This window comes from Diadema setosum, chromosome 13 (assembly GCF_964275005.1).
Source record: "Diadema setosum chromosome 13, eeDiaSeto1, whole genome shotgun sequence".
Lineage (NCBI taxonomy): Eukaryota > Metazoa > Echinodermata > Echinoidea > Diadematoida > Diadematidae > Diadema > Diadema setosum.
In genome coordinates, this window is record NC_092697.1 from 37,608,246 (window position 1) to 37,717,843 (window position 109,598).

A 109,598-nucleotide genomic window follows, 5' to 3' on the forward strand; every position below is an offset into this window, starting at 1 on the left:
AGCAGTAATTTAGAGAGGTATGGTAGTAGCAACAGCAGCAGTCTTAGTTGGTACGTATTATGTACTGTTCATAAGACAGGAGGAATAGGAAAATGAAAAGAGAGAAGGTGGAAGGAGGAGGAGGTAGAGGAGTACAGTATAAGGGGGAAAGGGGGAAAGGGAGGCTGAGGTGAATGAAGAGGACTAAGAAAGAACAAAAGGGAAGTGGAAGTGATACGGCATCTCCTGGCACAAATCTGGGTAATAAAAAAAGGGGGAGGGGAGGGCAGTATAAACATTCTTTACCTCCATAAATAATGACTGCACAACATGCCATATGATGATTGTTCTTTTGAGTCTTTAATATTGCATAAGAGTGAATCGAATAATATTTCATAATGATCACAACAACAGCACATAATACCTTTGAAATACAATATGTTTCAGAGCACTTTCAAAGACCAAAAGGTGCATGGTTAAACATGGTAAGTGGGGGCTGCTGCACGCTTCATGTGATATGGGATGGAGGTGCTAGTACATGTAGTTGATTGAGTCAAGAGTTCCCCCACCCACCCCCTTTCCTTTGATGGGAAGAATCTCACGCAGAACTCTCGGTAAGTCCTAGATTTTCTTATGGATTTGTCAATGTTTCCATGTTTCTTTTGGTCAAGAGAACCTTTTTAGGTGTGTGCGTGTGTTTGTGTGTGTGTGTGTGTGTGTGTGTGTGTGTGTGTGTGTGTGTGTGTGTGTGTGTATGTGTATGCAAACCCTCCCCCCCCCCAAAAAAAAAAAAAAAAAAAAAAAAGCTGTGCAGCCTCCAGTAAATTCCAACTGTTTTTATGACAAGAAAAAGTACACATGTATCCTCAATTCAAAATCACGAAATACACATACAGTGTACCACTTTCTTGCAACGAGTCAATAAAATATCACATGGTCACTAGTTCATCACATACATTCCATAACGTGTACCGGTACTTCAGCATCAGCAAGCAAAAAAGGTTTCAATCTTGGTATTGAAATAAAACCAGTTCATGATCCTTGCTGACAAAGTACATCTGTTACTTGAACTCGGCTATTTGCAAATACATGCAACTACATTCTGGAACTACAAAAACCTAACAGGAAAGTTTGCAGGTTTTGTGGCACTCTACAGCACCAAGTTGTCAACCTCCAAAGATTTCATGGTGACCTTTTGCCTTTGACCTCACTATATAGGACCTCAGTGGATCATCTTTACAAAGGTATTACAATTTACACACATAACGGTACACCACACACCTGTGTTTTCTTTACGACAAAACAAAGATACTTTGAGTTGCTCTAACATTTACATATTGCATTAACATGACATAATAAACCCAGAGACTCCAACCCTAAGCACCTTCTGATACAGAGATTCTTCCACCTGAAACCCCAGCAAATGGGAGACTTCAACTTAATGTGCACACATCACGACCGTGAAGCATGTACACGTAATCCCTTGCAGCCAGGGTCCAGCTCTAGGGTTCTAGATGCTTTCTCATGCTATCTCAGGCTTACTTTTCAACATACAATGGCACTAAGTCAGAGATCATTTCAAGTGAGAAAAATACATCTGAAGCGGGAGACACAGAGTCAGGGTGGGAGAAATTAACTCTCAAGCAAAAGAACAGGAGATTTTGTGAAAATGGGCTTTAGGCAGGAGAGTTGGAGTCTCTGTAAACCATGGACCTGAATGATCCCAGAGATATAATCCAACATAAGCTTGCTTGAAAGGGAGGGTACAGTTTTGGTGGAGATGAGGATTGCGCTTTTAATTTTTTGTGAGATAGCAAGAAACCACCTATGAAATAGTACAGAGGATACCATTCTGAGAGGAATTCAAAGTTCATTCGATGAAAATCGGTTTTGGAATTGCTGAGACATGGAAAAACAACGTAATCCACAGTGATAAAAGGTGGGTTCCACCTCTTACTAGGATCACTCTGTTATGGATAACTCGGTCATTTCGAAACCAATTTTCATCAAGTACGTAAATGCTGAATTCCCTTTAAATTTACATGCTCCTTAGAGGTCTTTCAATATCTTACCAAAAAAAAAAGTGTAAGATACATGAAGTTTGGTCTCAACCAAAACTATACAATCCCTTTAAAATAACATCATGGCCATGCCTTCAAATGTGCGTTGATGATTTATTAAGAGAATACATCCAAACTAGAATGAACATTGAAAGAATGAAATATCCTACACAAACGGTCTGACCTCTCCACACAAAATTCATGCAATCTGAGGTGGAGAAATCTGCAAATGGGCTTTGGCGCAAAGAGGAGGCATTTCATTTAAAGGTACAGCTGTACTGACATATAATGGTTTTATGATGCTGAATATTTCTTCTTCTTGACTGAAGTTCTGTAGTCAGCAGATATTTTGGCACAACATCTTGAAGGCAGTATCCTTCACCTGAAACCTTCACATCAAATAAAATCTGAACTCATCTTTCCATCTATATTTATACCAAGGCTACACTATGCTAACAGTCAAGGTATGTGTACTATTCTCCCCACATTCAGACTGGACCCAGTGTTGTGGGGTCAGACACAAAGAGATTTTTCTCCTCCCCACCACAAGAGGGCGGACTCTACAATTGTGTCAGTAATTTCATGGGGGCTGCCATTGACCCACTTAGTAATGGCAGACTTTGCGTACTGAAGTAACATTTATACAGCGCGTATTACGCAAACTTTTGAACTTTTACGTGAGAAACGCACTTCTAGATTTGGCTGCTCCTCTGTTGCTCGTTTGCTAGCGTGTTAACATGAGGGGTGAGCTTACCACCTCGTCATCCAGCGCTCCCCGTGTGCTCACATAATAATAGCACAGGGTGTATGAAGAGTCCGCACTCTAGCAGTCACTGGGGAAAATCTCTTAGGGTCAATCATCAGAGATCTCGTCTCTTTATGTCTGACCGTCCACTCTGCTACCTGGGCTGTCCCCCGAGCTGTAAGGGCAATCACGACTTGGGGTGAACACTGCCACTTGAAACAAGACTTCACGTATCCACATATTTCATGAATACAGCTGGGCGCTATTAATTATGGTCCGAGGTCATCGAACTTCCTTCAAGAGGACTGGGGGTCGGGTCCCAGTAAGCATCCACACTGTGTTTTTGGAGGGGAAAGTCCTGCAGGGTGGGACTTTCCCGAGGGCACGAGACAAGTGTGAATGCAGGGTCTGAGCGCCATTTTACTCTGCATTCATGTTGGCTTCAAACATAATCCCAAGCACAGTTTTATGGAAGTTTTATAAACATCATATTATTGAAATTTCATGCTGCTAATATATCTTGCATTACAGTATCTATCATTATGACATGTCAAAATTACTGTAACTCTCTCCACACTCTTGTCATGTCTGTAATGCAAAGCCCATTGCTTGCTGTGCACTCCATGCTCTGGCTACAAATGCTTCATACTTGGGAATCGAGTCTCATTTTAAACTTCCACAAACATAGTACCAGCAACAATACCTAACCTAATATAGCATTCTTAAAAGCTTAGCATTCTACGTTGATCTGTCCAAGTAATAGACAATTATAGATAGAAATTATGTCATGGACTGCTAGGTACAATAACTTTCACATATATTTCAAAAACATATAGAATCACACACATATGAGCGCTGTTACAAAATGTTTGGGTGCACAGGCATGATAGGGCTATTAACTGGTAATATATCATAACCTGTATCATAATATTGTCTGCTTTTCAATGCACCATTTTGCAAACTCTTTAAAAAAATGAGCAGACTTGGGTTGTCCTTTCATCCACCTGTCTAGCTGTAGTCACCTCCATAATGTCCTATCTCTTGTCTTGGTCACAAATGCAACCACATGACAAGATCATCTTTAAAGGCATTGTTTACCATTGGGAGCAGTGATTTAAAAATTTCAGAGTTATCAAATTTGATGCATATGTGTAGGTCACTTGTATCACAAAACATCTTACCATGGAAATATTTTGCAGTAAAGCCTAAAATATAAGAAGATATCACTGATACCAATGAACCTTACCTGTATATGGTTTATTCTATAAACAACTTTCTTATAAATACTATTCACATTTTGTATATAAATACTCAACATTGATTATAATGATTAACATTTTAACAATGGTTGTATCTATCCCTAACTCACACTTTAGAAAGTCCTACACTTTGTATTTCAAAGCGCTACAGCTGGGTTTTTGTTTCATCTGCAAATGGTAAATAATGCCTTTCACACATTCAATTTCACAGGTGTACACACAGAATATTACAATTTTCAGGAGCAGAGATAAAGGGATGATGTAATTTTGTTTGTCATGCTCCAACACAGCAAATATCATATATCTCTCATAGAATAAGTACTTCGGGAATGTTTCTCATCACTTTAAAGGGGATGGCTAGTAACTGATCAGTGGGAATCAGTGGGAATGCTGAAGGATGATTGTTCCAATCCTTGTGGGATTCATTTAAGAGTACATTATATATCTATTGTTGTGTGAAAATTGTTTGCTTCAGAATGGTCTCATATTCAAGTAATGTGCAGTTTAATGTTTCCAGGTTAGCGTGCCTGGTCAGTGACGGGGCATTAATCTGCACATTACTTGAATATGAGACTGTTGTGAAGCAAATAATTTTCACACAACAGTAGATACATAATGTACTCTTAAATGAATCCCACAAGGATTGGAACAATCATCCCTCAGCATTCCCACTGATTCCCACTGATCGGTTACTAGCCACCCCCTTTAATCATGTGATTGGGAGGCCAGCATGATATTACTTGGACAGTCTGTCAGGTAACACCACTTTAAAGTTTTCATTTGCTGGTGTACAGAAATTCTATATGAACAAATATTGTAGATGAAGAGAGAAGAGCTACCATGAAATCATCATTAATGGTATTACCAGCAAAATGTAATCAGACTTCACAGGGACGCTGTGATATGCCTTTGCGCAATGACTGCAAAACCTCCACCAAACACTTGCTGGATCGTGGGGAAAGATATCTGAGAGAGAAACTGTAATATACTCTTGCTATTCTCTCTTCATGTCAGCCAAGCATCAATCGATCTGCAGGCCCTCAACGTCCTTTGCCGAGGCTCCCGGATGTCCACAGACGAGGGCGCTCATCCCCGGCCGAAGCTTCTCCGCCCGCGACAAGACGATACGAAAGTTTCCTTCAGGGTTCAAGTCGAGGTCATGCTTCAGCTTTTTGATGGTGACCCGAGGGCGTGTACCTCTTTGCCTGATATACAGAAAACGAAACGATTTCATTCGAAGGATTACTGTTCATACATTATAGATTATTATAGATAGTGCTGATTAGAACCACCACTCAAAACCAAACTAACAAAAACGTAATCTGAAGGCCAATTACATATTTTGCTCACAAAAATTGTACATATTTCATTATATTTTTATACCAAAAAAAAAAAGATATTTTACATTTTAAGACATTTTTTTTTTCTACCTTGCTATGAAAAAAATAAAACATGATACAGACATGCTGCTTGGCAGCTATGTATTCACTGCCAATTTTGCTAATCTTTCATGGCATTCTATATAATGGCACTATGCCATAAATATACACATTAAAGCAGTCATTGACAGTGCACTATTGCTTGTAAAGCAAAGCTCATAGTTGCAAAAATTTATCCTAAATGGCATTCAATATTACATCTTCGTTGGTCACACATATCTTCTCACAGAAATAAACGATTACGCAGCATAATTCAACCAAGACTAAAAGGCAATCTAAGCCCTTTTTTTTCTCTAACATTCTCACAAGATTTCATTTTCACTTATATTCTTAGAATTTCTCATAAAATGTCTTCTTTTCAAGTGGCACAATACAGCAATTTGATCACTTGAGCAAACAACGGGGCCAATATTGTAGTACACTCAGAAAGAAATTATTCAAATTTAGCTGTATGTATACATAGTTGCCAAGCCTGCCTCAATGTGTTGAAAGTTACCTGAAAGCCTGAATATTATCTCCCCATGTCCCAACAAACCAGTTTTAATGTCACTCTAATTTGGGAATTATATTTGCAATTGAAGTACATGTAAGACACAGCTATCTTGGTGATTGTTCATTCATAGAATCTTCCTGATTTTGATGTGCGAATGTTTGAAACTCTGATGTACACTTGGCATTCGGTCATCAGACCAGAGGCATAACTGCATCATCACAATTTCATTATTATATCTCTATCCTTTCATATTTGTGTTTTGGGCATTTCAATTAATGGATTTGGCACAATATGAATTGCAGCAATTATCACTGCCATTATCACTTCACCAAGGAGGATATGTGTTTGCCAGCATTGGTTTGTTTGTCTGTTTGGAAGACAATCCTGCAAAAGAATCTGACCATAATTTGATGAAATTTACAGGAAAAACTGGTAACACAAGTAGCAAATGATTCAATTTTGGTAGTGATCCCCAAAACACTCTAGATCCAGGATATTTTATCTCTTTATTCAATTTTTTTGTGTTTTACTTTTGTGAAGGATTCTTTATCATTGACAAATACATGTAGGGCCAACAAACAAGGGAATTCAAACTACATTTATATTTGAGGCTGACATAAGTACGTGCACTGAGCATGTGCTGGAGATGGAGCAGAAAGCTAAGGTAGAAACACTAGATAGGCTTCTAAATCATTGGGAAATTATGCAATTTTCAGCATACATGTATACATGTTGTACGGGTGGAAATGAGCTGCTTGGCTGAGGTCTGTGCTCTCTGAGTGTTTTTCTACTTATTATCAATATCTCAAGAGGATCTACTCACGTTTCACACTCAGCATATTGAATCAGTGCAATGGCCTTCCTATCAAGAATTCTCTGAAACTGCTCAATGTAAGCCTCACGGATCCCACACTGTGGATACAGCAGGAATATCTACAAAGAGATAAAAGTTAACAGTCAGAAAACTGGGTCTGCAAAAGAACACATGCTAAGGAATATAAGAGAACCTTCTGAGGTACAACAAAAAATAATGATAAATTAAAAAAAAAAAATCCACACAAAAACTTTAAAGCTTTGTATTTAATGTATCATTATTCAGTAATAAAAACGTTTTTCTAGGTATCATGCTTCTACATATATATCAAAAACATTTTCAAGAAGTTCATGGAAAGATAACAGGAAATTTACAGTCAAACTGATCAAAACACATGTCTATAAAAACTGTTGAAAGAAAAGAAGAATGTGTTCAATCTTTGGCTTCAAACAGAGAAAATTTTCAGAAATACTAAACACAAAATTTAAATCGCTAACCCCAAAGATGCACCAAAAACTCATTTGACTTAATGTATGTTATGTGAAACAGCAAAACATGAACAATATTTAGTAACAATTTTTGCTTCACAATGGTTCATGAATGCATCCAATCCAGTCTATAAAACACAATATCACTACTACTATGCAGATACTAAAACACTAACTTCTAATTTTTCCCTTTAACTTTGTCACTTGTTTCATGTGCTATCCACAAAACAAATGCTGCAAACCAAAGGTTATAAAATTCATTGGTTAAAATGTGTACACCTAATAATTCTCATTTCCAGGAAGAAACTTCACTCAAATATCTGCCAGAGTGCAATGCGAGTAAAACACACAAAAAGTTCCAACAATCCCCCCCCCCCCCCCCGTCAAATATTGTCAATATGAAACAGATTCCTGCAAATGAGCCTGAAATGTTAAGAGTCTCACCCTACAGCATAAAGCCTCATATATATATACATCTCAAGCATAACTAATACAATGTCATCACACAGCTTCTCAGAGGAAGTTCTGCATCTTTGCAAAGGTGCAATGACTTTGGCTGCGTTTATCATCTTCATCTTCTTCTTCTTCTTCTTCTTCTTCTGATTAAGTCTGCCTCCTTCAATAGACTGAAGATTCTTGCAGACTGGTGCTATTTACATTATAATACAATTTATTTACAGATATTTACACGCACATAGAAAAGTTGACGAAAAAACTAGCCATTGTGATCAACCGTTAGACGGTTTCGAAATGATCACACAGATGGCGCTGAAACAATTTCTGACGACAGGGAATTCCAGTTCCTTACAGTTCTTGGGAAGAACGAATGGCGATGCGATTCAGTTCTCGAATATGGTACCTGATAGGAGTGTGGTTGCGAGGCTCTCGTTAACTGAGTAGCCTGTTTGATAATATAGTCCTGTGCTGAAAGAGGAGTGAGATTATTGTGTATTTTGTACATCATAATTAGCCTGTCATTTTCTCTGCGCTGTTCCAGAGTGGTCCAATTAAGTTCTTGTAGCATTTTGGTGACACTCGAGGTTTTATGGTAGCGATTGAAAGTGAATCGCGCAGCTCTTCTCTGGACCATTTCCACTTGGTGGATTAGGTTCTTGGTAGATGGATCCGAAACTGTGGAAGCATACTCAACAATTGGTTGAACCAACATTTTGCAAGCTGTGGCTTTAACATCAGAAGATTTTATGCGAAGATTGCGTTTTAGAAATGCAAGCACGTTATTGGCTTTATTGACAGTATTGTTGATGTGTTGGGTCCACTTCAAATCAGAAGTGATGGTTACACCCAAGTACTTCACGGATTCAACAGATTCAAGAGGGGCGTTATTTAGATGATACACGTGTTGCACCTTACTTCTTTTCCTGGAAATTGTCAAAACCTTACACTTATCTGTGTTCACATCCATCATCCATTTTTTCGCCCAGTCACCAATTTTGTTTAGGTCCTCTTGAAGATTTTGCGTATGATGTTGATTGTCGATGGTCATGTAAGAAATTGCATCATCGGCAAAAAGGCGAACCTTTGACGCGAGACCATCAGGCCAGTCATTGATGTAAAGTAGAAAGAGGCAAGGCCCAAGAACCGACCCCTGAGGCACTCCAGATCCTACCGCTACTGAAGAAGATTTAATACCATCCAAAACGACCCTCTGACTTCTTCCATTGAGAAAACTTTGAATCCATTTCAGATTTTTCCCCGATACCGTAGTAGTCCAGTTTACGTAAAAGCCGCTCATGTCCAACCTTGTCAAAAGCTTTTGAAAAATCCATGACTATAACATCCGTTTCACGACCTGCATCCAAGTTCCTATGTAAATCGCTTGTGAAACCAAGTAATTGTTGTTCACATGACATGTTCTTACGGAAGCCATATTGCAGGGGGAAAATGATGTTATTTTCGTCCCCGTGCTTCATAATTTTGCTGGCTAAAACGTGCTCCATTAGTTTACAGCAAATACATGTCAGCGAAATGGGGCGGTAGTTTACAGGAGTAGATCGATTACCTTTCTTGTAGACTGGTACAACATTTGCTTCACGCCAATCATTTGGTATTTCACTTAATTCATACGACAACCGGAATATATTGCAAAGAATTGGAGCCAGAATTTTTGCCAGCTGCTTCAAGACTCGTGGAGTTATACCATCCGGTCCAGGGGCCTTGCATGTCTTCAAACCACAAAGCAACTTCTCTACACCCTTTGATGTAAACAAAATATCCTCCATTTCTTCAAAGTCAGAGGTTTCCGGTAGTAAGTCATTCGGTATGGGAGTTTCCTTGGTGAAAACACTTTTGAACTGTTGGTTCAATGCTTCAGCTTTTGCAACTGGATCAGTAATCGTAATACCATCACTTTTCAGTTCTCTTATTCCTGTATTATCAGTCCTGTTGTGTTTGATGAAGCCCCAAAATCTCTTCATACTCTCAAATTCTGTGGTATCTTCATCGATAGAAAAAAGAGATTCCACATAATTCCAATAAGCCCTCCTTAGCTCCTGTTGCAGTGATTTCTTAACTGCTTTCAACTCTTCCTCCAATTGAAAAGGGACTACCCCATGGTTTCTCAATTTCATGTTCCGACTTTTTTTGTTCAACCTATCTCTCCTTTTGATCAACCTTTTAATCTTGTTTGAAATCCAAGGTATGTCATTCTTTTTGGATGTCATCTTATGTGGAACAAACTCTGTCATTCCCTTCTCTATTCCATTCTTGAACATAACCCATGCCTCATTCACTGAGCAAAAGTCAAGCTTATCTTCAATTTCCTTGCCTACACCTTGCATGAAATCAGCAAATTTCTCCCAATCCGCTTTGCTGTAGATGTTGATTTTCCTTCTTACTAGCTTCTGGCGAGTTGGACAACCAGCAATCGTGAGAATTGGGCAATCATGATCTGAAATGCCTGGTACAACTGAGACATCAGTGACTAACGTTGGATTATTTACTAGGAATAGATCAAGGACGTTTTCTTTCCTGGTTGTTTCCGTAACTACCTGCGTTAACCCATGGTCATCAAGCATAGAACCAAAAGCATGATGAAGCGCTGGGTGATGACATGCTTTCAACTGTCTTGTTTCCCAATCCCATCCAGGTAGGTTAAAATCACCTCCTATGACTACCATATGATCGCGATTCAATTTACACAGGGATCGTTGAAGCTCTGCAAGACTCTCTTCGTCATTTTCATGAGGCCTGTAGTACGCAGCTATATGAAGAGTCTTAGATCCCGCCATATTTAATTTACACCAGAGAATTTCACAATCTGTTTCAAGTTCGATTTCTCTTGTCGCTAGAAGTTCTCTCTTAGTAGCAATAAATACTCCACCATGAGGGTCATTAGGTCTATCTCTTCTCTCAATATGATACTGATCAGTTGGGAATACCTCATTATTATTGACTGATGACGATAGCCATGATTCAGTACCAATGACAACTTCTGGATCATGTATTTGCGTCAGAAGATGGAAAGACTGTTTTTTGGCGCGAATACTTTGGCAGTTGACATTGAGGATCTTAATGGATCGGAAGTTAGACTTCCTAGGTCTTACAACTTTTCTACTGGGTGAAGACATATGAAGTGGTGAACCAATATCACTCTGTGTGAATGACGTATTATTGACATCATCTGCATTTTCTTCCTCCTCTTCTGAGCCCGAGTCGAGAGCATCAAAAGTGTTATCGTCAGACGAAAATCCCAAGATATCGCTACCAATCCCTGACGTTATACTCATTCCAATGTTATGCATTCCGCACTTATTGCAAATCCATATAACGGAGCTATTCCCTAAATCTATATATTCATGGTAGTTTAGATTAATGCAATGCGGATGAATTACCATAACTGGTAATTTTTTTCACACTGGATACCTCCTGTTTTCCCTGTAACTCCTTTTCCCCAGTTTGAAACGGCTTTCCACACCCACCTCATAAAGTCCTTTGCAAATGCCTTTCAAAACAAGTCGCATTTATCAACTCACTGCCAACATGAAAACTGGCCTTATCACTGTGCAGCTGCATTGCGCCATTTGACCAAAGAAGGGGTCTTATACAGCATGCGCAGTACAAAGCTGTTTTAAAACAGCTTTGCATTTATCTCGCTTCTAGAAACACATTTCTTGCTGAAACCTGTTTCGGAAAGCACAAATTTGAGGTTTTTAAAAAGGCTTTCTGAACCCCATAATCAAAGCAGCTTTGCGTTTATCATCTCTTAAAAAAAAAAAAAAAAAAAAAAAAAAAAAAAATCTGAAAGCCATTTGGAAAACCTGTTTCTGCGAAAAAAAAAAGAGTTGATAATTCTTTATTTCTTTCTTTATTTCATTTCTTTATAAACGCACCCTTTGATTGAGGACAGGTGCCCAAGTTTGGTGTTACAAAGAATGACACAAAACAGAAGTTCCTATCATTATATTCAGCTCACAGAGTAAGATAACAGGTTTAGCCCTCTTATTCACTTACCTCCTTCAAGAAATTGGTGATGATGGGTGCCGATTCCACTCCCGAAAACCTCATTCTGAGATGGAAAGAAATACAGGTGTGAACGTTAATTCGAATTCCATTCAGCTGTCAGCTTCACGTAACTCTTTCAATACTGTGGCTGGAATTACAGTAAAAAGGGGTGCGTTCGAGCGCTCTAAAGCGAACCAAAGCGAACTGAACTAAAGCGTACCGTACCGTACCATGCCAATTTTGGAGCGTTCGAGCGCTCTGTGGAGAAAGCGTACTCACGAGTTATTTTTAGAAAGGTCACGCTTGTTTGTAGCAAGAATGTCATTCACCCCTGGCGCTTGAACTACTTACAGCTGTCCAGAACAAAGAGAATGATGTTTTTGCATTGTGACGTATGCCCATGATACGCGCATGCTTTACCACGAACTTTTGGTAGGCTTTGGTACGCTTTTGGAGCACATCGGGAAGTGGTCCACTTTTGGCTCGGTACAGTACGGTACGGTACACTTTAGGAGCGTTCGAACGCTCCTCTGGCGCGGGTTCGGGCGGTACAGTTCGCTTTAGGAGAGCGCTCGAACGCACCCAAAGAGGTTTACTCAATCATGCATACAATTTGTAATAGTTAAGTAAAATGTACATATATTATGCTATAATAATGGTAAAATGAGTGTGTATCCATATTTTATTGAAAAAAACAAACAAACTCAAAAGCAGTAAAAAGTCAAACAAAATCATTTGGTGTAATAACTAAGACATCACAAAACATGGTTAAAACAAGAAGCTTTCTATCATTCCAAAAAAATTTTGGGCCTAGCACACTTCTTCACATAATGTATGATATTGGTAGAGCCCTCAGAGTTAAACTATCATTTGTATCATCACTATGATAATACAACATCTATGTGCAGATGAATGGCAAAGTGTAAACTGACAGAGTACTGTGGCTGCACTCAGGTCAAGGTGTGCTAACCCTTTCTTTGCCGGGTGCTGTGGACAGTGAGTACAATGCTATGGGGTTTTCTGTGCCAAATGGCACTTAAAGTGTTAAATCTAGAAACCAACTCACACTCTCAGGGATTCATTGCTGTCTAGCCAGAGGGATTGAAGCTCCCCTGTGAGAGCCTCGTGTCTCCTGGGAGGGATGAGAATAATTAGATATAAAAGATACTTATACATGTATTTATATATTGTAACAGTGGAAATTTTCATAGTGCTTAAGGGCAATTCCGCCGTTAGAAACATTACACTTAAACAAATTTAGATATTTATTTTTACTACTAAATCACCATTTATTCATTTCAAGTCAAAATCTTGTTAAAAATATGTTCATCCTTCCCAGGTTTATGATATGGAAAAGAATGAATACAATCCAATAAATATTAGAATTGCTAGGGCAACTAAAAGGGCTGGAAGTAACGTTACGAAAAATGGACATGACAAAAAAAATCAATGTCTTGTAACAAAAAAGTGTGCAAAAATTCAAGTTACTTCAAACAAAGTGTTGCATTAATTTCAATTATTGCATCATGACAAATATTCACACAAATATTTTTAGCAGTTCGACCGATAATTTATTAGCTAGACCCCCCAAAGCATGGTTAGTAACGTTACGGTTAGTAATGTTACATTTGTCCGGAGTAATTCCGCAGGTTATTTTACCCTTTTGTAATTGACAAAATGTCACATGACTTCTGGAGTATATAAATATATTCATCTTTCACCCTTTAGCAGAACTTTGAGGTAAAGTTTTCAAAGGAACCCACTGTAATTTGCATTTAAGTGAATTTCAGCGTCCCCAGTCCCACATGTACATTTTAAATGATGGTTTTAGATCTCGCAAAATCAATAAATACGAAAAATAAAATCTACTGAATTTGAAAGACCCTAATGATTGGTGAACATCCATGGCATTAGTTGATACCTAGATTAAAGGGTAAGATAAAGAGGCACATTTCTTTTATCCATGTCATGTCAACCTAACTGCGGAATTGCCCATAAGATATTTGTGCAATTCGTACAGCCACAAACTAGCACGAAAATAAAAGCACATCGATATTTTTGTTTGCTATGTGTTCTAGCACAGCAGTGGTACAATGTACTGTATCTTGATTTTGCAGCAATTAAAAACATGCAAATTACTCACGCAAAAATATCCACTTTTACAGTACAGAAGGAAATTGTACTTCTACATGTACAGTCGGCAAATAAGCAGATGGGTATACAAAACAGATGCGTTGTATAATGCATGTACATGGATAGACACAATATGTCCATACAATCTGGTTCTGGTTTAATTCTGGTTCCTCAGTCAAACAGGAAAAGTCATGATGACACAACAAGAATTAGTGGGATTAGGTACAACGTAATATGTATTCATTGACAGTTAGTTTCCAGATTTCTGCTCAAATTGGTGAAAAAAAAAAAAAACTCCAGTGTGCATGCAAAGTAGCGCACAAAGCACAGAGATGACTAACACTCAATGTCTTACATTTTGTACCGTATGTCCTAAAACAAAATTACAACAGGACCCTCCCAAACAATAGCTTTAAAAATAAGGAGTCCATCCAAATACAATTTCATGGTAAGAAACTATAACTAATTACCCACATCTTACAGAAAACCCCATCTGATTTGCTTCAGTGGTCAAAGAGAAATGAGAAGTTTTGTACAACATGTCGGGAATCCCTTCCTCCAAGTTATGTCCATTGTGTTCACACATCCCTTCCTCCACGTTATGTCCATTGTGTTCACACATTAATATGAACCAGACCAATGACATACTTTGCAACGATCTACATTTCTCTGTGACCACTTAACCAAATTGAATGGGGTTTTCTGGGAAATATGTCTTAGATGTTATATTCTAATGCCCTGAAATAGCATTCAGACAGTTAAATCATATTGGAAGTTATCAATGCAAAAATGCGATTGTAATTTTTGGAGGACATACTGTACATACCATAACAACACACCATACTGAATATACAATATATTTAGCAAATCCCATTTTTTACAAATTGGGACTTTCCGACAGTTTAAATTGTGATCATGGAGTACAAGAAATAAATGACAAAAATGTATCATTGCACATCACATCTATCTTGGGATAAGAGTTAACATTTTTGAATGTTGCTTACTTCACAAATAGCACCCAACCAACAAAATCCAAAAAAAAAGAATACAAACCTGACACAATATGTGACATATACAGGACTCTGAGAAGTAGCAAGCAAGTAAACCTGCTCATGCGTAACTCACCAATAGTCGTGCTCATTGTACGGCAACGTCTGCTTAACATCCAGTGTTGTCATGTCAACCAGAGTGGTTGGGTAGCGACTCGCCATGATGTCACGGCCATACTCAACCAAGTTGATGGTATTCTGTATTGTTGTGTGCAAACAATTTAATGATCCATAATGGAAACAATAATACCAGTAGATTACATGAATCAAAATACTAGTGAATGATGAAGAGAAGCACAAATGTATACTTTGAGCACTACTCTAGCTTAACAAATTGTTTCAAACATACATTTTCTGTTTTGTTTGAGGTTTTTTTTTAGGTGGGGCCCCAAGTAAGTTGCACACTGTCAAGAAATATCTGTTCCACAACCACCAGTAACTAAAATCCTCCAAACACATGCCTGATCAAAGAGAAATTTTCCACACCACTGTGGGCCACATACTTGTACAGTGTATCTTTGAAACTATAGTCTACTTTCAGTCCACAGATCCTAAATCATAGATGTATCCCTACCAGTATATACAGTACCTACGTCATACACCACATTAATATTCACATAACTACAGGGGTGTTTCATAAAGCTGTTCTTAGAAATTACGAACGACTTAAGAACGACTGGAACATGTTCTGATGTGCTATACTTATCAGAATTTCAATAATTCAGCACAAGAACTGATCACCAGTCATTCTTAAAGTTGTTCTTAACCTGAGAACAACTTTATGAAACACCACCCTGGTCCATCGGCCTCATTGCCCATCCTGTCTAGCATTGTCCTTAGTTGGCGTATGTCCCTATTTAGTGCAGAGTCCACACTTGGAGGCATTTGCAAACGCACACACAAAAACACACACACAAACAGACACACAAACAAACACACACAGATGGCAACCTGACCTTGATGAATCCCTGAAGGAAGAGATCCCCCTGGTAGACACACTGCTTCTCATCCTTGAGGTACACTGAACACATCCTCTCCTCTGGGGTGATGAAGAGACTCAGAGTACTCAGCATCTGATGGAGTCAACGACAAGTTGAATTCTTACTACAAATGTCCATTTTTTCATACATGTAAGTACTTTCCCCATTTGTGCAGGTTTGTTGGTTTCTTTTTTTCTTCCTTCAGGGGCTTGAAGACTGTAGCTATCCTTTCATATGCATCCATCTACTGCAACCAGGAAATGTGGAGTACAAAGTAAGTGCAGGGATACCGTTAAATCAAGTTTTACTATGCTTTGTTCATACACTGGTACATCTACTTGCTTGCTTTCTTCATCAATTGTCAAGATGTCCTAAAAGTACTGGTGTCAATGAATGGGATTACATGGTTCATTTAATTTCCAATGCATCAGCAGATTTGAAATTACAACTACAGTATAACACTGTTCCACTCCAGCAGGTTTTTTTTTTTTTAATTCTAACCAAATACTTAATATGTAATATTCCTTTATAAAGTTGAAGGATATATGTCATTAAATGCGAGAAAGCCAACATCACGGTTAAATAGCTCAAAAACAAAACTATCGTTGAGATTTGCTGTATGATCTACATTAAAACATGAATTTCATACAAACTATGGTGTCAAAAACTGACCAAGAGGGTTCCATTCTTTACACATACCATGTTCACTTCTTCCTTGGTGTTACCAATGACAACAGAACACCCACAGGTCTGTAGATGGGAAGCTATGGCCCTGGAACAGAAGGTAAATAGAAAACATGGTGACAAACTGATGAGATTTCACTGGAAGAAATGGGTCAATTCTGCACTGTGTCCATCATTCCTCTTGATAATTGCATATCAGGAACATGCAAGGCATCAAAACCTGCTGGTCTAGCATTCACCCGAGCACCGCAGTTTGCCTTCATGGCACTCCCCCTACAACAAACTATTCTAAACATCTTGAGATTTGGGAATTGATGCAGGACCATAACTTTCTTAATGTTGGGTATTTTGACCCTGCCTAAGCGCCCCCAAGGGCCACCATCAACATTGTACAAACTTTACCCTCCCCCCCCCCCCCCATCCCCACACTGATGATTTCTGCCAAGCTTGGTCAAATCTAGCCACCATTTTTTTGGAGGAAGACCATTGTTTTACCAAAAAAAAAAATAGTAAGTAGTTAATTTGGGACATCAGGTCCCCACCCACCTCTATTGGTGAGCCACCACCATTTGTACAAACTATACATGCAATCCTCTCCCCCAATTTGTCTCAGGTGAGTTAAAAAGATTAACTCTATAAAGCCCAAGCTATTTTGACCCTTCCCAGGCCCAAGGGGGGGGGGGGGGCACATTGTGCCCCCCCCCCCTATATAACTTTGTTATTGTTTGATGTTTCATCGTCATATTTGGCACATGGGTAGAGTAACTCATACTCTACATGACCGCATACTTGAATTTTTTCAAGGTCACCCATAGAGGGCGCCATTCACCAAAATATAAAGAAATACATAGGAAATATGCTAAAAACATGATTTTTCTGTATAATTTCTTTATCCCCAGTTTATATGTCTGATCATGGACCAATATTTTTCATATTTGCCACAAATGATGTGTAAGTCAAAGCTCATTTTTTGTTGAAAAGCTCATTTTTTGGTTGAAATTTCTCAAGGTCACCACATGGGGGCGCTATTCATAACAAAATAAAGAATTACATTATGAGATCTGTGATGTATTGTTCGGGATAGGTACATGCATAGTTATCATATTTCATATTCCCATAATATTGGAATTTTAAGTTTGCAGATTGATAATGTGATAAACAAATTATATTAGAGGTATAATGTGGGTGAATGAATCAAAATGACACAAAATAGAACAGCAATCTTTGGAAAAACTGTTATTTTCAAGTATCTCTATTATGTCTATGATTGTTTTATGCCGTTGTCACAGAAAAACAAAGGAAATAATAGGAAAAACATTTCAGGGCCATAACTACTTCACATTTTGCTTCTTCAGCAAATTTCAGCCAAGAAATGCCTATTTCATACATTATAATATTGTTATTTGGAATTGGAACAGAAAAATACGCAAAATCTGACTGACATGGTTGTCAGTTTATGGTTGCCATGGCAACCAGCAATATCAAATATAGCTAAATTATATATCAAAATGTTCGGAATAAGATTTTAGGAAAAGTCACCAAATTTGGTTAAGATTGGATTAAGGGCGAAGGAGTGGCGAATGAAAATCTGGTAGGGAGGGCACAATGTGCCCCCCCCCCCCCTTGGGCTTTATAGGGTTAAGAAAGAGATTCATCCATTGATCAGCACATATGTGTCTTTGATGAATGCATGCAGGTACAATTTATAACTCCACTCCACAGAGATTTTCTCTCATCGGTCACTCATCGGGAGCACAAATATCACAGTCCGAAGAATCCGACTTGTGTTGGTCGACTATCAGGTCAGTGTCAGACATGTCGGGCAGTGATCCGATGAGGCAAGATCGTCCGAAGAGGATCATGTGTGACATGTTTGACACTCACCCGATAGTCGATCAGCCAAGCCCGATTCATCAGACTGCAATCCAATACACTTTGGTGGGTGGTGGGAAGCAACACACTTTACTTCCGATGAGTGACCGAAGAGAAAAAATCTCTGTGGAATGGGGGTATTATGCATGTGCGCACGTACAGTCCTCGCTTGTGAGTGATAATGAAGCTTGTGCAAGAGATGGTGTGAATTGAAGATCCATAATTTTAACTTTACAAACACGGACAAAATACCAAGATAAAGCAATTTCTGGCCTCTTCTGATCCCGACAGTCACTTTACCCGTTTAGGAGTCCCGAGTATACTCGGGCAGGTGTCTATGGGAAATGTGTGTTATAGCAAAATCAGTCTGTCCTCAATTGGTCAATTACAACAGTTTAGCTACTGAGTAATTTTCATTACAAAACATTGACAACTGTACATACCATTGTTACGACCAAAATCACTCTGAGAATGATCGCACAAAAGAAACAATTAACTAATGTTCAGGCGGTTTATTAACAGTGATATTGTGGGTACAGACTCGTAATCGGTTCTCACATCAGTACAATAATGATCAATAAAAACAGTTACAAATCAATATCACTTACACTTATTACATGCAATATCCCTGGAAATGTCCAAATACGATGCTCGATGCACAAAGGAATGGTCCACGATGCACCGATGAATGATACCTTCGACGTAAATCCAGAGGTGCAGGTTACGATAGTCCAAAATATAAATCCAGGGTATAGTCCACGATAGATGTTCACGGCGAAACGCGCAGAATCCAAACGTTATGACGACCACGTTCAGTTGATGTGTTGAATGACGATTCACTTTATAATGTCCAGCGAGGAATCCAGCCCGTCACAGCTTTGCCGCAACAATGTCCGCTGACATTAAAATATGGAGTCTATCTCCAATGTAGGCAAATTAATTCTCTGCAGGCAAAATGTCTCCCAGGCCTTATCTCCACAAACACAGTTTGTATAGCAGGTCAGCAGGTAACACAGGACTGACTATAACAAGTCGCTTCAGAGCCAGAAGTGACGTAACTCTCAGAGCAGAGGTGTTAGGTACTCTGCCTACCTCAGAATTTCTCCAGCTTATATACTATCCATTCACCCCTTTCTAGTACATTCTGTAATTTTCTCCAACCTGGGGCCACATACCTGAACATAGTAGCAAGTCCAAATTCCAGGAATCCTGGATGACTCACTGCCTAATACGTGCATAACATCATTGCCAAAATTAACTACCAATCACATTGGGCTACAAGGGCAGTGCCTCACTCAGCCAGCACTTCCTAGAATTTTCTGGAATGGGTGAAATCATTCTAGATTGAATGAGCTATAATGTATTTCCTGTCACATGCATACATGTACTGTAGCTACATTGTATACCACATAGAAAATTCTCCACTGATCTGGTCAGCCTGTATGTACTATATCTATATCATATAGAATATTCTCCATTAATCTGGTCACCCTGTGTACATACACATTAAAACAACCATGCATACAGCCTTGATACATGTACATACCTACTTGTGTGTACATTTGTGACACCATCCCCCATGGGAAAAAGAAAGCCTTGCTGTAGCAAGGGTTTCTTTTACCTTCACAATTTCTCATTGTTATTTACAACGAATGTGAGGTATAATCCAAGTCATGCAACAATAATCACATACAGCTGTACTATCACATGCCTTTTGAATAGCTGCATTAATTCCATGTTCTCTTTTCATGGATACCAATTACATTGATATGGCTTGGATTCTTGAAGCTTATACAATCATGTCAAACTGTTTTGCATACATTAATGGATATGCTAAACACATACACTGTAAAAGTGACATGCCGGTGAAAACTTTTCACCCTTAACTTCTACTGTGCTATCCACTACCTATGTCACACCAACTGACTTTCTGTCATAGCATTCTTTCAGCATGTTCACATGACACACCCTCTGATCTTTTCGTCTGTCTGGCGTACTGATCACATAGTTCACATCATTGAATTTCTTTTTGACACAGTATGGGCCACTGAACTTGGCTTTCAGTGGTTCACCTTGTATGGGCAGCAGTACAAGAACTTTGTCACCTGGTTTGAAGGTTCGAGCTTTGGCATTTTTGTCTGCCTTTCTCTTCATTGAGTCTTGTGACACTTTTAAGTGTTCCCTAGCTACCTCGCAAGCCTTTGAAAGCCTTTCACGAAACTTTGACACATAGTCAAGTAGGTGGACCTCATCATCCTCAGTCATGAATTTCTCTTTGATGAGCTTCAGTGGGCCCCTAACTTCATGACCGTACACCAACTCAAATGGGCTGAAACCCGTCGACTCATTTGGGGAGTCCCTCGTTGCGAACAGCAGGAAAGGGATGCCCTTATCCCAATCCTCGGGATACTCCTCACAAAATGCCCTAATCATTGTCTTTAGGGTCTGGTGGTAGCGCTCCAACGCACCTTGGGATTGGGGATGATAAGCTGATGACTTCAGCTGCTTCACACCCAAACGATACATCACCTCTTGAAATATGCCTGACATGAAATTTGACCCTTGGTCAGACTGCACTTCCTTGGGCAACCCATACCTAGTGAAAAACTGCACTAGAGCATCTACCACAGTCTTAGCAGTGATATTTCTCAATGGGATAGCTTCTGGAAACCGTGTAGACATATCCATGATTGTCAAGAGGTACTTATGACCCGACCTAGTCCTAGGCAAAGGTCCAACACAGTCGACTAGAACCCGACTGAATGGTTCTTCAAACGCAGGTATCGGAATCAATGGCGCCGGCTTCACTGAATGCTGTGGTTTACCAGCCACCTGACATGTGTGACAGGTCTTGCAAAACTCAGCCACATCCACATTCAACCCTGGCCAATAGAAATGCCTCATGATCCGATCCTTTGTCTTTCTGACGCCTAAATGGCCGCCAACTGGTAACTCGTGAGCAATCCTCAAGATCTCACCGCGGTAACAGGGAGGGACAACAACTTGACGGACCACCGTCCAATCCTCATCAGCTGGCCTATGGGGAGGTCTCCACTTCCTCATCAAAATGCCATCTTTGACATAATAGCACTCAGGGACCTTTTCAGCCTCAGCCTCAGAACACGCCGTCTGAGACAAGCCTTTCAACTCAGAGTCTGCCTGCTGTGCTTCAACCAAGGAAGACTTGCTAAACAGCCCATCACTGTTAGCCTCGGAGCCTACATGTAATACAGCAACCCCATCATTCAAATCCTTGAAAAAGGTTTCTGCCAACCAAACACCGGAATTCTCCTCCACATCAACAGAATCCGCATCATCTTGAACAGCTCTACGAGCCTGAGACCTAGTCACAACACAATCTGGGAAAATCCCAGGAAATTCCTCCTGCAACTGCTCAGTTTCAGCAACCACCACTGGTTTATCCGAAACAACTGGAGACGCAACCACCTTATCCCCAGCCAAGTCATTCCCCAACAAAAAGTCAATGCCTGCCATGGGCAACTCAGGAACAACTCCAACAGTGACAGGACCAGAAACTAGGTCACACTTCAAATCCACTCTATACAGTGGTACTGACATATAACTGCCATCAACAGTCTGAATCAAGACTTTTGCATTTACTGCACTATCTGGTGGAAAAGTCATACCACCATCCACCATCAACGACTGAGAGGCCCCCGTATCCCGCAGGATGACCACGGGCTTACCTGCCTCACCAGAAGTACATGGGGTCACCTCACCATCAAACAAAAAGCTACGATAGCTCTCATCCACCTGCTTAGTCCTATCTTTGAATTTGGGAGATTGACTTTCAGTGGCCTGTGTTTCACTGAAAGGGACACTATTTTCGGGTAGGACACTTTTTGACATAACAAATCCCATGTCCTTCTTTGTTTTGTTTTGCAACTTCCAACACTGTGACTTTACATGCCCTGTCTTGTTACAGTGAAAACATTTGATGACATTTGCACTTGTACTGGACCCTTTGTCAGATTGAGGCTTTGGTGCCGATGAAGTTTCAGAACTCGTGCCTTTTTCAGAACCAGCATTCTTTGGATTGCTTGACTGATTTTTGTCTCTCTTATTTCCAGAGAAATTCCTGAAAGGTGGTCTGTTGTCATTTCTGTGGGTCAGCTCATACTCATCAGCCATCAAGGCTGCTTTATGCAAACTTGTCACTTTGTGATCATCCAAATGCGACCTCACACTGAAAGCAACACTCTTTTTGAATTCTTCCAAAAGAACAACCCCACGTACTGTAGGTTATCAAAATCCTGATCCACTTTCAGGGATCTATACCACCTATCGAACATCATTTCTTTTTCACGAGCAAACTCAACATGTGTCTGGCCTGGTTTACGGTATGAATTTCTGAACTTATGTCTGTACGCCTCTGGCACCAACTCATAAGCATTCAACACTGCCTTCTTGACTGTAGCATAGTCACGTGATTGCTCTTCAGAGAGAGATGAGTACACATCGGCTGCTTTGCCGACAAACACACTTTGAAGGAGCATGGGCCAAAATTCCTGTGGCCATTTCAAACTGTTAGCCACCTTCTCAAATGACACAAAATATGCATCAACTCTGTTTTCTTCAAATTTTGGCACCAATCGAATGTTCTTGGCCAAATCAAATTCAGAGGGAGCCCTTTCACGATTTCCAACAGTTTGTGCATGAGTCAATTCCATCTCACGTAATTTCAGTTGTTGCTCCACTTCAAGTTTTTTCATTTCCATTCTTTCCTGCATTTCTAATCTCATCTTCTCTTTCTCCATTTCCAATCTAGCAAGCTCAAGCCGTGTTTGATCAGAAATTTGAGCGTGATCTGGAGTGTCAGTTTCTTCTTTGAGCTCCATGTGACCAGCTACTAAGTCAAGAATCTCTGCCTTTCTTACACCTTGTGGAACATCAACATTCAAATGCTGTGCAATAGCAGTCAAATCACATTTGCGTAACCTTTGCAAATCTTTGAGGGACAAATCTGTCCTCTGAACAAATGCCTGAACATCCATTGTACTGATTGACATTGTCACATGTATTACACACAATGTACAATTGAACAATCAACTCAACCGGTATTTTGTCTGTACCAATATTCTGGATTCCGGAACGTTCCAAATTCTAAGTTTTGGCTTTAAATTCACTTCTCGGACACAAGCCCCCAATTTTGTTACGACCAAAATCACTCTGAGAATGATCGCACAAAAGAAACAATTAACTAATGTTCAGGCGGTTTATTAACAGTGATATTGTGGGTACAGACTCGTAATCGGTTCTCACATCAGTACAATAATGATCAATAAAAACAGTTACAAATCAATATCACTTACACTTATTACATGCAATATCCCTGGAAATGTCCAAATACGATGCTCGATGCACAAAGGAATGGTCCACGATGCACCGATGAATGATACCTTCGACGTAAATCCAGAGGTGCAGGTTACGATAGTCCAAAATATAAATCCAGGGTATAGTCCACGATAGATGTTCACGGCGAAACGCGCAGAATCCAAACGTTATGACGACCACGTTCAGTTGATGTGTTGAATGACGATTCACTTTATAATGTCCAGCGAGGAATCCAGCCCGTCACAGCTTTGCCGCAACAATGTCCGCTGACATTAAAATATGGAGTCTATTTCCAATGTAGGCAAATTAATTCTCTGCAGGCAAAATGTCTCCCAGGCCTTATCTCCACAAACACAGTTTGTATAGCAGGTCAGCAGGTAACACAGGACTGACTATAACAAGTCGCTTCAGAGCCAGAAGTGACGTAACTCTCAGAGCAGAGGTGTTAGGTACTCTGCCTACCTCAGAATTTCTCCAGCTTATATACTATCCATTCACCCCTTTCTAGTACATTCTGTAATTTTCTCCAACCTGGGGCCACATACCTGAACATAGTAGCAAGTCCAAATTCCAGGAATCCTGGATGACTCACTGCCTAATATGTGCATAACATCATTGCCAAAATTAACTACCAATCACATTGGGCTACAAGGGCAGTGCCTCACTCAGCCAGCACTTCCTAGAATTTTCTGGAATGGGTGAAATCATTCTAGATTGAATGAGCTATAATGTATTTCCTGTCACATGCATACATGTACTGTAGCTACATTGTATACCACATAGAAAATTCTCCACTGATCTGGTCAGCCTGTATGTACTATATCTATATCATATAGAATATTCTCCATTAATCTGGTCACCCTGTGTACATACACATTAAAACAACCATGCATACAGCCTTGATACATGTACATAACTACTTGTGTGTACATTTGTGACACCATCTTCTTATATATCCCTTCTCTCAAAGCTAATTAACTGGAAAGATTTCTTGACATGCGCTGCACATCAGCATTGTCTACATGAAATGATGAAATGTATATGTGCAAACTGTATACATGTAGAACCTGTACGCACATGCATGTACTAAACTGTATGTGTATGTACAACTGTATGTATGTACACGTATAGTACATATGTATACAAATATGTTTGAAATTATGCAAAGTAATAATTAAAAAAAAAAATCAAAGCAGAAAAGAAGCAAAGAATACAGCTAAGTGGAATCTTACTTTCTGGTAAACTGGACGTCAAGCTGCTTGGATTGGCCAGCTGCAAATATGGTGTCATTTAGCTGCAGAGAGAAAAAACAAGGAAAAAAAGAATTGAAATAGACTGAATTGCACTGGAAAAGACTTCTGCTAAGATAAAATTGCCGTCATAGAAGCAACTGAAGGGAGTTTCATAAGAATTTCATAAAAAGTTGCTACAATTGCAACTTTTGCCGTAATGAAAGTGTCATGGTAATGACAAGAATCCAGCTTCCTGATTGGCTGTTGCTATAACAAGTTGATATTCTAGAAAGAACTGCTGTCCAAACATATTTTTAATATGAAATGGGACCCGGGACTTTGTTGTTCAGCTTAAAACAAAAGACAAAAACAAAAAACAAAAACAAAGAAACCTTATGAAAAGCAAGACTGAGCATGACAGTCTAAAAAAAAAACACTAGAAATGTCGCTTTGGCGACTGGTATGCCTCCGCCATAATGCATGATTTTCCCAATAGGTCTAGATAGTACATGTGGACAATGTGTGATTACATTTTCACAAAATTGGCAAAATATTGAAATGACAAGTTTGTCACAAATGTGTTGAATGTTCACCTTCCTTGACCTAGGTTTAATTGGATGAATAGGAGAGCATGTATCTCGGGATTTAAGGACTTTAACTCAACTTTGACCCATTCATACATTTAGGCATTGAGTAATTTTCAAGGTACAGGTGTGGAGAAAAAGTGCAATTTCTGAATTGAATAGTAAATTGTTACCATTTTCATCTGGCCCTTGACCCTAAAATTCATAAGATAATCACTTTCAGGTAGAACATGCATAATATGTACTAAGTTTCAAGATAACTTGAGCCACTTCCGAGATACGGAGGAAAAAGTTAGTTCAGCACTTTCACTTGATCTTTGACCTTTTGACCTTTGAGGCAAAAAAAGAAGAAAAAAAAAAAACTTTCCAGAGAATTTCTATTAGGTTACACATGTATGCATACACCAAGTGCAAAAAAAAAATAACCCTGCTGGCATTGCATGATAGGAGAGAAATAGTAAAATTATGAAGTGTTGCACTTGACCTTTGACCCCTGACCTTTGAGCCCATGAACCCTACATTCTCTAGATAATCACTTCCAGTCAGTATATGTATATACTATGTTCCATGAAGATACCTTGAACAATTTTCCAAGGTATGGAGAAAAAAAAAGTTTTAATATTTTTACTTTACCTTTTGACCTTTAACCTTTGACCTCATGACCCAAACTTTCACCAGAGAATCTTAATTGGGTAATACATGTATACACAAAGTTTCAAGAAAATATCTTCAGGCATTCAATAGATATGGTGGAAATAGTGAAATTTTATGTATTTAACCCTGACCTTTTGACCTTTGACCTTTGACCTCATGACCCAAACTTTCACCAGAGAATCTTAATTGGGTAATACATGTAAACACTAAGTTTCAAGAAAATATCTTCAGGCATTCAATAGATATGGTGGAAATAGTGAAATTTTATGTATTTGACCTTGACCTTTTGACCTTTGACCTTGAGCATGTGCACCCAAAAGTTGATAGGCACAACTTCACCCCCTAATACACATACATGCCAAGTTTCATTAGGATACCTCAACGAGTTTTGATAGTTACCTTGTCCACAAAATTCATTACGGACGGACGGAAGGACGGACGGACGGACGGACGGAAGGACGGAAGGACGGACGGACAGACGGACGGACGGACGGACAGACAACCCGAAAACATAATGCCTCCGGCACCACTTCGTGGCGGAGGCATAAAAACTATTTTTTCAAAAAAATCCACATTGTGACACAGCTTTGATAGACAGAGAAATAACAACCAAAAGGAAAAAGAGAGATCATAAAATCATGAGACACATCCAAGAAAATTAAGATTCTGAAATAAAGCACAAAAAAAAAAATAATAATAAATAAATAAAAATGCCAGAATGAAGGAGTTTTTACTTGGACGAATGTACCATTTTTTATCACTTGGCCAACTGAGCAGTTTCGAAAAATAATGCTCTTTACTTTTCAATAAGCAGATTTTTATGTTGGTTTTGCTAGACAGTCAAAACTGCATACATTGTATGTTCCTGATTGTGAAAGATATCCTCACATAAAATGCACAGGTCTAAGACTGTGCGAGATGCCCTCATATAAAAATGCACAGGTTCTAAAAGATTGTGAAAGATGTGCTTACATAAAATGCAAAAGTTCCAAGACTGTGAAAGATGTGCTAACAGAAAATACAAAGGTTCTACGAATATGAAAGATGTTCCTTACATAAAATGCAAACTCAATTAGGAATAAGCGGTGTCATAAAGTTATTCCACCTTTGAGAATTCGGGCCACAGTGCACAAATGCAGAAAAAAAAAAAAAAAAAATCTCTAGAAGAGTGAGGAGAAAGTGACCATTGACTCACATTGACCATAGTGGGCATTGGGGCCATGAAGAGAAGTCCAAGGGCTCGGTACAAACTTGGGATCTCGGCATCCAGTATCACGATGGGGTCAGCCTATCAGAACAGATTGTCAAAATAAAAACATGGAGTTATCCTGCTTGATCGTCCCTCCTGCAACTTTACACCATTACCCACTCTCTTCAAAAGCTATGCTGAATGCAACTGTTATCCATTTGGCAGTAAATATGGCTTAGAAATTATTTGACACGCAACACTGTCACCACCTACTGACATTGATATATATTTCAAACCAGTTTTTCTGTTTATGCTGATTAAAGGGAAGACTTTATTGAAGAGATCAGTTTGTGCTTCAAAAACACATGTCAACAATGTATCTATGGCATGGTTAAAACTTCTAGAATTTTCTTGAGATGAAAATAGTTGTGGTATACAAACGTAGATGTTTAAGAGTTGTGTATCTGTCACACAGCCGAAACAAAGTTCTTGTCCCGGTGCGACTGAAAAGTGCTACATGCAAAAAACAGCATCTGATAGGAAAGTAAGAGTATACATACACATGTACATGTTGTAGGGTACAATGTGATCATAATACATCCTACTGCCATGTAGCTCTAGATTCATGTCCATTACTCTTACAGATCTATGCAGATATCATCTACAGCCAAACTGAAGAAAATTTGGTGATCCTACAGTGTAGTTGAAAAGCTTAAAAGTACATTTTTGATCTATGACACAAGTCTTCACCTCAGCTTTCTGTTTGTCCTGGAGCACCCTCAGCTTACTGATCATTGCCGTGAGCCGAGCAGCACAGAAGTCCTCCAGAGGAAGATACCAAGATTTCAGACCGTATGGGATGATGAGGGAGAGAGCGAAGACTGTCTTCTCCTGGTGGTCACACCCACTGAACAGGAACGTGGAGATGACCAAGTCCTTGTCTCGCAAGTATAGTGTCTTGGTCTCTATCGCAGACTGAAATAAAATCAAGAGATTACAAGCTTTGCTCTGCATTCATTCTCTGCCAAAACTATGGGGACAATATTAACAAAGTTGAAAGTACTACAAGTACATGTAGGACTGGTGATTTGACAAAACTCAACAAACACCTTAGATAACTACATTAGTTTAAGATATCATTGCAACTTCCTCACCATCAAATCAAATTATGATAGCGCTGCTTGGTAGAAGGCAATCCATGAGCATCAATAAAAGTAATCAATGTTCGATAAACTCGTCAAGTACCCTGAGAAACAGGCCAAGCAGGATATACATACATTGTAGCGCCAATTTGTACATAAATAATGTAATCACATCACTTTAGTAATTATTGTGAACTTTGTAGAAATTTGACGATGTACTATGCTATTTCATATGAGATGAAAATGTGAAATTTCACAAGTTGGAAGAAATCATGGAGAAGAAAATAGTTCTGACTGTACATTTATGACTGGTATTTCTGTTTTATCGTCCTTGTTCAGCAATACCATTTCAGGGGATTCACTATAGAAAAGCAATTCCCAAGTATTGGATGAGCACTGTATTCAACAAAATCATGAAAATATAGTAAAGAGAACATATAGAAACATACATCAACCACAGCCTTCTAGATGATTTCAGTAAAATGTTTACCTGCTTGACACTTATAACAAATAGTCTGAAAGCAACAAGAACGCTAGAATATTTTATGCAACTAGATTCTAGAACATTGTACGATGTACATTGTAGACGACTTCAAATTTTGTACTGTTATGAAATTGCACTAAACAACTACATGTACAATTAATACACCAAGTACAGGAATCAGAAATTTGTTTTGAGAGAAGAAATAATGAGACCCAAGTCCCATTCACACACTTCAAATGACTGTTTTGTTTTTTTTGTGTGTGTTTTTTACAGAGATCTTTGCAATGCCACACAAAAATCGGTCCAGCTTGATTTTTTTTTCTTTTAACTCTCTTGATAATCGCCCTGCTCTGCATGCATGAAGGGTACGACTCAGCACACTAGTGTAGGTCTCTACAGCCAACAGATAGCACTATGATAATTGGTAAGGCATGTGCAGTCCGCAGTTTTTTTTAAAGTGCTGATGTTAAAGCCAAATGATATTTATCTTTTCAGTGTGTGAACAGTGGCAACTAAAATTGCTTTTTGCACGATGATATCACAACCAACAATAACCCCTGTGTGTGAGATCAGCTTCTCTTGCTTACCTGAGGTTGATCACTGGATGTCAAGGTGTGTGTCGTCAGGTAATGAATCATCTCTTGGCTCATCTCAGGTTTGCCCTCCGTCTGCCACACATGCTGGAGATGGGGACCAAGGATGTTGTTCCAGGCACACAGGATGATGGCATGGGCGGGGCACTCCTTGGTGCCCTCGATCACGACGCTCTTGGTCTCATCCCGCACTTTCTCAAAGTCCAGGTAGTTGTGGCGGGAATGACTGTCATCGTAGTAGTCTCCCATCTTTAGTTTGTTTTCCTTTCAACATGAAACACAAGAAGCTGGCTCTGTGTCCTGCCTCATAGAAGCTCATGCAATGCCGAGTCTAATGGTCCAAAGGGTATGTGCGTCACACATGTACCTGTTTTGACACTTGGCTGAATTTCAAGTGAGAGAAAGGTTGTAATGATAACTGTACAGTTACAGAGCTTTAGTGAAAAATGTTCTTAGAGTGAAGGCGGCTACAGGATTTTTTTCCTCACAACTGGCAAGTTACAACACTCCTGAAAGACAACCACTGAATCACAACAGTGGTAGCATGCATGCCCTTTAAGATACAAAACTAGTATCATATCATCCAACTATAGGTGGAGAAAGAAACAGCTCTCACTCTTGAAGTGTCATGTGACAGTCAAAAGAGTGGGCTGGTGTTGCCGTCTTGTGGTGATGGCAGCCCATCAAGCAAAAACTGTGGCTGACTGTTGATCTGTCTCCACACAATGATCCGGTGGGCGCACTCTATGGACATGCTCAACACCAGCACCGTGATGAGTGACAGGTTTGCTCCTATGGGGAGGCGTGGTCCAGAGTTCACTACAGACACAAGCAGTAGCGCCAGCACTGAAATGACGCAGGTGGTCACAGCGTAATTGAGAAAGATGCGTTTCACTCCAATGTGGTCTAGCACTGTTTCTGTCATCTGCCAGTCTAAGGAGATCATGCTTCGCCTTGCATGGTAATGACAAGTGCAACAACTAACAGAAAAGTTTATCTCTACCTTGAAGCAAACACAAGTTGGTGCGTCCTCTTCAAAAATTACCGACAGTCAAGTGCAAAACACCACATTTTCTTTGGACAATGGACTGTCTCTCAAAAGGTATGAACCATATAACGTAAGTATATGATTTCAGGCTGACCAACTGGCTTTGTTTTACTGTGTGCTTAGGCTTTTTAACCTAGGACTGACAGTACACATTTCAAATTCAACAAGTCCACAAGTACTTACGTCCTAAACTGAAGGTTGCATATGCACTGTTGTGCATTTCCTACAGTATCATTGTAATTTAAAGTACTGATACAACATCATTCTGCATAAAAGGTGTAATCCTTATTTCCTGAAAGAGTTGGTATGCACTACGCTACAACACTTTTGATAGCAATTTCACTGCAAATGCTCCCAATCCTCTTGCTAAATCCCACAGACTAAACTGCATAGAAAGACACTTCTTATGTTGTCCACTTTGTTTCACTGCCTGTCATTGAACCTCAAAGTGGGTCTTAAAGCTGTGTGTCATCTGATAGGCAAACTTGATGGACAGTGTAACTATGAAAAGGGACATCAGCGCTGACATGGCAACAGTTGCTAGGCGTGGTGAGGAGAGGTTGATGAAAGTCATCAAGAACATGACAGTGCTGGTGAGGATGTACGTTGTAATCATGTGGTTGAAGCAGATATACTTCAGTGCATTGTGGTCAACAATAGTACCAATCCATTTCCCATAGAGCACCATCTTCATTCAATGAGTCATCTCTGTCAATGAAGCCAGATGCAGACCGTGTTTCCCCTTCGACGGTACTGAAATAACACCATTACGTCCATCTGTATACAGAATATGCAAATAAATGAATTTTTGTAGTTGTTTTTATCAACATCATGTATGAAAATTGCAACTCACATCATAAGGCAATGGCATTCAAATTTAACAATAAAGAAAAATAGTCAAAATGAGTGTGAGAAAATATCACTTTGTTGACAAAATTTGCCTAAAACATACCAAGTTCTATATTGTACAATGTACACGTACATGTACAATCAAGCTTTTAGAGTTGGCAAAAAGAAAAGATGCAATGTCATCCAAGTCATTTCCTTATTCTTTCTGTCCTTTGTACACAAGAATTTACAATGTACATGTACAATGTAAATACACATAGCCCTACACCTGCACATTTTACATACCGGTACACTATATACAATGTACATGTACAATGTATCATGGTTTCTTATATTCAAAGAACTTTTACAGTTGTAATACTGAAAACTGATGTGATTATACATTGTAGATACATGTATACACTATATACATATTAAACTGCATTGACAAATGAACTTGATTGTGATTATTAGCCATAGGCCTAAAGATTCTGCATTTTTCACATAAACAAAACTCTACAGTAGACAATCACTCAAAAATACTCAGTACACATGCATGTACAGGTGTACAACTACAATGTAGCTGTAGACTAGTCTAATCCTTCCATACTATAGGACAACCCAACCAGATGCTGTGACTTAGTAAAATACAGCAACAAGGCTGTGTTTTATTGATATATAATCCTTCGATGTCCACAGCTGCACTGTCATGTCATGACGCATGATGTCAACACTTCTCACTACCACTAAACACCATGACTACAGTACAAGTACAAACGTGTAGCTCAGTCACTGGCTCACTGGCTCATATACATAATAAATAGGGCAATAAACATGCTTGTAAGTTGTAAGATATGTCTTACTTAGATACTATGTAACCAACCTGTAATTTAAGTGTAATAAAATTTATCTAAGAATTTACACATTGGCAAATGTCACGACTAAATGCGAAGCCTACTTCGCTTCCTAATATGTACCATAGTTCAGCGTACAGTCTCATCAAGACCATCATAATAATATTCATCTTCGTGATAGGCTGCATAATATAGCCCTTATAAACTAAAGATTGAAGAAGAAGAATACTAACATTATTAATACAATATATAACCCCGTCGCGGGGCGCTGTAACATAGTACGTATTTGTCCGTATGGGGTCGCTGCTGCGGTTATACAATACTCAGTATTGTACACATGCACAACACAACCACACAATCACACACAATCCATTTTTAATATCAACAGCTGTTTGCAGTGGTAGTCAGCCCCATTACAAACATGTATCGCAACACGCGGGACTACGCCAACCCCTTTTTACAAAGCCGAGAGCAAGCAAGCACTGTGAAAAGCTCAGTTTTATGATACTTCTCCTTCAAATTAGTACGGCACTGAGAATCTAGATAGATTTTAGACTTACTAATGGATGAACCATGACACACTACCCTTCGCTGGCCTTCCGCTAAGGAAAAACAAGGGTGGGGCAGCTCAGCTTTTCTCGTTTACGGAGTTCCAAGCACAGCTCTCGATCTCGTTCATTATATCCAATATCCCATATCCATACCATGGATTTGTTGCATACAGTACTAGAACTTAGCGCATGACGCACGCTGTGTATGCTGTGTGTGATATCCATCCAGCTGACCGTGGGGGGGGGGGGGGGGGGGGTCAGCTGGATGGCTATCTGCAAGGGGTCAGGAGAAGGGAAAATTGGATATTTATAGAGAATTTGCAGCCATAATGTGAAGACCGACTCTTGTTTTGTATTGTTTTGTTCTTCCTCATTTCCCCCCCCCTTTTTTTTTTCTTTTTAAACTATAGATCTGCCCCTGCTCAGTTGTTATTTATAATAACGCTATTATGAGAGAATTCGCATGACTGGCCATTACTTGTTAGAAGAATTGATTTTGATATCAGATCGGAGAATTTTCAATTTTGTAGTGAATCAAATCCCAGGGGAATTGTTAAATTATTTTTTTTTCTTACATTTCTAATTTAGAAGTTCAAGAGTTAATAAGACTGTTGCTACCAGAAAAGTACCGTCTCATACTTTATAGTAATGTTCAATATCATCCTGATAAAAGATATGATTATTGGAAAGCAAGTTAATAAGTTAATAAGTCCATAGCTTTGAATGGATTTTTGCACAAAATTAACAGCAAAGACTAACCAAATTGTTTGTGTGTGTGAGTGTGTGTGTGTGTGTGTGTGAGTGTGTGTGTGTGTGTGTGTGGGTGTGTGTGTGTGTGTGTGTGTGTGTGTGTGTGTGTGATAGAGAAGAAACTACGGTCCATCTATCTTGAGAGTGTGCAAAGTCTCTTCAATTTGGAAAGCCTTGATAGGTACTACAACATTATGATACTAGTTTTATTTTTACTAAATTTGAAAAAAAAAAAAAAACTTTTTGGTGTTCCTAAAGACAAATTTGGTACTTATTTTATTGGTGAAATATGAAATAGATATGTTTGCAAATTTAAAAATGAGTTACTTCGTGTGACTGCTTTTAAATCATTTGTTAAAAGACAAAAGGAAATAGAATATTACTTGGCTAAGAACAATAAACTCCCTAAGCATTTGAGAAAATGGAGATTTAGTTTATGATATGTAAAAGATAAATTAGCATTTGGTCTGTGTTTCCCTCAATATCTTCTTTTCATACTTCGTGCAGTGCATTGTATGAAAATACTTATACATGTACAGTACCATGCCACCGTGATTTTCCAGTCGGAGTAACATCGTTGATTTGGCCGTGACAAGGCCTACAATAGATACAAATTGTGTGACCATAAATCATTTCTTTTTTCTTCCTAGTTTGGGTCACTGGGGTCGAGACACGCTCCACATAACTGAGTGTTTGTTTGCGTTTGAAAATGAGTTCAGTGTTTGAAAATTAGGGTTGGTTTTAACGTGTGGTATTCGTGGATGGAATATAGTGTGTTTTAGCATGTGGAGTGTGCCCTGATTTCATTGACCCTTGATGGCTTGGTTACAGCTCGTTATTCCGAAGGCTCTTCAATCCGAAGATTCGTTATTCCGAAGGTTCGTTATTCCGAAGTTCATTTTCGGATTAACAAATCTTCGGAATAACGAACCTTCGGAATAGCGCCACAAATGTTCAGATTAACGAACCCTTTTTCATTTTCGGATTAACAAACCTCTAGGTATAGGGAATTTGTGTGTTTCGGATTAACGAACCTTCGGAATAACGAACCTTCGGAATAGCGAACCTTCGGAATAACGAACAGCACCCGATGGAGTTATTAGGTCTTGTTTTCCTGCAATCTTAGGGCTGACAGTACGATGTCAGTTCGAGAAATCCCTTCCCGCAATAGGCAGCTGTTCAAGTTCATGTAGTTTATTTAATTTCTCGGTGCGGCTTGGTATTGCTTATTCGATATTGGAGGTTATTTTCAACTTTCTTGTCCCCCTTTTTTTCTTTTTTCTTTTACACTCTAAATTCCTTAGATTGAAATAGATTGTAGTCAGGGACCAATCCAAACGTTGGATTGAAGTTTTCAATCTAATAGAGTTAGAATTCAATCTTATTCGATTGAAACTTTCAATCCAATTTTGGATTGGTCCCACTGATCTATTAGATTGACTTTCAATCCACGGAATTTAGAGAGTATGTATTTGTTTTCCAATCATTACAAATCATTTGTAAATAATTTGATTATGTTTGTGATGATTCAATTAAGCATACGATTAAAACAAGCAAATTCAGTATTACTTTGCCTATAATTTATTTTCCGTATAGAGTATACGTAATCCTACACTGATTTTCTATTATTCTATTTTGTCGTTGTTGTATAGGCCTATGTGCGCCGTACCGGATACAGTTCTTGTTTGTTTGATTGTTTGTTTGTTTGTTTGGTCGGTTGTTTGCTTGTTTTTTTTTTTTTTTTTTGATTGTTTGGTTGGTGTGGGATTTTTTTTCTTCTTCTTCGCTTCCTTCATTGTATACATTATATTAGAGGGGCATACATATATTACATACATATATTAGAGGGGCCCACACACTACAAGCTCTGTCTTTTTAGTGGGTCCCTCCATTTTTCGCACGGTATATTGTACTTCACTTCGATCACTTCTGTTGCTTTTTTACTATACAATGTATGATTACTATAGGTCCTCAATTATTGTACAGTCTATTCATTTCACTATGTTCTATTTACCTTGTTCTCTGTTATCAAAAGAAGTGAAACATATATATGTCTAAAAAAAAAAAGAAATACATGGCCTATTTAATCGTCATTGTAGGCCTTATGACATGAATTTCCATGGCAGTGATTTGGTATTAAAGTTGAAACTCAGCTTTTGTGCTTCAAAATAGTTCTAAAATGTGAGTTAATAAACAACCAACGTAAAAATTTGAATCAGTATAATTAATGCAAAAGGCCTTGTCACACCTTTCCGGGCAAGCTACGCGAGCTTGTTGCGAGTGGGGATTTTCCAGCACGCAAGAGAATTTTCTGTGGGCGTTTCTCACTTGTGTCTTACATGCTAGACGCGTGCTACTTACCTTCTACTTGCGTGTATTCCGTGTGACCTGCGTGAGAGCTTTAAAACCGATCCGTTTTCTGTTACGAGAGACTTACGGGTACTGCGAAGTACCTGCGTTGGAGTTGCCTGCGAGGTACTGCCGGTAAGGGCCTCCTACTGGTGTTCTGTGTGTACCTGTGCGGGCGAACCCCCGCGACTCACTCGGAACACGTTTTGAGCATGCTCAAGGCCTGGTCATACCGTGTCTCGGGAAGTTTTGCGAGTTGACTTGAGGGGAAACATTGCTACCAGGAGCTCTACGCAGTGGGTCCGCACCTGACATACCTAGCGCGTATCTCGCCCGTATAGTTGCCCGGAGGTGCGCACGCAAGTCCGATTTACCCGTAGCCAAGTTTTGAGCACGACCTAAACTTTTTACGGGTGAGTCGCAGGGATTGCCCGCAGAGGTCCACGCAGAACGCCAGTAGGAGGCCCTTAGCGGCAGCACCTCGCAGGCAACTCCCACACAGGTACTTCGCAGTCCCCGTATGCAGCCAAGATAATGACATTTTGTGGGACTTCTGCCATTCCTTCAGAGGAATTCCTTCACTGAGTAGTCAGCCCCCATGCGCCTGGCACGCAGATCACACAGAATACCCTCAAGTAGAACTAATAAAGTAGAACGCGTCCAGCAAGTAAGACGCATGCAAAACTCGCCCAAATCCTTGTCCGCCCTCAGAAATTGTCCGGTATTGCGGATGCCCACACGCAACAAGCCAGTAGCTTACCCGAAAAGGTGTGACAGGGCCTAGGTTGCGGGTAAAAAGGATTTGCGTGCGCACCTCCGGGCAACTACGGGGTGAGATACGTGCTAGGTACTGCCATGTGCGGGTCATCTGCGGGGATATCCGGGAAGTAAAAATTGTTCTTGGCAAGTCGCACGCAAGGCTTGTTCGGAAAGATGTGTGACACGGCCTTAAGTATTGTTATTTTGATATGCAAAATGTGAACAATAGTTACAAAAAGAATGTTTCTATATATAGACTAAACCGTCTTTTATACAGTTATGGGTTACTGAGAAAATAGTGATACACTGTACATCTCCTTATATTTTAAGCTTTATTGCGAAATCTTTACACGGTAGGATGTTTTGTGATGCAACTGACCTACACATGCGCATCAAATGTGATATATTTCAAGACATTTTTTAAGTCCATGCTCCTAACAATAAAAAGTAACTTTAACGGAGTTGCCGGGTGTGAGTCGATGACTGCCATGACCCCTCAGACAGTCGGCCAATAGTTCCCCTTCCATTGATATCGTATAGTTGATCATTTCGATTAACCGCGTTTTTATGCTGGACCTTTTTCATAAACATTGATTAATGTGTATGATGTGTTGAATAAGCTTACAGATTTACAATTGAATCCTTTTCTTTCTCTAAGATTGTTCATCTGAATTTTTAAAATTCTTTCTTAATCATTTCTTGAATTTTTTGCATTAATTCATTATTTTCTTTTAAACAACCAAGCACACCTACATATTGTGAGACCAGATCTTCGCCGCTGTACATACTTGCTGGTAATAAGATAGGCCTACGGCAGGCGTAAAGTTTAGAATTCTAACTAAGGCTGCTGCATGTATTACTTCTGACTGATGTCAAAGTATAGAATTACAAACATCTTGGTTTGGTGTGGTGTGGTTTTATTTCTACCTTATGAGTCCAAGTATAACGACAAATCAATACAAATTGGTACATAGTATGCAAAAAAGAAAAAGAGTAACATACAAATCAATAGGCCTACAGGTCTGGAATTCATGCTTTTATTGCTTTACATACTTATTGATGTGGCGCCCTCTAAGTAGCGAAAGTGAAGAAACATGCTCTGTCAAGTGATAAGAGTCGCGTCTCGTCACGGCCAATTATCACTCATGCGCTTAATACAGATCAACACGCATACATTGACATGGGCTATCGTAACTACAGAATGACGCTTCCATCCTAAACAAGATTTTGACACAAAATGCAAGAGCATCAGAGGTACAAAACAAAGTAAAAAGTAAAGTTCTGCGCGTATCTCAGAACATAAAGTGTCAAAGTGTCTGGTTGGATAATCAGATAGTAGTGTCATCTCTTCTCACTGATTCTAGTTTACTACTCTAAAAAATAAAAAAAAAATAAAAAATCCAGTGAAAATATTCACTCTAAAAAGGAGTGAATACAAAAAAGAGTGACATTCGAGTGAACTTTGTGTGAAAATGTTCATTTTCACTCTTTTTAGAGTGACCTCGTGCAGGGATCACTCCAAAGTCTTCGAGTGATCCCTGAGGTCACTCCAAAATGAGTGAAAATGAACAACTCGATTTTTTTAGATACAGATATGGCTATCCTTTTCTTTTCTTGCAATCTATAGTTTCTGTTAGGCCAGTATACCATATGATAAACAATTTGGCAATATTTGTCAGATTCATGAATATAGAAAAAAAAAACAAACCTATAATTAATAGACATAATCCCTTGCCGTGATCGGTAGGCCTATTTTTTTTACTATTCACGGTGCACTAATAGTTTCATTCGCATGATCTGTTCATCCTTTTGTCGTAGTTTATAGTCTATATAATACGAAGTGATGTTATATTACCCAGTTTTGAATAGTTCACAAAGCTTAAGACACATTCTGTCATCGAGTGAACGGAGCAGATGTTTCACAGCTCTGATTGTTTAACACCCATAGTGAAACACTCAGTGAAAATTTGAGTGACTGGAAACCCGTTTTGATGCTTTTATGGATATTCACTTTCATCATGTAGTTCCCTGCGGGCCTCTCTCTTTATGGAAAGTCTACAACACAATGTCCGAATGGTAACATTTCCTCGACTTGTTACTGAGAGGTTATATCAAGGTAGACATTATAGTCTATAGATGGATTTTGGAGGACACAGCTCTAGTTTAGTTGTTCCAGACCTAAAAACGGAAATCTGCAAAATCATGTCCATATGTATTTGTTTATTTATTTTCATTTTTGGTTAGGCCTATACTATTGCTTTAACTTCACAGAGAGATTATGTCATCTGACATATCTAAAATGATCGGGCACTAGAAATTAACCAAAAATTTACGATTTTATAACTTTTGACAGGATTATATCTATAGGCCTAGTCGATTTTCATTTAGCATATTTTGGCAAAACTCCCTAAAAACATTTAACTACAGTTTACTGACGCAAGACATAACAGGTTAATGAAATTTTTCTTTTAGACCTTCAAAATGTCCAAGGAAATGAAAGTGTCTTCTCCGTTGTTAGACTTCCTTCAGCATAAATTTTAAACATCAAATGTGTTCATTAAATCTTCTTATAACTTTTTTTTTTTACCCGTGAGGTAACTTGAACGATAAATTGATTACTCCTTCTCCTTTTCTACCTCCATAAAGTTGCATCTTTTACTTTATATACATATGTGTAAATATTTATGTAGGCATGATTATGTATACATAATACTATAGGCCCTATATACATAGGAACTATATTGTAGGCCTGCACATAAACATGAAGAGTTTTATGAGGAGTTTGAAGCAAGCTTTATTATCTGCTCTACCAGACAAGATTGAACATGATAGACTTTTGATTACATATATTTGTTAGAATTACTTCTTTGATATTAAAGATCGAGCCACGCGGATAAAGGGACGTTGCAATATAAACTCTGCCATGTGTATGTCACTGTTCGCTGCCTCTCGGGTACATGACATCTAACAGTCTGCGCAATGTCACACATTGAGTGATGACAATACTTGTCAAATCGAGTGTAAAACTTACATGAAAAGAAACTCTACATCTACTACCGGCACCTCACTGCGAAAAGGTGTCTCTCAGACTCGCAAACAATATGAGCTGAGCTTCTATCACGTAAACCATGCGCTATTTTCGAATTTCAGCAATTTATCGTCTCTCTAAAAGGAGTTGATTTCGTTTTTACTTTGTGTCTGACGTCATTGCTGACATCATCATTCACATGTCGTAAGAAAGCCGCTCTCTCAAACTACTCAAATATGCTGCATTTTCGTGCGTAATTCATTCGCAATACCCCGCCAAACAGCGTCAAAATAGAATTTGTGCGTGTATGTTCACACATACTACTACAAGAGGATGATAACAATTATCATAATAAAAACCTAAACTATCTTTACGCAGACCAATCAACAGCGGCCATTTCTGTCACGTGACCATTTACCTCCGCGAGGCGTCTTTGTACGGAAGTACCTAGGTCGACGTCGGGAAGTAATGGGGGGATTGGACGACCGAAAATGAGTTGAAAATCTGACCATAACTGGATTTATAGACAATTGGACACAGACAGCAGAGAATTAGACATCGAAAATGACGAAAGAATTGCGACTGCATAGTCCGGCGGGAGCAGAACCCGCTGTTTATACGTGGCCACTCCAACACACCGTGAGTATTTTGGTTCTCACAACTCTGATGAGGCTCTGTCCAGCGACAGCAGCGTGAGTGAATCCATAGAATTTACTACGATCTCTCGTACATACTAGCTCACTCTAACCTTGTACGTTAGACATGTCGGGAGTAGCCGGGTGGAGAATGAGGTCGTGAGTTCGTTCGACGTGTTCGTGTGGATGGCTGTGTGAGCTGAGTGAGTGGTTAATGTGGAACCTCCCCCACCTAGTGCTACGCCAAGATTTCAATAAGCGGACTTTCATTTACACAACAGTGTTCATACATATTTGTCATCCTTTGTAGTCTTACATTCATTTGACAAGGCAGCATGAAATGTATATGTAATAGGCATAAGAATCCGAAGACATAGGTGGTCTAAAAAAAGTTAACTGGCATAACTGTTACTATGGCCTAAATCTTCACATTAGTTTAACGTTAGGCCTAACAGTGTTAGGCCTAACGTTAAACTAATGTGAAGATTTAGGCCCTAAAGTCAGAGTTGGAGTGGAGAGTGCAGTAGTACACTGTGTAACCTTAAACAACAACATGTATTGTACAGTATGGTTGGGTGCGACACCATAATGTTTTTCTATCAATAGAAACCTAAAATACATGTATAACGATTTGCCTGAATTTTACTCACAAGTGGAGAAAATACTCCAAATGCACAAGGGCGTATTGAAAATGCGATTTGAGATGTAAAGCACGTTGCCCATTTTTTGACCACTCGTGCCAAGAACTGACACCTGACCTAGCATGCAGTGAATTTGTTACTAGTACGCCGATAAGAAATGCACGGATGCAGATAAAGTATGTGCATAGAGAGCTCTAAAGGATATAACCGTTAGACCTATAGAACCCCAACTTGCGAAATTTAGATTGAGGTATTTTAAAGAAACTTAATTGCGGAAGCAATTTAACGAGCGTGATTCAACCGCCTGCGCGCTGCGCCCACTGTTCGACCACCTACAGTTGTATGCCCATGCATGGACCTACATGTACCACTCCTACACCTGTGAATGGACTAGCGCGTGTGCCACGTTTCTACCACACGCTGACGAGAGCAGTATACAATGTACACGGCACCACGAGAGTGTGGTACTCATACTCCACGCTGTATACACTGTACTCAGTATGAGAGATTTGCGTTTACATGCGCACAGATTCAACGCACATACTTTTAATTCATGTCGAAACATGGCGCATCTCACAAAGTCCTGGCGCACTGGCATAGGTGGCATGCAGGTACAATGTATAAATAGTGCATAAACGCAGAGTGTACAATGTATCTCAGAAACTGCTGCCACCGTGGCTGTTGGTGTACATGTACACGCTGTGCACGTTCAATACAGATAAACTGACAAGGGCAAGAGTACCAGTATTTGGTTACCTACCGGTATTCAGTCACTTATCACTAATCACCAGCCAGTAAGTTCTACTGTCACAACACACGCAATCACATCAATTCACAGTATACTTGCACACTCATTCAGAACAGGAAACTCTCTTAGCCCCCTCCAAAAATCCATCCAAAATCCCAAATTTCACCGTCAAAAGTGCAAAATCGGCGTGACTTTCCAAAAGGGCGCGCGGATTTAACAGTACGGGTCGCCAAAAAAGCGCTAAAAATCGAGAAATATGCCGTTCTCTTGTGGAATTTTTTGCTTATCGCAAGCTTGGAGTGTGATGGTATCCTCAAAAACGCAAAAGAAAAACAGAAGTTCCGTACGTGCCGATGCAGTGTCTCAATGTACGCTGTACAAACTACAAGGGTTGAATGCAAGTGCTGATTCCCCAGTATTCGGTCACCAATGGGCGCGGCAACATTGGCGATGCAATTGTGCGCCAACAAGGTAGTGCGCAGCGCGTTTTTCAGCTACAGTACCTTGAACACGCATTGACTTTGAACGCGCATATCACATGACCGAATACTGGTCGCGGCGACCATATTCTGGGGAATTTTCAAGGTGATATATTTTGGGATTTTGTGAAATTCTGTTTGATATTTAACAAAATGAAAATTGAGATTAAAGAAATTTGATATACACACGTATTTCACATACATTGCTGTAGATATGATGTATAATGTATTATTTTAGTTTGAAAAAATATTGCAGAAAAGCTTAAATGACCGAATACTGGGGGTTTTAACCTACTAGTACTAACTTCGAAACTTGGAATAAAGTCTATACGTGTTGCCATGGACTGCTTTATGCGAGCTGACTGTGGGAGGGTTGCACCAATGATTTCGGAGGTCTGGCGTCATGGCCCACTGTCGTGCTCTTCGGAACACGTGCAGTTACATGTGGAGGTAGTTGCTTACAGTTTGTAGTTTGAATTTCGCACTTGATTTACGCCATTTTTTATTAATGAACAAGGAGAGAATGCACTTACTGATACCATTATATTCTGAAGAGTGGTTGATTCATGGAAACAGTCAAATCATGGGCATATGCTTTACATGCTTTAAGTTAACTGCTTTGAATGCATAGGGTGTTAACTGTTATTTTCCCACATTTAGTTGTGCTGTACTTTTTTTAAAACCGAACACACCTACCCTCTTGCCAACATGTGTGAAGTGCACGTAATGCTTTTCTGTGGTGTACATTTGTATTCATAATATTTGGTATCATTGTTTTGCTGTTATTGTTTATTATCAGGTGGTGTTTTTTTTTTTCAGTAAATTGCATACAATATTAAATCCCCAGTGAAGAATAAAAAACCATTGTGCGTAATGTCGTGTGTATCACCGGACTAAAAATTTTCTTCCACAAACACAATGAAATTCCATAAATTAAGCATAGAGTACAATGGCTTTTGAATAAATATTTTATATCAATTTTTGAGGTAACTTCTCTAAAGCAGAATTCGGCAATTTGTTTCATGATTTGTCAACCAGAAGAAGCGTGCAATATTCTATCACACGCGCGATGTGAAATTTGTGCGCATGTTTAAAGTCAGAAACAACAAACTTCAGTGTTAATCCATTCCCAAAGACAAGACACTGAGGCTGGCTGTAATGTTCAAAATATATTTGCAAGGGTTTCAGTTAAGTTCTCTAATTACGACAAAAATTGATTTTGTTCGCTTTGCTTATCATTTTCAGAACCTCATCATTGTGTATTGGAATATATTTATTGAGAATGGCAATGTGAAAAATTCATCTAAATCTCAACTTCTTACAATTGTAAGTGTCTGTGTACACAACCCCCCATCATACATTGTCATTCTTTACGCCCAGTGCTATATTATAGAGGGGTATCGGTTTCACTGAACAGTGTCAATGTGTTTGACACCTACAAGTGTACCATTCATGTACGGTTAAATCTAAAGAGCAATGCAGTACACTATTTTGGTCACTAAAGTTGCATACAACGTGTACCTTCCAGAGTCAGCCATAATGTGAGCATCATTTGCCAACATTATCACTGTATATGATATCAGAATTTAACCCAGTGGTATTCTGCAAACCAAATACAGTGGTTATACACTTTTTTCCAGAGTTTCAATTTCAGCTCTTCATGATAATATTTCCAAATTGACAGGTTTACAATCAGTGTATTAAAATGGCACCTATCCTGCATTCTGGGCACCAATCCTGCTAGTCTTTCAATTTCAGATCCTCACATTGTATGGAAATGGTACAGGGAGATGACAGAAATAATTCAGTGTTCTATTATGACACCCATCCAGTTTTCTTACACCAAACCTGCACATCTACTGTAGCTACATGTATTATCCCTTACAATAGCGTATACTTTATGTACAGAATATTACAGAATTTCAGCCCTTCACATTTTACAGTATAATATGATATATGCATTGTACAGGTTGACAGGGTTACACATTGTAACTTACATGAATGGCAACTATCCAATGTTCTGGGAAGGAATTGCGTGCATCTTTCAATGTCATCCCTTTACATTACAAAATGTTATCACATGTCAGAGATCCATTAGTGTTCTAATATGGCACCTTTCCAGCATTCTGGGCACCAATCCTGCTGGTTTTTACATTTCAACCATTCACATATTTGTGAAAATGGAAGGTGGTGACAGGATAAATCAATGTTATAAAACAGGGGTCGCACTTAACTTTTTTTTTAACTAGCCAGGCGGACTACTTAGAATCAATTTTGGCACTGAAGCAATATTTTGGCTAGCCAGACGGACTAGTAACTTCAGAATTTTTCGATTTTTAGCTAGTCCGACGTGATTTTGGGTGGCCAATGGCCAGCGGACCATCGCCAATTTCGAACCCTGTAAAATGACAAAAATTCAGCTTTCTGGGCACCAAACCTACATTGTACGCATCTATCATCCCTTTACATTACTAGTATTTCAAAATAATACAGAACTGTACAGGATGTCAGAAATATTATCAGTGTTCTAAAATCTAAGTGTTCTGGGCACCAAAAATGCGCATAATCTCAGGACGGCATGTATACCAGTCTTTATGCACATGGCACCACTGGGGACACCTATAGCTCTGGGCACTAATCCCGCATATCTTTCAATTTTAGCCCTTCAATATCACGTAGAGACAAGGTTACATTGATGGCAGAAGTACAAAAGACGAATTCTGGGTCATTTTGTTTTGAAAGGGTTCAAAAATTCGCAGATTGCTGGAACAAGCAAGCAGGCTACTAGTACAATTATAGGTATCCTACCGGCTAGCGAGCGGGCAGAAATGGAATCAAATCAATCAGAAAGCGCGCGCCTGGATGAAGACGGCAGCAGTATGGAGATCCGTACCGTGTCAGCCTGATGAATATTCATGATGAAGGTGGATGGGTGCTTGAATAGTGCTTACCCTTGGAAAGACTCACCATAGTTACATGTACATATGTATGTGTACCGTATGTCCCACCCTGTCCCCCCCCCCCCCTCACACACACACACAAACTAATTTTGCCATACAGAGTACCACCCGAGCTGCATCTGCAACACGACCTTACCTTGTTAGCTTACAATGTATGCACAGATACTGGTACACACATTTAGCAAGTGTTGGGGTGTTATTGAGATTGGGGACATAAGGAAGTCTTGCCAGAAATACTGTACATGTATGAAAGTAGGATGGTCTGCACATTGTAGATATTTTGTTCCTTGCTGTGGCATTATCATGAATACACAGGGTATCATGTATGTACACATGTACATACAATGTAGACATTGTAGATAATTATATTACTTTAGTACAGTATATCAATAGGTCCAAACAGAAGGTGGGACCCACCTTTTATTTGGACTACTTTCTTTTTGATATCTCAACCATTTCAAAACCGATTTCTATCAAATTAACTTTGAATTCATCTAGAATTGTATGCATTATAATAGAAATATTTCATGTAAGTGCTTTCTAATTATCTCTTGCATAAAGTTAAATCTTAATCGCCATCTCAACCAAAACTATACCATCCCTTTAAAGGGGAAGGCTAGTAACTGATCAGGGGGAATCAGTGGAAATGCTGGGAGATGATTATTCCAATCCTTATGGGATTCATTCAAGAGTTCATTGTTGTGTGAAAATGATTTGCTTCAGAACGGTCTCATATTCAAGTAATGTGCAGATTAATGCTCCGTCACTGACCAGGGACGCTAACCTGGAAGCATTAAACTGCACATTACTTGAATATGAGACCATTCTGAAGCAAATCATTTTCACACAACAATAGATATACAATGAACTCTTGAATGAATCCCATAAGGATTGGAACAATCATCTCCCAGCATTTCCACTGATTCCCCCTGATCAGTTACTAGCCTTCCCCTTTAATACAGGTACTGTAAATTGTTACAATGTATGGTATACCCAGGACCCAAGTAAGCTTGTTATTCTAACTTACAAATACCAGCGGTACAAGTTTGGATGGATTAGTGTCTGTGACTACTGATGTTTAAAAGGTTCAACTACAGTGGGTGATTTCAAGTTTGGTGCTAGTGCTAGTGCTACAGTATTGCTAGCGCCCAAGTAACAGCATTATGTAAATTGAGCTCCAACACCGACAGTCAGATTAACGACGCGATACCGATCAAAATTATTGATCTCCAGCACTAGGTGTTGGCATCACAGCACCACGAGGTCCGCGGGAATTGCGCAACGAAAAAAATAATGGCGCATGATTACAGTCAAATATAAAAAGATGTAGCCAAATCTGCTTAGTTTTAGACACATAATGAGGAAGACGAATTAAAATACCACAAATTTCATTCCTTCTTTAAAACACAATTATCGTAATTTTGCTCCCAGGCTCAAGATTTATAGAGCCATGTGGAGAGTGTTCGTGTACATTTATAATACGTGGGCAACCACTGCATTAGCCTAGACTTTGCACGTAAAACGTACAACTACATGTACTTTAATATGGACGTTTATGGGTCTCGCACGGCAACGCTAACACCAGCACCGAACTTGAAATGAAGACAATGATAATCCCTAGGGGCTAGTGTTAGTCAATGGGTGAAAAGCACGTAAATTGCTAACACAATCGGCGGAGCTCGGTTCAGCAGACGACATTCAACACCGAGCCCAGCACCAGCAACCGGAAATATGTCATAACTCCCAACACCGACGTGATTTCAAGTTTGGTTTTATCGCCGGTGCTAGTGCTGAGATAGCACTTAGCACTAGCACTAGCACTGAACTTCAAATCACCCAGTGTACAAGTAGGTGCCTGGGCATACAACGTTGTACACGTATTCATAAAAGGGTTAAAAGGCAATGACCATATTTGGCACTACATGTACAACTTGTATTAGACTCCTGGGGGGCGTTTCATCAACGAGTTCGTCGGAGGTTTTCACCGACAAATTTGCTATCAGCCAATCAGACGCAAGGATTTACACTGACAACTGTTAAAAGCTAATGAAATCCTTGCGTCTGATTGGCTGATAGCAAATTTGTCAGTGAAAACTCCGACGAACTCGTTGATGAAACGCCCCCCAGGATTCACACTCATGTGCTACCAATACTCCATGAGCAGTAGCCTGTGAATTATGCTCCAGAGCATTGTAGGGTAGTGTATTGTGCATACAATTGTACATTGGTCTTGCATCATGTGTACAAAGAGGCACAATGTACTGTACATGTGTATACTGTACAAAATGTGCAATGTGTTTACTGTCTGTATTGTGATGGTAGAGGAACATGCAGGGCTGCCAACTCTCACTCATTGAGAGTGAGACTCACTCATTTTGGTCCTTTCTCACTCTAAAACTTTATTTAATTTGCATGCATTTCTATTGATCTCACTCATTTTGATTCCTAAATTATAGCATTGGCCTATGGGAGTCTCACTCTCAACTAGGAACCCGTTTACAGTGCGGGGATGGGCCGAGCCCAACCTCAATTGCGGGGCCGAGCCCCGCAATTTTGTCCGTTTAGACTGCCGGGCTCGGCCGCGCTTTTAATTCAAACCTTTCAATATTTTGTCGTAGTGGCGCTCTGCTTGTAAACAAAAGCAATTTGGTATGTGGTTTTCAGACCCTTTGCCAATTGGATTCCGTGGCGACAAAGTCGCCGTTCGGGCAAAGGCCTCTGCTGAAGGGAAAATCTTTTGCAGGACAAAAACACCTTAAACTATACTAGTTTTCGACGTTGAGGGGGTTAATATCCTGAATAGTGAAATAGTACGAACAGAGGGTCTGGAAGCCAGACAAAAATTAGCCGCGCATTTGGCCCAGTTTGCGTTTACACTGAGAAAAGGCCGGGCTCGGCCGCGGCTCGGCCACGGCCAAGACCACCTCCAGAGCGTGGCCAAATGCGCGGCCAATTTTGGCCACGCATTTGGCCTTTTGCGCGTTTACACTGAAATGAAGGTGGGCTCGGCCACGGCTGAGCCGCGGCCCAGCCCCGCACTGTAAACAGGGTCTAATTTCCAATGTTGGCAGTGCTGAACATGTAATACACATACTCATGTTTGTGTACAAGTATTCTCACCATCTTCCTTTTTCATTGCAAGTGGGTATGTACATGTTGTACATTGCTGCATAGAAATCAATGCTGGTATTCCCCATGAATGTACATGGTGTGTAATGGCCTTTTTTGAATTTATAGACTTTGTAATGTAACAGTTCCTGTTTTATTTCAATAATTATCCTTGATATTAAAAGGTTTTGTGTTCTTTGTTAATTTTGCAATTTGCTACACCTGTATTGACTCGCAAAATTCATGTTTGTGTACATGTAATATAGGTGTAACAAAACACAAAAATTATTGCCTACAAGTGTAAATACACTTGTACACGTGTACCTGCATTCAATCTTGGTACATTGAAGGCATGACTGTAAGGGTTTTGATGTACAACAAATGTACGTATAGGCCTGTATTGTACGCTCTGTGTTTACAAGCATTGCAGTCGTTCATGATCAATATTTACCTACATGTGCCATACGTCAGCACGTACATGTACAATGTATGTGTACTTGTCTTTAAAGAGTGTATGACAGGAATTTCTTCGTTGAGGGACAACAAGATATTTTATGTTATCTTTGTGTCATAAGTATTGAGTACATTAAGTTGTACACATACAATGTTTGTACTTTTTTCATACAGTGTAATGTACTAGTACTGTACTGCAGTAGAATGAATTCAAGGATTTAAAAGTTGAAGTACAGTAAAAGTACATACAGTGTACGTGTACGTGTACGTATACCTGTATACATTTCTTATAAACATGTACAATGTATGTACACAATTGTAGTACATGCATGTGTACATGTACATGTCTACATATGGTACATTGTATGTACCTGTTCATGTACATGTATTTGTACATGTACATGTACAGTGTATGTGTGACACAAGTACATATAGAATACGGTGTACGGCTGTTCGCGGTACTATGTTACTCCATGATAAAATCTGGTGCAGTACTGAATACTATATGTATGCTTCTACGTTGTACAGTCAAATGAGATACAAGTTGCATACATTTGTACATAAACTGGTACACAGAAGTTTATTTACATACAGCTGTAATAATGGTCTATTGTTTTGTTTATTTCATTTAGGATAAGAATGATGGTGCCGTGGAAATTGTGGATACCATAAGGTGAGTTGCACACTCTATCAGGAGCTTTGTACAGTCTGACCTCTCCTACATGTATCTGGCCTCCCTTTGTCTGGATCTCTCTATTATCCGGATGATATCTCGGCGTGATTTTTTCCCCCCCAAACTGATAAAAAGGGGGATTCAAACTCAAATAAACATCGTACACAATCTCACATGACTTACATATTATTTAAAACAAATTGATTTCATTTTGTAAAAACAAACAAACAAACAAAAACAATGCTTATCATAATCATGCACTGACAGCAAAGAAAGAGTGTTAGTATGTGCTACACCTTCAATAGGTTACATGTACAGTACATGTTGAGTGTAGGGCCTACATCCCTACCATTGGGTAGGCAGCTACACCTGTACATGTACTTAGACATCGAGTCTCCCATATTCATCCAAATCCCTTAACCAGATGAGCGCCAGCCCCGACCTGCCCGGATAGGAAAGGTTGGTCTTTACATACGTACAAAAGATTTACATACATGTACAAAACTATTAACCTCCACCATGCCAATTCCCAGTATACTGTACAAGTATGTTATACGGGCATTGGGTATTTACAGTGGACATGTGTGCACTCATGAGAAACAACTAGCAATTCTGAACCCACCATCAACCAGTCCAGCCAGTAGAAGAATAAAGGGTTCAAAGGTACACATACATACAGTTGCAAAGTCTTAAAAAGCATCATCTGCAACATCCAATAATGGTTTCTTAGGTAAATGTTAAGCTAATGATTTTGTTCTGCCAGCCGTGGTACTGGTATCGGTGAAACAGCGTGAGGTACACCCTGACCCCCGACCCCTTGCGAAATCTCTCCCCCTGCAATATAGGCTTCCTGTGTCATTGCCTAATACAACACGTCGTATTCAGCTGGAAATTCCAGCTGTGATATTCAGACAACTGGAATGAGGGGGGGGGGGATGTGTTTGTGGTTTCAGCCTAATTCCATACAGGGGATTCCCCCTGAGGAAGCTATAAATAAAGCACACAGACTCTAATCTAATGCATTATTATGAGAAAATATGTGGGGATGGATGAATGGTTGTCCCTCACACAATGTGTACAATGTACAAGAACAAATCCATGAGATATGACAATAGACTATCAAATAAGTGATCAACTATGAATCTGGAAAACACTTTTACTGGAATATTTCCTCACAACCTTCACTTATCTCAGTGTGTATGGGACATACAGTGTACAATTGTACTGTATGGTTTGTAGAGAATTACAGTATTTGTGTACAGCTGTACTACTGATGGTCATAAAGTCGGGCAGGTCACTATGTACGTGTAAAAATACTTATGGCTTTGAGTAGGATTTGTGTGTATTAGCAAGCAATTTGCTGGGTCAGCTAAGCCTACAAGCAGCAATGATGTGAGGTCAAATGAAGTAACATTTTCTTGTATCAAAAGATGAAGATTCATGAATTTTGAAACATTAGATTTGCATACATTTCTTTCATTCCAATCCTGAACAAATTACTGGTTGTTTTTGTGTGCTGAAATTCCCCTTGCTCTGCCCATAGCTCTAAAAATGCAAGCCATGTGATCTTAATTAATCCCATTCTATATTTTTTTTTTTTTAATGAATCAGATAAAAAATAGCATAGCATTATTCACACTACCAGTATTTTCACAAAGCTATCATTCCCAATTCCGTACCCTCATATGTACCAAGAGTTCTTTCTAGAGCTTCATTTACGACCGATTTTATTTTGTTTTACATTTATGAATAGGTGGGTGTGTCAGGACATCCCACAACTCATGTTGGCCATGGAGAACAACGTGCTAAATGACTATGACACCGCAAGGTAAGCCTGTGTGAGTGACTGCTGGTAAGATACAAGCCGCACTATTTTACAATGCACAGCAGCAGTTGCAACCACATACAATGTAGACCAGAATCCAGGAAGATGATTTGAATTTTAGTCCATGGACTAAAATAAGCATGAAATCTAGGCATATCATTGACATGTGCATAATCTAACCGCGTTTGTTCATACTGGATGTCTGTCGGCATACACAGTCTGTCATGCGTATTTATGCAGAAGAAATTTGCATAAACCATAGTCTAAATTTTAACCACCTCCGTGAATTTGGGCCATAGAGTACAATCTGTAGGGTCACTGCAGACTGATTGAAAATCTAGAGAAGTGAAAAAATTACAGTGGTGAAAGTGCAGATAGTAAGTGTGGATGTTTATTTGTTATTGGCATCATTAGTTACATTGTATTGCAAACATACAGTAGTTGAAAGACAACTGACTTAACAATTGATTAAAAGTGGCAGTGAATATGATTCTGATCATAGATACTGTATTAGCAGTACGTACATACATGTACACTGTACATTGTACATGTGCCTTACTGAATCATGGATACATGTACTTTGTATGTCCAAACCCAAGATTGTGAGTTGCAGAGAAGTACACGTGTAATTTAATCCGTTGAGATCAAGAAATGCTTGCCTGTATTGCATTACCCACAGCACTGTATTGATATACAAGTACAATGTACGTGTATCTCTGCCCTTTTACGGAAGTAGCAAGCACATCTTGTCAGAGGGAAAAGTTTGTGTATATGGTATATGCTTATTGAGGCAACTGGTAGAGGTCTTTTTTTTTTTTTGCTTCCAATTGATACAGCCGCAGGGACTAGTTTGAGAAAAAGAAAAAGAATCCACTTTCTGCATCTTATTCTGGGTATTTCTTGAATGTCACAGCATTTGTAATCTGATCAACTAGACATCACTTCTAGATAGTGTTGCTTTGAAGAAATCCAAGGTCTCCCTGCTGTGTTTCAGGCATGATAATCTGTAGAATTAAATCTGATTTCCTTTCCTTTTTCTCAAGGCTGTACACACTTTTGCTACATTGATTTCTCTATAGTGGTAGATCAAAATTGGCAGAAATTCAGATTTCTGATTTTTCTTTTCTTCAAACTTCAATGGTCTTCCCTGTGTTTTGGAATGAAAATGAAAGAAATAAGTGTATGGTTGCATCACATGATCATAAGACATGTATTATCACTGTATACAAACATTTGTTGACACTGTTTTGAGTTCTGGGGGAAAATGGAAACATTACTGCAAAGATGTACATGTACAAGTGAACCACGATTGGATAATAACAAGATAGTCAGGACTGCCAAAAGTTTTTTTGATGAATATGACATACCAGACAAAGTAAATACATGTAAAGACAGTTTACTGGTAAAAACCTCTCATACTGGAAAAGAAAAAATGTTGTATCCATATTCCTTATAACAGGGTATGCCTTTATAAGGAAATCCAGGGGCAAAACAATCTACATGTAGTAAGGATTTTGGGTTTACCCAAAGCTGGAATGTGGGGTGACACATTGTTTATTCAATACCAAAGACCATGTGAGACTGATGAATAACTGATGTACTGTAATAGCCTTACCAACAAGATGACTTCAGTTTAATCTCTTGCATCAGGCACTTCATCATTTTGTCTGTCTCACCTTGCTCCAAGTTGACAGAGTGTAACTCTGGAACTATTCAAACACTGTGCGATGTTTGACACCACTCTTTGCTTTGATTGTTCCTTTCAGCTTTGAAAGCATGTACACCCTGTGTGAGAAGTACAATCGAGCCATCGATGCCATCAGACAGTTGGTACGTAGTCTCATCGTGTTTTACTCTTAAATGTTCATGAAAGTTTATGAGCCTTTTCAGGTAGTAGAAAAAAAAAACTCTCCTGTAATAATTTTTCTGAACTGTGATTGTAATCATGTTTTAAAGGACAAGTTCACCTGCATGGACATGTGGGTTGAGTGAATGCAGCAATATTAGTAGAACACGTCAGTGAGAGTTTGAGGAAAATTGGACAATCCGTTCAAAAGTTATGAATTTTAGAAGTTTCTGCTCAGTCACTGCTAGATGAAAAGACTAATATTGCTTGTGATGTCACATGTGTACAACGATATAAAGAAAGAATAGAAAATTCAGCATATTTCCATTTTTCTGGCATAACAAAAGAACACCCGACTTCTCTCTTTCAGAAGACGGGGGAATTAAACCCTTAGCATACCTCAATAACAAGTTGAAGAAATGTGCACTTTATTCAAAAAGTGAAGTTTTGTGATATTCTCTTTTTATTTTCCTTATATTGTTGTACGCATGTGACATCATACACTGTAGTAGTCTTCTCATCCAGCAGTGACTGCGCAGATATTTCAAAAAATTCATAACTTTTGAACGGATTGTCCAATTTTCCTCAAACTTTCACTGTTGTGTTCTACTCATATTGCTGCATTCTCTCAGTCCTTATATGAAGGTGGACTTGCCCTTTAAGTTACAGACCTCTTTACGTGTAGATACTCAAATGCAAAACTCTCTCAGATGCTGAAAAACATATCTCGTAATCACGTTTAGGAATCGTGCTTGTTATGTTCATTTGAATTTTGGTCCTAATCTGTCAATGAAACTCGCATAGCGCACACTAGCTATGTGTAGTCTGGGCAGGCAGATTGCATTTGGCGATATCTGCGGAGCATACAAGTAAATGTAGGGTTGAGCTAATCTCTGCCTCCTCCTCTGTCCTGTTTTGGAGATCATGCTTTTCAGACGAGAAGTGCGCCACTCAAATAAAGCAAATCAAAACTGGAAATACCTCCAGACCGTTGCTAATCAAGATTGTAGAATCGTGTTTACAATAATTTGCTTTAAAACGCAAGAAATATCATTATTACAACCACATTTCTTCTACAAATCTTCATCATGATTACAAGAGAAATTTTTTCTGCAATTGAAAAGGGTACATGCTTTTTTTTACCTATTAACCTTCATGGTCAAAACCCCTGTGTGCTACATTATTCTGAGACGGTAGCATAATCATGGTGTGAGAGAACATTCTATCTTTTGTTTTTTGTTTTTTGAGTCTACAGTATGTAACTGTTATAGATTTTTGTTACACTGGACATGTAATGACCAACGTTGCAAAAAAAAAAAAAAAACCACCAAAAAACCAAAAAACCGCCAAGCTTTTTTTTTTTGTAAATTGTCTGACAAATCTATGATTGTTTTTCTGTCAAAGTGACTAGTAGCTAGATTATTGTAGAGGAATGACTTTTGCATACAAAACAGTGACAGAAACTGAAGAATTTACTTGCAAATCCAGTAGGGAACACCACTTGATAGTCAATCAGCACATAAGGTGCAAGCTACATGTGACAGGAATGGAATTGCGAGAAACACTTTCACTGTACTGTGGCATTTGGCTATCTATCAGTCGGTTTGAGCGGGTCTGCGCATTTGAGCAGAATATGGGAAGTTGGCACGCCGTCGACTTGAGTCAGGTGTGCGAACGTGGCATATAAAAGAGTTAAACCTGTCTGCTATTCCCAGTCATAGCAGTATCTATATGTGACTCAAGTCCATGTGTACTCTTCGCCGTGATGGCAGATCCTAATGTAACAGCAAGAATGAACCATGCATTGTGACTATCTGATTGCTTATGTGTCATGTATTGAAGGGGAGTTCCCCAGGTAGTGCCGCAATCAAGACAGATCTTTAATATTTGTAAGTTGGTGATAAGTGAAATGTCACAAAGCACTTCCTTCTACACTTATCATCCATGATGAGTAATGGTCCTTTTTTTTCTTCTTCTTTTTGCCTGGCTTTAAAGTCCTTCTTTCACATCATATGTAAAAGGCAAAACATCAAATTCCCAGTAGTGTACACATGTTATGTAATAGACCAGAGTAATGAAAACCTGCACATTCTGCCCCCTTTTGATGTCCACCAGTGGAAGGGGACAACATGCACCTCAACTATCACCAAGAGGGCCTCACCGGGCCTTCTCAAACACATCATGCAGCAGGTGTACGCCCATGCCATCGATGACCCCGACAAGCTCAACTGCTACGAGCCTTTCTCCCCAGAGGTTGGTCGCATCCCATCGCTGTAAAATCATCAAGCTCATTATTAACTTTAACATTTTCAAAATTCCTTGGCCAAAGTCAATATTGTTTGACTTATCAGTAAAGATATATCTTGCAGAAATTGCTAGCAAACAGAAGTCAATTACAACAACCACAAAATTGGAATGAAGGGAATCATGTTTTAATGAGAAGGTGTAGTTATTTTTACCGTGGTGTTCATGATAATACCATGATCTTACTGCTGTACACTCATGGACTGTGAACAGAGGTCTTTCTTTGACCCCATCATCATCGCTGCCACTTGATTATGTTCATCTTAATGAGTACATTCAATGTTTGGACCATGACGATTGTGTAATCGTGCGTTGTCACTGACAAGGAATGTTTCCCTCATTTTGGTCATATTTGGCTGAGGTGCCTTTTCAGACTCAAATGCCTTTGAATAAACACCGTTGATGGTGAGCAGCAAACCTCCAAACATGACAGATTTTATGTCACAAAATTGGCAGTTACTGAAGTCGACACTTGTGGACATGCATGTAACGTTGCTTAATGTTAAGACCTACGTTATACTGTTACTGTAAAAAAAATGGGAAAAATTAAATTACAAATCGCAATCAATCTGCCAAAATATTTGCTTTCTCTTGTAAAGCATGTATTTTGCAAATGAAATTGCTTGAGCGATGATTTCCCAGTATACACTACAACTGCATATGCAGTGCACATGCATTTGTCTTAATGTAAGAAAGTTATTATCTTCTTTGCATGTACATGTAGTTTTCGGATTTTTACAGCGCTGTCTTGTTTTTAATCCAAGCTGGCTTTCGGCGGTGATGAGATCAAAGCAGGAATTATGAAAATGTTATTTTGACGCTTTTCACAGAAACATGCAGTGCATGAATTAATTAACAAGCAATGAATGTCGATGCATAGTAGGTCCGTGATAATACTGATCAAACATGCAAACTTATTCGTGGAGAGTCAACAGAAATATAATGAAAGCCTATAATGCAAAAATTAAGAAAAAAAGAATGGGTATTGATAGACAAATTTAGGATCAGACACATGTGTATTATGATTATCATCTATATGTGTGTACATAAATTTGTATCTATGAAGGCATGAGTATTGAAAGGAAGCTGTACAATGTAGATACTCATTCTCATTCAAAGGGGCTTTACAGTGCAAATGCATAATGTTGATTCATAATACCCTGATCATCACTTATGTGGCCTAGAGAATACCAAAGTATGGACCTATATTTCATAGTAATTTTTCTACTTATTTTCTTCAGATTACTTTACTACACCCACAATAAAAACGAAACAAAAAAACTGTCAGAAGTAAGATTTTGTCAATGACATCATTTGTCAATCACTGGTAAAGTGCTACCAAATGTGATTAACAAATTACATACATGTATGAATGCATCTTCCATTAGACTGGGCATACAATTAGTGTAATTTGCATTTTTCAGGCAATGTCTATTATTTAGTCATATTGGTATTACAAGGAAATATGCCTTTTTTTTCTCAGTCTATGGAAAGGTACATTCCAATTTCTTTCGTTAATCATATTAGTACTTTAGCCATGATTGGCAGATACTGTCAAAGAAAGAATCTTGGTTTGGAAGGGTTTTTTTTTTTTTTTTTTTTTTTTTTTTTTTGTGTGTGTGTGTGTGTATCAAAGTAATCTGAAAAAAGAAATAGACAAAAAGTAGTTATGAATTATATGTCACATACTCTGACATTCATTTGGCCACATAAATGATGCTAGGGTATCATAAATCAACACAAGTTAACAAGCATTTGCATTGCATAGTTCCTTTTTAAAATACATGGGGAAGTACAAAGGTGAAGTTTTCTTTCATTCGCAGGTGTACGGAGAGACATCATTTGACTTGGTCATGCAGATGTTGGAACACGTCCAGATTAATGAGGAAGATTCCTTTATTGATCTTGGAAGTGGTGAGTGTCACATGATCCTCCGGCTGTGTGTGGTGTTTGTGATGTCACAAAGAGTCAGTAACCATTGATGGATTGAATTTTCCGTGGGAAGATAAAAAGGGAGTGAAGGGGGATTTCTCCTGCTGGTAGAAGCTTTTCTCATGTGCTTTCAGTGACGTAATTGCTGTGGGTGGGAAGTTGGGGAGGGAAAGATGGAAATAGCATCATGTTCTACCTGTGATCAATGCAAGCAGTTTTGATTCCCGAGAACAGGAAGGGACTACTCACTAATGTTTGTTTCATTTCCATGTTACTGCTACACGTGTCCGTCCCGTAATGACGCATCTCCATTTTCATATTTCCCTAAACTGTTGTGCAACATGTTCTGTCTTGCATTCTCTTCATGAGTCAGTGAAGGAATTTCTCATTTATGTTTATTTACCCCTGATTTTTTTTTTCTTGTGGGGGTGGGGGGGGGGGGTGGGGTGGTGGGGGAGTAGTAGTTTTTCAAACACTGCCTCTAAGCATAGTGTCATGTCTAAATTCTGTTTGTGTTTGTTTTCTGCTGTATGTTTATATTATTTATGTGTGTCCATTGAACAGTGTACATGGTATGAATGCATTTTTATGCTTCCGCTTCAAAATGCCAGAGTGGAGGCGATATTTTTTTGGGTTGTCCATCCGTCTGTAGTCAGTCTTGGAGGCAATGTAACTATAGAACCCTTTGGGCTATCCAAATGAAACTTGGCATATCATGTACATGTATGAGGGATGAAGCTGTACCTATCAATGTTTGATCACAAATGCTCAAGATTAAGGATTAAGGTCAAGGTCAAATGCTAAAATTTCACTTCTTCCCCCCTTTTCTCTGCAATACCTGAATTTATTTTAAAGAAACATAGTGTTTACCAAATAAAGATTCTCAAGGGAAAGGTTTAGGCCACGGGGTCAAAGGTCAGAGATAAAAAGTTAAGTGAAACTTAAAATTTCATTTATTTTTTTTACTCGATATCTCGAAAATAGCTCAAGGCATCTTCATAAAATGTACACATACAATGTACATGTATTGCCTGACATTGAATCTCTTTGGATGTTTTGGGTCATCAGGTCAAGGGTCAAAGGTCACCTTGAAATGTTAGAATTATCCAATATTACAAAATGTATGCTGAAATTACACCATTTTCTCCAGATCTTGGAAATGACTGAATATACATGTCATACTGATTATGTAGGGAAAGTTTTGGGACACAATGTCAAATGTCAAGTTAAATGATGAAATTTTGCCCATTTTCCATTTATTTATACAGTGGCTCTAACTACTGTCTTGAACATTTTTAGTACAATTACAGGGCAATTATTATTTGCCAATCATGTTACAATGTATATTGTGGTCTCCATTGGCAATATGTACTGTACCAATATTGGGAGAATAATGCGATATGGTGGAGACATACCAATCACCATAGTAACATTTAGTTTGGGAAATGTCTGTTTGATTTCTGTGTTTTCTTTGCTGTCCTGTTGGTACAAATGTATGTTGTACATGTATGTGTTTATATTCCCACCCTCGAGCTCACAGTGTTATTTCCTGTTTCTTTCCATTTTTCATGGTAGGTGTGGGCAATGTGGTTCTACAAGTGGCTGCAGCAACAAAGTGCAAGCTTGCCTATGGGATTGAGAAAGCGGATGTACCTGCAGAGTATTCAAAGGTAACTCCCGCATGTCCTCGGCTGGTCTGCTCAAGACCACTGTCTTTACAGCCTATCACTGGTGTGCATGATAGTCTTGTCTTTGGCTTTGATCGAATTAAATGGATTAATGTCAGTATCGGCAATTCTCCCTGTTGATAGTTCTTGTGTGATGCCAATGATTGCTGGCAGATGAATGTGATGAATAGAGCAGGGTGCTACAAATCTAATCGCCTGCTTGGCCAAGACAACTAAGATTCTTTGCCTTCAGATTTGATATAAATTCGAATTTCCATGTTTAAAGTATGGCACCCTTTCCCAAATTTCGATTTGCACATATTAGGGATGTGAGAGTTCAGAGTTTTAATCTAATATCAGATTTTCATACTTTGCCCAAAGCCCACTTTTTGGCTATTAGAATGCATTGGAAAATGTTCACAGTTAAATGCACTTCAGACTTTTTTTTTTCCCATAAGTTTCAGATTGTTCTAATTTTTTTTTTCTGCAAGTACTTTCACATCCCTGACAACTGGGAGAGAAATCTTTCCTTTCATGTCCCGTTAGGGTGTGTGTTAGTGTGTGTGTGTGTGTATATTTATGTACATTAATTCATTTCCCTTTCTGTCATTCTATCTCTCTTACTTTCTCTTTCTATCTGTCTATCCATCAAACTGTACAACTTTGTATCTTAACCCATTGAAGACGAGCTGATTTTGCAACAATGTGCATTTCCCCTAATAGACACCTGCCTGAGTATACTCAGGGCTTGTCTTCAACAGGTTAAAAATGCTTAGAAACGCAGGTTATTAAGTGCTACATTTTTTGAAAAAAAATATTAATAATATTAATAATAATAATAATAATATTGATAATAATAATTATAATGATGATGATGATGATGATAATAATTATAATGATGATGATGATGATGATGATAATAATAATAATAATAATAATAATAATGATAATAATAATATTATTATCATTATTATTATTATTATTATTATTATTATTATTATTATTATTATTATTATTATTATTATTATTATTATTATTATTATTATTATTATTATTATTATTATTATTATTACATCTTCTATCTCTCTTTCTCTCTCACTCATTGACTGTCTGTGGAATGCATCTGAAGAAGAAAAATATAAACTAAAACACAATACCAGCAGTCCAACATCAACCTAACAATTTCGTAGAACAGCCACGGTTCAAGTGAATATGGTTAAAAAGTCCAACGATTTCCCTCGTAAGTGACATATTCTCCATTGAGCACTCACTGAATGCTTCCCTGATGACTTCCACAGGACATGCAGCGGGAATATGAGCGCTGGATGAAGTGGTATGGCAAAGAGTTCAGCAGTTACCTGTTGGAGCATGGAGACTTCCTCTCTGACGCCATGAAGGAGAAGATTGCATCGTCAAAGTGAGTCCAAATTTCTGTCCAACTCACTGTCTGAGAATTATGCCTGATCATGTTACAGTTAGCATGATCAGTGATCATTCTTCAATCATGTCTTGGTTCAGATTAATATATTGATTTTTATCCCCCCCCAAAAAAATAAAAAAAAATAAAAAAAAATAAAAAATAAAAAAATTAAAAAAAATTAAAAAAAAGTTTCTTATGTTGTCAGGAATCATATTAAAAATAAGATTTTAAAAAAAAAGTTACAACAGTGTGTTTAGCTTGCCAGAAGTGATCATGTCATTAAACTACATCGTGCATGTATACGCCAGTGTTCTCGAAATTTCTTCTTTGCTGACATGAAATGAATGAGAACAAGACATATCCTTGGCATTTTATATCAGAGTAGGTTAGTAATAGCTAGCAACAAGGCATTTTTGCATGAAGCATCAGTTAAATTGAATTTGAACAAAGTCCGTAAATGAATATATATTTTGAAGTATATGCTTTGAGAACTGTATATTCAAAATTGTAAGTGTGTACGCTGTTTTTTTCGTGTACAGATATTTTCAAAAATTAGGAGGTCACAAACATTTTCACCAGATGCTTTCATGATTTTGACACCGAGGCTATCATAAGAACACTAAAGTCTGTCAGTTCGAGATTTTTTTTTTTTTTGTGTGTGTGTGTGTGTTGTTAGATTCACGGTCTAACAGTGATAATTCATGAAATTCATTTAAATTAAACCCTAGTGAAAATAACAGCTTATACAGTATATTGATGTTAAAGGACAAGTCCACCTTCATATACATTGGGATTGAGAAAATGCAGGAATATTAGTAGAACACATCAGTGAAAGTTTGAGGAAAATCGGACAATAAGTTCAAAAGTTAAGAATATTTTAAGTATCTGCGAAGTCACGGCTGGATGAGAAGACTACTACAGTGTATGATGTCACATGCGTACAACTACATTGTATATAAGGAAAATAAAAAGAGAATTTCACAAAACTCTACTTTTTGAATAAAGTGCACATTTCTTCGACTTGCTACTGACGTATGTTAAGGGTAATATTATACCCCCTGCCTTCTGAAAGAGAGAAGTCGAGTGTTCTTTTGTTATGCGAGAAAAATTGAAATATGTTGAATTTTCTTTATTCTTTCTTTATATAGTTGTACTCATGTGACATCACAAGCTTACTTAGTCTTTTCATCCAGCCATGACTGAGCAGAAACTTCAAAAATTCATAACTTTTGAACGGATTGTCTGATTTTCCTCAAACTCTCACTGATGTGTTCTACTAATATTGCTGCATTCACTCAACCCACATGTCTATGAAGGTGAACTTGTCCTTTAAGCTCATCCAAGTTATGAAATTTATAATAAGCTGTGCTGATTTTATTTTAATGATGACATTTGTTTCCTTTGCTTATTTCCCCCCAGCGTCATATTTGTAAACAACTTTGCATTTGGCCCTCGTGTAGATCATCAGGTGAGAAATTGATATCTTTTCATTTTCAAAAATGAAAGAAGTAACTTCTTTTGTTAGGTATTAAAGGGATTGTACAGTACTGGTTGAGGTGAGGATTCAGGTTTATAATATTTTTGGGGGTGAGATAATGAGAAACCTCTTATGAGATATGAAAGAACATGTAATTTCAAGAAGGTTGCAATGTTTATTTGATGAAATTGGCCTTGAAATTTCTGAGATATCCAAAAAAGCGATCCTGATAAAATTGACAGGCCACGACTTTTGTTATGATCTCTTTGTTTTTCCTTGTTTTTAGATATCTCATTCTTTCAAAACCGATTTTCATCCAATAAACTTTTGATTCCCCTTAGAATTACATGCTCTTTAACATTTCATAGAGTGGTTTCTAAATTAGGAAGAAAGATTTGCGGTGACACCATGTGTATGTAGTCCTTAACCGGATCGTTGTTTGGAAGAAGAGCTTAGAAAGAGGAGAAACGAAGAGGGAAGCGACATATGGGGGTTGGGAGGAGGGCAAAAAGTGAAGAGTGGGAGACAGTAATGGGCTGGAAGTTGAAGTTGCACTAGTGGAAACAGTAGAGAAAGGAACACAGAGAGTGGTAAGGAAGAATAGTGTGAGAATCAAGTAAGATGTTCGGACATCGTTAGAAGGGGAAAGATGAAATAGAAGGGAAGAGGAAGAGGAAGGAGTTGAATGTTGGAGAATCATGGAGATAGGGGAGAGCAGTGAAGATTCATGAAACCAAGAGGAGAACGAAGTCGGCGAACAGTGTGGCTATGGAATGCGAATCAATGGAGAAAGGACGAATAATAGAAATAAGGAGGGGTAAGTAGAGGAGAGGTGAGAATATGCGGAGAGAAGGGAGAGAGAGAGAGAGAGAGAGGGGGGGGCAATGAAAAGAAGAAGAAAAGAACAAATTGAAATTCAAGACGTAAATTAGAGGGAGCTAGTGTGGATCCTAGAATTAAATGCTGCTGCGGAGAAGAAAAAAAAAAAATAATGGAGAGGAAATAGATGACAGTTAAGTCCTGAAAGGTTCCTGTGGGAGAAATGCAAAAATGAGAAATTAAAGTAAGGTTAAAGTGTAGACCTGAGGAGAGAAGACAAGAGAAATACCTGTAAAGAAATGTGTAAATTAAAGCTAGTGGCCCTGAAAAGGACCGTTGGGTTGTATGGAAGGAAGAAATAAAAAGAAAAGAAGAAAGAAGAGAACAGAACAGAAAGAAAAGAAAAGATAAGTAGTGTAGAAACAGACAAAAGTGTAAGAGAGAGAGAGAGAGGAAAGAGAAATGAAACATTGAGTAAAGGTGCACAGCTAGTGAAAGTAGAGCAAGAAGTCTAGTTATAAGAATAATTAGGAGAACCGAGGAACTTGACGTTTTGGGCAGGTTGACTGTCCTTCGTCAGAAGTGGTTTCTAAATATCTCGCAAAACGTTACAAGCTGAATCCTCACCTCAACCAGTACTGTACAGTCCCTTAAAATATTGCACTTTCATTTTTGGGTATAGGCTGCTTTTAGGATACAGATTTTCATCTTAAATAGCAGCTTCATATGGAAAATTCTTATTTGTGTTTGATTCACAAAGTGCTTATAGCCATTACACCGCTTAACTTCCGCAAACTTCAGTGAAGATTCCAATAAATGTGCAACTTGACATCATATACAATGTATGGTACCTTCTTGATTGTCAATACCCATCTTCAAAGTCTGCACTATTGAAAGGACTTGAAAAAACAAAAACAAAAAACAAGGGCAGATAGAAAAGTGACACAAACTATGAAGATACATTGAGGGATTTGGCTGCCATAGAACCAGATTCCGAAAGATTTCTGAGGTGGTCATGTTGGCATAGCTCACCTTCTTGTCCTGACTGTTTTGTTTGCAGCTGAAAGAAAGATTTGCCAACATGAAGGAAGGAGCAAAGATTGTATCATCCAAAGCCTTCTGCCCTCTCAACTTCCGCATCTCAGACCGAAATCTTAGTGGTAAGTTTTTCCTACATTACATTGTATTTTCTTTGATGAATTACTATGATATTTTCCCCTTATTACATTTGCTGTTATTGTGCACTCATCTCATAATGCATGATCTAAATTACTCTTTTCTTATAGAAAAAAAAAAGTGAATTGTAAGCTGCCATACGTTTTGTCAAAAAGTGAAAATAAAATTTGAATTGAATTGAATTGCAGAGAGAAAGCATAGTGGTGTGTCAAAAAGCAAAGATTGTGCCACTAGTTGGCGAGTTATAACTCACATTGACGTCAACTGAAGTATGTTTTTTGTCCTGCCAATGGAGTATCGAAGATGTGGCAAAAAAGCACACTTAACAGTTGCAATAACCACTCATGTTGTGTCATTGTTACATTCATTATGAGAACATAGGGCAGTTAGTGGGCAAAGCGTATGAATTTTCAACTTAAAATCTAAGAATATACACTGTAACAACCTTGGTTGCCGGGAATTTGATATACACATGGTACTGAAGTAGATGGCAAGTTCTCCTATCGTCATACCTCAACTTATTTTTCCATGTCCTGTGCAGTGTGTTATGATCATGTGCATCTTCAGGGATACTTAAAGTGGCACATTTGATATAAAGTCTCGTTCTTTATGTGTGAAGACAAGCAGTGAAAGCAACCAACCACAAAAATGATAAAGATGCAGTGGAGGACAATGAAGAAGCACTAGATAGTGTGAGGACTGATACCCAAATTATGTGGATTGAATGAATGCAGCAATATTGTCGAACACATCAGTGAAGTTCAGGAGAAACTGGACGATCTGTTCAAAAGTTTTGAATATCAACACACGTTAAGGGTAATACTGTACGAGCTGAAATTTTCGCGGTGGTTTTATTTTCGTGAATTTCGCGAATCGCCTTTGAATCGCGAAAATAACAACGTGCAAATAACTAAGTTCAGTTAGACCCTCGCAACCGCGAAATTAACAACACGCGAAAATATCTGTACGCGAAAATTTCAGCTCGTACAGTATTATCCCCCCCCCCCCCTGTTTTTCTGGAAAAGGTTAGTCAAGTGCTCTTTTATTATGCTAGAAAAATTAAAATGTGTGTATTCTCTTTTGAATTTTCTTTACATTGTTGACCTGCAGTGACGTCTCAAACTGTTGTTCTCTCGTCATTCAGTGATGAAGGCACTGAAACTTTAAAAATTCATAAGCTTTGAATGAATTGTCCAACTTTTCTCAAACTTCATTGATGTGTTGTAACAATGCTGCTGCATTCACTCAACCCACATATATATTTTGGTTTCATTCTTCTTGTTTTTATTTTTTTAGTCTTTGGAATTTTTGTGCCCAACAGATTTTTGGTGGCCACATAGACTTTATAGTGTTTTTGTTTTTGTTTTTTTGTTTTTTTTTATTTACCTCAAATTACATGTTATACCTGCTTGTGTATTACTGAATTTGAAAATGTTCGTATTTGTTCATCGTCTGAATTCCTCATCATAAATGCTTTCTGTGCGTGTTTCTGTGTTTTTTAAGGAACAGGACCACAATAGTTCAATTTGATATCATTTAAATCAATTTAATATGCATATTTGAAGTCTGTTAAAGAATGACATACAGTACATTGTTGCATCTTGCATGTAAATCAAATCATTGAATGTAAGCATGTAACCATAAATGATGGTGTGATCAAACAGATATAGGAAGCATTATGGACGTGGTGGAGCTCTCGCCTCTACGAGGGTCAGTGTCCTGGACAGGCAAGCCGGTCTCCTACTTCCTACACACCATAGACAGAACACTGGTAAGCACACTACAATGCCTTTACCCACAATGCCATTCGCTTCACCAGAGTGCCTCTAGCGCCCCCACGTGTGGCCACAAGCTAAGGGCATGATGTTAGCTTGTGTGATACGCAGTCACGCTGACTAGACTTGAAAATTAGGTGGCAAGAAAGTTAACCTTAAAGCAACTCATGAAAATTTTGTGGATTTTTTTGTCCCTGTCATATTTTCCTTTTTTACTTTCTTGAAAATTCAAATTCACCCAATTTGTGATAAACAGATACTTAACATATTATCATGTACTGAATGAAGTCACTCTGATCAAATTCTAAGACAGACTGTCAACTTTTGTTAGTTTGAGAAAGAGATAGGAATGTAAGAACAACTGCATAATCTCTCAGTTTCATATTGAGATACTACCTTTCAGGAAAACCATTACATGTGTATGTACATGAGATACATGTCATATATGAATGTACATAAAGTGCAGGTATAGATTTGGCACTACCAGAAAAAGATATTTGTCAGATTTTGTTTTTCCTGCAATATTCCACACAAAAGATGTCATCTCATGGTAGGGGTGCATCTGACGTATATCAGCATCATTACCTCTGGACTAAGCTATGTCACTAACATATTATTTTCTTGATGACGAATATTTCTATTGTGCCATTTGGTGAGGTTTATGGTTTGTTTGACTGATATTTTATTTGTTTTAGGGAGTTTGGCCAAGATAATACATGGGAATTTTTCACATTTATTTGCAGCAAAGGTTAGCTAGTTCCTCTAGAATGATACTTTCATCAAAATACTACCCTGAGGCTTAACAGTGTGTCTGTCTTTAGTACACATCTCAGCATTTGCAGTCACTGCCACTGTTGTGCTAACCTCTGGACTAACAAAGCATGCCACTGCTGTATAATCAGGAGATGTGGAACCGTTCATATCGGGGCATTCTTCTAATAAATAGCCTCAAAGAATTCCCTCGGCCAGAGCAGGCTAATAACTGCTTGTCGTACTCATGGACAAGCTAAGCTTGTAAAGGTTTCTGTCTTGTACAGAAAGAGTGTGTGTGTTTCTGTGCCCCTGGGCTGTGGCCAGCTCGGAGCATTGCAGTGGCCAATAATGGGTGCAAGTGGTCTACCGCCCTCATGGGTCTTCTGTCTCAGAAATGCCCAGATGGGACCTAGAATATCTCAGATTTTGTGATGCAAAAAGGATTGTATGTTGTAGTTTGGCTAAGGGTTGGCTCTGACATCACAAGCTAGGACTTCTACTTTAGTATAAGGTTATAGTGTAGTTTACATATAAATGTACGTCAAGGTTAGAGAGTAAAGTACAAATCTCATCTCACTTCTTTGATACTTTTAATTTGGTGTTTTGTTACCATGGTTACTCTGTGGCTGTCAGATTTCTGCATTTCCGAATTAAGTAACAACTCTTTAGAAATCATTATTTATATTGTTTGCCTCAAACACACAGTATCTTTTGTGTTGTCATGCAGTGCTTACATTCCAAAATTTTTATTTACTTCACAAAGTGGATTCTCTTTTCTTTCTTTCATTTATTTTGTTTATCAAAACAAAGTAAAGGCATCAGCAATGCCGTTCATTCTTAATGAAGATTCTTTCTAACCCTTACAAATGCCCGTGTTTTGTTTGTTTTGTTTTGTATTGCTTTGTTTTACTTCTTGGGCAAAGGTAAGGGTTTGGCATTCATCATGTTTATTAATAGTAAAAGCAGTGAACTGTCAAATCAAACATTGCTGCAAGTCATATAATCAAAAAACAATATAAAGTATACAGATCTCAAAACCAGGATGTAGGTACTATGAGATGATTGAAGCTGATTGCTAAAAGTTAATAATGTGCAGCTAGAGCCCAGAGTACTGGTGTGCAATGTTCAATGTGAATATCTGCGTGGACATTCGTACAACCAGTACAATTTTGAAAGTACCATAATTTCTTCCTTTGGGGGGGGGGGGGGGGGGATAGGGAGCTTTGCTTTGATAATCCACATTGGTTTAAAATTTAAAAAAAAGTGTTGGGTAACAGGTTAAATTTTGATAAGAGAAGATCACAGTGTTGGCAATCAACTTCTTCTTTTTTTTTTTAAATAAATACTAAAGAATGCATCATATATTGTTTAACATGTCTGTAGTGGTGGTGGTAACATGTTTCTTCTGTTTAATCGGTCATCTTAAAAATTTTATTATTTTATTTATTTTGCTGGGCAATGTAATACCTACTCCATTAGGATCGGCATACTCTGTTATAGAGAGGAGAATATCGGCATTGTTCATGACTCTTCCAATTTACTAATCCCAAGCTCATTACCATGGTGGTTGCCATCTTTTTTAAAGTATGTCATTGAGTATTCACACAAATTAGTCATTGTGTACCTTGCATTATGAGATTATGAAGGGACACCATAGCCAAGTGATATAGATGTATGCAACCTGTGTTATTTGCCTTTGACCTTGGTGGTGATAACAACCTACACATTATTGTATTGTTGGTTTACTATTGTACATGTAATATGAAGGAGCTAAACTTCATGGGTTTTGTGGCTTAGGACAACTCTGTTAAAACCATTTTAAATCTTTGTATCGAGAAAATTACATATACCTGGGGAATAAAACTAATGTCTTAACAGTTTGAATTACTGAAAGTTGTGTTTGACAATTATCATGTCCAACATATAGACTCTTGTTCTTGCTTGGATAAGACAACCTTCAATTTTGAAGGTTGTTCTGTAATGGGTGTAGTAACCACAGTTCAATTCTAGTTGCTCCATTAAGCAGTAAGCTCAAGTAAATGATAGATTTTAATTAATTTTCACAAATTCTCATAATTGTCACAAAAGACAAGCAGCTTAAATTTTAAATTCCCAGAACCTTAAATATGGATGAATTTTCATGTTCTGTCCTGTTTTCAAATTCATCATATTGCACTAACAATGGTCTTCAAACTAACATTATAACACAGATATTATAAAAGTCCTGTTACCTGCCTTGAATAAAGTGTGAATCAATTACCTGTTATGCTGTGTTTTCTGTGTTTGGCTAATTTTATGATTTGTTTTTTTCTTTCGGTACTCCCTCCAAGAAGGAAGCCAAAAGCCTTTTATTTATTTCTTTGTTTTTCTTTTTTTCATGTGTTATACAGCTGGAAAAATACTTTCAGTCTCTCAAGGATCCAAAACTCAGGGTAATTATTCCTCTAATAAATATTTCATTTCAGACTTCAATTTGTAATGTAGATGACTAATTTAATGAGTTGCATTAAACATCCCTCAACCCAATTAAATTTTAGTCGAGATCTTTGTAATCAGGAATAGAAAAAAAGCAGTTGTGCCATTCTGGACAGGTAAACATAAATATAGATATAAAACTAGACAGATTGTAAAATCTTAGTAGAGAGATGGTTTGGCCAAACCAGAAAGGAGAAGGACCAAGTAAGTAAGTAGCATTTTCATTTTGGAATAATGCATTGTATGTGTACCTTAAAGTCCACAGTATTTCAGCTTTTTGTGCTTAGGTTGCTCAGTGAAGCATGTATTCAAATTGGTGAATGAAAGAAATATCAATAAGTATTTCAGTATATTTCCAATACTTGTCTAAGTGGGCTGTGGATCAGTTTTGAGTTAATTGTAGATAATGCTTTGATTTCATTTGAAAGTGGAAGTTAATTTGGCTGAAAAAAAGAAGCTTATCTGTCCTGTTATCTGTCCTTTCTGCTTTTTGTTACTTTCTCTAGAATGTAGAATTGATATATGTGAGAATCTGATTCCATTTCACATGCAATTTGTGTTTAATTCAATTGTAGTAGTTTGTGCTGCTTTGACATTGCTGTGCAAGGAAAATATTCCTGGCTGCTTGATTAAGATGAAGGATTGATCAAGAATGTCATATGAAAAGATTATCTGGCAAGTCTCAGCACAGACTGATGTGGTTCACATAAATGCTGTGCACAGCTGACACATACGCTCAGAGAAAGACCCTGTTTGTGCTTTGTCCTTTGAGAGAAATGCCCCTTCTTTCTACCTCCTTGCCAGGCAGTTCAACAGTTTGGTCAGGAGAGAGGAAATTCATTATGCTTGTTATGTCTCTTCCAAGCATTACGATGTAAGCTTTCTGTAATTATTAAGTTATTCTTCATATTGCTTGTGAATGACAAAGAGCAAAATTCTGTATCATAAAGTAGAGTAGCTTGCATTTCCAGAGTAGGAAGAGAAAAATTTATTCGCAACTATACGGTGAAATATCCTAGAGGAGTCCAACTCCAGTCAAAATTTTGAGTAGGTAACATTGTCTGGCATGGGCTGTCTTTCTGTAGATTTTGAGAAAAAAAGTGAAAAATGTGGAATGTAATTTTGAAAAGGCAAGTCATGGAAGAAGTTTGGTAATGGTGATACGATCACAGTCGGGTTGGTTGTACCTTCTTTCTTCTGTGTAGGAAGAATACTACAAAAACTGCTGCAGAACCAAGCGCCCACGGCGCAGCAACGTTGACTACCTCGCAACCAGATCGCTCGACTTCGGCAAGACGTCGAGCGACAGTGACTCCACGGTGTACGGCCCCACGACCCGGCGCCAGTGGTCTGAGTGGATTGCGAACCGCGATGGCATGAAAGAGAACATGGATGATAATGGAGATGACACTCTGGATGATAGTGAGAGGATGGATCTGGTAAGGGCAGTTGTCAACTCTACAACTCTCATATGACTGGGTTCGACATTAGTGGTGGCCTGGGCCACTAAAAATTGATGTCGGGCCACCAAATTTCAAAACACATTACCTTTTGGTGGTCCGATCGGGCACTTCAGATTCCAAAGGATTGCTATGTTTCCATGTATTTCAGGCCTCTACATTTCTTTTTCGGGCCACCAGAATTTGAGATTTACAGATTTTAGTGGCCTGAACTGGCTGATGGAGAAAATAGTTAGTGTGGAGCCCTGTGTGATGTAGACAGATTTTAGACTTTAAAGAATAATTTTTTGCAAATTTTTTTTTAAGGCTGGTTAGAAGCAGATTTCATTTTTATCAAATGATATCGGTAGGTCTGAAAGCAAACAGCCACCCCCCCCCCCCCAAATGCGTTTGTCAAAACACATATGCCCAATCAGTGTTGAGATCCTTTTCAACCAAGTTTGGCTCAATTTTAGATATGCATTTCAAGTTTGCACAATCGTTAATCGTGGAAAGAGAGAGTTCAGCTTAACTTCATAGGAACATCTGCCAACTATGTGTCTATAAACAAACTACACATTCTTGCAGTAAGCATAGTGCAAGTTTTGTGTTTGAACAACATGGTTGTGGAGTTGTTATGACAGCTCTTGAATGGAATGCAGTATGGTTGGTGAGGAGATTTATTCAGTGACTTTACCCTGTAATTCTAAGCATTATCAGAAATGCTTTGCCAAAACATGATTACAAATTATTTATTTTGTAAGTGTTAAAACACTCATGATTTGCATGCAGTCTTAAGCATATTTTGAGTATTTTGAGCATAGTATGAGTTCAGCAGTTGTATCAAAACCATGCCATCAGGAATTGCTACCAAAATTTTACTGAAAATTATCACATTATTCAACCATAGATGTTTCGTTGAATCACAGCTGATGAATTAGATGTAAAATTATGATTTTAAAGGTATTAGCCCACATTTGTAAACCTGCAGCAATTGGTCTCATAGTTAGCATGGAGTTTGGGTATGATTGCAGTAACACCTGTGCAAAATTTCGTTCCAATTAGTCCATTACTTTCATAAAAATAAATGAAAATGCACCGTAATCCGTATGCATGCGTATAACGCTCGCTAGCTCCGGTCCACGTACGTGTTACATGTACAATATACGTAGCTATAGCCCGCGCTCGTAATTCGATTTTGGGTCGGGTTGACCCGGTTTGAAAATTGATTTTAAAACGATGATTTTCTGTCTTTTATCGAATGGTATAGACAAAGAGCGACAGGTGAGGTATGTTGCTGTTATAACTTGTACTTGAAGTCATATTGGACCTGTTTTATGCAGTTTTGATTTTCGTTGGTTTGCAAATGTGGGCTAGTACCTTTAAGTTAACCCTTTCTGTGCCAATAACTCAAATGCATTTGAATTTCACACACATACCTATGGACAGGAAATAAATGTGGCACACAAAGAGTTGATCATCATTCACTGTTTAAAGTCCTTCAAGTCTCTTCATCAAAGTTTGCAACTTCTGTGGGTTTTGGATGATCCCAGTTATGGCAGAAAAAAGAGATTCTTCTGCTGGAAGGTGGGGTTATGAATATTGATTTACAACAAACAAGAAACAAGTGTCAGGATCCTTTAGTTAGAAGGTGTAAGGGTTAATGAGTAGAAAAGCGCTCTGAGAGCACAGCCCTCCTCCAAGCAGCTCATTTCCACTCATACACGCATGCTGAAAATCGCCCAATTTCTCAATGACTGAGCAGCCTTGTGTACATGTTTACGTCAGTAGCTTCCTGCTGTGAGGCGCCTTGAGCAGAGCATGCATGTGCTTCAGTGGGGGTATGCTGTGCTCTAGTGCAGGTATGCAAACCTCAAATATGCACAGCTTGATCTCCCAAATTCCATGACCCTTTTTGCCAAAAGATTAAAAAATCCTTCAATAATTCATAAAATTTTCCAGATCTTTACCGAAATTTAAGAGTCTGTTCCTATGTCATTATCAACTTATCCTGTAAGTTTCATCCAAATCCGTGAACAAATTTTTGAGTTGTTTTATAAGCAGGCAGACGAGCGAATGCTGCAAAAATATAACCTCCTTGGCAGAGGTAATTATTGGTGTAAAGCAGGAGTATTCATCTACTGGAGGGTGTTAGAGTGTAGATTTTGGTGTAAGGAATATGGATATCCTAAGTAAGGAATATGGATATCCTAATAGGACAGTGTACAAGTTTTCAATATCGGTGTAAAATCTTGTAGTGATCCTTACAGGCAGTGTATGAGATTGACTGATGTTTTTTGTTTGCTTTGATGTAGGACTCGGATGTCTCCTCCCAGCCATCCAGACGTAGACGACATCGGAACAAGGACAGCACAAGAAAAGTTAGTACTAGTCACCGAGTTGTTAGTTTTTATGTAATCATTTTCATTTCATAAATGAAGTCTCTACAAAAAAAGTACAGAAAACATTGATGTTTTGATGAAAGGTTATGTGCTAGATATTCATATGGACTATGCCTCCTTTTATCATGGCTTATTTCTTTGAATGAAGGAGCCCTGATGTGCGACACCTTTGAAGTTCCCATAAACTGTCATAAAAAGCGTCATTGCATATTAATAGAATGCATGCATACTTGCAAACACAATCAATCTGGTTTCATTATCTTTCATCAATGATGTTGAAATATTGAAAAGAGGAAGTAATGCATGATTGACGGAAGAAAGCCTTCGTATGGCCAGTTCTTTCGCAGTTAGCTAGAGTTAGATGCTCTCTGTGAGATCATGAAATCAGGGAGGGTAGTGACCTTGGCTCTTGGGTATTTGCAACAAGTTTCTACCATGTTCATCAGTCAGGAGATGTTTTTGTGGTTCTTCACCAAGATCGGAACATACGTTATTGAGCATGAAGGCTTATTTCTCAGTGACGGGTTACTGTCCCAAAGCACAAACACTGTTATTCATATCAGTGATAGGGAAAAAGAATTTTGGCTTGTGACTTCTCCTTATGGTTTATAACTAGTATTGTAACTGGATTAAATTCAGTCATAATTGTTTTCATTTTGATATCTTGTGAGAATTCTATCTGTGGCCGTTTCTTTTACTTTACAATAATATTGCCCTTAATGTCTCACAATCTATGCCTGACCCATCACTTCTGCAGGGATGCTGTATCTTTGGAATTGTACTGTAAGAAAGCTAGATACATGTAGGCTGTGCCTAACAGGGAGTTTAGAGAACCTGGTTGAAAGTACAGAACCACTCTACAATACCACCATTTGAAGACAGTTTGTTCATGTTTGTTATCTCTTTCATTTTGCCCTCACTAGGACAGACAAAAACGGGTCAAACCTGTGAAATCCACCAAAGAAAAGCCAATTAGGAAAACTAGGGCTGTAGCAACGAAGGTTAGCTGCTCTTTCTGCACACTAGATGAAAAACATAATTTCCATTGTTCCAAACACTACCCTCATTCAGTTCACCTAACACCTGGTTGCCATTTTGAATTTCTTGTGTCGTTTTTTTTCATGGTGTAATTTCTCCTCCATTCTCTTTTTCTGTCGATTACAAGGAGTTGTCATGTTTAAAGGGGAATGAAACCCAAATGTCTGTGCTGATTGAGCGAGTAGATCACATAAGTGCAATTTGAGGAAAATTGCACAATCCGTTCAGAAGTTAAGGATTTGGTACCGCCATCGCTGGTACAGCAATATGTGATGTCAGAGTTTGAGATGGATATTAAAAAAAAATGTGAAGACAATTCAACATACATTTGTATTTTCATTTTACCAGGATAATGAAAGAGCACTTTGCTTACCTCTTTCAAATGGCAAGGGGAATGATATTAGTTTCAACGTATTTATGTCAGTAACGAGCAGAAGGAATATGTAGTTTGCATTAAAAAAGGAACATTTGGGAAATTGCTGAAAGCATTGAAAATAGCATACTTGTAACTGTGATAAATGCTCATGCAGAGTCATGCATAGAGAGCATTATGACCGCTGAATGTCAGAGAGTTGACAAACAGGAGTACACGAACATCTTCAAAGTGGGCCTTGTGGTCTCAGTCATCCACCTTAAAAAATCTCCAGGGATTAATTCTCCTTTTACAGTTTTGGATCATATGCGTACAGTCATTGTTATACATAAGATCTCTGTTTCCAATAAACATGGTGTTGTGTTCCATGATGTAAGTGATAGAATTGTTGCAAAATCACATCAGATATGATTTCAGAGATACCTGTATGTGTTTGTGACTTTGTGGTTGTTTTGTGGAATCTAATCTGCCAGTAAATGACAGTGAGAAATCCAGTTTAACTTTTCATACTAATTATTTCCTCTCTATATCTCAAACCTTTTTGAGACACGTTAACTTCAATAAGTCTGACATGTGCCGGTACTAATCTTCATTTCTTGTCCTGTTTGAAGTGAATTTACTCATTCCCCCTGAATTCACGAAGGTGGTTTAAACCTGGTCTAAACCTAGACCATGGTAAAAAATTTAGACCATGGTCTGAAATCAGCATGAAATAGGCTTACCTTTGACATGCGCGTATCAATGCCATTTGTTACTGGATGTCTGTTGGCGTACACAATCTGTCAATAGTATTTACGCAGAAGAAATTTGCATAAACCATCGCGATGATTTAAATTTGTACCACCTTCATGAATTCGGACGCGAGAGTTCCATTTTCCATTTTTTTTCTCCTTTGTGCGTGTGATAAGACTTTGTTGGCCAAATTTGCCACTGAGATTTTGCAGTCTTTGCCATTGAGACAGTAACAATGATTTCATTTTTGACAAAATGTAAGTTATTATATATTAACCCGTGGAGGACGAGTCCTGAGTATACTCAGGCAGGTGTCTATGAGAAATGTGTGTTGTAGCAAAATCAGGCTGTCCTCAACAGGTTAAAGTTGTTTCTGTTTTGTTTGATGTTTTGGTCATATCCAGTTTATAATGCTGTTACATATAATCTCTCATATCAATGACATTGTTACTATACCCCAAACAAAATTCTATTAGTGACATCATTTTTCTACATGCCATAGGTTCACCTTTTTGGAAACCATATATCTGTGTTATTTAATACCTCATTAAAGGCATAATTTACCATTTGCAGATCAAACAAAAACCTGTCTTTAGTGCTTCAAAATAGTTATAAAATGTGAGTTAGGGATAGAAACTACCAAAGTAAAAATGTTAATCAGTATAATCAATGTTAAGTATTGTTCAATATATAAAGTTTAAACAGAAATGTCTTGAGAACAGTTTTAAACTTTAAAACCGAGGAAGCTTTAAAGTAAAATAGAGGAGCTTATATAACACTGCATACCTTGTTTCTTTTCTCAGGAGAGCAAGTTGAGAGGGCGTGGCCGACCCAAGAAGAGAGAGGGGGCGGTGAGCAGCGCCTCCAGAGAGAAGAAAGAGTCTGCAGCCCTAGGGATGGATCTCCTGCATCAACACACTGTTTCTCTCAGCCAGTCTCCCCCAGACAAGAATAATGGTGGGTCAATGCTGGAAATGGGTGTGAACGCCCACTCGGGCGTCGGTGGTAGGTGTTATTGTAGGGGTGAAGAAAATTTGACTGAAATAGTGGTAGACTAGTGCTGGGTTGTGATATACTGACATAATCCTTTAATTGAGCCCGTTTCATTTCTCGATATCAGGCTTCAAACATGAATGAGGCTTGCCATGGATGGTTTAGGTGTAAGACCATGTGTGTATCATGTTGTGTCCCAACCCACTGTATTTTGTCACAGCTGGCCATAGTTCTTGCTAGGATGCATAATTAGTAAGTTTTTAGATTTTGTTGAATTATATCGCATCATTGCAAATCATAAATTAGTATCAATAGCTATTTTGGTAATGATGCTCATTTATGATTTTAATGAAGGTTATTATCTGTGAATTGTTAGGTGGATTTAAGTGCTTCCTTTTACCAGAGAACTTCTCCCATGTAGCCAGGCTCTGCGTCCTTTTTTTCACAGTTGATGCTATCATGGTGCTAAGCAACACACTTATCTATTCTTCCCTCTTGCAGGTATGCTAAATGACCTTGGTATGTCCTTCAATTTGGCCAGCATGGTCACTCCGCACAAGGAAAAAAGTCGACCAAAGTCCAGGGAGCGTAAGCCAAGTCATCGTCAGAAGAAGGATCTGGAGGCATCCATTCAGTGGCTTGCAGGTGGGTTGAATGTTGCCATGCATCAGGAGGACCAGAGAAACATTTTTTATAAGATATAAGATACAGAGCTGCCAACATGTATGTTTTTACAACATTTTAGTTTGATGTTTCTCCATTTAAATTATTAAAAAATAATAGTAATAATGTAATGTGATTTAGCACGCTTTGTAGTTGCAATTTGCTTCTTTTTGTAGCCTGAATCTAATCTATGCAGGAAAAATGTAAACAAAGATTTTTTTTTTCCCCTTACTTTTGTATAGGGTCAGTGTAATTTGTTATTTGCGGAGGTTTGCTCCTCTGCTCACAGACGTATCAATATATTTAGCTTAGTGTAGAGAATTTACATAAATTTGTAGTTGTTTATACTGTCAATATGTATTTGTATTTCTTTCATCTCAACAGATGACTACAAAATGCAACTGCTTCAGTTTTTAAGCTACATGAAAACGCCGGAATATAGTGAACTGGTTCGGAGACAGTTGGAAGAAGAAAAGGTGAGAAAAATAATGGTTATGGGAAGAAAAAAAATAAAACAAATGGAACATAATCCAACTGAATGAATGGCATTTCAAAACAGATGCAGACATAATTCAATGCTACACATACACTGTAGTCCAATAGCCTGATCACAAAAAGCACCTGTCCAACTTTCTACTCATTAATAGATGATGCCTTCCAGGTGGTCTAATCCTTGTCTGTGGAAAAGTTATTCCTTCATATACATTGTATATATGTAGTGTCTTTAATCCATGCGCTATGTAAACTATACTCTTTCAGATTTGTTTAAAACATGTACCAATATATCTTAAGTGCCTATGTCATGTGCAGTAGGCCATCACATCTTAACTATCATTGATGATAGCTGGTGCAGAATTGCAAAGAAAGTTTATAACTATTTGGATTCATGATAATTCATATATCCACACTCGAGATAACAGACTTTTCAAATGCAAAAAAAAACAACAAGCTTGGTTGTTGAGATTATTATCTTTTAGTTCATATTTACTCCAGGGCAAGTAGATTTTCTGTATGGGCAAGTCAAAATATGAAAGATGAGAAATCTACTTGGCCAAAGGACATGTGTTTAAAAAAAATGGAGGCTTGGTATTTGGTTTAGCCCACTTTTCCACAAAAGCCAAAGAGAACATGAATAAGGCTAGGATTAACTGTTGTAAGTCGGTAGGGGGGAAGGGGGGGGGGCATGGGGGGTGGAGAGGGGCTTAGCCCAAGCAATAGATAGGACTTAGGCAAGATTTTGCCAGTGAGAAGTAGCCCTTGAGAGGATTAGGTAGGCACTGTTGATAAAGGCTTGCAAAGGCTAGAGTTTGACTTTGTTTTATCTTCTTATCATTTCCAAAACATGGTACTCAGCCAGTATGTCTTTTATCTTAAGATATGTTTGATACCTCTGTGATAGCTAAGCCTATTGTTATCTTTTAGACCTTGCAAATGCCCTCCTTTTTGTTATCTGAAAATACCCCCTAGGCAAATTGGACTTGAAGAACCTGTGCCATAAACTTGTCAATTCAAAACCCTAAAAATCATGAAAAGTCTACTTGAAGACAAACAAACACACAAACAAACAGATACACATGAAAGCAGAGATTATGCACCACAGCTTTCCTGAGAACATTTCTTTTAGGAGAATGAATATGACTCGTGGCCATCACAAACTGATCTGGTGACTGCGCACCACTCATTTTCGATGTCCATGATTTTAATCTGCTGGTCTGGGGTTTTAGTATGCAGCAAGTGGGTTTATTGGAAAAAATATGTTCCATTGTTCCTCCTGTTGTCAGGTGTACAATGAACAACTGAAGCTGAAGCGAGGCCTCCTTGAGGACCAGATCGCCATGCTGTCCAAGGAGGGTGTCCGGCTTCTCAACCTCCAGCTGGACAAACTGGGCATCCAAGCCAAGTCTCCCTCTGAGCTGGTGGCCAAGTCCCGCGAGATCGTCGGCAAGCATCGCGAGCTCCAGGACCGCTACCAGAGTCTGGCCTCCAGCATGCACTCGCTGGAAGCCGAGAACCGCAAACTGGTATGCCAGACTCACTTTCGTCCTTTGTGGCAGTCTCCACATGGACTTCCGCTGCCATGCATGGAAATGCCAAAACAAATTCTGTCATTTTTCTGAATGGCTAACGAACATACATGTATGAGTAAGCAATTGCACAGTGGGGATTTAAAAACCTGTGAATATGATTTTGAGCCACTCAGCATGAAAATTTAATAATCCGAAAGTAGCGATGTTATACAGTATAAGCAAGAGAGTATGTGTGGATCACTTGTCGGTTCAAAATATGTGGAGTGGGGAGGCTGGCCGGGCTCGGATATATTCAAGAATCCCTGTAATGAATTGTGTATAGCTCTATTCTTGATCTCTATGTAAGTACACACACAGCTGAAAAATCTTGAGTGGAGTTGTGGTCTACAAGCATACGCTTCAATGCACATGTTTACTGATGCTGCTATTTGTGGTTTTTTAGTATCTGATTCAGGTCACCCACAAATCCCCATGCTACTCCGGTCTTTAATGGCAGCTTTGCTGTGTTCTCCACTCTCTCTCTCAGGTTGCTGCTCGTAACCACGAGGTTGTTAATCAGCTCTTGGGACACGAAGGCAAGTGGGATGGCAGGGATGGGACCAGCAATGCCAAGGCTGCCTCCCTCATCACTGAGCAGATCATCCAGGAATTCAGTAACCAGCAGGAGCTGAAGAGACAGGTATGAAGATTTATCTCTCTCTCGGCACAACCACCCAGTAGATCGTTTCTGAAATAATTACAATTCATTGATGATTATTTTCCTACACCCTGGTGGTGAATAATTTCATTCACCTCCTCCCTCCAATCGGAGTTATAAGGCAGGAGTTCATGCAGTTAATGCTAGGTAAGGCAAGCCTCCAGCAAGCCTTGTGCTTTTAAAGGTTATTAATTCTGAATTGATATCAAGTAAAATGGTATAATTCATTAGTGATCTGTGGGGCTTATATTGATGGCATCATAATTCATCTGTCTGCTCCTTGGCTTGTGGTGTTTATTGGGCAATTAGATGATATTGTTTTTAATTAATCATACTTTGCATTGCATGCAAAAGATATGATTTAGTCATAATTCATCAAACACTTTGAGGAATGGTATGTACAACTGCCATGTATTCTGTTGTCTTTCCAGGTGCAAAAGTTGGAGTTCGAAGTGACAGCCCTAGAGAAGATGTCAGAGAAAACCAAAAAGCCTGAAAAAGCACCCAAGAAAAAGCGCCGCAGCAAGACCACAGAGAAGAGCCGCAAGATCAAGGATATCGTGGGTCCAGTGTCCCCTCCAAACGTCAAAGAGGATGTTCTCAAGCAAGAGAGATTATCAGGGACCCAGTCTAGTAGTCCAGGACTGTCCAAGTCTTGGCATGGAGAGAGTAACACAGACACTAAAACACCACCACAGCCCCTGATGGCAGGACCTGGACCTGCAGAGAATCCCCATCTGTCCCCAGGCAAGGCAGCTCTGCAGAGGAAACTGTCCAACACCCTGGAGAGCTCTGCTGCAACAATCAAGGAAGACAAAACCAGGGACTATCCCTATGATGTAGGGCAGCTCATGAGCTGTGCTCAGAGGCAGGTGAGCCAGGTCCAGAAGCCCACGCCTGGCAAGATGGACCACGTATCTCCTTCAGCACTCCATGTGGTTGTCACAAGTTCTGAGATGAGTGTCCCAGAGCCATCGGTCACGCTGGCTTCCATGACAAAGTTTGGACTGCCAGAGGGCAATCTCCACTCCAGTCGAGCCTCAAGCTCAGGGGTCCATCACCTTGTGCAATCCTGTATGCCCTTGATCAGTCCTCTGGAGCTTAACCGCGGGTTGTACGGTTTCATGCCTGCATCCCAGGTCAATAAGGTCCTCAAGACTTCATTGGACACCAATGAACCGCCACTCAGCCCCCAGAATGTCACCCTCTACCCTTCAACCACTCAGACATCAGACTCCAAGCAAGAACTCCACAGCAGCATCAGAGATCCTAACAAAAGTGAGACTCCCGTAGCATCCTCCGTGCCCCTGCCACAGGCGATGAGTGCCAGCAATGGTCACGATGGCGACAGTGGACGCAGCTCAGATGCATCATCATCCAAGGAGGAACTCACAAAGCTCTCCACGCCAGCCAACACTTCAAGCTCCTCAGGGGGCTGTAAGAAGACAGAGTCCAGCAAGTCCAAGAGGAGTCGAAAGCGACCAGCAACCACAACATCCCCAGAAACTGGCACACCTCCAAAGGTCTCAACATCATTGGCCAAATCCAGCCAAGGGGGCGGAGCCTTGACAGAAGCACAGGATATTATCACCATGGTGACTAACGTCAACCAACCACTAAGAATCAGTGCAATACCATCGCCGGAAGGTGCTCTAGCCAGCAGAGAAGGGCTGTCCACCTCGCAGACAGATATTTCAGGTAAAAAATAATACAGCAAACTCCTTCAGGAATCATCCTCCCCTCAGTGTCCCATAACTTTGCTGTGTTCATGACATAGATAAGCAACCAGTGTGTAATACTAAATTTAGGGGTACAAAGATTTTGTATTGTAGTTCACATTATATAGGAGTGTGACTTAGCTAACTTTTTAATGCATTCTTCTAATTTGCTTTTTTTTTCCTCTCTCTCATTGGAAGATTAATTTTGGTAATTTACTTTTACCATACCAATGCAGCATACATGTGTAGTAAAGGTGTATTATGGTTTTTATTTTTGTGTAAAAACCATAATCTCTATTTTTTTGGTGGTACCAAAATAAAGTTTGCAGTCTGCACTTTACCCGATTAGGAAAAGGGGAGATTTTTTTTTTTCTTTTACCCTGAAATAGTCTTCCTGAGTATGAGCATGCAGGTCAGTACTGGCAGAATATATCAAATTAAATAATGGTCTTTGTGTGGAGTGGTAAAATGCATCATATTTGTGCTGCAATCTGAATTTAGAAATGTGCATCTTGTGAGAAATATGGGAGGTTTTACATTGATTGTCAATGTGTTTGAGTTACACTGTAATAGAGATTAAGGCTCTTCACCTTTTGATAACAATGTAATTACACACCGTTCCTTTCCTCCAGGAGTATTTTATTCATACCTTCTTCTTTTTTTTCTTCTGTTTTTTCTGTTACTCCTTTATGTAGGTGACAAGGCAAGCGCCACTTCTGAACCAGAAGCTTCTAATGTGAGGGAATCCCCAAACACAAAGAAATTGCAGGCCAACATTAGCAGCAAGATCGATGCCCTGGCAGCGTTCGCTTCCTCTCAGCTGGACCGCAGCAAGCAGATCAGACGCCAGAGTACGGGGGGAAGTCCCGACGTTCACGGCTCATGGGACTCCCACAAGACGGGGGCCCTGCCTGCAGGAGGGTGCTACCTGCCAACGGTTCCGGAGTCTCAGGGGGGAGGTCATCCCGTTGTCACCGACTCCCAGGATCTGTCAGCCCAACTGTGCAATGCAGGCCTTGCGTGTGCTACATCCATCCACCCACTGCCCAACCCCAACTCCTGGCAAATGGCTCACTTGAGTAAAGCCCAGAATGCTGGTGACACAAGCAGTGCTCACTCAAAGAATAGTGGTAGTGAGAAGACTGCAGATCTGAGGCCAAGCAATGAGCCCCCACTGTTCATAAGTGGTCATTACACCCCGAAAGGCAAGAAGCCCATTCCTTTGAAACTCTCTCCAAAGCCTCCTGCAAGGCATGTGGACTCGGAGCCATCTACTGAGGAACTTGTCCCACCGAAGACGCCAGGGAAGGATTTGGAAGAAACTGCCTCCAGCTCCTTGGCCAATTCTAAGCACACTAGTGTGAGCACTACTTCCTTATCAGGAACAGAGTCAATGACTACTACAACAAAATACAGCGGTCAACCCTCTGTGCCAACATCACAAGATACCAACTACGCAGATGTCCAGTTTCACAAGAAGTTTTCCCGCAAGGAAGGACGGAAGTACTGCAAGCCAACAACGCACTCCATCGCTACCCAGGATGCTCAGAGCAAGAAGCAGACAGAGGCTGGGTCATCTCCTCACAGAAAAGAAACCGAGAGTCAAAAGACCAAGAGACAGTCTCCAGTTCCAACTGTCATCTTGCAGAGACCACCGTCACATGACCTACCCAAGCTAGCTATCAAGCAACAACATTCCAGCCATTACACATCTAAAGGGAACACTTCCTCAAATAGTCAGCAAACGAACAAGTTCAGTGGTGGTGGCACCGCTAACACTCATGGTAAGCATGACCCAAACCTAGGTCCATTTATAGAGCTGCGCTCATCTGGCCTGAAACAGGTTCCAAACCCACCCCCAACGGCAGCATCCATCAGCAGTCACCAGCCTCTCCTGACTACTTCTGCCGGTACGCAGCGTTACACCGGCAGCAGCTACTACACCAACACCCTAGCTCCCTCTGGTATTCACTCTCAGGGGGTAAACCAGGAACTCCTAGACCGCTCCCAGAGTCGCAGCTCTCAGCCCCATGCAACCCTACAGGCCTCTGGTGACAGCTACCGGTCCCCCTTCTCCACCCCACCCCCTCCTCCCAGCTCTAGGGGAACACCCTCATCTAGTGACTCTGCCCATTCAGAGAGCCATGGATCCTTGAGGACCACGCCCCCTACCCACACAGGGCGCTCCTTACCCCCGACCATGTCACCCCTCCAAAGCTCCGTCTCGCACCCCTCTGGCTACGCAATCAATGGTGTCATGCCTCCTTATGGAGTCAACCAAGCATCGGGTGATCTAGGCATACCAACATACATCCCTGGTGCTGCAAACTACATGCCTGTGACACACTCAGGGCACGGACCAAGCTACCTCATGCAGTATGGAACACCAAGATAAACCAAGAGTGAGTCTCAGAGGGTAACTTAAAGACCTGAATATTTGGGAAAACATTTGTATTGTGCAGGAATCTAGACTGGAGCCAAACGTTACTAATTGTATGCTTCAATATGTGTTCCCCGTCGAGCAGTTCTGTTATAGCAGGCTTGTGGTTTTTGTGGTTTATTTAATGTGCCTTGGTGGGCAGTGAATAAAGATTGATTCAATCAGGCCAGCCTTCTCGATCCATGCTACCAGATCTTGTTACAAATGATATTCTCAAAACTGGTATTGTGACATAGGAAAGAACAAATTCAAGATATGTTAAAACTTTGGCAATGTTGTAAGAGTGCTTTCCCGTAACTGAACTGACTTATAGCAAAGAAGATGCAATTAAAGACTGGATCAAAAGCATGCTATTTCTTGTGATGTGTTTCATGTCTTGTGCTACAGTGGACTCCCATAATAAAGAAGTTCTCAGGACCGGCGGTTTTCTTTGGTATAGCGAAATTTCGTTATAACCGAACAAAGAAACAATAAAAAAGCAAAGAGCAGATAATGTTGCAGCCTGAATTTTTACTTCATTATAATTGAAATTTCTTTATAACCGCGTTCGTTATAACGGGAGTGTACTGTACCAGTTTTGTTTTGGCTTCTTTATCAAGTTTGAATTCTAGAAAATAGTAATTATTGTGATAAGTACAGATTTCGAGCTGCCATACTTCTTGCTCAATTATGCTATATTTCTTTCTTTTTTTCTGTTCACCATTTACAGATCTCACCCTGCGAAGGTGGAAGGGTATCAACAGTACTATATCATCAGCAATTCAACCTTGCCACCAATCTATACATGTACACCCTTATTTAGGCAAGTTGGAATAATCCATTCCTCCAGCGGAGGAGGCTGAGTGCACGTATTGTAGAGGGTAGTCATCCTGAAGTGTAGTATTTGTGTAGCAACAGAGTAGAGAGTTTATTGAAGGGCGAACTGTATCCTACCAAGACTTTCTACCGCAAAAGTAGCCCACTTGGAAGTTTCAGGTCATATCTTACAGAGGCTTTTCTAGAATTTTTGCTATGTATGGGATGACAGTTCACACTTCGGAGGCCAAAGTCATACTTAGAATCAGCTGCCTAGTTAGTGTAAGCATAAGTTTGACTTCTTCCTGGATTTCAGTGCTGTCTACATGACCAGGTTTTTGTGGTGACCACTCCATGTGTATATATTGTCATAGATACTTGAAGCTAGGCACTGCCATTGAACTTGTCCTGGAACACGTGGACGCAATCTTGAGTTACCTTCATTCTGTGGTACAGAAATCTTCCTCACAAATCTATTTGCTGCATATTGCAACACAATATATTGAATGACCAAGTCGCACGAGTGACAATATATGGGACTACAGTCATTTTTGTACAGAAAATGTCATCAAGTTACTTGAACAATTTCTCCGACATTTGTATTCTCCTAATCCAGGTTGTAATGACCTTTGTCTCAGTGAGGGTTTTGTATATTTCAATTATGACACTTGCCAGTGCAACATTTGATCATTAACTCCTGTTCATTGGCTGCAACAAGAGAAGTTCATATGTGTCAACTGTTCTTGTAAAGGGCTACATGGTATATTTTCTCTTGAATTTGTGTAGAAAGCTGTTAGTAAACCATCATACAGAGAGTAAATCAGCTTGAAAATTGCTCAGATTTGCTGTCTTAAAGGTGTCTTTCTGTATATTCCTTCAGTGCATGTGAAATGTTTGCCATGAGGGAGCAGTGCATTCCCTGTAAAAGATGAAAAGTGCATTCAATACTCTGCTTGCTACGCCATACTCATAGAACATGCACTGTACATACTTCTCATCCATCTGATTTCAGTGCCAATGTTCTCATTATGTGGTTACATTTCTTCTTTTCATGTGATGTGTCATACCAGAGCAGTTTTCTTCCCATCACAGACAGACTTGGCAATCCCAAATGTTAGCAATCCGGCTTTGGGTAGAGTGACATCGGGGAAACAGAACCTCTTTCTTTTTCTTCTTTTTTTTTTTTTATTCTTCAATTCCATGCGTTGTGATACATGATCATACATCCAGAGGAAATCATATTAGAACAAGATTAGCAACTCAAAAATAATGATGATAATGATGATAAAAAATCACTCCTGTATTAATGTTTACGGTGATTACATTTAGCCCAGTCTAGCAATGTTGAAACAAGCACAGCTTTTTAAAAGACATGGAGGTCAGTTTCCATACTGTGTTGAGTGGTAAAATGTAAGTTTTGTGTTTAGTTTTGCTCTCTTATTTTTTTCTGATCGAGATATCTGTTCAGTAGAAGAAAGGCATGTGTGAAGAGGTCAGTAGTTTGTCCACCTCTTTACAGGGCTGTGTTCTTTGCAGGAAGAGCATCGTGTACAAGAATGCGTGCACTGAAAGGTGCTTCGTACGAGGTAGACTGAACAAGAGCAGAATCACTCTGGATCATTGCAAACTTTGCAAATTTATATAGTTATTTAAATAATTACTTCTTTTTCCTTGTCATGTGCTTGCTGTGATTTGTCTTCCACCACCACGATTTGTATTTTTTTTCTTTTAATTTCTTCTGCATATTGATGTTAATTTTTCCTCAGAGTTTTTTTCCATAGAATTTGTTCTGTGTGCGTGCATGTGTGATTGTTAATGAAGTGAAAGAAACAGTAATTTGTGTTATCAGTTGGAAGTTTAAGACCAGGTATCCGAGAAGCATAATATCCTGTATAATTCTCCCTATCGCATATATAGTAGCTGTAAAAACTTGAAACAGCGATGGTGCTACTTAGTTTCCGTAACGATGTGTCGACACTGCTTTGCCGGTGCACAGCGCGAGCTCTATATGATTGTACACAATAGACATCGAGCACTATATCTATCTCCAAATTGCCGTAGTTATGCACATTTTCTCAGCAATTGTTACATGTTATGGGAAAAAAAATGAAGTGCTAAGCTCAAAAAATGCATTTCTATTGTGCAGTTACCATGTTCAAGTCATGATAAAGAGGGAAATATTAGATACAATTACCACATATACACTCTGCCCATGCCTGCTGAACAAGTATTCCTGCATTACCAGAAGTGTGCAAGTCAACACCAGAAGTGTGACCCGGCTTAACCTTTGTGTTTTGCACGTGGGTGCATAAGATCCTGCTTTCATTTGCACGTAGCGTACTGCCAGCGTACGTACCCGACCGGTAGCGACAGAATGTTTACATTAACACACATATGCTGGAGGGAGAATTATCCACATGATTGTCGGGCTTAGTTATACCTTTGGTATATGAGTGTGATATGGTGATTGATCGATTGATGAATATTTTGTTATTCTTTAATCCATATTACAATGTATGCTTTATTTGATTGCCTGCCAATGGTTTGATGCATAGTGGGGGGGGGGGGGGGGGGGAATCTCATTTAACCTGCTGACACCTAGTCTGGAGTACACTATGGTAGGTGTCTAAGGGAAATGTGTGTTTTAGCAAAAACAGCTCATCCTCAACAGGTTATAACTTAGAATTCTAAATGAACATCTGTTCCTTTTTGGCCATCGCATGATGATATTTTTTCCCTGGCTAATCATGTACATGTATATACCCCTATCAAAATCCTGGTTCAAATCCTGCTATCAATTTTTTTGTTTCTTCAGAAAGACAACAGTGATGATTTCTTATTCTATAATTTACCAAAATACTGAATGTAGAATACATCTGTGAAGCCAAAATACAGCAAAAAAAAAAAAAAAAAAAAAAATGCAGCCGGTATTGTGGGCTGGTTTTCTTCCTTTTTCCAAAGTTGAGCATTCAGAGATCAGAATATGACAAATGCATTTATGTGCTGCAGCACATGGTCGACATGAAAACAGACCAGACTTTGTAGGGGATACTGTTTTGGAATTGAATAGTATGTCCACTGCCCTGAACAGTCTGAGACTGTAGTGGTCATCAGATTTGCTTTAGCCAGTTCCTAAGTCTTGGTCATGCCACCAGTAAATCCTCAACAAGTCAACCAGACTTCATGACTACCAGCCGGCATGCTAATGAAGACAATTTTCACATCCCTCCTTTACCAGCCACACCCTTTCCCAGAGATGCCAACTTTTACTCTCTTTTTTTCAGTATTCTGTACAGTTTTGTTTTTGTTTTGTTTGTTGCTTTTTATTTGCCAAAAATCTCACAAAAATATTGTTTGTTTTTTTCTAAAATTATAGTACAACATGTCTATTGCAGGGAAGGTAAAATTACTACTATCCTCCAAAAACACAGCTTTTCAGACCTCGGAATACTGCAGCACTGTTTACAAGGTTGGCATCCCTGCTACCCCCCTTTGAAATTTCACTCTTTATCATGGATTTAAATCGACATCAATTCATGTGGGGCTTCCTTACTACCACTGATGTAGGTTAATTCACTTCAGTTTGATTGAAGGGAAACTTGCGCTGATTTTCAGACTTTTGCATTTGAACACCCATAAATTGGCTATACTGGGTACAGAGTTCCAGATTTTTGATGACTGGGATAAGAAGTAAGAAAATTTACAGCAAGTTACAATGAACAAGGATGATGACATTAACTTTACCATAAGAATGCACGAGTAGGGCTCAAAGAAGCAGAATAGAATAAGAAAGCATGCATAAATTCTACACAGGTGACTCTGTTGATTAAACAAGCGGTATTGTAATGGAATTGCATTGCTACAGTTTTGAACTATGTGAGCCTCCTACTCGTGTATTCTTATGGTGAAGCCGCCCTGAATATGCATTCTTATGGTGGAACTGCTACCTTGTTTAGTGTAATTTCTTTGGGTTTTCAGAGTATTAGATTCTCTGCTCAAGGACCACAATTAATTCCACGATTCTAAACATGGAGGTGTTTATGTACTACTTGATGTAAAATTATGAAAATCACATGGACTTCCCCTTTAATGCAATATGCCGTAAAGAAGTAGCTGTAGTGTTGTACATTGTAGCTTTGACCTAAAACAATGTTTAGAAACTGAAATCATTAATGTAAGTGTGAGTGAAATTCAACAAGGCATCTCGGGCAGAGATATCAAAATGTCCCTATTGCTCATATTGATTTTGATTTAAAGTGTTCTTTAATTTCTTGACGTACAAGCAAACATTGTTCCTTTATGCAAGAGAACCGATGTCTCATCAAATATCTCATGCATGTGGAGTTAACTGCTGCAGTTACAATGCATTTTTCCTGTGGAGTGTCTTGTTTCTTAGCGAATTTTGCAAGGCACAATACTTTCTAGAAATCATGCGACTTCCGTTGTTGCCTCGTCAAAAGTGCAGATTTTGTAACCTCCAAGGCTAGCGTGATTAGCTGTTGCATACGTTTCCAGATGTATTTCACCTTACCCGGTATTTTTTCTTAACAATATTCCTGATTTATGACAAGAAGAAAACTGCATTGTATGCATGGTCTCGTTTTGAAAAACTTCTAGCTGTTGTGCACTTGATTTAATTTTGATGGCAGGACAAATCAGCATGATGTGAGATTCACATACAGTCAGCAATTGATGACTGAAAGAACCAGTTCTCATAAACAAGACTTGCCACTTGACATGGCCATAGAACACACAATGTGTGTGATATGTTAGTGTATTACAAAAGGCTTTCAGTGTCAGCCATGCATACATGCCATGAAGACTATTGGACTGGAATAGTATTGTAAAAACTCATTAAAGACTGATTAAGGAAGTGAGCATTAGATTTGTGCTGCATCCCCAAGACTGTTCATGTTTGTATTTTGTCTGCAATGAATACCAGTAGTTTGCTGCACTGTGGAGTAGGATACAGCAGGTGTATGAGTTAGATCCTGCCTACTTAGTTAACCTGTTGACGACTCGTCCCAAGTATACTTGGCCAGATCTCTGTGGTAAATGCATGTTATAGCAAAATCAGTTTGTCCTCAACAGGTTAATCAAGCATTGTCACAGTGCTGGGTGTGGTAGGTGGTACGATACAAAGAGTATGCCTACAGGTCTATGAGAGGTTAGGCTTTAGCGCTGCTGGCTTTCATTTCACTGTACTAATTTTAACACTGATGTGGTTTCAAAACTGCAGGACAATGCAATACATTTGTAAAGGGTTGCAGAACACTTCTGGATAGCAAGCATTCTGTATTGTTCTGCCTATCAGAATAAGAGACAGTTTCTAGAGTTTATGGGTGTTCAAAGATTAGCTCATGTGAACATTGCTTTGAAAAAGACACACTGTATGTTGAGTGAGAAAAGAATAGGGGAACTCCATGTCACACACTATTTCCATGCCAGCAAGAGTTCTATCTTCATGTCTAGAGATTAAGTTCCTTACATATTAAGATCAACATCGTCATTATATATCTATATCGAAATGGGGAGGGGAATACAAGTGACCTTTATAACGTTTTATGCGAGTGTTGGGTTTTATTTTTAGATGTCACATTTTTGACGCAGTTAAACACCATTGATCATTTGCGAGGCCATGCTATAGAGATTAAAAATTGAAGCGAGCAGGGGCATGTGACGTGGCGGACATGCGAATGTCATGTAATACACTGTATTTGTGTCTTATGCAGGAAAAGAAATCTGAAAATATTTGGAAAAGTTACTGAAGGAGCTAGTGTTCTTGGTGTTGTTTTGTTGTGCAAGCATCAATGCAATTAATGATATTTTAGATATTGTATGAAAGGAATGCTCACTACTTTCACTGGAAAGTTGCAATCTGTAGAGTTTGTTTTATATGCCCCACATGTATATCCAGTCAAAACTAGAAGAGCATTAATTCCATGAATGTGAAATGATGACATCATTGTGGTCCCAATTTCTGTGACAAATCTGGAATTTTTTACAATTGTGATAGTTGCTGTTTTCACGAAAACGGGGAGTTGTTCGGTTATAGCTGCGGTAACCACAGCCATAGGATACAGTGGTTTGTGCTTTGTGAAACAAGCACAAAATCCCACTTCAGAATTTGATGTGTTCGAGCTGTTCATTTACCTCAGCATTGTAAGAGCATCAAGTGTAAAAACAGCATTGGATCTCGTGCTCACCATTCAAAGATGTTTAGAATACCCAAAGTAAAAGATCTGTAGAACAAGCACTAAACTTTCATTTTGTGTGAAAGTGAACTACAAATACAGATGTGATGATATTCTTGTACACCAGACTCTGGCAGAGTAATTAATATCCTTTGCTGTCATGATACACTGTCTGGCTGTTTATCTCTTTTGTATGGTCTTGATAGCTTGCTCATGTCATTACTAGCCATAAATATTTCACCATTAATAATTGTAGTTTGTGAATGTCCAGACCGGCAGCCATCAATCATTGAAATCCAGACACCATAGGATGAAGTGTGTGAATACAAATTGCTGCATGTTATAAATCCGGCTGGGTTCACCAATTATCTGGGGTCAGTTTTTAATCGGTTTGTGTTTATACCGTTTGACGGAAAACCTTGCCCGCAGATTGTAGAACAGAAGTACGGTGCTAATGTGCGTCCGAAGCAACATGAGCTCCTTGTGATGCTGCTGCGAGGCACTGCAGAACTTTGCAACAGTCGAGAAACGGGATTCCTGCTGTGAATAAATCTGTAGAGCTGTGACGCTATAACAACCTAACTCTGATGCTGCATCCATGGTGGTATTGGAACAGTATTAGCAAGTCTCTCTGCCAGACCCTGTTTGAAGCATAGTTGTGTTTGCAGTTGTTTTATGATGTATTTTTTCTTGCTCACTCTTAATCCCAAAGTTCTTGTTTGTTCTAAATGATGAGAGTCCATACACGCAACACTATATCAGTATTAATATACATGTTTGACATGTCTCCTATCAATGTATGCTTACATACTTTATGACATATTTGTATAATTGCAAACATGTATGCTGCATTTTGTTAACAAGTAAGAAACTGGTCCTTTTTTCTTCTTTCTTACATTTATAATGAATTAGGGTGCATTTTTTTCTTAATCTGTATCACTAGCATGTGTTTATCTTTGTAACCAACCATCTGTAGGTAATGGAAGTGACATGTTTGTCCTTTTATATACGTGGTAATCAGATCATACAAATAATTAAAACACTGGGGCCCAATCTCATAAAGGTAGTTTAAAGTGAATACATGATTGATGATTAGTGCACAGAATGAAATAAGTGTGGAATGAGGCACAATTTGCACATTCATGTGTCAGCCTTGCTTATTATTGGTTGTCTGTTGCTGCAACACAGTAGGCCTACATGTACAATGTATGTCATGCACATTAATGGTCTAAATTTGCATAATTCATGGATAAAACCAGAATCTGGAAATATTTTTACTGTGGAGAGGGGTCCTTCTGGCCGAGAAAGGCGTTAAGAGAAGTTGATTTTTTCTGATCACTTTTTCTGTTGCTTTTTTTTCAGAACCTAAAAGGTTGGGGTTTGCCCCTCCACCACCCCCTTCTGCTGCCCATGAAAAATTTAAACTACCTTCGTGAATTTGGACCCAAGTGTTTCATATGTACAAAGAGGACTGAAATATTTATGTATATCTACCAGACTGATATCACAGTCAGCCAGAGCTCTCCAGGTTTTTTGAGAGACTGCATTTAATGGTGTCAAACATTTTTGCTATGTTTTAACTACATTCTGATGTCAAACTACTGTAAGCATCTTCATCCTACCCCATATTTTCCTAAAGCTTTCTAATGAGCTTGTTACCAGTTCAAGAGTGTGTTGATCAACATGTTACTTAGCATGCATTCAGTGCACCAAGTTTGGCTGTATGGCCTCGGGAGGTGAAGATCTCCTTGTAGGTAACAGTTTCCATGAGATGTTTTGCAGAGGGAATAATTATGGTCAGCTTAGAACCAGAAGGGCGCTATTGCATTCTAAGATTGGAGCACAGATAAAAACAAAACAATCAATTTTCATGAAATGAACAGTTTACTTACTCAAAAGTAGGTAGATCTATATGCATTGTTCCAAATATCAGGGGAAATAGTGCCCTTGTGGTTTTGATTTTTCTACCATTTTACTGAAAATGAGAATAATTTAAAATTGACACCCATCAAGCTCTACAACAGGATACCAATCACTCGATACCCCCAAAAATTGTGACAACATCCTTTTGGTTTTGAGCCGATGATATAGTGCAGTATCAAGACATATCAGACACAACAATTACATACACTGTTGAGCATGCGTCGCCCTTTCATCAGAACATTTCATGGCATATAATCTTTAGGGGAAAAGGAAAGACTACATCAATATACATATAAAGTTCAGCCTCTTTAGTACATACAGCTGCACATGATGTTATTTTCAAAAAAGAACAAATTACATGTAAAATTTTATTGTGCCAAAAACACCTGCATTTTTTTTTTTTTTTTTTGGGGGGGGGGGAGGATTTTATATGACAGAGTCAGTTTGCCAAATATTTGATGTTGGATTGACTTCTGCTGTTTGCATGGTATAACCTGGTATGGATATCTGCTTTAATCTTTTAATTACTCATTCAGTGTAAAGGTTAGACTGCTTCTCTTTTAAGTTAATGTATAGGTCTATGTGTTGTAGTAATACCAGAACTTAGTAATTGGATTTGATGCAGTGCAACAGCACTGTACATGTTACCACATCTGTAAACTGTGATCCTCAGAGGTGCTGTAATGAAGATTTAAAAGAAATACAAATAATGGCTTGGGTGGGTTTGTTAACAAAGAAAATGAGCTGAGCTGAGCTGAATTCATTATTGGATTAATTCTTTCAAAGAATCTAGCTATACTTTCTAGTTCTACGTGTTTCTAGGGAATTACATTGCGAGAAAGGCCCCAGAAGAATTGCTAGAAAAAATGTTCTATGCATATTCTATGCCATGTCAGTTAGATTTGTCATTACCTTATCTTGTGTATTTAATAGTCATGATTACACATATTGTCATTGCTGTTTGTATGGGTATATTGTCATGTGTTGTTATTAGAATTCAAGTGTTCTCATTAGTTCTTGATCTTTTGACAAAGCATACAAGTCTGAAAATAAGTAGTGTCGAAGGAAAATTTTGAATACATGTGATTAGCCATTTTCTACTCTCATCACCCTCATTGTTAGGGTTTGTATGATCACAAGCCCAGGTAAAGATGCACGTACAGTGTTGCATCGCAAAGTATGTGATGATGTGTTTCATGTTGGTAGGAAGGGGAAAAGAGTTTTGTTCTGTTCAAATTCTGGTTACACACACTCACACACACACACAAATGTATAAAGTGATTAATTAAAATGACAAACAGCTATAGGTACAACATTACTACTTGCTGTGACAAAGGTGAGGTTATGTACTATGCTGTACAACTATGCTGGCAGGCAAATCTTTGGATAGCTACACTACATGCATCTGTATACATGGGGTGAACTTGATATAGGTAGTGGTTTTGTGGCTCGCTTTGTGGTTTACGTCACTTTCAAACTCTTTTTTGTTGTGGAAAATTTCAACTGTGCCATGAAACGTAGCCATGTACACACTGTCATCAATGATAGGCAAATTAGCTTCGACTACGTGTGACATTCACAAGGTGTTTTATCATTGATGACAGATCTCGTAGTTGGGTAACAAGAAGCTGCAGTAAAATTCGAAAGTGCAGTGTGCTTCATGCAAAGACTTGTATTTCATGCCGTCAAGAGTTTTGCAAGCAGGTGTTTATTTACCTGTTGTAATTCAGCACTCACAGGGGTTAAGCCAAACCACAAGTTTGGTGTTAACTGTGTTCACATGGTGGTGCCATTATCAAGCTGCTCCCTTCATTTTTTTTTTTTTTTTGTTGTTTTTTATTTTCACGTTGTTAGGAGCATTTTAAAGTTAGCTAAAATAACAAGTTCTGTCCACATGGTTCCTAAGTTAGGAATCATTGGGACTCCACTAAGATAAAAGTTAGCTCACTTCAAGTTAACTAAAAGTTGGGACAGCTCTGTTTGATCCTAACTAATAGCATTTTAATCGTATTGTGTTAATGCTGTTGTTGCCTTTCACTGGCTGCCATGGAACTTCTGTTACAGGTGGGTTAATTCACGGTTTGTATCAGCCTGGATACCTGTGGTAGATATTTGCATAATTGCAAGTGTTAGGAAAGAGTTCCTTCATCAAGGGGTTTATTTTTTCTCACCGTAGTTTCTTGAATGTAGGTTTAACTGGTATCATGATGGGTTGGTAGTTGTCAAAATGTCATGTAGATTGTTATATAAAGTGAATCATATTTTCTCTCACAAGAAATTGGTGGCTTCAGCTATGGTATTCATTAAAAAGAAACTAAATTCTCTTCATAGAGTTAATCATTTGATAGATATATTTACAAAGCATATTTTTCCAGGGTCATGTTAATGGTAATATTTTCAGAGTATGTGTAGTTAGATAGTGTTGAGGTACACATATTTAAGTTGATTGATTGCTGATTTTTTTTTTAAGATTAATCTGTGATGCACACTAATACTGTTTACATGTGAAAGCAGAAATACATTCTGTATATCAATGTAATATACACAGTGATACAAAGATGTATAGACATTGTTCATGTCGTGAATGCTGTGAAAAATTCTTTATTATTTCATTGTCAGTTACAAAAGGAATAGTAATTTATTGGAATTCATCAACTACAATAAAAGAAAAAGATGGGTTATTGAAAAAAAATGGTTAATATGAAAGTGTGATTTGTCTGCGTGATTTTGTGTGAGATGCTGTGAATTTGATGTGGATTTTGTGTTTCTCTTTTTCAAAGGGCTAATGCAGTTAGTAAATACAGAAAAAAAAATCAGTGGAACAGTGAAAATGTAAGAAAAATTGGGCAATCCGTTGACAGGTGAGGAATTTTTTCATTTTTTTCCATGTAGATGTAAACTGCCCTCCCTAGATTTTAACTATGCAACAAATCAAAGGAATTTTGTAAATCTTACTTTCTGTGTGTGCGTGTGTGTTGTTGATGTTGTTGGGGTTGTTTTTTTTTTTTTTTTTTTACGTCATCAATATGTGTTACTGTACTAAGATTATGCTGAGGTTAATGATTCTCTGTCATTTCCGGATTAGCTGGATGAAGTGCCTTTTTGATATTGTGGAAACCATTTTTGATTAGGATCAATAATACACTGTAGAGGTTATTTTGCTAGCAACCATCACTCGCGAGACATCGCAAAATCTATCCAGCTAGATCTTAAAACTTAGCCTTGGCCAGTCTGTTCATGGAGAGTTTACTAACATATTCAGAATTTATGCATAATATTATCTTTATCACAAAGACTTTGCTAGCAACTACAAAGCTTGCCCCCGCCGGCATTCGTGACGTAAACCCCGTTTATACCCTGTTTAGAATCCCGTTAAGAGTCCCCCCCCCCCCCCCCCCCCACACACACACACACAAAATCTCGGCATGACCTCCGGAAGTTGTGCCGTCTTAACCTTAGACGCCTGGGAAAAGTAAGCACGAGAAACCGCTCGTCTCTCTCGAGGCCATTGGTTTCCATAGAAACGTACATGTATGCCGACTTAGTGCTGGACGACAAGAAACTCTGAACAGGGGGTCCTTCTCACCCCCACAGATGTGTTGCTCAAATTTTATAAACATGCACTGCTCGTTTACTTTTGTCATGTTCTCCGGAGGTTCTCCGGAGGTTCTCCGGGTATTGGGGACTTTGAACGACAACTTTAATGAATAGGCCCGATTACTATAGTATGCAAACTGCATTCCAGGCATGGATATAATGCATTGCGTATGTACAGGTGTATGATTTTATATAGAACAGCTGGTAAGCTAGTCATGAATATTGAAATGCAATAAACTGCCCCCGTTATTTTTTTATTTTTTTTTAATAACGAATGTAGGCATAACAGTAACAGGCTGTTGTACTGAGTTTATTGTCATGGTGATACTGATCGGAAGCGGACCCAGGAATCCCATAAAGGGGAGGAGCGTTACCAAAATTAATTTTTTTTTCACGTATTAAGTCATCATACAAATTAGATAAAGTGATGCAAACATCACCTCACCAATTGTCCTAAACACTAGTCGCTGAAATATTTTGAAATGCGATAAAGAGATATCAGACATCAGACATCAGACCCCATTTCATTTCATTTAATTTAATTTCATTTTATTTCATTTTATTCTATTCAGAAACTGGTCTTCCGCAATACACTAGAAATGAAAACAAAATGTCATACACAAAACAAAGGAAAACAAAGGAAACAGACAAAAACAGTCATGAAACTGCTGCACAGATCTAGACAGAAACAAACATGATCAACCATTTAGGATATCTATAAACATACGGTACATCCGATTTGCAATCATAACATTTATGGAGGAGGGGTTCAGAGGAGAGAGAGTATTGACACAGAAAAAAACAAAGGAAAGGAAGAATTCACCAGCGTAGGCCTAATAATGGAGCGGTTTCCCAGTTTGTTTTGTTTTTTATTGTTTTTTAAGAATCCCAGCCTTGTGTAATTTGTGTAATATGGGGGGATTTACATGCTATCTCGTGACATCAACACGTATGATAGGGAAAAACTGTTTTAACCGTAATGGACTGTTGTGTTCGGTGTTTGCTGATTGCTTTTGTTTGAAGACATGTGAAACATGAAGCGGGGATTCCCCTTGCGTACGTATCGTTGTTGAGAAATATTTTTGCAGTTCTGTTGATGGCTTAAGTAGTGATGATGGAAAGTGAAAGTAATGAGACATGGGTCTCAAAAGGAAAAGTGGTATTGTGTAGACGAAAAGCAGCGGACACACACCATGCATGGCTCAAACGGTAGCGCGTCTGCCTCGCAGTATACATAGGCCTAACCCTGGGCCATCCAGCCATCTCTTCTGACTAAGTAGTAATACTAATAGAAAATGAAAACGAGCAAACAAACCGTACTACAACTTGTAATGAAAATTCGAGTCTGTATAGGGGGTGGTGTTGTTCATGCACATAAATCCTGTGTCTTCAAAACCACCACAAGGTATCACTTGAACCGAAGGTTCAATTAATATCCAGTGTGTTTCGTTTCCGTTTCTTCAGCCTGATTAAATGTGGTATCCCCATTATTGATATTGTCTTTATGGATTCAGCAAATGAAGACAAGATTATAAACAGTGGGTGAAATATTTGGAAAAAAAAACAGACAAATCTAGAGTTATGAAGTTTTAAAGCCTTGGCAGCCAAACATTTTCAGGATTATGAGGAGAGGGACAAAATTTAGAGGATATAATAGGTTCTATGTGCTAGAGAGAACGACCAAACGGAGGGAAATTGTTAGTGATTGTATGGAGGTACGTGTACCTATCAGCGCTGATAGCCGGCGATGACAAAATGAAGTTCATGGGAATGGAAATAGAGACAATAGTGATAACGCCATGACTGTATCTTCATACACTCTAATAGGATAACGAAAATTTTCATTAGCGCTGGCGGGGACCTAGTAATTCTTGAACCATCATTTTACCAGGTTGTATTACAATGCCTTGTATACTCATTGCATTGTTTAATCTTCTTATGCCGCTCCTGTGCGCAGTTGGGTGGGAGAGGGGGGGGGGGGGGGGTGCTCCAGAAATGTTCAAACCTTCCTTTGTCTTCACACTTGGATCGTAGATGTTCAAATTATTTGAACAGAAATTGAGAAAATCATGCAGTTACTATAAACTTAGAGGCTTTGTCCCCCTTGTGTAAAAAAAGACCTACGTCGGCAAAGAGGGAAACGATCGCAATCCATTTGGTGTACAGCGTTATTTGCTTGTAATTTGCAAGTACCTACCTCATAGTAGGCCTACATTGTACATGTTTCATCAGTCTATACGTGTATTGATATTTCACACCCCCGGTTTTTTTTGGGGGGGGGGGATTAGGATCGACGCCTTTGTTTCAAAATTCTATGGGTATGTGCCGCCCTTCTATGTAGATGGAAATTCTACAAAAATCCGATAGTAAATCCTCACAGAAGTAGAATGATAGAGGAAAAATATCAAATTTTAATTTCCAAGGACACCGAAAGAGCACTTGACGTATTCTCCTCCAGAAGGTTATATTCCTATATAGAGAATTTTGCTACGTATTTGATGAAACTTCCTCTTGTACACCAGCAGCCGTTCCTACAGTATGGCAGCAGTATATAACTTCTTACGTCACGCTTCCAAAAAGCAAAGCAGGTTTTGTTGTTGGGTTGGGTTTTTTTCGTTTTTTTTTTCTATTCGGTTTGAAAAAAAAATACCAGAAAATTATCTCACGAGTACATGAATTGTGTGCAATGTTCTTTATGCAATATGAAGACTGATGTGTGTTTTTAGGGGTTTCAGGAGGCTAAATCATTCTAACTTCAGCACAGCCATATGTAATTTAGCCCTCTAAAATTGAAAGAAAAAAAAAATCAAGTGATATGTATCAAAATGATAGTATGATTAAATTTAGGTGGCTTTAAGGTTTAATAGGGTTAGAGTTTTAGGGTTAGGTATAGGGATGTGCTGAAGTTTATACAGAAGCCTAAAATAATTTAGCCCCCCTAAAACCCAGGAAAGCCTTATTATATGTATAGGGAGCCTATACGGTGTATATGTTTTTATTATACCGCATATTATAAATAACCTATGATGGATATTAGTGATAAAGGCTGCTGTCTCTGCATGCAGATATGTTTACTTGATATCAAGTATTTCCTTCTCCCGTAAGTTACCTCTCCCGGACGACTTCATTCTGCACGTTCGCTTACTTGCGATTACCATGACATCATCTCAGCGTCAGACTTGTATATATACAGTGTAGGCCTATTATGTTCTTCCTCGTCCTTCCGGATCTAAATTCCGGGTTGACAAACTAAGAGCTGATGGGCGCAGGGCAAATAACAGCTTGGAATCGACGCGAACTAAAATAATGATAAACTCGCCATTTCCGAAGTCTCAAGCTCGACACACGCAGACCGCATGCAGCGTGCTTGACATTGGGTTCAATTCACACTTCATACACATTTCAGCTTGAACGTCATAGGGGCCTACCCATAACAAACTCATCAGCTCTGGGTTTTGCTGGCAACTGGTAAGTTGATCCGTGTTCAATCGATGTGCGGTGTGTACAAACAGGATATAATGCCAACAATGACTTGTACATAATAATTTACTCGCCTCGCCTCGCGTAATTTATCATTATTGCCCGCTATGTATACCAAAAATGGGACACATAGTAGTGCACGCCGCTTAACGTAAGTGTGTTTCGTCGACTCAAAGTCTCTCGTAGGAATGTATAAGGGGTATGAAGGTACACTCTATTCCACAATCTCACAGCCAGTGCTTGTACAGTATGATGAATTTCCTCCCTCACGGAGTGAGTGCGGTGTAAGCATTGAGTATAGCTCCATGTGACAGTTGGCCAACCAATGGGTGACTAATTTTATGTGCGCAGGTGTAACGCATGCCGTTGTTTTTGTTGGTTATGGCTGTGTTTAATCCCGTCCTGGGTATTCGTTGTAAGCAATATTATCCAATAAAGTGTCATTTCATTCGTTGTGACTAAAGTAAGCATAAGGCATTGTGACAAAAAATGACATGCTTTTTTTTTTTTGCCAATATTATGTGAAACAGTACTGTCCTCTAACATTGTCAAGATGTACTCTAAACCTATTGGGAGAACCGTGCGTTATGGCGGAGGTAAACCAGTCGCCATAACGACATTCCTAGTGAGTTCTATATCAATTCTGTTACAACAACCCAGTGGAAACTAACCTGTGGCCGATTATCAACCTTTTAAATGCACATGAAGTGCACTCTCGTCATGACAAACACGGTTTTAACGAAATTTTCGGTATCGTTAAAACGAAGTAAACATTCAGGTTCCAAAATAATAGCATCTAATACACTGATCGGCTATCGCAAACTTTCGATAGAAAGAAAAAAACCGCTGGTCCCCAGTCCTCGTTTTTATACGGGAGTGCTCTGTGATTAAATTACATGAATATGGGAAATAGAAGAATACCACTCATATAAATGATCGTTCAAGCATGCATTGTCAGTAAATTGGATTATTGTAACGGGCTATTATATGGACTCCCTGATTCTCAAGTTGGGCGCCTGCAGCGAGTCCAAAACTCCTGCGCAAGGCTTATCTGTAACAAACCCAGGTTTTCAAGGATTATTCCTCTTCTGAAAGACTTACACTGGCTTCCGATTCGTAAACGAATATTGTTCAAGATTTTGTTGATTGTGTATAAGTCACTCATTGGTCAAGCCCCCAGGTATATATCCGAATTATTAATATTCAAATCTCATAGACACAGTCACAATTTGCGCAGTTTTAAGGACACTCTCCTTTTACAAATTCCAACATGTAAAACAAAAGTAACACTGGGAGACAGAGCATTTGCCTGTGCTGCTCCCAAACTCTGGAATGATCTACCATTAGAAGTCCGGAAATCCCCAACCGTAGCAGTTTTTAAATCACGGCTAAAAACACATCTTTTCATTTAATTGTTTATTATTATTAAGCACATCAGAAGCTTTTGCAGCGCAGAAGAATATATGTCTATAGGTTTTGCGCTTTATAAATTGATATATTATTATTATTATTATTATTACTTGCAAAGTTATTCAGATTCTCGTTACAGCTAATCCATCTGTCAATTTTGTTTTAAACCACGGAAGTTGCAGCATGGCGTCAGGATTCGGCGGACAGAATGGCGGCGGCAGATGTCAGGACGTCGGGTGTCGGGGAGGCATCTCCGATCAAGTTGCCACGTACCGGGTCGAGGAGAACCAGAACCTTTGCGAAAACTGTGCTTCCACCAAAGTCAAAGCAGTGAAAGCAAACCTTGGGGATCGCGCAGACTGGTTTTGCGACTTACATCACAAACAAATAGATTACTACTGCTGCAGCGATGACGCACCTTTGTGCCAAGTGTGCGCTTTCGTTTCTCACCAGAAACCGTGTACGGTCAAAGACATTAATGAGATAGTCAGGATTAAGCGATCCATGTTGGAAGGTTTGGTTTCCAGGGTTCAAGTGCGACTTCAAGATATGAGCGAGAAAGAGGACATGGTCAGAGAAAACTTGCTGGATATAGGCTCTCACCTCAGCAGCGTCAAAGAGGAAATGACTCGTACTTTTCTGTCAGAAGAGGGAAGAATTTCGAAGGAAGAGCAAGAGAGAGCGGAGCGGATTCGACGCGAAGCAGCAGAGGAGATTCGAAAAGTTGAAGAAAGGAGAGACCTTCAGCTCCTTGAAAGTCAGAAAGGAGCTGATGAACAACGAGCGGCTATCAAGTCTAGGAGGCTCGACCTGGAGAGAACTATTTGCGATATTGAAGTGGTGGTCGGCCAAAAGATTGGGCAAACAACGAATCGAATTAGACAGACAGTGGATTCCCTGTGCGATGGTCAAAAGCTGCTAGAAGATTCGCTTCTCAGTAATCAAAATTTGATTAAGAAGGGAGAAGAGGTGAAAGCAAGAATAGAGAAAACTTGTCGTTCGGACGCCGACGTCGATATAGTTAAGGGTCTTGTTTGCACCGTCAGAAAACTCAGGTATGAGGAAATCGAGCGTGACTCGTTTGGACCAAAGGGAAATATTTCATTACCGGAGAAATCTTGGACCCTCATTGATCGCATCTCCATACCTCCCGAAGTTTCTAAGCCATACTTCATCGGTTCAGCCGATGATGAGAAGATGGTCATATCGGATGTGAAGAGGCGGACCCTGCACACCATCAACATAAGGACCAAGGAAGTAAAGAAGGTTCTACAGAGCAATGAAGAGAAAACGATCGTGTCTTGCAGTCCTCTGGAGAAGGATGTCATCCTTTGTGGAAACCACTGCAAAGGGACCACCGGGGTGACCTTCGATGGGATCAGCTTGTACAACAGAAGTACTTGGGAACACATCCGCGACATCCAGATGCCCAAACAGTCTCTTCGACCCAACTCATTCGTCTGTGTTCACAAGGACAATGCGGACAGAATCCTCGCGGCGGAGATGTGTCAGTCGAATGTCCACATTGTGTCCCCCTCAGATGGGAAGATTCTAGGTATCATTGACGTAGAAGGAAAAGTGGTCCAGTGGATTCGTGTTCTGTCTTCAGGGCAAGTCGTCGTCAAGACAGGAAACGGTGAATTCTCTGTCTTTGATCCGACAAGTCCTCATGGCGCCAAGAGTACAACAATCAGCAACCCGGACTGGGACGGTTGTCTGTGTGCTGTAGATCCTCAAACCGATGGCATCTATGTCGTTTACAGGGATGTGAAGCGACGAGTGTACACAGTGGATCAAGCCAATGCTGATGGGACTATTGAGGCGAGGAGGATCGTCGAGTTTCCAATATCCGAACGCAGGGACGTCGTGCTTCCATGTGTAATGACGTCATCAGGAAGACTTGTGACGTGCAACGGTGAAAGTGTCTTTGTGTTCAAACAGCTTACTGTGGACTTCTTAAAAACGTTTTGATGTAAAGACGCGCACACAACTTGCTTTATGTGGGTGATGGCAGCATACGTTCCACTATGTGTTGACAATTTCTTGGACTTTCTTAAAGTTTGCCAGAGCAAAAAGAAGCAAGTTTACACCATATGAATAATTTCGCAGCTTGAAGGCGGGGGTATACTGCATGTTTAAGTAAAGTACATCCGTATATGAACTTAAATCAGCGTATTATGCTATGCTCTGAAAAAATGATGTGAAACATAACCATGTAAATCTTCAAGAGAAATTTGCGTAAAACTCTCGATCCTTGTGATTTATGGTCGAGCAAACAAAATACTTTATGTGTGTTGGGAGCTTACTTACAATTAAGATATTGATTTTGTTTTTCTGAGTTGGGAGTGAATGAACATCAAGATTTCATTTGTCCATATCCATGTGAATATGAAAATACGTAGACATGTAAAAGATGAAATAGACTTTGATAGCACTTTCCAAGTCCCACACCAGTGAATTATATACGGCCAAATGTATTGTAATGACGCTACGGAAACATCTTCTTTTATTGATGTTGATGATAATGATAATGATTTAGCTGCACGAAGAGATCTAAGCATCCGTACTACGGTGTACATTGTATATTCCCACTCAGTTGTTTGAAAAGATTAGAGATCTTGCATAAATCATGCTCATTACTTCTGTTATCTATCAAATTTTTGAGGAGCTTTCCAACGGAGGATGAATTCATCGTGCACATCGTCTTTCTCCTGGGGTCGATTTATTTAAAGGGGCATTCCAGACGATTTTCATAATTTCACATCCTACATAAATGAACAGCTCCATATCAGATGTATAGATTTGTGGAATTCATTGTGGTCCTTGAGCAGAGATATCACTACCCTGAAAACCCAAAATAAATTACACTGAACAAAGATGATGACATTGAAGCATCACGTATTTCAGAAATGTAGCAATGTAATTCCATCACAATATCACGTGATTAACAAGTTCACCTGTGTAGAATTCATGCTTGCCCTCTTCTTTTGTTCTGCTTCCTTGAGGCCCTTATTACTCATGCATTCTTATGGTGAAGCTGCCATTCCATCATCCTTGTTCATTGCAATTTGTTGTAAATTTTGAAAACACTCCAATTCATCATCCCAATAACCACAAATTTTGAAACTCTGCACCCAGTGCAACCAATTTATAGTCGTTCATGTTATTGTAAAAGTCTGAAAATCATCCGAAGGTCTCCTTTAACACTTTGGAGAATCAGGGTTTGCAAAGCGCTGCGTTTGTCGAAAAGCAGTGAATAAGCAGTAGGTAATACAAAATAATTACGATCTTATCGCTTGACAAAACACTTTGAATTGTATGACTATGTTTATAGATATATTTCGATGGCTCTTTCATTATTTTATTACGTTTGACTTTGATTTTTTTAATTGACTCTGGTATTGATGTTTAAACGTATATAATTGTTTTAATATGAATTTGAAAGTCTGTTAGCATCTATATTTATCCATATCCAGTCTTCTGCAAAAGAGTAGTTACATTGTATGCTATTAAGTGATTATAGAGTCAGTCCCCGTCCCAGGGTATGTAAATATATCAGTGAGTGTATGCTATATTGATGTGTGTTGCATATATATTTTATATAGATTTAGGCCCTGTGAAGGGAAGGATATCTTATGATAAGGTTGCTGTGATCAATGCTTGCTTGTTTGTTAGCTTCTTGTGTGTGTGTGTGTGTGTGTGTGTGTGTGTGTGTGTGTGTACGTTTGTGTGTGTATACGTGTTTTAACGTTACCGTAATATATCATCGGTCATAATCATGTATCTACTTTTGATTGTTCTTCTCTTCTTCTTTTTAGCCAAGAATATTATCGTTGCAGAAGTAACCAACAAAATGAATGCAGAATACTGTGTATAAGTAATCATTTTAAAGTGGTGCGTTTGAATGGCATAACTCAATCAGACTATGGAACTACTACACAGTCCATGCTCACTAATCGCAGCCGAACAATAATATTAGGCGGTTTTCGGAACATTATCCATATTCAAATTTTATGCATACATTTTTAAACAAAAGTTGTTCTTGACAACCTGAACGCTTGTCCTAGGCTTGTCCGGCATAGCAACAAGTATATGCGAACTGGATTCCGGCAACTGAATTTCATGTAAGAAGAGCAGGTTAGTGAAATAACTTGTCTCTACGTTCCCGGAAATGAAACATCCATAAAGTAGAATACATCATAAAAGCAGGAATAAGAATTTAACGACAAGGGATATAATGGATGGAGAAATTTCCAAACGCAGTTTATCGAGGATAGTTTATGTAATGAGAGGAAATAAAGTCCACTGGTCTTTCAGGTATTATGATATTATGCTTTGTTGTGTATTGTTAGACTATTATATAAGGTTGCTCTTATCTATAACTCGTGTAAATTGTACAGTATACTGATGGTTCGTATAAATGATCGTATGTCACGTTTTTATACAATCCTAGCTGCACATCATTGATTGTTTTATCTATACATTATCTCACATACGATTCAGACATTTTTACAATGAGTATATTGGTGAAGTGCGTGAGAACACGCTGACGATCACATTCTTTTCGTTTATTGTATTTTGTAGCTCATACAGCATATGAATCATATAATCAGTTTCTAAATGTGACCACTGATACGTGAAATTGCCAGAGCCTAACATTATGAGTTAGACCATTCTATCTTGGAGAACGACGTATGAGTGAATAAAGAAACGGTGGAAAAAGTTCCGGGGATGACCCACATTATAAAACCACAATCATGATCTTTTTCTGACTGTATTGTCTGTCTATCTCTGTCTGTCTCTGTCTCCCTCCCTCTCTCTCTCTCTCTTCTTTTTCTCTAAATAAAAACAACACAAAACAAACATCATAGCAGTAGTCGGGGTAAGGAAACTTAAAGGTAATCCAAAGCACTTAAAGTACCATTCCGCAATAGATATTTAATACAAGTGTATTTTCTTGGAGTCAACATGGGGCCTGAGCTTATTATGATCCTAGCGGAACCTTCGTCAGAGGCAAAATATACACGGGCAGGGAAAGCAATCAACACAATAATCATAAGGACTACACACAAGAAGAACAGTCAGGGACGGTCTTGGGACACAGAACAAAGAAAACAAAAGGGGAGGGATGGAGGTCATGGACAAGGAGCCCAACAGGTAAAGGGAGGGGGATTAGAGTTGGGGGGTGGACAGACAAAAGGCAGAGGAGGGTCAGTGATGATCCCGAGGACCATGGGAGCAACCTGCGCAGGATAAGGATGAATGGGGAGGCAACATCAAACAAGATTCCCTGACTGTTCTTGTTGTGTGTAGTCCTTATTGCTTTCCCTGCCTGTTTGTCATTTTGCCTCAACTTAGTCTGAAGAAGATTCTGCTGGGACCGAAAGCACAGACCCCTTTTGACTCAAATTTACTCCATTGGCTCACCACTATTGGATGAGCAGTTTCAGCAGCTTTTTTATTATTTTCGTTGCTACTCAATATTTTCTTCATACATTATAATCAAACAGAGACTGGTGAAGTTTCCTCAAAGTGAAGTCTGATGCTAGATAGCAAAGTTGTGGAACTTCAAATTATTATGGTCTCAACCATATCCATGAATGTGCATATGCAATTTTTATCTTACATACTGAACTAAAGAATAAAAAAAAAAACACCTGTATAATTTATTGCATCAAATCTGGACGTGTTTTATAGCAAGCTTAACAATGACAGCTGAAAGTGAAATTAAGTTGCATGTACCAAAATATATATTTTTTTAAATATTTCTTGTGTATTTTGATGTTTAAAAAAAGTTATAAAACATGAGGTGATATCATCACGCAATGTAATTTGCAAACGCATGTGCTTTACCAATGTGAATTAAATTTTGTACAATGTTTGGAAGGCCTATGTAAGATTACACACACAACACACACACACACACACACATATATATATATATATATATATATATATATATATATATATAGCTGTAGATATAAATATAGGTAGATAGATAGATAGAGAGGGGGTAAAAAGCATAGATACGAATATGGTTCAGAATGAAGGCAGCAGTATTAGTACAAAACATCAGTGAAAGTTTGAAGAAAATATAGAAAATTCAATGCAACTTCACTTTTCTATGTAAGCGTAATGAAAGAGCACTTGACTTAACTCTTCCACGAAGTAGGATCGAGGACTAGTACCCTTCAACATGTCAGTAACAAGGTGATGTATATAATAATCAGTACCTTTCATGAAAATCAGATATGCGAAATTCATTTTCTTTTTATGATGTTGTAGTCCAAAATGACGTCATCTATCATGTAGTGTAGTATAGTCTCCTTATATAGCGATGGCGCATCCAAACTTGTTTTGTTTTTTATCAATTATCCGATATTCTTCATAGACTTTCACAGATTACATGTGTTGTACTAATATTGCTGCTTTCATTCAATCATTATTCATATTTTGGGCATTGGTTTTCTTTAGATCTGATTATGCTATAGTAGTATATTTCATAGCCCAAAAGAACCCCCCCCCCCCCAAAAAAAAAAAAAAAAAAAAAGAAGACGAAATTGCAAATACAGAACGAGGCGGTACATTGTATAGGCGAAACCTCGCTAATTGCATGAAGAGGGTGTTTTCTTGTTGCTATGTAGCAACGACAGGAGACACTGGCTTCTCACACACCACAATAACTGGAGGGGAAATCCCACTATTTCTCATTTTCTCGCGAAAAAGAAAAAAAAATGAACGAACAAGCAAACAAAATTATGAGAACACTGGAAGTTTACGCCATTGTGATGTTATGCGACCTTGGTCATGCACTATATATCGTAACTATTGTTCTCCGCATTATTTTGATTGGTGCTCACATTTGCGCAGATCGTTAGCTTGACAGTGAGTACATTCAATAGACCTATAGGCCAACCTGGAAACAGGTGCGTCGAACCCCCCCCCCCCCTTGAAAACTTGCGTGTGTTTGTGGGGGGGGGGGGTGTTTGGGTGTAAGTTCTGACAATGTGGAGAAAAAAAAAAAGAGAAGATAAACGTACAATGAGACTGCTAAAACATGCAAATGCATGGCAAATTGTTAAATATTTTTATATAGGACCCGACATATATTATGATATTATGCAGGTATTAAACGCTGAAAAAAAAAAAGATGCTTCAGACACTGTAGTTCATTTTGCTGGCGATCATATGAGTTAGGCCTAATTATGCCGACATAAACCTAATAGGCCCCTTAATCCTGGAGCCTGGTAAATTTTGAACCACAGGTTATCAACGTATAACTCGCAACGCATTATGATACGGTTATCAATATGAAATGATGTCTGCTTTAGAAGATGTCGTGTGCAAAGCTATCACAAAGATTTCGTTATTTTTTATAGAAAGTTTTCCAAGTATTCCATGGCCAGCGCCACGTTTTTAAAAGTGGGGGTCCACTTCATACTTCATACTTGTGGTGCCACTTCCGGGTTTCATCAGCTATCAAACAAACAAAAAAACAAACAAAGAAAAATGCTTCGGCGTAACTTTTGGTGCCACTTCCAGGTTTCTTTATATAGCTGACAAGCAAAAACAAAAACAAAAACAAAACAAAACAAAACTCAAAAAACAACAAAAACACTTCAGCGCAAAAACAAAGCCTTAACGCGCTCACTCTTCAAGGTTTCTATCTATTTATTGTTTTCCTTCTATCACACTGTGCACCTGCACTTTTGCATTTCCGGTGTTAAAAAGTGGGGTGGGGGTCCAAAGTTGTGACATCCTGTAACCTACTCCTATGTGTGTTTAAAAAAAAAAAAGTGGGACTCGCGTTCCCCCCCCCCCCCCCTGTTCCGCCGGCCCTGTATGCCACTCAAAGTGGCTGCGTTGATCCTAACTCCAGACGCTCCCGCTCCGTACAGTGCTGCTCACCCTCACTTTATTATTTTGTTTGTTCCCCCGTTTGTTGATATACAATGATTATTAAGTTTGCACTGCAGTTCCGCTCCTCACCAATCCTTAAAGGTAGGGGATACCTTTTACAGACCTCCCAAAATGCAGCAAAACATTAAATATGAACCTCAGGGGACTTGTTTAGGCCACTGCTGAGAAATTTGGAAGTCAACAGTTATCTACAATTTGAATAATGCACAAAACTCAACTACTCAGTAGTTCTGTGTGTCAGCCACACATAACTTTTTGTTGCAGTCTTCTGTATTTTTTATCTATAAACACAAATCTAAAAGTATAAGAGCTGATGAAATAACATACAGAGTGTGTGGCAAGAATGTATATAGAAATGTTTGTAAGTTTTGATTTCTTCACAAAATATACATGATGGACACACATGCAGTGCATGGGTCTGCAAAGGTAGCCTAGTAATGTACTGGAATTTACGGTGAGCCCCGAAAAAAAAATCAATTCAAAATCTAACGGTCAATAAAAATGTACTAAATGTTACCTTCCACTTTCAATACTTTATGGGAGTTTCTAAAATGATACTCTCTTCAGCATACCACTGTATTTATACAACTCTTCATTTGAGGTATGCAAATGGGATTCCCTACCTTAAAAAAAAAAAACACCAAGAATTACATGCATGAATACATTAATTTAGCTCCGTATCACAATACTGTCGATGCCAATGATTGGATAGACTTCTCTTCTTGATGAGATGAC

The 109,598-nt window shown here is 38.9% G+C and overlaps 3 protein-coding genes across 3 annotated transcripts; 2 read left to right on the top strand and 1 right to left on the bottom strand.

The window, feature by feature from the left end:
- Nucleotides 1–4,776: 4,776 nt before the first annotated feature.
- LOC140236937 (guanine nucleotide exchange factor C9orf72 homolog) lies at nt 4,777–31,496 on the bottom strand. The gene is made up of 11 exons (XM_072316878.1): nt 29,684–31,496; nt 28,221–28,445; nt 27,477–27,569; nt 25,044–25,105; nt 16,600–16,672; nt 15,877–15,993; nt 14,997–15,118; nt 12,805–12,870; nt 11,748–11,802; nt 6,799–6,908; nt 4,777–5,248 (listed from the first exon to the last, which is right to left on the bottom strand). Exons 1-11 carry the CDS (start codon nt 29,936–29,938, stop codon nt 5,065–5,067), a joined length of 1,362 nt encoding a protein of 453 aa, XP_072172979.1. The 5' UTR covers nt 29,939–31,496; the 3' UTR covers nt 4,777–5,064.
- Nucleotides 31,497–40,316: 8,820 nt separating this feature from the next.
- On the top strand, nt 40,317–85,566 carry LOC140236651 (uncharacterized). Its single transcript, XM_072316571.1, has 23 exons — nt 40,317–40,495; nt 49,513–49,553; nt 51,307–51,381; nt 53,145–53,208; nt 55,340–55,477; nt 57,352–57,442; nt 59,036–59,130; nt 60,426–60,544; nt 61,967–62,015; nt 63,904–64,003; nt 65,684–65,790; nt 68,938–68,979; nt 70,228–70,461; nt 72,777–72,842; nt 73,787–73,864; nt 75,810–75,963; nt 76,501–76,644; nt 77,047–77,138; nt 78,444–78,683; nt 79,216–79,368; nt 79,818–81,084; nt 81,800–83,506; nt 84,254–85,566. Exons 1-22 carry the CDS (start codon nt 40,421–40,423, stop codon nt 83,497–83,499), a joined length of 5,124 nt encoding a protein of 1,707 aa, XP_072172672.1. The 5' UTR covers nt 40,317–40,420; the 3' UTR covers nt 83,500–83,506; nt 84,254–85,566.
- Nucleotides 85,567–99,471: 13,905 nt separating this feature from the next.
- LOC140236640 (uncharacterized) lies at nt 99,472–102,943 on the top strand. Its single transcript, XM_072316560.1, has 2 exons — nt 99,472–99,521; nt 101,120–102,943. Exon 2 carries the CDS (start codon nt 101,127–101,129, stop codon nt 102,912–102,914), a length of 1,788 nt encoding a protein of 595 aa, XP_072172661.1. The 5' UTR covers nt 99,472–99,521; nt 101,120–101,126; the 3' UTR covers nt 102,915–102,943.
- The last annotated feature ends 6,655 nt before the right edge of the window (nt 102,944–109,598 follow it).

What these genes read in the sequence shown, in the direction of transcription:
- LOC140236937 (XM_072316878.1), bottom strand. Translation starts at nt 29,938, where the DNA reads ATGGGAGACTACTACGATGACAGTCATTCCCGCCACAACTACCTGGAC. An exon ending in CCAAGGAAGAAGTGAACATG is followed by an intron (nt 15,994 to 16,599) that starts GTATGTGTAAAG and finishes TGACTCCATCAG; the next exon opens with ATGCTGAGTACTCTGAGTCT. An exon ending in CAATATGCTGAGTGTGAAAC is followed by an intron (nt 5,249 to 6,798) that starts GTGAGTAGATCC and finishes TCTGTATATCAG; the next exon opens with GCAAAGAGGTACACGCCCTC.
- LOC140236640 (XM_072316560.1), top strand. Translation starts at nt 101,127, where the DNA reads ATGGCGTCAGGATTCGGCGGACAGAATGGCGGCGGCAGATGTCAGGAC.
- LOC140236651 (XM_072316571.1), top strand. Translation starts at nt 40,421, where the DNA reads ATGACGAAAGAATTGCGACTGCATAGTCCGGCGGGAGCAGAACCCGCT. An exon ending in ACACCATAGACAGAACACTG is followed by an intron (nt 65,791 to 68,937) that starts GTAAGCACACTA and finishes TGTGTTATACAG; the next exon opens with CTGGAAAAATACTTTCAGTC. An exon ending in CTAGGGCTGTAGCAACGAAG is followed by an intron (nt 73,865 to 75,809) that starts GTTAGCTGCTCT and finishes TTCTTTTCTCAG; the next exon opens with GAGAGCAAGTTGAGAGGGCG.